Source organism: Notolepis coatsorum (genome assembly GCF_963971535.1).
Source record: "Notolepis coatsorum genome assembly, chromosome: 19".
Lineage (NCBI taxonomy): Eukaryota > Metazoa > Chordata > Actinopteri > Aulopiformes > Paralepididae > Notolepis > Notolepis coatsorum.
In genome coordinates, this window is record NC_140183.1 from 46,292,617 (window position 1) to 46,414,512 (window position 121,896).

At 42.6% G+C, this 121,896-nt stretch overlaps 2 protein-coding genes across 2 annotated transcripts; both read right to left on the bottom strand.

Moving 5' to 3' along the window:
• Positions 1–34,231: 34,231 nt before the first annotated feature.
• Positions 34,232–37,911, bottom strand: rnf183 (ring finger protein 183). Its single transcript, XM_084335999.1, has 2 exons — positions 37,717–37,911; positions 34,232–37,055 (listed from the first exon to the last, which is right to left on the bottom strand). Exon 2 carries the CDS (start codon positions 36,985–36,987, stop codon positions 35,995–35,997), a length of 993 nt encoding a protein of 330 aa, XP_084192125.1. The 5' UTR covers positions 36,988–37,055; positions 37,717–37,911; the 3' UTR covers positions 34,232–35,994.
• Positions 37,912–42,749: 4,838 nt separating this feature from the next.
• Positions 42,750–121,692, bottom strand: dhx16 (DEAH (Asp-Glu-Ala-His) box polypeptide 16). The gene is made up of 21 exons (XM_084336079.1): positions 121,547–121,692; positions 120,505–120,717; positions 119,225–119,460; positions 117,598–117,778; positions 116,572–116,628; positions 114,811–115,065; positions 114,018–114,251; positions 109,778–109,972; positions 100,331–100,441; positions 100,126–100,241; positions 99,199–99,409; positions 88,837–88,935; positions 87,419–87,571; positions 82,368–82,508; positions 82,021–82,183; positions 71,992–72,110; positions 68,085–68,152; positions 67,264–67,426; positions 57,287–57,448; positions 49,169–49,342; positions 42,750–43,354 (listed from the first exon to the last, which is right to left on the bottom strand). Exons 2-21 carry the CDS (start codon positions 120,700–120,702, stop codon positions 43,226–43,228), a joined length of 3,165 nt encoding a protein of 1,054 aa, XP_084192205.1. The 5' UTR covers positions 120,703–120,717; positions 121,547–121,692; the 3' UTR covers positions 42,750–43,225.
• Positions 121,693–121,896: the final 204 nt, after the last annotated feature.

Here is a 121,896-nt window from a genome sequence, read left to right on the forward strand (position 1 = left end):
GGAGGGGACTAGATGAAGCATTAACTTCCGGATATCAAACGTTCACAGACGGGAAGTCCCGCCCTCACTGTCAGGTTTCCTGTTCTATTTGTGGAGCTAATTATTATATTACAGCATTTTATCTTCCACTGAAACTTTATTCCACGGATTTAAATATAGGGTAAATGCAAACGTAGGCTAATAAAAAGAGCAAACATAGCAGCATGGTGTGAAATTTATTTGAAAATATATAATCTTTTATTTAAAAATACCATATTTCTATACATAAACTCCAGAGAAGTGCAGGATTGTGTATGAACAAATGAATAGGCATATTTATTTAATCAGCTATTCAAGTCCTGAACAGTTAACAGCTCTGACAATAAGAGTAGGCAATAAAACGTGCAAAGAAAATATTCATAAATAGCTTTAAAATAATGTAGGCATTTCAGCGAACAGCTAATAGCCTAGACTTGCATAGGTGTCAAACTCATGGCCCGCGGGCCAAATGTGGCCCGCACGTCATTTGATGTGCCCCCCCCCCCCCCCCCCCCCCCCAAGAGCGCTTAAAAAAAAAAAAAAAATGTAACATTAATCTTGGGTTAAAAAATAGCCGTGTTAAAATAATTGTGGGTTAATGCGTTAATAAAGCTTTAACCTTGACAGCCTTAGTTATTACACATTCTTACACATGCACCCCTCAGTTTGAGAATGTGCGTGTGTGTGTGTGTTTGAGAGAGAGAGAATATCCTGAGAGAACACAGTTAGAGAGAGGGGGTTGTTAGAATAAGATAAGGGCCCATTTGATCTTAAAACAGATCCCCTGAAAATGAAGGCCTGAAAATGTACTGGAACCAACTCTATTGAAGTCTCAAAAAAAGGACTCATTATGAATTGAAAAAAAAATCACACCTTTAGCCCTTTGCCGAGAACTGCAATCTCAGTAAAAACTGAAATCTTTTTCATGTATTCTTAATTTTTTTTTCATGAATATCATTATTAACTTCAGTCCTCACCATACATATCGAATATGTATTCATTTTCAGGATTTAAAAAAAAATTTAAGTTAGGGTTAAGGTTACCCTAACCCTAACCCTAATAACCCCCTAACCCTAACCTGTTCATTTCTGCGACTAGGGTGGACGGTGTGACACATGTATGCAGTGCACTTAATAGTGATTTTTGAAAAAAAAATGAAAACATGGATTATTGGAATGTGAGTCAAACATGTGAGACTGAGCTACTTTCCTGGCATATACATAAAATATAGCCACACATTAAAAAAAAAAGTATTTGCAAGAATTGCGACAAGGGTGACTGGAGGGTGTATTGAGCCGTACTGTATTGTACCCATTCTGCAATCTGTTCAATAAAGTTTTTTCATTCATTCAAGTATATGGGAGATGCATGGAAAGTCACACTAAATAACCAACATCTACGTTGTGTGCACCTTTGATCAAGAAATGCTGCTAAAAAATAAATAATACATCACAGCCTACTGACTGAGGCATTGGTGTGCATTAGTTTCATTGTTGCTGGTCTCCAAACAGTATAGGCTATCCATCCATCCATTGGATGAGTATTGCGTAACAGCTTAATTGGGTGAATAAGAAAACACAAATTGCTAGTAGCCTATTAAGTATAGCATAGCCATCAGTATGAGGGCCGACGTTCCACTCTACTGGTTAAATTACTTACTCGTGAGTAGTACGTTCTTTGATAAAGAAAAGTAATGGCCACAGGTCAGCCACTCCAGTGTAAAACAAAGATATCCAAATGGTTTATTTCTCTTCCACAGCGAAGTCTTTCTTTACAGAAGTGGTCCTAAATCTACTTTCCTAAATATTCACATTACTACTACAAGGTAAGAAAACTGTATTTTCCCAGTCTCCAAAATCACAGCCGACTCGACACATGAAAATTCCTCCACACTGGAAAGCCGTAAATCCACTTGCCGGCTCTTTCCACAGCAAACTGGGAGGCTTGGCACCTTAGTTGAGAAATGCAGGCTTCAGTCTTGGTTGTTGAGTCCATCCGTTCAGTCCTGTTCAAGCTACACACTGCCAGAGAGAGAGAATCGTGGGCTATATATAGAGACACAAACGTTCTAGAATGTTCGGTTATGACATCATACAGTGACATCACGAATGTTCCAGAACGTTCTATCATGACGTCATACACACCAAGGTTCTAGAATGTTCTATGTTCTAGAATGTTCGACTATGACATCACCACAAATGTTCTAGAATGGTCGATGTTCTAGAATGTTCGGCTATGACATCATCACAAATGTTCTATAATAGTCTATTATGACATCATACTGTGACATCACAAATGTTCTAGAATGTTCTATTATGACAAATACGACGGTTCAATGACTTTATCTAAATCAATCAATATTAAACATTCATATAATACAATAACCTAAATATATAGCTTTGGCTCCTAGTACCTACAATCAGTATGGTTTCCGTAAAAAATACTCCACAGAACATGCATTGCTACAGCTCGTCAATAACATCTCCTCAGCACAAAAAATTGCTATTGGTGACTTTCTTGATCGGAGCAAAGCTTTTGATACTGTCAACCACAACATTCTCATCTCTAAACTCAATAGATATGGTGTTCAGGATATTGCCCTCAAGTGGTTTACTAACTACTTAGACAACAGAGAGCAGTTTGTGTCATCCAATGGATGCTCATCTGTTAAATCAAGGATGCTCTTCGGGGTTCCACATGGTTCTATTCTGGGCCCTTTATTATTTTTTAATGATTTGGCTATGTCTTGTAATACTCTACTACCATTATTATTCGCGGATGACACCAATCTCTTGACTACTCATCATGACTTCAAGTCCCTGATTGTATGCGTGAATGAGGAACTTGAAATTGTCTCTAACTGGTTTCAATGCAACAAGCTTACTCTAAATGTAAACAAATTTAACTTCATGGTCTTCTACAACAAAAATAAGTACTACCCTAAAGAAGAATCTAAAATATTAATTAATGGAAATGAAATTCTCCAAGTGCCTTTCACAAAATATTTAGGAGTTAGATGAACAAAATGATTACAGAAACATTCATGGGAAATACACAGCGAAGTTTGGACGTGGAAGGTGTCTCTCCCCAGCCGAAAGGACGTTGCCCAGCTGATCCCCCTTCTCACAACTAAACACATTACAAAGATCGGCTCCTGGAACATTCTAACAATGTACCAAGCCGGTAAAGCCGGAATGAAACAGTACAACCTTTCTTTAATAGGACTCAGTGAAACAAGATGGACTCAATCAGGAAAAGCACAACTTTCAAGTGGAGAAACAATAATATACTCAGGTCATGAGCAAGACAATGCCCCACACACAGAGGGAGTAGGACTCATGCTCTCAAGAGAAGCAGCTAGGTCCCTCATGGAGTGGGAGGCAATAAATGCACGCATCATCACAGCTAGATTTTTCACCAAAAGCAAAAAAAATCACAATCATACAATGCTACGCACCCACTAACGAGGCAGAACAGCAAGCAAAAGATAATTTCTACGATATACAGCAAGTCATCAACCGGCAGAAAAAGAAAGACATCATCATCCTGACAGGAGACTTCAACGCAAAAATAGGACAAGACAACACAGGAAAAGAGCAAATAATGGGCAAACATGGTCTAGGGGAAATGAACAACAATGGTGAACAATTCACAGACTTCTGCGCATTCCATAACCTGGTCATAGGAGGCAGCGTCTTTCCGCACAAAAGAGTTCATAAAGCCACATGGATTTCACCGGACCACAAAACAGAGAACCAAATTGACCATATATGCATCAGACAGAAATTCAGGAGATCCCTCCAAGACATCAGAGTGAAAAGAGGAGCCGATGCAGCTACAGATCACCACCTCCTGATAGGAACTCTCCGGTTAAGAAATTCACCAACACTGCAAAAAAAGTCTGTACAAGGTACAATGTCAGCCTCCTCCAAGATCAGAACACCAAAAATCAGCCTCTCAAACCGGTTCCACCCCCTGAGCCAACTGGAAGAACATCAATCCTGGTGTGTCCTCTAACAGTACATGTTGAAGCTGTACTCCCAAGAGTCTCCACATGGGGCGTAGTTAATAGAATGATGTTATGCCTACAGTAAGTGCAGAAGAAGAGTACACGATGCTAGATGATAGAACATGCTGTACCAATGTACCATGCTCGTACCTTGCTATGCTTAACTAAAAGGCTAAAGAGTAATCCTGCTTCCTGAGTCTTATTACTACACCTCTACCTACATACAAAATACTACGTACGTACAACATTGATTGATTGATTGAAAACTTTATTAACAGATTGCAGAATGGGTACAATACAGTACAGCTCAATACACACAATTTTTAAGGGGATGCAGACCAGAGAAAGACTTTCGTCTTGTTTACATCAGGGTCGCCCATTTTCAATTCATCAGGACATATATGACATACATGACATACAGATAGACAGTACTGCTACATCTATACATTTATGACATACCAGATTTGCAAATACAGTACTGTTTGTGATACAAAAAGAGTCAAGAAGAGTCAAGAAAAGGGAGTATATACATTTGACGTAGAAACTGTACATTGGGTGGGGTTGTGTGGGGGGGGTTGGGTACATTGGGATATTGACAACCATACTGGGTAATTTACATTGGAGGTGGTTGGGGGGGGGGGGGGGGGGGGAGAAACACTGTATAAACAAGCAAAACTGTACATTGGGGGGGGGGGGGGGACACACTGTACAAACAAGCAAAATTGTACATTGGAATATTGACAACCATACTAGGTAAATTACTGTACATTGGAGGGGGTTGGGTTAGGACATTTACAGGGGCCAGTTTCGAATTGCAGTCTCCCGTAGGTGTCCCTTGAGAGTGGTTTTGAAAGTGGGTAGTGATTCACATTCCTTTACAGCTTTGGGTAGGGCGTTCCACATTGATGTGGCATAATTGCTAAACGTGTTTAGTCCTTTGTTTGAGCCGAATCTGGGTTTAACATGATTTGTGGAGCTCCCTCATAACAATTGGCGACGAGTGAAGTTGAACCGGGGAATTTTTTAACGACGTTTTTACTGCAGGAGAAATGGCTAATTTACATGTGCCTTCTCCAACAGCGTTTTTACCCTGCCCCGGAGAACCTACTATGCCGTTCAAGACTTGGCACCAGATGTTCATGAATGATGAATTACATGCTGGTAATAAATTCGACTGGAAATGGCTGGTCCGAAGCTCGGAAGAGAGCTACCCTTCTACATTGCCTGGGTACCGAGGGTCAGCGGATTTTCTACACATTGCCAGATACAGGTAATTCTGTGGCTAACGCCGTGGCAGCGTTGGATGCACATTTCACTCCAAGAATCAATGTAGTAGTCGAGCGACATACGTTCAGAAAGCGTGCACAAGCACTGCATGAAAGCATTGCACAATACGTTGTTGCTTTGCGTGACCTAGCTACCAGATGTGACTTTGATAATAAAACTGAGGAAAATCTCCGGGATCAGTTGATTGAACATGTAGCTAGCCCACAGATAAGGGAACGTCTGCTGCTTGAACCAGGTTTGACGCTGGACAAAGTTATCAATCTAGCTACGCAGTTTGAAGCAGCTACACTGTATGCTAAAGCTATATAAGTACAGAGCGTGCTGCTCCAGTACAGGCCGTGATGCCGCTGTCTCAGAATACTTTCAAGAAACGGGACTGGCAGCGCTACCATCCAGCTAAACCTGCTGCTGCTACTGATTCTGCTTCCACTCGCTCTTGCTACCGATGTGGCTCGGGGAGTCACCTGGCGAACTCTTCACAATGTCCAGCGGTAAAATTTACTTGCAAATTATGCCAGAAAACAGGACATTTTGCTCGTGTCTGCCGTGCTAAAACACAATCGTGAGTACAGTGGAAATTCCTGAAACTATAGTGCTATGCTTGGAAGCTTCTGACATTACAAAAAGGATTGTGTGCAATGTGCATGTACACACACCTACTGCCTACTGTCAGCGACTTTGGGTCCTTGAAAAGCGCTACGAATGAATTATTATTTATTATTACCCAGGCTCAGGAATTGAGACTGGTTGTGGACACAGGCTCAGCAGTATCCATAATGCCACTGTCTACTTATGAGAAATACTTCAGTGAAACTACCCTATCTGCACCTACTGTTCGGCTGGTGTCGTACACCAAGGCTAGCATACCTGTCATGGGGTGCCTACAGGCGCAGGTGAGGAGAGACAATGTCACGGTCCCTGCTACATTTTACGTCGTGGATAAAGGAACTCCCCTGCTGGGAATGGACCTGTTGACTGCACTCCACCTCTGCATTAGTGGAACTACTGTCCTCCCCTCCTCCGCTCTTACGCCGTCTACACCTGCCCCTGTGATGGCTACTACTGTCACAGCTCCTACGGCATTTGGCTGTGCAAAAGGCTTTGTGCATTGTGTAAAAATTGACCCTACTGTGTTAAGCCAGTCCACCAGAAGTTATGCCGCTTGCCTTTCGCGGTCAGGGACGCCGTCTCTACTGATACTACTACTACTACTGTTACTACTGCTGCTACTACTACTATTACTACTGCTGCTGCTACTACTACTGCTGCTACTACTACTGCTGCTACTATTACTGCTTCTACTGACTCTGCTATGGATGTGGAGCCCGAGATAGTAGCACACATATCTGCTACACTCAGTGCCCTGTCGGTGACTGAGTTTGGGGCTGCTTGCTCTACCTGCCCTGAAGTGACTGCACTGCGTGGTCAGATTAACAGGGGTTGGCCTCACTCAGCGAAATCAGTGAGCCAAGATCTGATTGCATACTTCAAGATCAGAGAGGAACTGTCAGTCAAGGACAATTACGTCCTCAGAGGCAACCGCCTCATTGCACCAGTGTCCTTACGCCATACATTGCTCACACTGGCACATGAGAGCCACCAGGGGGTCGTACGCACTAAGCAGCGTCTGCGGGATCTCTATTGGTGGCCGAAGATGGACGCTCAGGTTCAGGCCGACATATCCAAATGTGTCTCTTGTCAGTCTAATGACAAGACGGCCAAGATTTATTTTGCACCACTACAGCCAGTTCCACTGCCAGACGGCCCGTGGAAGAAGCTAGGCCTCGACATAGTCGGGCCCTTCGAGTCAGCTGTGCCAGCCTGCCGTTACGCGATCACACTGACGGACTACTATTCTAAGTGGCCAGAGGTAGCCTTTTCTCACAACGCTACAACTACGGATGTAACCAAGTTCCTAAGCTCTGTGTTTGGTCGCCATGGTAACCCAGAGAGCGTCGTCACAGACAATGGACCTCAATTCACATCAGCAGCCTTTGCAGAGTACCTCAAGGAAAGAGACATTGCTCACAATCGGATTTCAGTTTACTATCCGGCGGCTAATGGTGCTGTCGAACGCTTCCATCGTGTTCTGAGGAGTTGCATTCAGACAGCGATCCAGCAGTCTCAACCGTGGAAAGAGGCTGTGTTGGGTTGTCTGCAAATATACAGAGCCACTCCCCACGCCACCACTGGCGTTTCACCACATGAACTGCTTTACGGTCGTAAAATAGTTGGCATCAGGACTTTGTTGCACACTGAGTGAGAACTAAGAGTAATATTGGTTGAGCATATATAATTATATCTTTTTTTTGTGATACATTTTGAACATGAAACATCACTACTCACAACACAATAATAACAATAATACGTAAAAGACATCCAAAAACATAAACTAACCCAACAATGATTAGACAATAAATTAGACAGATTATACATTTGCATACATATCCAGTTCAAATAAACTGTCACAAAGTATAAGGAAAATAAAACATTTACTATAAAAAAGGGCTTCCTGAGCCCCCTCCATCCCCAGGCCCGGCAGCCGCAAACCCCAACCCCGGAGGACCCGGAGTCCGGCGCCCCCACGGGCCAAAGCACCACGCCACTTTAATGCCTCGACCCGCAGAGACCCCCAACCCCGGCCCCCCCCAGTCAGAGCCCACGGCCACCAGACCCACAGCCAAAGGGGGTCCCGAAAATATACATCATTAAAATTACAAGAGAAGAGAAAAATAATAAAAATAATGACAATAATAATAACTAAAAGAAAAATAAAGACTTCCGGTTACGCTACAACATGTAGCACACGCATTTTGCAATTGCTCCGCTCCCACTAACGCTAATTTCGTTTAAAAACATTATTTGGACAGTAAAGAAAGAGAATAGACCACATCGTATGTATTGTTAAGACCCTCTACTAACCATATCAAAAGACAATATGGTTAAAGGTGGAAAGAAGGCAGAGAAAATAACTACGGCAACTTCAACGGCGCAGGACGTAAAAAAACGAGATAGACGCGTCCGAACCGTCGCTGGTTCTGAGCCGACGGCGACAAGCTCCGAGGAGGAGAAGGAAGAGGACAACGTACCGGGATCATCGATTACGGTCCCCGAAAGAGAGTCAATAGAGACCAACATAAAAGAAGGTACAGATTCAAGCTCCGTGAGAGGGAGAGCAGCCAGATTTATGGATTCCAACGTCACTGCATCTATCTACCATTTGCCGTCAACTGAAGTAAGCAGAAATCCACCCGATTTCAACACATTGTCTAACCTGATGGTAGAACAGTCTAACATGATGAAAGAACAGTTAGAACAGTCTAACCAGATGAAAGAACAGATGGTAGAACAGTCTAACCTGATGAAAGAACAGATGGTAGAACAGTCTAACCTGATGAAAGAACAGATGGTAGAACAGTCTAACCTGCAGATTACACACATCAAGGCGCTCGAGGCAAACGTCGAGGCTAAATTCGATCGCATCGAGGCTAAATTCGATCACATCGATGAGAAATTAGAAGAAGTCAAGAAAGCGTTCGATGCACAGTCAGAGCGAATCACGACAGTGGAGATTTCGGTGACAGAAAACACAAAAGCAGTCAAGGCGAACGAAGGTATCATGACAGTGATGGGAGAAGAGATGGAAAAAGTTAAAGATGAATACCGGAGGGAAATAAAATTGCTTAAAAACGAAGTGATGGAGAGGCAACTAGAAACCCATCGTTACCACAGGCGGAATAACATCCGCATTGTGGGGCTTGATGAATCAGTGAACTGCGATGACATCAACTTTCCAAACGAGTTATCAACGATTTTGAATAACTCCGATCCAAACAAAGTGCCAGAAGTGGAACAAGTTTACAGAATTGGTTCCCAGGGGCAAAATATCAACGGGCCGAGAGTCATCATTGTCACTCTGCGGAAAACTACAACAAGGGATGAAATCATCAAATATGCTCGCAACCAACGTGGGAAGCTGAAGTATGGTGATAAACCAATATTTATCTACGAAGATTTGAGCAGAGAGGCCATCATCCGACGTCAACCATACAAAGTTGTGATGCAAAAGCTGTACACAGCCGGCCACAAGCCAAGGCTAGCATATCCGGCGCTGTTATCATTCTTGGACAATAACGGCCGCAGGTCAGGTCCATTTACACCCTTTGATGCTGAGGATTTCCTGATTCAAATGCAGCAAATAACCCAAAGCATGACGGAAATGCCGGAATCAGTTAAGCCTCTCTCTAAATATATACCAGTGTAGGAATGACTTTATTGTGTTCATCAATGAGGTCATTCCACCAGTGTTGGAATAACATTGCTGTGTTCATCAAAGTAGCAAACGATATGCAAGTCATCTATAACAATGTTTACTGTGTATAATACGATTCATAATACATTATAATTTCAGTCTCTGGTCTCTGAGGGGACAAATAAATATCAATGCAAAAAGATCTATCTGGAATATTCTGGGTTTATCGCTCAAATGCCCTGGGTCTCTTAGATCATTCTGGAATGTAAAATAGTCTAGGCACTAGTATATTCTACAACCTTCTAGAATATAAGGCACCATGACAACGAAGTAAAATAGTCTAGGCACTAGTATATTCTACAACCTTCTAGAATATAAGGCACCATGACAACGAAGCATACAACTCTAACAATAACATTCGGTGTGCATACACATAGCATATATAAATTAAATGAAGTGCAATCAGCCCTTAATAATACTTTAAAATTATCCACACATAAACGTATGGGCACAGCAAGGTTATTCTAACAATTTAAGTAATCACTCCATTAAAGGCACATTGAAGCGCTAAAAGGCGCTGCTTTTCTATCTTATCTAATCAGTTAAATCGGTTCTAGTGGCTTCTCCACGTTGATAATTATTTATCTCTTATTCCTTATCTATATCTTTCCATTGATTTTTATTTTATTAAATTTTTTCTTCTCATCACCCTATATTTTTTAAATATAATTTAACTTACATTGTTCTTTTCCAATGTTCTTCACATTAAGGTGTCAATATTATTATATATTTTTTAAATATATTGTAACTTACATTATTCTTTTCCAATGTTCTTCACATTAAGTGTCAATACTGATCTACAATCTTTTCCTTTTTTTTTTCCCTCACACGTTGGTGGAGGGTTCAAAGGAATATGTCGATAAAGGTTTATTCTCTTTTTATTTTATTTTTTATTTTTATCTTTAGGTTATTTATCACAATACTTCATTACAGTAAGGGAAGGTGCAAGACCAAAAGCGACATTCTATTGCAATAGAATGGAAATGTTAGATCCTATGGCAATGAGCATAGGAAAATTAGGATTACAATGCTCAGGTTGGGCAATCCGGTGGACCATGGGAGAAAGTCAATCGCGGAGGATGTGTTCTTGGAACACAGGCATGTTCGACTTTCTGGGAGAGGGGAAAATAGGGGATTTTTATTTGTATATATATATGTTTTTAAGCTCAGCTCTCAACGGGACCTCATTAATTGGATGTGCATCTATTGTAGCTTCATACTCCAGAAACATTACCAAAAACTACACGAAAACATGCATAGACTATGGCTAGTTTGAATATAATGGTATGGAACACCGGTGGGATAAACAAACAACACAAGCGCAAAAGCGTGCTTACACTGATGAAAAAAGAACATGTGGACGTGGCACTATTAAGCGAAACGCACATTTTAGAGGGAGACATAAATACGTTAGCGGATAACATATACCATAATATTGGTCACTCTTCTTTTGCTACGAGAACTAGAGGGGTAGCCATAGTCGTCAGACGCAAATTAAATATCGAATTGAAAGGGGTATGGTCGGATGCTGAGGGGCGCATAACTATAGCTAGGATTATACACAATAACAGGAAAATTGCATTGGCAGCGGTATATGCCCCGAATTTGTACGAAGTGGGTTTCTTCACTTCACTAACAGGAGAAATGTTAAACCATCCCGAGTACTCATACATAATAGGTGCGGATTTTAATGCCATTTGGAACCCAAGGATGGACAAAACTTACCTTTCCTTCTCCAGCGAACAAAAGAATTCATCTAAAGCATTAAAAGATTGGTCGAAATCAACAGGAGTAACTGATTTATGGCGTTCACTTAACCCCATGACCCGCAAGTACTCCTGTCGTTCGGCGAGACACAACACACTATCCAGAATTGATTACGTCTTTGCATCCCCGAGAATATTTGATAAATACGAAGTGGAAATGACACCCAATGCGCTATCAGATCACTGCTACTTAATCCTGAAAGCAACATTTGGTACATTATCTACCCGGGCCCCAAGATGGCGTTTTAATTCGATGCTGCTTAACAACAAGGAATTCATTACACAAATTAAAGAAGCTCTCACAGTATTCCTACAAGTTAATGCTAACTCGGTGCAAGATCCCAGAATATTATGGATGTCGGTAAAGAGTATGATCAAGGATTTCTCGGATAGATTTACCTCCATATTGCGCAAAAATCAAAACACAAAACTGTCTGAAATGGAAACGCTTTACTCAACGCTTTTTAATTCTTTAAAATACAACAACTCTACTAGACTAGATAACCAAGTTAACATTCTAAAGACCGAGATCAAAGCAATGTACAGACAAAAATCGGAATTGCAAATACGCAGCACTAGACAACAGCAGTACTTCCAAGGTTCTAAACCTAGTCACCTATTAGCCATGCGACTAAGAATTAATGCAAAATTTGCAGATATAACTGCCATTAGGAAACAACAAGCTCTAGTAACAGAACCCAAAATAATAAACGATACATTCAAAGAATTCTACTCCGATTTATATAACTCAGAAACGACCTTTGATCAAGACAAATTAGACACATATCTTAATCAAATTACTCTCCCTAAACTTACAGATGAAGACGCTAAACAGTTAGAAGTACCGATCACATTAGAAGAACTCAAGAAGGCCATATCCGGAATGAAAAACGGCAAAGCTCCGGGAATTGACGGTATCCCATCAGAAATGTACATTTCTTGCTGGGACATATTTGGACCCTTATTACTAAATATGATCTTATACTCAGTCAAAGAGGGAAGCTTCATCGAACACCAAAATACCGCACTCATTTCAGTTCTTCACAAAAAAGACAAAGACCCCACTGAATGCGGTAGTTACCGTCCTTTAAGCCTCCTCGGAACCGATGTCAAACTGTACTCTAAGATATTAGCCATCAGATTGCAAAAGCATATGACGTCTTTAGTTCATACGGACCAAACAGGCTTCATAAAAGGTCGCCTGATCAATGATAACATAAGGCGAATACTGCACGTACTAGATACAGACAAAGAGGACATCACACCTAAGGCGATACTATCCCTGGATGCTATGAAAGCATTTGACAGGTTGGAATGGTCGTTTCTATGGGCAGTATTGGAAAGGATGGGGTTAGGAAAAGGTTTCATTGATATGATTAAAGTACTATACAAGGACCCATCGGCCATGATTACAACAGGCACAATCATCTCCAAAATCTTTCCGGTATCACGCTCTGCCAGACAGGGTTGCCCTCTTAGTCCCGGACTATTCAATTTATCATTAGAGCCTTTAGCACAATATATAAGACAATCCCAATCCATAGAACCAATCGTAATCAAGGGCACACAACAAAAAATTAGTTTATATGCGGACGACGTAATATTGTTCATGCAAAACCCCAACACCACATTGCCTCATCTGCTCAAGTTGATTGAGAACTTTGGTGATTTATCGGGATTTAAGATAAATTGGCCGAAGTCGGCTTTCCTTCCACTTAACACCCCTGCAAAAAAAGATATAACCCTCCCAGGTGCGATACCGATGGTAAAACATTTCAGATGCTTGGGAGTGGAAATATTCCCCACCATAAGACAAACGGTGAAGCACAATTACACAAAAATACAGAACAAAATCAAGGACGACCTGGACAGGTGGGCAAAACTTAAAAACTCAGTACAGGCAAGGGTATCAATAGTTAAGATGGATGTATTACCAAGAATCAATTTCTTCAGCTCAATGCTTCCGTTACCTCCTCCAGAGGGCTACTGGAAAAGATTACAAACCTCCACATACAAATTTATTTGGAATAACAAACCACCTCGCATAAAAAGATCCACCGCACAGAGAAGTAAAGCAGACGGTGGCATGGCAGTCCCAGATTTTTTACAATATTTTAATGCCTTCACATTAAGACCATTGAAGAAGATATGGTTTGACCCCGAGGCTTTGGTATCTTGGAGAAAATTAGAAGAAAACATAGTAGCCCCACAGAGATTGAAAGACATAGCATACACTAAACTTTCAATCAAGCATTGTGAGCGAGAATTTGGCCCAATAATAACCCATGCAATCAGGACATGGCGGGAAACTCAAAGGAAATTTCCTAACAATCAAGTATGGCATAATCACACTCCCATATTCAATAACAATGCTCTCTTAATGGGAAAACGACCTATAAGATTCCCTGTATGGGAAGAAAGAGGCATACACTCATTAGGGGATATTTTTAATAACAAGGGCCTCTGTAGTTATGTCGAAATATGCATAAAGTTTAACCTCACCGAGTCCACATGGCTTTTTTACATACAGTTAAAACTTTGTATGAGATCTCACGGTGTTCCATTACACATACCAATTGAACACCACAGATACCACAAATTTTTCTATGACAGAAATACATTGGGAGGTTTTGTATCAGGTTTTTATTCACAATTACTAACGTCCTCGTACGAAACCCTTCAACTAGACAATGTCTGGAGGAGGGATATACCAGACCTGGAAAATGACTTTGATTGGCAAGGAGCCTGGGCAAATGTCCGACTTACATCAAGGAACCCGGATCATCAACAAATCAATCTGAACTATATTCACAGGACATACTTGACTCCTATAAGGCTGTGCAAAATGGGGCTTATACAAAACTCCAAATGCTTCCAATGTACAAATGGGGACGAAGGAACATTTATGCACATGTATTGGGACTGCCCACCAGTTAAGGCATTCTGGGAAGATGTGTCCCAACAATTATCAATACTCGTATTTTGGAATATACCTGTACACCCCGCGGTATTGCTATTGAATGATGTTTTTGAGTTTGCAGTGAACCCACAACTAAAAAGATTGGTTTTATCGGGTATCACAGTAGCTAAAAAACTGATTGCATCACGTTGGTTTCAACCGGAAAAAATGTGCCGGAAAGTGTGGTTTCTTACATATCTTGATGTGATATATCAAGAAATATCAACAGCAAGAATTCTAGGGCTCAATGAATCCAAAATGTTAATGTGGTTAGAAGTGGTGGAGAGAATAAAAGCTAGCCTATAATGGTGATGTCTGGTTAGGAGTGAGGGATAATGGAGGTACTATCCAAGAGGGGGTCCGGGAGGGGGGGATTTGAGCTGGAGCATATGTGTGTAGGGTTTTAGAAAATAGGTATTCGGGGTATATTATATACTAACATTTATATAATTGTAACTTCGCTGGATATACACGGTATACGGTTAAAATGTTATTATTGACTATTTTTGCTTTATCCTGTTTCTGTACTTGCATATATTTTAACCACCTTTACTGAAAGTTTCATTATACATTGTGTGTTGAGTACTGACTTTTAATAAGTTTTGTTTTGCAATAATAAAAAAAATTAAAAAAAAAAAAAAAAAAAGAAAAATAAAGAAAATAATAACACAAGTGGACAATCGCACTCGCTCGCTCGCTCAGACTGCATCCCAATCAAAATCTATATCCAACTCAGGGATATCCTTTCTCCAAATCGTGTCTAGGGGTAGGTCCTTATATGAGGACATAAGTAAGTGCCGATAAAAGTCAGAGACGAAGCCTCTCGATGTCTCCCTGTCATAAAATAATTTGTGAAATCGGTGTCGCTCTAGTGGAACGTCCCATGGAACGCCATGAGCCTTCAGAGCTGCTCTCATTTGTAAATAAAAGAAAAAGGAGGCTCTGGGGAGATCATATCCGTTGGATAGATCCTGGAAAGAGCGGAGACCAGAGTTATCGAAGATATCCCCCAATGTATGGATGCCTTTATTTTCCCATCTAGGGTACCTAATAGGTTGCCGTCCAATAAGAAATAAATTGTTATTAAATATAGGGGAGTGCGTGTGCCATTTATGGCGGTTAGTACACGCTTTCTGGGTGTCACGCCAAATCTGGATCACATGTGTGATAAGAGGGCCAAATCGTAATTTGCATTGCTTAATTGAAATGTTGGTATACACAATATCCTGAAGTCTATAAGGGGTCACTATCTGCTCCTCCAATGGTCGCCAGGACACGGCTGCATGAGCGTCAAACCAAGTGATGAGAGGTCTCAAAGAGTAAGCTTGAAAATAATATTTGAAGTCTGGAAATGCTAAACCCCCGTCGAGTTTACTCCTCTGTGCAGTGGATCTCTTTAAGCGTGGGCGTTTGTTGTTCCAAACGAATTTATATGCAGCAGAGTGCAGTTTTTGCCAGTAACCAACAGGAGGAGATAACGGCAACATGGAGCTGATAAAGTTAATCCTGGGTAAAACATTCATCTTAATTATTGAGGCACAGGCCTGTAATGAGTTTTTTAATTTGGACCACCTGTTTAAATCATTCGTAATCCTGTCACCCAAGCTGGAGTAGTTATACTTTACTGTCTGGTTAATAATGGGGAATATTTCAATCCCAAGACACTTAAAGTGCTCTACCATGAGTATGTTTGCTGGGAGGATGGTTGCCTTCGCAGTCTTATTGAGTGGAAGGAAGGCTGATTTTGGCCAGTTAATCTTAAATCCAGATAGACTGCCAAAATCATCTATTACTTGGAGAAGATGAGGTAGAGAGACGGCGGGGTTCTGCATAAATAGGAGTACATCATCCGCGTATAAGCTGATATGGTGATGTGTGCCTTTAATTGACACAGGGGATATAATCTGGGATTGTCTTATGTACTGAGCTAGAGGTTCGAGTGATAAAGCAAAGAGTCCGGGACTAAGAGGACAACCCTGTCTAGAAGAGCGCGATACAGGAAAGAGTGGTGAGCAGAGTTTCCCTGTTAAGATCATGGCCGAAGGCCCTGTGTAGAGAACCTTGATCATGTGAATGAACCCCTCACCTAACCCCATCCTTCTGAGGACTGCCCACAAATATGACCACTCCAATCTATCAAAGGCCTTCATCGCATCTAAGGACATGACAGCCGTAGGGGTTGCGACATCCTTGCTAGTGTAACGGAGGTACCGCAGTATATCCACAGTCACGGGTACAAGTAGTGACGTGGCTGTGGATGGTAAGCGGTACTGCAAGTAAACTCACTCCCCAGAGGCATCCAGACCCGGAAGCAAGAAGTGAATTCACTTCTTGCTTAGTGGTCTGTGATGCCGCCCGCGACGCGGGCGTCCGGGGTTCAACTCCCACTCAGGGCGATCCCTTAACAGGGGTCGAATCGACAAACACAACGCAGACAAGATCAGACCGGCTACATGTGGTGCCGTTAGACCCGGATGCCCTGGGTGGAGTGAGTTTAGGGGGGTGAGTGTAACGGAGGTACCGCAGTATATCCACAGTCACGGGTACAAGTAGTGACGTGGCTGTGGATGGTAAGCGGTACTGCAAGTAAACTCACTCCCCAGAGGCATCCAGACCCGGAAGCAAGAAGTGAATTCACTTCTTGCTTAGTGGTCTGTGATGCCGCCCGCGACGCGGGCGTCCGGGGTTCAACTCCCACTCAGGGCGATCCCTTAACAGGGGTCGAATCGACTAAAAACACAACGCAGACAAGATCAGACCGGCTACACTGGCATCAATCACGTGCAGTAACCGTCTGATATTATCCGTGACCAGTCGGCCTCTTATAAAGCAAGTCTGATCGGGGTTAACTAGAGATGTCATATGCTTTTGGAGTCGGATGGCTAGCACCTTAGCATATAGCTTGAGATCAGCTCCGAGGAGACTTAAAGGCCTATAGCTGCCACATTTGGTGGGATCCTTATCTTTCTTGAGTAGGACAGATATAAGTGCCATATTGACATCCCTGGAAAAATTGCCCTCTTCGACTGAGTGTAAAATCATTGATAGTAATAAGGGACCGAGTACATCCCAGAACGCAGTATAGAGTTCCGGTGGAATGCCGTCCCAACCAGGAGCCTTGCCCCGCTGCATGTCAGCAATTGCCTCCCTGAGCTCATCCAGTGTGATAGGTTCAGCTAACCGTTTAGCGTCATCCTCTGATATTCGTGGTAAGTTAATTTGACTAAGATAGTCTTCCAGCTTGGTATGATCATAGACCACTTCTGACTCGTACAGGTTGGAATAAAACGAGCGAAATGTATCGTTGATTTTGTTGGGGTTGGTGGTCATCTCCCCCTGTTGGTTCTTAATGGCAGGGATATCTGCAAATTGTTCACTGGCCCGTATCTTTATAGCCAGTAGGTGACTAGGTCTAGAGCCATGAAAGTAGTAGTGTTGTCTTGTTCTGTGCATTTGAAACTCCGACTGTTGTCTTAAAATAGAGTTAATCTCCTTTTTCACCACCCTAATTTGGAGCTCCAGTTGGCTAGAATAGCTGTGCTGCATAGAATAATAATAACTTTATTTGTATAGCACTTTTCATACAGAGGTTGCAGTTCAAAGTGCTTTACAACAGTAAAAAATACAGGCATAAGCGAGCATAAAAAGATAGACAGGTAGAATCACAGTGTTTCACATTAGGATCTAGCATCCCAATAGGCTCTCCGCTTACAGTTTTCAGTAACACAAATAGTAAAAATAGTTTAAAATGATTCAGTTTAAAAATAGTAAAAAAGATTATAAAATAGAACGGACATAAAAAATACAGGCATGAGCGAGCATAGCAAGATATGGCAAATCATAGTGTTTCACATTAGGATCTAGCATCCTAATAGGCTCTCTATTCAGTAATACTCCTGTAATTCCCAACATACTTCACAGTACATATTGCTGTAACTTTAGTGATATTAGATCACAGGGACACGAACCCACTAAATAGTGGGACTTATTGCATGAACAAATAATCACAGTGTTTCACATTTGGATCTAGCAAATAATAAAAATAGTTTAAAATGATTCAGTTTAAAAATAGTCATCAGTAAGAAGTAAAAAGTGCAATAACCGACACATGAATTTGATAGGCAGTGTATAAGAGTAGGCAGGGTAAGAATAGTGCAGGTAAATACAAGTTGTGTCAGGATATCCCTGATGTTTCCTCTTGCCACTAGGTGGTAGCAGATATCTATCAGTGAAATGCCTGAGCAAAGAGATAGGTTTTAAGCTGTCTTTTAAAGATGTCTAGCGAGTTGGCTTCCCTGATGTTTTGGGGTAGTTTGTTCCATAGTTTTGGGGCATAGTTGATAAAGGCTGCATTACCGATCCTCTTTTGACTGCTTCTGGGAGCCTCTAGTAGTCCAGCAGCTGATGATCGCAGTGTTCTTGCTGGTGTGTAATTTATTAGAGTGTTGGCGATGTAGCTAGGTCCCTGTCCATTTAGAGCTTTGTATGTAAGGAGAAGGACCTTAAAGTCAATTCTAAATGTTACAGGAAGCCAGTGTAAAGCAGCTAAGACTGGACTAATGTGCTCTCTCCTTTTGGTTCTAGTTAGCAGTCGGGCTGCAGAGTTTTGGATTAGCTGAAGCCTCTCTGTGGTTTTCTTAGGGAGACCTGTGAAAAGTGCATTACAGTAGTCTAACCGGCTAGATATGAATGCATGAATTAGCTTCTCAGCATCATTCTGATTAATAAATGGTCGTACTTTTGCTATATTTCTGAGATGGAAGAACGATGTTTTCGTCACTTTGCTAATATGAGAATTGAAGTTCAGTTCTGAATCTATGATAACCCCAAGACTAGTGACCTCAGATTTGATCCAAGGGGTTAGTCCCCCCAGGTTCTTTATTAATGTTTCTTTTCTAGTTTTGGAGCCGATAATTAGAATTTCAGTTTTGTTCTCGTTTAGTTTCAGGAAGTTCTTACTCATCCATTTATTTATTGCCAGTAAGCAGTCTGTAATGGAGCTAATCGCTGTATCATTTGGTTCAGCAGATATGTACAGTTGTGTATCATCCGCATAGCTATGGAAATCTACATTATGTTCTCTGATGATATCACCCAGCGGTAACATGTAAAGGGAGAAGAGTAAAGGACCTAAGCAACTCCCTTGTGCAACTCCATAGTTGTTGTCGTATATATCAGACATGTGATCTCCTAGTTTAACATAGAATTTCCTCCCTCTGATGTATGTTTTAAACCAGCCCAGCACATGTTCTGAGAAACCGACATGGTTTTCAAGACGATCGATTAGAATATCGTGATCGATTGTATCAAATGCTGCACTGAGATCTAACAGGATAAGGATGGAGATCTTATTCTCGTCAGAGTTTAGTCTGAGGTCACTGATTATTTTGGTGAGGGCAGTTTCAGTGCTATGATATTTTCTGAATCCTGACTGAAATTCTTCTAAGATGTTGTTTTCTTCAAGAAAGGAATTTATTTGAACTGAAACTATCTTTTCAAGTACTTTACTAATGAATGGTAGGTTGGATATTGGACGATAATTTGCCATTTCATTACTATCCAAGTTAGGTTTTTTTAGTAATGGCTTTACAACTGCTGTTTTAAAGGCATCTGGGAAAATACCAGTCCTAAGGGAAGTGTTTATGATATCTAGCACAGGACTTGAAACACTATTAAATACCCGTTTGAAGAAAGCTGTAGGTATGGGGTCAATGTCTGAGGTGGAGGAGTTACATTCTGAGACAGTTTTGCAGAGTACATCTAATGTGATGCATGTGAAACTTCTCATGGTTACATTGCACGGTTTGCCGCAATCAGCTTTATTTCCATCATGAGTAATGCTGGCCCTGATCAAGGTTATTTTGTTGTTAAAGAATAGTGCAAGTTCTTCACACTTAACCGTTGATGACTGAGGAGGTGTAGGGGCAGTGTTGAGTAGTACATTAATAGTGGAAAAGAGGATTCTGGAGTTTCCAGCATTTTCTGTAATGATTTTAGAGAAGTAATCTTTCCTTGCTAAGCGGATGGTTTTATTATAAGCAGTTAAAGCATCTTTGTATATATTACAGCATATGGTGTTTTTTTTAGACCATAGAAGACATCATTGTTTTATGAAGCTCTTCTAATTCCACTAACTTGGAGAGACAACCCTTGCGAAGATTGGAAGCAAATAGCGTGGTGTTACTTCTAATAAACCCCTTAACGGAATTCCACAAAATTCTGGGGTCCTGTACCGATCCAGCATTAAACTGCAAGAATTCAGTGAGCTTCTCCTTAAACTGTAGGTTAAATTCCTCGTTCTTCAGCAGCGATGAGTTAAAGCGCCATCTAGGGGCACGGGACGTTATTTTACTGAGTGAACCCTTAAGGAGGATGTATTTGTGGTCTGACAGTGCAATTGGCTTCAAGTCAAAGTCAAAACTCTCGAATAGCCTAGGGGAGGAGAAGACATAATCAATTCTGGAGAAAGTCTTATGTCTCGCGGAGAAGAAAGAGTAGTCCCGCAAGGTTGGGTTGAGAACCCGCCACATATCCATAACCCCCGTATCTTTAGACCAGCCACGTAGGGCCGCGGACGCCTGCTTTTGATCGTGGGTTACTGCATCTCCGGACTTATCAACCATTGTATCCCACATGGCATTGAAATCAGCACCCACTATGAATGAGTACTCAGGTAGTTTCAGCATCTCTGTAGTGAGTGCAGTATAAAATTGTGCGTCATATACATTAGGGGCGTATGCAGCTATAAGAGCAATTTTCCTGTTAATGTATTCCAATTTTGCTATAGTGATTCGTCCTTCTGCATCAGACCACACGTCTAATAATTTAATATTCAGCTTTCGCTTAGCTACTATGGCTACTCCACGAGACTTAGTGCTAAAAGAAGAGGAGCTTATGTTGTGATAAAATTTGTTTGCAAGTCTTGCACTGTCAGCCTTTAATACAGTGCTTCTCAAACTTTTTCTGTCAGGCCCCCCTTTGGCGGACCAAAATATCTTGGGCCCCCCCTCCCCCTCGCCCCAACAAAATAGTCATGAAATGGGCCATGTTTAAATTTATTGAAATAACACCAATATCGTGACCTTTCAAATTGACAACACCTTCCCTCGCGAGAGCCACCTTGCCTCGCTGTGAAACAGCACTGCAGAATGGTCAGCTCCCATCTCCTCACACAGCGCAGAGAACAGGCGCGCTTTCAGGGGTCGGGTTTTGATGAAATTTACCACGTTTATAACTTCTGTCAAAACCTCATTCAGCTCAGGGCTAAGCTGTCTTGACGCTGGCGCCTCTCTGTGAATTTACAGTGCGTCCATTGCGCGTTTGGCGAGACCCCCTTGATGAGCGCCTGTAGCCCCCTCCTTTTCCCTGCCATGGCCTGCGCACCGTCAGAGCAAAAGCCCACACAGTTCTCCCATTTCAGTCCATGTTCTGTCAGGTAACTGTCAATAATTTTGAAGAGCTCATCAGCTGTCACTCTGTTTTTGACATATTTGCAAAACAGCAGATCTTCACTCAGTGACTGGGAATTTACAAAGCGAACATAGGAAATAAGCAAACAGTCTTTATTGCTGTCCGTCTTTGACAAGGCAACACGCATGTCATCCTCAAGGCTCAACTTGGCCCTATATTTTGTTTTCAGAGCTGTCATGGATGAAAAGCCAGCTTCACACAGATATGTGGTGCTGAATGGTATCAACACCTTAACTGCTGCATCATGAGATACTTGGTACTCAGCACCACACTCTGAAACTAGCTCTCCAGGTGGTATCAGATGAGATTTCAATGAGTTCTTCCAAGAGTTTGGATGGAGATGTGTCAGGAAGCTTTGTCTCAATGTTGTCTGTAAAGTTTTTTTTTTATCAAGAGTAACTTGGTGATCATTTTCTGTGTTTTATTAAATAATGATTTTCAGATTTTGAGAAATGGTCAAACTTATCCAAATATGGTATTTTCATGGAGAACAGTGCAGCTGCAACAGATAGCACTTTAACGAAATAATTGTTTTTGTGCAGAGCTCAAAACGGACGCGTGTTACATGTTGCTGCTCGCGAGCGCCCCCCATCATATAATTATATCTTGATAATGATTGAATAACCTGTGCTCCCTTTGTTTAATGATTACCTTGAGTTACCCGTTTTATGATACTGACTGTTGGTTCAGGTTACTTAAGTGAAAAAGCAAAAGTTCAAAATTTGCATAATGCTGAGTAGCAAGTAACATTCTTTCACAGAGAAGGGAGATGTTGTGTCCTCTAACAGTACATGTTGAAGCTGTACTCCCAAGAGTCTCCACATGGGGCGTAGTTAATAGAATGATGTTATGCCTACAGGAAGTGCAGAAAAAGAGTACACGATGCTAGATGATGATAGAACATGCTGTACCATGCTCGTACCTTGCTATGCTTAACTAAAAGGCTAAAGAGTAATCCTGCTTCCTGAGTCTTATTACTACTCCTCTACCTACATATAAAATACTACGTACGTACAACATAACAAATCCATCGATGAACGTTGGCAGAACATGAAGAGGGCATGGACGGAGACATGTGAGGACACATGTGGGAGGAAGACAAGGCACCACAAGGAGTGGATGACAGGAGAAACACTACAGATAATTCAGACTCGCAAACAAGCCAAAGACACTCAACAATAGTCGCACAAGAGCTGCAAAAGTAAAAGCACAACAAGACTACACCACGGCAGACAAGCGGGTAAAAAGAAGCATTAAGAACGACAAAAAACAATTCATCAACAACCTGGCAACTCAAGCAGAAGAAGCAGCAGCTCAACACAACATGAAGGAACTCTACGACATCACAAGGAAACTGGCTAATAAACGCAAAACTCCGGACAGACCAATATTAGACAAAGAAGGAAAAACACTCACAAAGCAAGAGGCTCAGCTGAAGAGATGGGCAGAACATTTCAGAGACATACTGAACAGACCCAAACAGACAGCGCTAGCCAACAACCATCCAGCAGTACACTCCCTACCGGTCAATACCAACAAGCCCAATAAACAAGAAATAAAAAAGGCCATTTTAAAAACTGAAAAACAATAAAGCACCAGGACCTGACGGAATACCCCCAGAGGCCATAAAAGCAGACCCAGAAATGGCAACAACACTACTCCACAAACTCTTTGGACAGATCTGGGATGAAGAAAAGGTGCCAAGCGACTGGGCAGAGGGATACCTGGTGAAGCTCCCCAAAAAAGGCAACCTGAAGGACTGTAACAACTACAGGGGCATCATGCTCACATCTGTGCCAGGGAAGATTTTGAGCAGGATCATCCTGGAAAGACTGTCCAAAGAAGTGGACAAAGAATTCCGAGAAGAACAAGCAGGTTTCCGACAGGACAGATCATGTACAGATCACATTGCCACCCTCCGCATTATCATAGAACAGACCCTGGAATGGAACACATCTCTCCACCTCACATTCATCGACTTCCACAAAGCAGTCTAGAATAGAGACACTATATGGAAACTCATGGCACATTACGGTATCCCAACGAAGTTCATAACCATCATCCAACAGCTGTACCTACAATCATCCTGCAGAGTAATACACAACGGCCAGCTCACAGACAGCTTTAGAGACAGGAGTCAGACAGGGCTGCCTACTGTCCCATTTCCTCTTTCTTCTGGCAGTTGACTGGATCATGAAACAAACCACAGCCGAACAAAATCTGGGCATTGGACAGTGGACAATGTGAACAATGTGGTCTCAATTAGAGGATTTGGACTTTGCCGACGACATAGTCCTCCTCTCACACACACAAACGCAAATGTAGACCAAACTCACAAAACTTGCCACAATTGCAGCTACCACAGGACTACACATCAATAAAGCAAAAACAAAGGAGATGAAGATGAACCACAATTTAGAAGATGCCGTACAACTGGACGGAGAAGCACTGGACGAGGTGGACACCTTCACATACCTGGGAAGCATCGTGGGGAAGGACGGAGGCAGGAACAAATACATCAAAGCAAGAATAGGGAAGGCAAGAACAGCATTTTTAATACTGAAGCAAACATGGAATTCAAACCACATCTCCACAAAGACCAAACTCCGCATTTTCAACACCAATGTCAAATCAGTTCTATTATACGGAGCAGAAACATGGAGAATCACAAAAGCAACCTCAAACAAACTGCAAACCTTCATAAACAGATGCTTACGACACATCCTGGGAATCTACTGGCCAAACACCATCACAAACGAACAGCTCTGGCAAACCACTCAACAAGAACCACTTGAAACCCTAATCAAACGCAGGAAATGGGGCTGGATTGGACACACCCTGAGAAAACCATCCTCCAACACAACCAGGCAGGCCTGAACCTGGAACCCACAGGGGAAGAGAAAGCCAGGAAGACCCAGAAACAGCTGGAGAAGGTCTGTCAAGGCGGATCTCAAGGAAGAAAGAAGATACAAGATACAAGAGTTTTATTTGTCACGGCATACAGATATACAGTGAAATGCGGGGGGTCTTGCCCGCAACGATGTGCATAATACAATAGTAATAATATATAATAAGAATCCAACCAATAGAGCGACATTGTGCAATAAACAATTAAACAAAGTAGGGCATATCGGTATCTGTACATGAGTTATTTACAGAGCATGCCACAGGTCCTGTGGCAGTGCAGTACACTGTTAGCTACGGATGAGGCATTGGGTCTTTATGTACACTGCTATACAATGCTATTTTATACGATCTCAAGCTATACTATTCTTAAAGTGATCTTTCCTTCTGTAAAGTGTCCATAGTGTGAGCGTGTGCAGCATGAGTGTGTGTGTGCTCATGTTAAAGTGGCTGCTAGTGTGTGAGCGTGTACAGTGTGTGTGTTGTGTGTGTGCTCATGTGTGCTTGTGCGTGGAGAGTTCAGTGTTCAAGGCTCTGGCCTGGGGGAAGAAGCTGAGCCTAAGTCTCTCTGTCCTCGTTACTGGTGCTCGCAGGTGTTTGCCTGACCGCAGCAGCATGAACAGGCTGTTGTTGGGGTGGTGAGGGTCTTTCATTATCCTGCAGGCTCTGGATTTGTCAGGTCCTCTGAGATGTGGACCCCCAGGTACTTGAAGCTGCTCACCCTGTCCACGGTAGCCCTGTTTATCCTCAGTGGTGTGTGTGTCTCCTGCTGTCTCCTCCTAAAATCCACGATCAGCTCCTTGGTTTTACCAATGTTAAGGAGCAGGCTGTTGTCCTGGCACCAGCGTTCCAGTACCTCAACCTCCTCCCGGTAGGCCTTCTCGTCGTTGTCCGAGATCAGCCCCACCACCACTGTGTCATCCGCAAACTTCACTATGGAGTTGAACTTGGCCACACAGTTGTGTGTGTATAGTGCAGCAGGGGGCTCAGAACACAACCCTGGGGGGACCCGATGCTCAGGGTGATGGTGTTGGAGGTCTGACCCCCCACCCTGACCGCCTGGGGCCTTTCGCTCAGAAAGTCCAGTATCCAGGCGCTCAGAGCGGAGCTCAGATCCAGCTCGATCAGCTTGTCCACCAGTCTGGTGGGGATTATGGTGTTGAACGCTGAGCTGTAGTCAATGAACAACAGTCTCACATAGCCCCCCTTCTGGCGGTCCAGGTGAGAGAGGGTGCTGTGCAGTACTTGGGAGACCGCATCATCAGTGGACCTGTTTGGCCTGTATGCAAATTGCATAGGGTCCATATCACTGGGGAGGGAGGCACAAATGTGATCCTTGACCAGCCTCTCGAAAAATGTCATGGCCACAGAGGTGAGTGCCACCGGTCTGTAGTCATGTTGGGGAGGATTTCTTTGGTACAGGGATGATGGTAGACATCTTGAAGCAGGCAGGGACTACTGACTCCGCCAGGGATCGATTAAATATGGCGGTGAACACAGGGGCTAGCTGGTTAGCACAGGACTTAAGTATGCGTCCTGTTATTCCATCTGGGCCAGCAGCTTTTCTGGTGTTCACCTGCATAAATGCTCTTCTCGCACTGTGTACAGACAATGAGAGAGCGTCCCGCCCCCCGCGGTGCCCCCCCCCCCCCCCCCCCCCCCTCCACAACAGCCGGCGCACCAGTGACGTCACTAGCCGTTGAGCTAGCGGCGCCACTGTCTGCACCAAACCGAGCGTAGAAAGAGTTGAGTTTGTCCGTGAGAGAGGCGTCGTCGCTCCCCATTGAGGGGGCGCTGACTTTGTAGTCAGTTATCGTCCTCAGTCCCCGCCATAAGCCTCTTGTCATTCTGTGCCATTTGTGTCTCCATTTTGTCAGCATACGTCCGTTTTGCAAGTTTAACAGCCTTGCGCAAAGTATAGACTGTAGCCTTATACTCCTCCATGTTTCCTGACTCTCTGCCCAGGTTGTAGGCAGTGGTGCGAGATTTCAGAGCTGCTCTGATAGTACTGTCCACCTGTTTCTGGTTTGGGAAGACCCGCACCTTTTTCGTGGGGACATCATGGAAGGAAGCAGAGAAAATCGCCCAACACCGAACCAGCTGGAGAGATTTCATGAATGACCTATGCTCCCCAAAGAGCAAAAGGGTTTAAGAAGAAGATAGATGAAGGGTTAAATTGGCATAATCACATTGACAATGTATGCAAAAAGTCAATGATGATGCTTGGAATTTTGAGAAAGGTCTGCCCCATGATACATCCCTCTGCCCATCTAACCTTGTATTATAGGTTTTTATAATATTTATTATTTTTAATTTAATTTAATATTTATAGTATTTTTATTTCCTTACCTTAACTACTGTAATATAGTCTAGGCTGCAACATATCCATCATATTTTAACAAATTAGTCATAATCCAGAAGAGGATGATTTCTCACTCTACCAGATATGAACCATGTGCACCTCTGTTCCGCAAATATTCTCTACTATCAATTGACAAACTTAATACCTTCCAAACATGCTCATTCATATTCAGGGTCATTAACAATAGGCAAGATCTTCCTGATACCTTCCATAGTTTCTTCATCTTTTCATCAGAATTTCACTCATATCCAACAAACCATAGTAATAAACGCCACTTACGTTTCTGTCGGACATCTAGCCATCAATTCAACATTAGCTTTAGAGGTCCTAAACTCTGGAACACTAAGTTCATCATCGAGGTCAACAACCTCCTTATCTATATTTAAAAAACAATTAAAATCTCATTTAATTTCATCATAAATCACCATCACATTAAGTTACTCCTGTGCATCAGTGTTACATCTACTGTATGGCTGCTTGTTCTTCTTCCTCATGATATACTGTTAATATGTTTTTCTCCTCTCCTTTGCCCTCTTGTACGAAAAAAAAAAAAAAAAAAGTCTCGTTATTGACTCGTGTCAATCTTCCATGTTTTCGCTAGTGTCTGCCTTATGTCTCTGATCCTGTTTTGTAGTTTATTTTCTAGACCATGTTTACATGTATTTCGTTTATTTGTAGCAGCCTGAATATTCTACAAAGTATTCAGTAGTGCTAACTAACTGTTACTTTCCCTGTGTGTGTATAACGTGTGATTAACAGTGTTCCTTTGGATAGCTTAACAGTGTTCCTTTGGATAGCTCACCCAGTCTAACGACGAGGTGAGGTGCTACTCTTCTCCGGCTGCAGTATGAATTACTAACAATAACATTGAGCCCTTTTCCCTTTCTGGAGCGGTCCTGAGTGGGACCAGTGGAGGTTGCCAGCAGAGGGCGGAGTGGCAGTCGTGGCAGGTGGAGCGGTGGAGAGAAGCAAGCAACGAGGAAGAGGGAGTTACCTGGAGGCAAAGGGAGCAGGAAGCTCTCTTCGGTGTTGGACTTGACCGTGATCAGTCGCAGTCACAGCGGGTGTGTGCTTTGGAATAGCCCTGTTGAAGAAGTTATGAAGGAGAGCCCCATTGGAACGAGCAGCGGGTGATGAGAAGTACTTGCTAGTAGACGGGTTATCCTAGAAGTACGGGCGGGTACTCAAACGAGCCCGTGGAAGAAGAGCGGTTGAAAAGCCTTGTTGGAACGAGCAACTGGTGACAACAAGTACTTGCTAGTGACGGGTTATCCTAGAAGTATCAGCGATAGTGTGTGAGTAAGAGATACAGAACCGAAGGACTAACGTCTAGAGTTAACGAGACTAATGTCTAACATTAGCGGGTTATAGTAGTTACTGTGTGCGGTGTATTAGTATGCTGCTAGCGGCTCCGTCTGACTTGAGTAGACTACCGGGCGCACGGCGCTGAAGAACCGGTGGTATAGCCAGCCACGTTGCGTTAGTAGCACAACCGATATAGCAGGAGGGTGCGTCGAGACCCGAAGTTTAGCTGTGTTTAGGGTAGCAACAGTATTAGCTCGCGCGACAGCAGCAAGCCAGCAACAGCCAGCGGTGGACGTCTCCCAGACGGTACAGAGGACGCCTCTTCCCACCAGCAGAGGACGCCATCCAGCACGCTCCTCCAGCTAACCACTGCCTATGCTGTTCGCCCAGCCTGGTGGCTGTGCTCGCGGGATCGCCGACGCCATCTTGTCACCTGGACGAGTGGGGACAAGGGTGAGTCCGCCATCTTGGCTAAGTACTAACGATACCACGTGTATCAACAGCAACGTCCATTCAAGTGAACGCTAACAACCAGTGTCTAAGGGGTACCCCGAACAATTTAAGCCAGCTTAGGTTTTCTTTTGGTTATTTGTTTATTTGGTTATTTGAATTCCCAATGTTTCTCTACTTATTGCCTGGGTTCCCCTAGTACAAGCGGGGTGTTTTAATGTATTGAGCACACGGTGCCTATGGTGGGAAGAGCTTCCCCTACATTATAACAGTGAGAGCACCCGGTGCCAATTATGAATAAATGACAGTGTTCATTGTAATGGATAACATGCCCAGGCTTCAGTAAAAGTAGACTTGATTGGGATCATTGTGTGTGTCTGTTTCTTCCGTTTTCCATTTGCTATTCTAACCCCTGGGTAAATATTGTGACTGCATAATTATTTAACCCTTACACCCCATTCACAGAATAGCATTTGAAGGGTCTATACAGGTGGTCAAGGAAGGGTACTGCTTAAAGGGAAGCCCAATAATACTATTGAACTGACAGTCACTGGGTGTGGGAGGGCTGTCGGAGGTACTGGGGGAAGTGAGGGTGTGTGGGGAGCTACTGTTGACCGCCTTGGAAGGCGAGGGAGACCAGAGTACCAGTCCCCAGGTTAGTAAATCCTGGGCCCCATCCACTCCAGCTGCAAGCCCTCCAGAACGACGTTCCGGGCCAAAGACGGGGGTACATATAGGTCCAATACTATAGTATCCTACTACCCAGTGTCTGTGTACTACTACTCCCACAAGCAGGGATAATCCACCCTTCTACATATTGTTTATGGACAATGAGATGGGAGTGGAACTTTGTACAAGCCCTTTGGGCTTCGTTCCCTCCTAGCAGGGCCGGTTCTATGCATAGGCGAGCTAGGCGATCGCCTAGGGCGCCAATGGCTGGAGAGGGCGCAATTTATAAAAAAAAAAAAAAAAAAATCCCCCCACATCGCTTATTTTGGAGATCGAGGTCATACATTGACACTGAAATGAAAAAATATTTCATCAACTAAAATATCTATAATTTCCAGAATAGTAAACGCATACAGGCATAGAGGCGACGGTGTGTTTCAGGCTGTGTGATGTACAGGCAGCTCTGTGTAAGAGTGTGTTTCAGGCTGTGTAACGTACAGGCGTAGAGGCTAGTATCAGATATCAGGCTGGTACAAGGCTAGTATCAGATATCAGGCTGGTATCAGATATGAAGCGTCTAGATCAGCTACAGAAGCACCGGATTTGCTTCTGCTCAAGCCACTGCCAGAGACCTCTGTGAGGAGATGAATGTGGAGGCTGTGCTGAAGCAGAAGAGGCTGAGAAAAACAAAACAGCAATTCTCCTACGAGTCTCCTGATGAGCCCTTCAGTGATACACTGAAACAAATGGAAGTTTCCTTCTTCAACCAGGTTGTGGATGTCTCTATTGAATCACTGCATGAGCGATTTCAGACCTTAAGTGAAGTTGAGAGCAAGTTTGGGGTGCTTATCAACTTCCCTAAGCTTTCCACTGAGGAGCAGAAACAGCAGTGTGCAGCACTAAGTAACTCCCTCACCTGCAATGGCCAGTCAGACCTGGATAGAGAAGAACTTGCATTGGAAATGCAAAATTTCCCAGATTTTCCCAAGGCCAACATGACCACCCTGGAACTTTTATCCTTTCTACAGGAGAAGAAACTGAAAGAAATGTACCCAAATATGTGGGTGGCCCTCAGAATTGCTGCCACTTCTCCAGTGACTGTAGCTTCTGCAGAGAGGAGCTTCTCAAAATTGAAGCTCATTAAAACATACTTGAGGTCTACAATGTCACAGGACAGTCTCAATGGCCTGGCTATGATGAGTATTAACAGAGATGTGTCTAGCAAGCTTTCACATGATGACATTATTGATGATTTTGCAGCAAGGAAGTAAAGGCGTATCCGATTTTAAGGCTGCTCAAAGTAGGGTCCCATTTCATTGTTGAAAAAAATGAATGTTGTGAATGTGAATGTTCCCAAGCCGATCTGTTAACACATCCACCGCCGGAAACGCTTTAAAGCATTATTGCCCGCCATGCTTTGACCGCCAGACCTCGCTGTACAGCGTTATTGAGATCAATATTTAATTTTTTCGCCATGGCATTCATAATTCATATATACACCCGCAACGCTGCAGCTGGACCCTAAAGGTGAAGGCAACGACGGCTCAATACACAATGTACATAATGGATCGCTTTATAAACGTAATAATCGATATGATTTCGGCGTTTATTGCGACATACAAACCGGAAATGGACCTAGGCGATCGACGTCCTATACTTGGGATCTTTCACCACCAGTCTCTTTGACGCACGGTAAGATTATAATTATTTTCAGCCCAATTGTACATTTCTTTATTTACAAACCATCTGATCAATAAATCAACCCAACCTACATAAAGCATTTACTGATGATCGGGGAATTATAAACGACCCCCCCCCCCTTTCCTCCGCGCTTGATGAGGCATAACTATACGGATCATATACATTTGAATTTTTTAATATAGCGTGTCTAGGGAAGAAACGGCAATCGATAATCTATATATGCGTTTAGGCCTATAACTCACGTTCTAGGAATTACTGCAGAAAACGATAAAAACATACTTATATTCTAGACGGTATTTTTGTATGAATGTATGAATGAAAAAGTATAATGTTCCCACATCCTGAACGATAGATAATCGATGTTGAATGGGCCATAGTAATGTCGATATAGCAATACAATTTAAAAAGTTATAGCCCTGCAAAGAAGGTACACATCTCCATAGGCTTACAGTGGTGGCAGACTGGGTATATTGATGAGTACAATGGCTGGCAGTCAATGTGTTAACTCCATAGGCTTACAGTGGTGGCAGACTGGGTATATTGATGAGTACAATGGCTGGCAGTCAATGTGTTAAGGAAGTGTAGTATATAGTACTTGTTTTTATTGCTACATCAAGGCCATTCCAAATGGATACCCCACAAACTGAGATGCACTTGCTTTTGAGAGTAGTACGGACAATAGCTTGTTTTAAATTAAATTCCCCTCTTAGATTATAAGCCCCATCTCAGCCCATGAACATGTTTTGTATGTTGCCCGGGACTATATTTTGTGTTACTTTAAACATGAATTGTGCAGTTTTTAATTTAACCAAATCTTTAAATTTCAGAGTTGACTTTTAACAAATAACAATTGGTATGATCTCTATAACCAGCATGATGTACAATCATTATAGCTCTTTTTTGCAGTGCATATCTTTTGTAGGTTGGTTTTATATGTATTTCCCCAAACTTCAACACAATATGACCGGAGGTAGCTCAGGTAGGTACAATGAGTGTGCAATACAGAGTGTACAGTGATTTCTGATTTAAGATGTATTTAGTTTTACCCAGAATTCCCAAGCTTTTCGCAATTTTGAGCATAGATATTTTGTGTGTGGTTTCCAACTGCAATTTGGGTCCCAACACTGACCCCTGTGGGACACCACAGGTAATATTTAAGCACCTTGACTTGTTCTGGCCTATTTGAACAAATTGCTGTCTATTACTAATATAGCTTTTAAGCCATTCAAATGCGACCCCTCTGACACCATACTGTCCATCCCCTCTGACACCATACCTGTCCATCTTTTTAAGTAGGAATCTCATGATCTATTGTATCAAATCTTTTTAAGGTCAATGAATAATTATACGAAGAGCGTATTTCATTCTCTCTATACATGTGGTTATTTGCTCTACTAGCTCCATTAATGCCATGGAAGTAGATCTAGCTGTTCTGAAACCATACTGACTATCCATTAATAGTTGACATTTTCAATGAATTTGGCCAGTCTTTCATCATATAGTTTCTCAAATATTTTTGAGAACTGTGATAATAATGATAGCGGTCTGTAGTTGGTGAAGAGGTGTTTATCTCCAGCTTTGGGATAACTTTGGCTATTTTAATTTTTTCTGGAAATTTTCGAGTTTTGAATGCAAGATTAAATATGTGAGTTAATGGATCCACAATTCCCTCAATTATATTCTTTACCGGGGTCATATCAATATTGTCTCCATCTGTTGAAGTTTTGCATTTGTTTACCATCTCAGTTATTTCTTTTTTTCTTATAGTTCCCAAAGATATTGAGTCAGGGATTCTTTCTCCACAGTCCTCCTCGATTCAAATTGACTGCACTTAACATGCAAATACTTGTCGGGTTAAATTTGGAAGACAAATGCATAACTGATCTATAATAAATGCACCCGACACAAAATGCACACATTATTTTGTTAATGTTAATTATATTGTTTATAGTTTTATCATTTAATGTACAGTTCAGTTTGTTTTATTTTATCATTTGCCTTAATTCTATTACTGATTATCTTGTTATATATAATAATTGCAATTTAAAATGTGTTATTTAATTCGATACATTCAGTTCCAATAAAAATATTTTTTTTCTTAAAGATATTAGTGGTGGTGATGGTGTGTTTATGTTTAGTAGTAACATTGTAACAGTTACAATGGAGTACAGGATATGATATTTTTTGTTGTGGACAGCTGAATGTCAACTCTTCTGATGGTAAGTCATATGTTTATTTACGCAAGCCAGCCTTGGGCTCTTTTAACAATATGCAAAATATGCTGTACTCATACTGAAGTTATTCATATACTAGGTCTGGTCTGCTTGGGATTCCATGTGACATACTTAATGCTGTGTGTGAGAGAGAGAGAGAGAGAGAGAGAGAGAGAGAGAGAGAGAGAGAGAGAGAGAGAGAGAGAGAGAGAGAGAGAGGAGAGAGAGAGAGAGAGAGGAGAGAGAGAGAGAGAGAGAGAGAGAGAGAGAGAGAGAGAGAGAGAGAGAGAGAGAGAGAGAGAGAGAGAGAGAGAGAGAGAGAGAGAGAGAGGAGAGAGAGAGAGAGAGAGAGAGAGAGAGAGAGAGAGAATCGATCTCTTCTCTCTCTCTCTCCAACGCAGTGAGCTCTCCGTAGTATGATCATTATGATCGACTGAATAAAAAAATAAATAGGTTTACAATTTACATACTGTAGCTGTCACTTGTTCATTAATGTTACCTAAATGTCATAAGTGAATTGTGTAGAAACAACTCACCAAAATTGACTCTTTCACAACTTATTTGACAAAAAAAAATCGACAAAAAGGGGAGTTGGGGGGGGCGCCAGTGGGTGTCTGGCCTAGGCCCACCAAAATGGTCAGAAACGGCCCTGCCTCCTAGCACTGTTTTTCTTAAATAATGTGCTAAATAAATAAACTAAAACTAAAAAACTATAGGCCAACATTGGATTGGTTCTAATAAAATGTTAAATGTTTTATTCAAACTTTGTCCATCTGTGGTGTTTCAGGTCAAATTTGACCAAATAGGTGAGACTAATAAGGGTACTACATATAGGGTATTACGTGGTAGCACAGGGTACTACATGGTACCGAGAGGGTGCCAATAAAGAGTTGTATAGGATCAGCCAAAAACTGAGAAACACCATAAATGTGACTCGGGAGTAGTCTGGGGTCTTAGACATTTTCCCTACTTTTGGTTTGCCTGGTGTAATTGTGGAATAATGCAGGTATCACCTCCACACTGTAATGCACAATCATGTTACTGTATATACATTTGTTTTCAGGACAAACTGGGCTATAAGAATATGTATACCATGGGATAACGCTCGAACGTATACATAAAATTTTTTTAATTTTTTGCATGTTCGACGGAAGATACTGACTGTCAAATGACCATAGTATTGTCTCCTTAGCTATAATATAGAATATAGATATAGCTCTACAAACAAGGTGACGCACCCCTATCTTTAAAGTGTGGCCTAGCTAGAACAGGATGAGGAAAATCCCCGGCGCTGAATGAGTTAATAGACGTCTCATACATATTAGAGACCTTGATTTCTTCTTATTCATTGTATGGAAGCAGGGATTCCCTTATCCACCAAGAGACCACACCATTGAAAAATATCTCACATTGAACTGTCAAGTGGAACTACCATTTTCCCTTGTACAGCCCTGAAAAACTCCCTGCATGCAGAGACAAACAGTCAAACCGGTTTCTCTGGCCTGGGAGGATGCCGAAAGAATGCAAATCCATTCACGCAGCAGTGACCGCGACACAGTTAGAGAACTTCTGAACACACATTATTTACCTTTAGTCTGGAGACCAAAAACCAAGCGGATAACTAAACCATAGTAAAGTTTCCGCAAGACATTATCTTATCAAACGTCAAATTAGTTTCCCCTTCAAGACAATGTTAGGTGGAAACTTGGTTTCAATCTATCATCATTGCTGGAAACAATACTTTCTTTTTTATAGAGTAAACTAGATCAAATCATGACTTGCAGGCAACTGAAGAGTCCTATTTCAGAAATGTGATACTCCCCTTTAAAAATGGGTTTCTGGCATGAATCTGGAATTTCTCTGTATGGAGACAAACAACATTGAGCAATACAGTAAACACATGATTTCAAATTAATATAAAATGGTTGAAAATTAAACCTTTCAATTCTCAGAGGTCTGAAAAAAGGTGACAGTATAAAATACATTTTCATAATGAAGAGACATTTATTTTCTTACAAATATATCATATATTTCTGTATATACAGTATTGTAAGTGAATATATACAAAGTTTATAAGAAGTAGAATCCTGAGGTGGCCATTTTGACTGGGCCACTGCAATCAAAGAGACTTGTCAATATACTCAAAGACTCTTCATAACAGAGTTTATTGCATTTGGATATTTACAGCATATTTGCCAACATGGAAAATGTAACATTATAAAACATTCATGATCTACTCCAAGTTCATTGCAGTATTAATCTCATTCACAGTAATGGTAGACGTTTCTCGTTAACCAAATGAAAAGTTTAGAAAACTTGTATTAAAAAAAAATAATAGGGTTTCCCTACTCCCCTTGTGTGTTTAATTTTGAGCCGACTTGTCCTTAGTTGATCATATTCACACATCGACCATTTTGCTCTTATGTCGTGTTTTGCCTTCACTATCACTTCCCCCATGAGTAAAAAGAAGCATTAAGGGTCACAGACAATCACAGTCATTGAGGTACATGACCGAGTTTCTCTCCCTCTGATTTCACAGCATTTCCACACCATTCATTCCCTTCTTTCTTCAGGGTCCTAGCGGGCCTGGAGGGCCATGCCCTGTATGTGTTTGGTTGGTAGGATCAACTGGATGTGGCGGTCTGCTGTGAATGGCCATGTTTGGCACGACCACAAAGGCCAGGATCCCCACAAGCATCAGACCCACAGTGATGGTGATGATGGTGGCCACCACAGCATAGTAGCACTGGTCCGAGCGGAACAAGCTGCGCAGGCGACCTCTGACCCTGTTGGGAGGCCGACCCACATCCACCATAGTGGCTGGAGCTATGCCCTGCTCCAAGGTGCCCAGGTGGATGTCCCCGCTTCCTATGGCCTGGCCATCCTGCTTCTTTTTGGGCAATGTGAGGATAGTGGGCCCAGTAGGACTGGTAGCAGGGGGGTTCTTCAGGACCAGCTTGCCCTTGTTGCGCTTGAAGCGAATGGACAGCGCTCTCTGCATCTCTGGAGGGAGTTTGCGGAAGATGTCCTGGTTGTTGCCCAGATGGGGCAGATCCCGGCCGTGGGGGATCTCGGTGGGCCCCCGGCATATGGGGCAGGACAGGGACTTCATCTCTGCAGAGGACACGTTGATGCGTGCGAGACACTCCAGACAGAAGGTGTGTCCACAAGAGAGCAGCTTGGGGGTCTTGAAGACGTTGTCATAGGAACAGAAGCACACCACGCACTCCGTCTCGTCCGTAGTGTCTTCTGGGGGCTTGAACTTCTTGCGGTCACTTTCTCCCTCCCCCCTGTGCCGTATGCGGGCCTCCGCGCTCCTCCCGCGTTCCCTCCTGTCTCCTGGTTGCCTCTCTCGCTCTCTCCTCCTCTCTCGATCTCTGCCTCCCCTCTCGGAGTTAGTGCTCCTGGATCTCCTCACTTTTGTGGGCTTCTTCTTCCCTGGGTCTGCCCTGATGGTCTTCTCTCTCTGGTCCAGTTTGGGTTTGGTGTTAGGGGTCTGCCTGTCGCCATGGCTCCCTTCCCGGTTCCCACTGCCTCCTCGTCTCTCCCTTTCATCACCCATGTTGCTGTGCAGTCAGGTGTCCCTTGTTGGATGGAGGTGAGCTGCCTTCTCCAGTGTCTCCAGATCAGCTGTGGGAAATTAAATGGGAGATAACAACAAACTCCAGATCAGGGAATAAAGGAGAGGAACTTCTCAACACTGCTACTTATGAATGGTATATCTGGAGGGAACAAAGCGGTTCCTTTTGCTGTATCATGCAGATGAAGCAACATAGACTAATCTTCTAGCGTAACCTCTATTGTATTTCAAATTCTTATATTTATTGACTTTGGTTTTCCATTTGCTCAACAGGCATGTGGTGATTGTTGCCATGTTTGTTTTATAGGTTTTCCTGCACAAATGTACAGAACCCTGCCTACTGAACTGGAAGTATGTTGAAGTATGTAAAGGAGCAGAGCAAAGCAAGTCTTTGGTTGCTGACGGTATTCCATTGTTTTGAAATGCCAGTGAGCATTCCACCATGGACCATCCATCCACCCACACGGTGGCTCAATCATTAACCAGGTTGTTAACCCGAGGCAACCTACAATGCCATTTTATGTAGCCATCTACAGAATTTGCATAGAATGCATTCTATCAAAACATTCGCAGCAGGTTTTGGACTTCCTGTTAGAATGGCGGTAGAGACATTAACATCACAGAAGTCGATGTGCGTATGGCATTTCTGAACAGTGAGAACAGGGCATCTCACAATGACAACAAAACAGGTCAACATTAAGATGCACTGACCTCCTGAGGTGGATGAATGTTGGAATCAATCCACGATAGTCCAGCATGGAGAATAATTCCCAGTGTGGTTTATCTTCTGTTCAATACTTCCATCTCCACTGAAACCCACATCCAACTTTTCCACTTTTATTCGACCAGTTCTCTGATCTCCTCTTGCGTTCCCTTTTTTCCTCGTTTGTCTCAGGCTCCTCTTTCTTTTTGTGTTTTATGACACACTGCACTGGTCTGCCTCCCCCACATGTCCCTCCTCCCTCTGTCTTTCTCCTTCTTTCTTCCAGTCCCTGGTTTCCTCCCTCCCTCCCGTCCAACCAGTTAGACCAGTCAGTTTGGCATTTGAACCACTGCTGCAATATGTGTGCATATTGTGTGTGCATAGGATATGTGGGTGAAATTAACCGTTTGTTGCATCTGTATCCAAGTGTGTTGCATCTGCTTCGGCGTATGCGTCTGTACGGTATCTAGAACCAGTTGTTACATAATTACTGAATACAGTGGCCACTCCATAACTTTCTTGATGAAGTCGACGACTTCATCCCCCCCCCTCTCAGCGTGACACAAGGCATTTACATCAGATGTGCCCTCAGTCCCTTTACAAGTGACATTCTATGGATCGACTTGCACATTATTTTATGCTGTGTGAAGGTTCCCTTCTGCGATGTGGAACAGGGAAGAGTGCAACTCTGTGGAAAATTCCAGCGTCGTTGGAGCGGAGGCAGGACCAGTCAAGAGACAATATACTGTAATCCAGGACACGCATACCAGTCATACCACATTCTGCCTACTGGTTCAATGCAAACTACTTTACTACTTTAACTCACCTTTCTGCAATCCGACACTGAAAAACACTGGTCTTAGTTACAGTTTACTCGTCATTTACAGTATGAAGGTCCACTCACTGAACATTAGTGTTGTAGTCAAGACCACCTAAACAGACACCGAGTCAAGACAGAGTGTTTGAGGCCGAGTACAAGACCAGGACCCGGGGGAACTTGTTGAGTTATTTGTTGCAATTGAAGGGGGACGTTTTACAACCAATCACAGTAAAACATTTAAATAAAGCCCTGCAGTTGTAGTTTTGACCAGTCTTCAAATAAAATGCAGAATCCTCTTTGTCCAGAGTAAAAATGCAGTCAATTCCAAGACGACACAGAGACCTTCAAGATGTAGTCTCCATACCAAGACAGACCTTCAAAATGTGGTCTCCATACCAAGACAGACCTTCAAGATGTGGTCTCCATACCAAGACCGATCTCAAGTATTACAACACTACTGAACATACCTGTGACTCCATAGGTCACAATAACAAGGCCTTAGTCAAGTCAAGTCAAGAGTTTTATTTGTCACGGCATACAAGTATACAATGAAATGCGGGGGGTCTTGCCCGCAACGATTGTGCATAATACAATAGTAATAATATATAATAAGAATCCAATAGAACGACATTGTGCAATAAAACAAGTAAACAAAGTAGGGCATATCGGTATATGTACATGAGTTATTTACAGAGCATGGTAGGACATGCTAGGTCCTGTGGTAGTGCAATACACTGTTAGCTACGGATGAGGCACTGGGTCTTTATGTACACTGCTATATTATACAATCTCAAGTTATACTATACTATTCTTAAAGTGACCTTTCCTTTTGTAAAGTGACCATAAGTGTGAGCGTGTGCAGCATGAGTGTGTGTGTACTCATGTTAAAGTGGCTGCTAGTGTGTGAGCGTGTACAGTGTGTGTGTTGTGTGTGTGCTCATGTGTGCTTGTGTGTGGAGAGTTCAGTGTTCAAGGCTCTGATGGCCTGGGGGAAGAAGCTGAGCCGAAGTCTCTCTGTCCTAGTTGCTGGTGTTCGCAGGCGTTTGCCTGACCGCAGCAGCTTGAACAGGCTGTTGTTGGGGTGGTGAGGGTCTTTCATTATTCTGCAGGCTCTGGATTTGCACCTCTTGTTGTATAGGACCTGCAGGGGTGGTAGTGCAATAACCGTGGTACGCTCGGCTGAGCGCACCACTCTCTGTAGGGCCTTCTTGTCCTGTGCCGTGCTGTTTCCATACCAGGCAGTGATGTTTCCAGTCAAGATGCTCTCTACAGCTCCGGAGTAGAAGGACTGGAGTATCTTCCCAGATACTCTGAACTTCCATAACTGTCTCAGGTGGTAGAGGCGCTGCTTCGCCTTTTTTACGAGTCTATGTGTGTTGTCCATGTCAGATCCTCTGAGATGTGGACCCCCAGGTACTTGAAGCTGCTCACCCTGTCCGCGGTAGCCCCGTTTATCCTCAGTGGTGTGTGTGTCCCCTGCTGTCTCCTCCTAAAATCCACGATCAGCTCCTTGGTTTTACCAATGTTCAGGAGCAGGCTGTTGTCCTGGCACCAGCGTTCCAGTACCTCAACCTCCTCCCGGTAGGCCTTCTCATCGTTGTCCGAGATCAGCCCCACCACCACTGTGTCGTCCGCAAACTTCACTATGGAGTTGGAGCTGAACTTGGCCACACAGTCGTGTGTGTATAGTGAGTACAGCAGGGGGCTCAGAACACAGCCCTGGGGGGACCCGATGCTCAGGGTGATGGTGTTGGAGGTCTGACCCCCCACCCTGACCGCCTGGGGCCTTTCGCTCAGAAAGTCCAGTATCCAGGCGCTCAGAGCGGAGCTCAGACCCAGCTCGATCAGCTTGTCCACCAGTCTGGTGGGGACTATGGTGTTGAACGCTGAGCTGTAGTCAATGAACAACAGTCTCACATAGCCCCCCTTCTGGCGGTCCAGGTGAGAGAGGGTGCTGTGCAGTACTTGGGAGACCGCATCATCAGTGGACCTGTTTGGCCTGTATGCAAATTGCATAGGGTCCATATCACTGGGGAGGGAGGCACAAATGTGATCCTTGACCAGCCTCTCGAAACATTTCATGGCCACAGAGGTGAGTGCCACCGGTCTGTAGTCATTGAGACCTGTTGGGGAGGATTTCTTTGGTACAGGGATGATGGTAGACATCTTGAAGCAGGCAGGGACCACTGACTCCGCCAGGGATAGATTAAATATGGTGGTGAACACAGGGGCTAGCTGGTTAGCACAGGACTTAAGTATGCGTCCTTGTTACGGACGGTGTCCTTATGTGTGTATATAGAGGGAGTAATGTATGTTATCTGTATATAGAGGGAGTAATGTATGTTATCTGTATATAGAGGGAGTAATGTATGTTATCTGTTGTGTATATATAGGCATGTTTTGTTTGTTGTTTTTGTCTCCCTCCTGTGTAACATATCCCACTCTCAGGTGTCTCCCAGTCCCAGTTGCAGCAGCAGCTGGTCAATCAGCAACTCACCCCAGTGCAACAGCAGGTGAAGCTGATTCTGCAATCAACATTCTCTCTCCCTTCATATACCCATTTTGTTTCAGTGTTAGTGAGCTCCCTGGTTTGTTTGGTTGTGGTGTGGTAATTATACTTAGTCTGTGTCTGTGTGGGAGCTCATCTTTGTGTGTCTTTGGTATAGAGCTGGTGAAGGCTCTGGCACTTTGTGCTGTCAGTTAGTTTAGGACTTTAGGATAGTTTTGTGGTGTGTGTGTGTTGTATAGAGCTGTGGCCTGTTTGGCATTAGTTTGGTATTTGTACATTTGTTTAGTTTCTAACGTGTATATTTATTCCTCGTCACCCAGCTTATGGTGACTGTTTTTCTTTATTAATCTTTTGTTTCGCACACAGGGACATTGAGGACAGGAAGATACCCTGGGTCTACATTTTGCATCACGTAGGTGACCTACTGTTAAAGACACCAGCCTTAGAAGTGAGCACCACCACCTGTACTTTTGGGCGTCCGCGCCTGTAAGGGGGAGGTGGGCTTTTAATTTCCTTTTGATATTTCATTTGGTGCTCACTGGTAAGTCCTACTTGCTCTCTGTGATGCTGATTTGTGTTTTTGTGAAATAAATATTATTTTGCAAATCGTCTCCTGGATTTTGTGTCACTGCACCTTCACCTACCCTGTCTGTGGCCTTGTGTTGCGTCTCCCTACTGGGGTCGTAACAGTCCTGTTATTCCATCTGGGCCAGCAGCCTTTCTGGTGTTCACCTGCATAAATGCTCTTCTCACACTGTGCTCCGTCAATGAGAGAGCGTCCCCGCGGATGCCCCCCCCCCCTCCACAACAGCCGACGTGCCAGTGACATCACTAGCCGTTGAGCTAGTGGCGCCACTGTTTGCACCAAACCGTGCGTAAAAGGAGTTGAGTTTGTCCGCGAGAGAGGCGTCGTTGCTCCCCATTGAGGGGGCGCTGACTTTGTAGTCAGTTATCGACCTCAGTCCCCACCATAAGCCTCTTGTGTCATTCTGTGCCATTTGTGCCTCCATTTTGTCAGCATACGTCCTTTTGGCAAGTTTAACAGCCTTGCGCAGAGTGTAGACTGTTGTCTTGTACTCTTCCATGTTACCTGTCTCTCTGCCCAGGTTGTAAGCAGTGGTGCGAGTTTTCAGAGCTGCTCTGATGGTACTGTCCACCCACGGTTTCTGGTTTGGGAACACCCCCGCCTTCTTTGTGGGGACGATACTATCAGCTAAGGTTGCTTACTCTCTCATTATAAACATCCCCTGTGCTATTTTACTCCTATAAAAACAGAGTTAGGTGGCTGTTTGCACAGCAGAGTAGCTGAGTGCGAAAGCAAGTCATGCATCACTATGCAAAAATACGAGGGCCAGAAACATACTGTATTGAGTGTGACAACGGACTTGTATTTATTAGGTGGTGTTGGTGTCCAGATACAGATACCAATATCAACCTCCAGGAAGAACACCCAGACCCAATAATAAAGAACCCCTTTGGTATTACAACAGCACAACGAAATAAATACCATGGAAACAAGGTGTCTAAATATAGCCTCCAATAAACGTCCTTATACAAAGGCCAAACAGACAACTACCGGTAGGTTAATTCTAACCAACACTAACAGTGCAAATCAAAGTTACTGAATAGTCAGAGTGGGTCAATACTAATGTGTGAAAACCCTGGAAACACCTCCGACATGCACACATTCGCCCCAAAAGACAAAGAGACTCTTGTTACAGGACAAAAACCGGTGGCTGTAAAAGTTTATTGTAGAAAAATAAGATTAGCGATGGGGAGCCACCCACTCAAGTCAAACATGTTATTTGGATATTAGTCTTTTCTGCTTGATTGGAGACTTGTCAGTAATAGCCCATTTATCACTACTAGAGTGTCCAGCTTTCACATTTAAACCAGAGTCATTTCGGATCACAAACAAGCCCTCAAGAGCACGTGAGGAAAAACACAGCAGTCATCCAAAAAAACAAAACAAAAAAACCACAGTGAGCCTTGTTGCTGCTGCAAGCACTGTTGATGCAGGCGAACAAGGCGTTCAAGTGCAGTGACTTCCTCATTGTGACCTGGCTCGCTTGTACACCTGGTTTATAATTAAGCCAATACCCTTTGAGATCAACTTCCTCTTGAGGCAGGTGAGCTCGTCCCTGTGTGTCCTCTCCGTTTTGCTGTTCGCACTCCTGTCGTCATGCAGTCATCCCAGTTCTTCTTTTGCCTTGCCCTGTTTGCGGGGCATCTTCTTACTGCTGCTGTCCTCCAGTTCTTTGTTCTTGTAATAGTGGGGAGCCACTTCCAGCAGCCAGCCGCTCTCTATCTCGATCACCTGGGTTAAGAGAGATGGTCCAATGAGGTCAAAAATAAACAAGAATACCGCCACTGTGTGAATATTAAAACAGGAATACTTATACCACTTCTTCCTTGCTACATACAGATAATTGCTTAGGGAAATCTATTTCTAGAACGCATCTTAAAGCACACGGCAGCAGCAATAATAAGTTATTGCACGGAGTCACACACTCACGCTACCGATTTTATTATGTAAAATGTAAATCCTGGAATAACCAGATAAATCACATCTCTGTATTACAAATACTACTCCACTATACTATACCAGTGCTATGATTAATAGCAAAACCAATTGACCCATCTTAAACACTGCCCTCTTTTCTTGGTCCTCCAATCACAACTGTTGCTTCCATCCGAGATTACCGTATATAATCAAAACAATGAATACAACCAACAAGGGATTCAGTGATACAGCATGTTCATTCTCAGAGTACTGATCCGATCCATTAACACATCAAGTGCCGTTCAGCAGGGGGCACTGTGGGCCGTCAGTGCCAACGCACTGTACAATGAGATAAATGCCGGTGTTTTGCAGTGCTAAACCTATATTAAATATTATAGCTATGGATCTGATAACGCTGTTGATTGTTTCTTCCGGTCAACATGCAAAAAACAGATAATTCTTTCATCAATACATTTCCGTTTTATACCGTGGTAAATACGAGCAGTTCCAGAGCGATTCTGTGTAATCCCAGGAAACGCAGCCAAAACAGCGTTTATCTGCATTTCATTTTAAATCGTGTAATTTCTCACCTGATTATTGAATCGATCTGAAATCAACGCTAGATAATCGGTATTGTTTCATCATGCATCCACGAAAGGGTGTGTGGGGTACTATGCTTTGAGCACCACCAACGACAAACGCTACACAGTACATTACAGACTAGGGATGTCCCAATCCGATCACGTGATTTTCCGAAGATCGGGATATAAAAAAAATAAAAATAAAAAAAAAATCTTGTTTTTACTATTTTTTTTTATTCAACAAACATGACCATGTTCACGTCTTAAACTCATACTGAGGCCTTAGTTTTGGTTTTAAATTGAATATCACCATTCATTTATTTATTGTCACACAGAGCAGAAGAATTTTGCCAAAACAAACTCATTTCCTTTGATTTAATTATACATACATTTACATTTACATTTAGTCATTTAGCTGACGCTTTTATCCAAAGCGACTTACAAGTTCTGTACGACAAGACAGCAAGAAGGGTACAACTCTATCAGCTGAGTAACAATGTTCATCAAGTGTTGCGTGTTACAGTGTAGGTTAGTTTATTAGGACAAGTGCATGACAGTAAGGTTAGTCAGGGTTAGATTTTTTTTTTTTTTTTTTTTTTTTTTTTTTTCATTTCAGATAATGGTTGAAGAAGTGAGTCTTTAGCCGACGGCGAAAGATTGGACGGGATTCGGCTGACCTAACTGGGATGGGTAGTTCATTCCACCATTGTGGGGCAAGGACTGAGAATAGGCGGCTTCTCTTTGATGACCCTCCGGGAGCTTGGATAGGAGTAGGTCTGAGGCGGCCAGAAGATGCAGAGCGTAGGGGTCTTGAGGGTGTGTAGTTAGAGACCATTGACCGGAGGTAGGCGGGAGCGGTTCCCTTTGCTGCACGGTATGCTAGGTCGAGGGCCTTGAAGCGGATACGTGCAGCAATGGGGAGCCAGTGCAGGTCCCTAAGAAGTGGGGTGACATGGGCTGACTTCGGTAGGTTTGAGATCAGGCGGGCCGCTGCATTTTGAATGAGTTGAAGAGGCTTGGTGGCAGTGGCCGGGAGGCCAGCTAGCAGTGCGTTGCAGTAGTCGAGGCGGGAGATGACTGTTGATTGGACGAGGAGTTGGGTGGCTTCTTTTGTCAGGAAGGGGCGTATCCTTCTGACGTTGCTCAGGAGGAATCTGCAGGTTCTGGTTGTCGCTGCGATGTGAGCAGAGAAGTTCAACTGGTCGTCGAGGACAACACCGAGGTTCTTGGCGGTCGGGGACGCGGTCACAGCTGCATTCTCGACTGTGATGGAGAGGTCGGTCAGGGGGGAGGATTTGGCCGGCAGGTGGAGCAATTCTGTTTTGCTTAGGTTCAGTTTGAGGTGGTTGGTCGTCATCCAGGCGGAGATGTCGGACAGACAGGCCGAGATCCGCTCAGAGACGTGGATATCTGAGGGAGGGAAGGAGAGGAAGAGTTGAGTATCATCGGCATAACAATGATATGAGAGGCCATGAGACGTGATAATGTTACCCAGTGATTTAGTGTAGAGGGAGAAGAGAAGGGGTCCTAGGACCGAGCCCTGGGGGACACCCGTCCGGAGGGGGCGGGTGGCCGACAGAGTCCCTCTCCATGACACTTGGTAGGAGCGGTCGTTGAGGTATGATGTCAGCCATGTCAGCGCAGATCCAGCCACTCCCATTCCTGCGAGGGCCGCGAGGAGGATCTGATGGTTGACTGTGTCGAAGGCTGCAGATAGATCTAGGAGAATCAGGACAGAGGAGAGGCCTTTCGCTTTTGCTAAGTGAAGTGCCTCTGTGACCGCAATGAGGGCCGTTTCTGTGGAATGGCCAGTCCGGAAGCCAGACTGATTGGGGTCTAGGAGGTCATTCTGTAAGAGATAAGCAGTAAGTTGGTTGGATACAGCACGTTCAAGTGTTTTAGAAAGAAAGGAGAGAAGAGAGACAGGACGATAGTTGGCTATGACGGTGGGGTTCAGGGTTGGTTTTTTTATGAGGGGCGTGACTCTGGCTTGTTTTAGGGAGGTGGGGACCACCCCCGAGTTGAGTGAGGAGTTGATGGTTGCAGTTAGGAATGGGAGGATGTCCGGTGCTATGGTCTGGAGGAGTGGGGAGGGTAGCCGGTCCAGCTGGCATGTAGTCGGACGGTTCGACGTTACCAGTGTCAGGGTCTCGGCTTCTGTAATGGGAGAGAAAGATGACAGAGTGAAGGATGATACATCAAATGATTTATGTCAAGGATTGCAATGCCTCGCTTGAATGAAGTTAACTTTTCACCTGGATAACGTCAACATTCAGGGTAAATGTAATGTGAGAAATTGGGATTAAAAAATAAAATAAAATAAAAAAAAGATTTGATCGGATCGGGAAAGATCGGTATCGGTAGATACTCAAAATCACATGATCGGGATCGGATCGGGAGCAAAAAAATGTGATCGGGACATCCCTATTACAGACACAACCTGCGATTGCGGCGAAAAAATCATCAGATCAACACAAGATTGGTAAAATATAGTCCTTACCTTGTCTCTGATGTACTGCAAAAAGAATAATCCAATTATCTGATCGCCATTCCAAATATTCATCGCGATCGTTTGTCCGACGTTATCCAGCATGGCAGATGATCTGGCGGGCGGGGACCCTCGTCAAGGCAACTGTGGTGACCGCTTGTCTTGCCGGAGTGTTTAGAACCCGTCCCCACGCCTCAGCTCGGCCAAGAAAACAAACTCGATGGATTATGAATGGCAATAGCGAATAAAAGAAATAACGAAACAGAAACGTAGATCTACGTTTCTGGCACTCAACCGCTGGGCCACAGAAACGTAGATCTACGTTAACGGCACCCAATATGTTAACGTGATTTTGATTGATTTAGACTATTAGATTCAGCTCATTGGACAAGAATGATTTGAGATATAATCTCACTTCTCGCTCCATTGAGAGGGATTCACACATCATTCCTAGTGCCCCGAAAACAGAGAAAGAAAATAACAAGTCACTGCTTTGATTTCCGACATGATACATGTGGTTCTTGGCATCAGATTTTAATGATAAGCTTCTTGCATACTCTAGGCCAGGGGTGGCCAACCCTCTTTGCCCGTCAATGTGCGGCTCTTCCATCCATAAAAAAAAAAATTAAAATTAAAAATATATATATATTTTTTTAACTTTAAAAAAATTAATGTATGTCACTCATTCCATAAGGACGTAGAATAAACATTTACAATTCTTTTTTAAATGGTCCATTTGCATGTTCTTGGGATCTGAATCTAGGGACATATATGGATCAGTGTCAGAAATAGTGTGTCTGTTACTAGGCTTGAGTAAATTGTAATGAATCAAAGGAGAATATCAATTCTATTAAATTCTTTTTTTATCTTTGACTGTGAATAACACCATGTTAAAATTGACCAGACCTGAAAAATCTAAGCAAATGAATAAAGGGAAGATTATTAAACAGAAGGTTTTGTAGATACAGTACTGAATTCTGCCATCTTTTTTATAATGTAAATTTCTCCACCATTTTTCATCGTATTGCAACACCGTTTTTTGCAAGACGTTCACAGAAAGGTACAGAAACTAACTGCGTTCTGTTTTATGGCAATAACGTTCAGGTTTGTGGGAGATAATCCCAAAAAATAAGAGAAATAAAAAAGTAAATCCAGAAGTCAGATGATTGACAGGGGCTGGTGTGAGCTGGGTAGGGTAGTTTTTCGAAATTCGAAAGCCCTGAGTCTCTTCCTTCAAAAGACTACACTCACTTTTGGCTGTGCCACTTCCTCCTGTCAATATGCGCCGGTTTCCGACTCAATGCCCTGAGATTTCTATAATCTTATATTTCACTAATAAGTTAAAATAATTGGTAAACAAACGTAATGCTGAAAATATACACTTTTACTGTATATCTCGGGCTTAAGAGGTTAACCCTGTGAGGCCCAAATTAAAAAGACATTAGCAACTTCAGAGGCCAGAGGGTGGGACATATAAACACATTTACTATCAAATAGCATTGTGAGGCTGAACAACAGGACCAATTGACTATAGGCCTACATGTGCTTACATTTATTTAAATAAACCAATTTTTTTTTAAATTTCTCCTTCTCCAATTTTCTGTTTTTCTCCCCGTCCCAATTTAGTCGCCGTGCCAATTCCCCCCCTCCCCTACCTGGCTGCTGTATGCATGTTCTCCTACGAGTCGGTACAAGGGCGTCCCGAAGCCGACGCACGCTTCCTCTGATACGCGTGTCCACAACGCCAGATTCCCACCCACCAGCTTCCCACCCCCTAATACTGCCAATTGTATTAGTATGAACGACCAGCCAAGCTGGTAGCAACGCAGAGAGCTGGGCTCGAACCCAGCATCTCCTGCGTTGGTGACGAGCGCAATCTCCGCTACGCCACCTGACCGCCCTATAAACATTATTTTTTTAAATGGCTAAAAGTGATTTTGTAATTTTGCAACCGTGGGTCTCACAGGGTACTTTTAACCCTGTGAGGCCCAAATAAAAAAGACATTAGAAACTTCAGAGGCCAGAGGGTGAGACCTATAAATATAAACACATGAAGGGTGCCGTGACTGAAAAAAAAAGGTTGAGAAACGCTGGTATATGGTGTGGCTTTTGGGATTGCAATAAGAAGATTTTGGATCCGTTTACCGCGCACAGGACCTACCAAAATGAACTGATTAAGACACTTGGACACTTGGACTAATGCATTCAGTCATTTGGACGGAGTTGTTAAAACTCACTCCACTCAAACCAATAGAGTTATAATTCACTCTACTCAAAATCTAATTTAAATCAACGTGACTGGGGAAATGTTGCCAGTCAGTCAGCCAAAACAAATTCCTGGACGACTCCAAGGTCGAACTGAGAGCTGCTGGAGTCAAAGGCCCTCTTGGAGATAAGAGTGGCATGCGGACCCCCCACCCCCCTCCCCCCCACCTACGTGTATGGCCCAGCGCCTCACGTTGGTGATGGCAGCTAACTCGTATGCGTGCTGGAGGGGGAGCCAAGGCTGTCTCGTCAACCCCCACCCCCTTGTTTTAGCCTGGTATATCAACAACAGACCTGTCTCATGAACTCCTTGGTGGTGAAGACCAATTCGTGGTAGATGAGCCAGCGAGGCTGCTCATCGAACAGGCAGCTGTTGGGGTGAACATAGACCGTCTGCTGGTGCTTCACCGTCTTGTAGCCCCCTTTGCTCAGCCGCGCTGTGTGGTAGAAATACCCTGCAGTCACCGCCTGGGTGCAAGAGGGAGGGAAGGAGGATGGAAGAAAGGGTAGAGGAGAGAAAGTCATTCAAAAGGTTGTGAGGAGGTATAGAGGGTTGCCAGATGATGTAGATCGGAATGTGGAAGTTGGAGGATGAACTATTGATTGCACACACACATATATATACCATATACATTACACACTGTCTTTTTTATTAATAAATACAATTAAGAATATGTTTTATACCTAATGTGGGACCAGCTATAAACAAACCCTTCTGAAGGAGGACCATATAACAGCCCCATGTATTTGCAGTTGTAAAGTCAAATCAAATCACTTGTGAGTTTGACCACAAACTACTCAACCTTTATAGTCTTTAACTATGAATGAACCCTCTCACTTACCATCTTTAGATAATGAAATTAGAAACGTTGTTCCTCTGAAAACTTAAAGCGGAGTTATGTGGTTCTTCAGAGGTATTCAAACAATGCCATAGTGGAAAGTGTCCTCATGACTATATAAGTTAATGCTGGTACCTCTGAGAATAAATGTTTAGTAGACTGCAGTTTCATTGCTGTTGTATTGGGGCTAGCTAACAGGTAACATTAAGACACAAATCAATGCTAATCCACTCATTTACCCTGCCTTTTCATAATGAGCATACAGCCTGTATATAGGTCAGTGGTTCACATGCATAATGAGTCACAATCAGGGCCATTTAGTGTCAGGCCATTCAGAGATTAAGCTCCCTTTATTTGGTGGTTGTTTTGGCTGGCCCAGAGGCAAAGGCAACCTCTGATAGTTAAAGGGTGTATCCAGTATGATCAACACTCCTTTCTAAAGAAGGTTCTTTCACAAGCATCCAACATGAGATCCATTCACACAAGCCACATTGAAAGCGCCTCATCTTACAATTGGATTAAATCAAAGCATAGGAAAATCACTCAGAATGTTCTACAATTTGGATAAAATGGATGTCCACAAAATGTAAAGCTTTGTGGAGTATGCCCCGTCTTTTAAATAAATATTTATTAAAAAAAAATTTAACCAGGAAGATTAAAACCTCTTTTTCGAGAGAGATCCACTTGCTCCTGTAGATATGGAACATATATTCTCCTCGTGTCATTGATGGAATACCAATATCATATCACTTGATTTCAGATAAATAAATTACTTTTCGCTGCACTCAGATCTCCTTAGCTTTGTAAGGAGAGAGCAATTTAGACATACAGATATCAAGATGTCAAACAATACTAACTATTGTACTAACTAAGGCTAACAATAGAACTTTACAATAGAACATTTTATATTTAACTATATATAAAGTTCAGTTTAAATTAATTTGTTAGGAAGATGTCTATATTCTGGGCAATAATAATAGTCAGGAAACCTAGTCACTATGAAATGGCAGTAGGATTGTGTCCGAATGAAACAGGTTGTTTGGGCGGGACTTAATTTGAATATTTGACAGAAATAGGCTAAATAGAGAGGGAAAACAGGACTTGAAAATCAGCTGAGCCAATAATAATAATAATAATAATAATAATAATAATAATAATAATAATAATAATAATAATAATAATAATAATAATAATAATAATAATAATAATAATAATAATAACTTTATTTGTATAGCACTTTTCATACAGAGGTTGCAGTTCAAAGTGCTTCACAACAGTAAAAAATACAAGCATAAGCGGGCATAAAAAAGATAGACAGGTAGCAAGGTATGGCAAATCACAGTGTTTCACATTAGGATCTAGCATCCCAATAGGCTCTCTGCTTACAGTTTTCAGTAACAATAAAAATAGTTTAAAATGATTCAGTTTAAAATAGTCTAAAATAGTCTAAAAATGATCAAATAGAACGGACATAAAAAATACAGGCATGAGCGAGCATAGCAAGGTATGGTAAATCACAGTGTTTCACATTAGGATCTAGCATCCTAATAGGCTCTCTATTCAGTAATACAAATAATCAGTGTTTCACATTTGGATCTGAAAACTTAAAGCGGAGTTATGTGGTTCTTCAGAGGTATTCAAACAATGCCATAGTGGAAAGTGTCCTCATGACTATATAAGTTAATGCTGGTACCTCTGAGAATAAATGTTTAGTAGACTGCAGTTTCATTGCTGTTGTATTGGGGCTAGCTAACAGGTAACATTAAGACACAAATCAATGCTAATCCACTCATTTACCCTGCCTTTTCATAATGAGCATACAGCCTGTATATAGGTCAGTGGTTCACATGCATAATGAGTCACAATCAGGGCCATTTAGTGTCAGGCCATTCAGAGATTAAGCTCCCTTTATTTGGTGGTTGTTTTGGCTGGCCCAGAGGCAAAGGCAACCTCTGATAGTTAAAGGGTGTATCCAGTATGATCAACACTCCTTTCTAAAGAAGGTTCTTTCACAAGCATCCAACATGAGATCCATTCACACAAGCCACATTGAAAGCGCCTCATCTTACAATTGGATTAAATCAAAGCATAGGAAAATCACTCAGAATGTTCTACAATTTGGATAAAATGGATGTCCACAAAATGTAAAGCTTTGTGGAGTATGCCCCGTCTTTTAAATAAATATTTATTAAAAAAAAATTTAACCAGGAAGATTAAAACCTCTTTTTCGAGAGAGATCCACTTGCTCCTGTAGATATGGAACATATATTCTCCTCGTGTCATTGATGGAATACCAATATCATATCACTTGATTTCAGATAAATAAATTACTTTTCGCTGCACTCAGATCTCCTTAGCTTTGTAAGGAGAGAGCAATTTAGACATACAGATATCAAGATGTCAAACAATACTAACTATTGTACTAACTAAGGCTAACAATAGAACTTTACAATAGAACATTTTATATTTAACTATATATAAAGTTCAGTTTAAATTAATTTGTTAGGAAGATGTCTATATTCTGGGCAATAATAATAGTCAGGAAACCTAGTCACTATGAAATGGCAGTAGGATTGTGTCCGAATGAAACAGGTTGTTTGGGCGGGACTTAATTTGAATATTTGACAGAAATAGGCTAAATAGAGAGGGAAAACAGGACTTGAAAATCAGCTGAGCCAATAATAATAATAATAATAATAATAATAATAATAATAATAATAATAATAATAATAATAATAATAATAATAATAATAATAATAATAATAATAATAACTTTATTTGTATAGCACTTTTCATACAGAGGTTGCAGTTCAAAGTGCTTCACAACAGTAAAAAATACAAGCATAAGCGGGCATAAAAAAGATAGACAAGTAGCAAGGTATGGCAAATCACAGTGTTTCACATTAGGATCTAGCATCCCAATAGGCTCTCTGCTTACAGTTTTCAGTAACAATAAAAATAGTTTAAAATGATTCAGTTTAAAATAGTCTAAAATAGTCTAAAAATGATCAAATAGAACGGACATAAAAAATACAGGCATGAGCGAGCATAGCAAGGTATGGTAAATCACAGTGTTTCACATTAGGATCTAGCATCCTAATAGGCTCTCTATTCAGTAATACAAATAATCAGTGTTTCACATTTGGATCTAGCAAATAATAAAAATAGTTTAAAATGATTCAGTTTAAAAATAGTCATCAGTAAGAACTAAAAAGTGCGATAACCGACACATGAATTTGATAGGCAGTGTATAAGAGTAGGCAGGGTAAGAATAGTGCAGGTAAGTACAAGTTGTGTCAGGATATCCCTGATGTTTCCTCTTGCCACTAGGTGGTAGCAGATATCTATCAGTGAAATGCCTGAGCAAAGAGATAGGTTTTAAGCTGTCTTTTAAAGATGTCTAGCGAGTTGGCTCCTCTCATGTTTTGGGGTAGTTTGTTCCATAGTTTTGGGGCATAGTTGATAAAGGCTGCATTACCGATCCTCTTTTGACTGCTTCTGGGAGCCTCTAGTAGTCCAGCAGCTGATGATCGCAGTGTTCTTGCTGCGATCACGCACACATTCACACACCGATGGCGGAGGCAACCATGCATGCATGGTCATCGGGAGCAGTTAGGGGTTAAGTGTCTTGCTGAAGGACACTTCAACACGCTGCCCGGGAGGAGTGGGAATCGAACCGGGAACCTCTAGATTACCAGACGACTGCTCGACCTCCCGAGCCACTGTTGCCCTGTACTGTACCAACTGCCATACCTTTCTACAGTAAGACATGTGGCGACAACCTGACTGTAGCCAGCTGTAGTGCTAGTTTGTAACTCCAGACACAACTCAACATCACCCCATTTCAGTCATTTCAGTACTGCTCAGTTATTATTGCTACTCTTGCACACAACTCTTACCTTCTTCAGTGTTACAGGTTTTATAGTCCCTGCACGTGTATTCTGTATTCTGTTCCACCTGCAGCCTTGCACTTCTGCTATGTACATTTCACTTTTTGCATGAACCTGAATGATTATATAACTTGTTTCATAACTCTGTACCTAACTGCGACTATACCCTGTACATGGGACAATGATGTCATGGGACATATATTGAATGAGTCGGTTGCACGTGTATATAACTTGTTTCATACCTCTGTATATAACTGTGACGTTACCCTGTACACGGGACAATGAGTCCAAGTGATTCAAAATATAAGGAATATGTATTTCTCTTATTAGAACTACATCATCTGGTTCATCTCTCCACTGTAGCAAAGCCATAACTCATACTTTTCACCTAGAAAGTTGTTTATAAACCCATCCCTTACCTTAACCACTGCTACCACCTAAAAATCTGAAATATAAGTACAAATGTCCTTCCTAGCTATGGGATCTCTAAACTACCATTCTGCCAGACCCGCAGGCCGTAGAGCAAGGTTACCAAGGTCTCTCTTTAAATGCTTCCTTTTAGGTCACTGACACTGTGGCATTGTGGTACTCAAGTTACATTACAAAGAACATTCTGACGGCCGCCACCAGTCTGTGGAACAAGGTTACTAAGGTTGTCACTTGTTGGCCAAGTCTCTCCTAAAATGTTGATAATTTCACCCTTTAGGTTTAGCAACGTTAACGCTTCTGTGGGTTTCCATAAACAAGTTAAGAATGTGCTTTGTGGGGACGGGATAGAGGCAATATATAAATAGTTACAAGGACAAGGACAACGTATCTTAGAAAAATGAAAAAGCCTTTATTTGACGGCTAATTCATAATCAAACAATAAAAATAGGAAATAGCCATCATGTTTCTGCCTACAGGCTTTCATCATATGAAACTAGAAATCACGAGAGGTCATGTTAGTTTACCTGGTGGCTGGTGGTTTAACATCTTAACTCTCGTGTTTCGCCACCAAGCGTTGGATCACAAGATAGCAATCGGTGGAAGATTTGGTGCCTCAGAGCTATTCTTTCCCGTATGGTAGACATGCCCAATATACACGAGTATTCTAGTTAAAACTTTTTCTCCTTTTTTTCCCATCCCAATTTCGTGTATCCAATTCTCCCCTCCCCTGTCTTGAACGTTGCTCGACTATGCCCCCCACTGGTCGGTTGTAGAGAGGATAGAAGCCTTGCATCACGTGTTCCCTCCGGCACACGAGGAGGCAGCCTGTCACATCTTTTCGCCTGCCAGCGCGGACTCTCATTGGCGAGGTGTAACGCATGGGAGGCTAACACTACCCTCGCCACTTCCTGTCTCTGCTGTGCAGGCGTCTCCCAACCGACCTGTAGGGGTAGCTGTCCACAACGTCCAATCCCCACCCATCGACTTCCACCCGCTGACTCTGCCAAATGAGCCAGTACGACGGCCGGCCCAAGCCGAAGGCAATGCTGAGACTAGGATTCGATACCGGAGTCTCTTGCATTGGTGACGAGCGCAATCTCCGCTACGCCACCCAGCCGCCTCCCTTGATGATTTTGTGAAGACACACATGTACATGGTATATACTTTTGATTTTTAAGTATTTGGGGTTTCAGGCAATAAACCAGAACGATTTGGGCATATTGCATATAACGCGTCATATCTCGCCATCTATGAAAAAAGACTGGATTCTTTTGGAAAGGGGCAATGTTTAGCGTGTAATAGTGCAAAAACTACAATATGTAGAAATTAACTGATTAGTCAGTGATGGACTGTGAACAATGCCTGTCAAATGAACCATACTATTGTCTCCATAGCTATAATACGGAACACATGATGGGTCTGCAAAAATCGCTAAAATGGTCAATAACGCTGGCGCCATTTAGTAAAGATGGGAAAACAGCGTGGCAGTCAATGAGTTAATGTGCAAATTAAGGTAAGGGGTTTAAATCCCATTAATCATTGTACTGTTTTTTATTTTAATAGCCTTTTAACTGTATGAAATATACAGACGTGTTTATTACTATAATGATTTACAGTTTATGAAAACATTCAAACAAATGTCCCATGCCTCTCACTTTGTATTAACTATAAAGATGAGCTCCATCTAAAAGACATCATCCTAGGTCGAATCTTGCAGTAAGTCACACTGGATAACAATGTCAGTCAAGCGGGATAACTATAATAATAAATAATTTCACATTTTGGTGGCAAGTTTCGGGTGAGGAAATTGGTCAAATTGGCCCCCATCGAAAGGAAAGGAGAAATTTGTATGATTAACTTTCATTTCTTCTAGAGTACTGAACGTTTAAGAAGGAATGCTGGCAATCCTGATAGTTGTAAGTAACATTACCGGACACCGGTCAACAACATGCTAGCTAATGACCTCCTGTGAACTTGCTGACGCTGATGCCTAATTTATACTCAAAGTGGGTGCAATGATTGCAGCGAGTACATTTTTTGCCTGTCAAATTTACGCAAGCTGACGTGGACAGCGCAGAGCTGTGATTGGCCGCTGCCCTGGGTTGGACCTGACATACTTCTGTATTTACCATTCATCATCTCGGGAGCTTGGTCGGAACATTGCATTGTCAATCACGATTACCGTAACTACATTACAAACATGGACCAAATCGAAGAAAGACTTGCAGAGGAAGTCCAAAAATATAAGTATAATATAAGTAGAACACAACGCAGCACAGCCACCTAATGGTTCGGCGATGTACTGCAAGCCACTGAACTGATGTGGAAGTATTGTCGGTCTAGCTCCCATGCGCAAAATATCGGCGACAGCCAACGCTGAAGCATATCTCGGGATGATTAAAATTTGACCCTCCATTCCGTGTTCGTACCTTTCACACAGAACAGCATGGTGGAATAAATGGGTAAGATTCCCGGCTTGAACGGCAGTGTGAAAGGACCTTATGACACTGCGTGTCCTTGTTCCCTAATGGTCGATACTAGATCACACAGGGTCATCTGCCTTTTATTTGGGATTGTCCGTTTTTCAGTCAGTTCTAAGTTACAAAGCTGCAAGTCAACATCATTTCACATTAAAAGTTGTTTAGAAACCCACTCCTAACCACTCCCACTACCTACAAATTAAAAAATAAAATCTTCTGGGCTGTGGGATCTACCTTCCCTAAGGATTGTTATCTCTGTATATTTGATGGTTAGAGCCATTATTAACTTGTCAATATAAAATAACCTGTAAGGGTATATGAAAAATACAAATTCAAGGAAATGTAGTTCTGCCCTGGACAGGTTTAACAGGATGCAATAACGGACTGTAGACATCTTTAGGAATTCATTGAGATTATCAAGACAATACAACAGATTCTAGATTGCTATTAAGGTTCATGTTATAAAGCTTGTATATTGTGTGAGACTTGATAGTTGAATAATCTTCACAATCTGTAGGATTCTAGCAAGCCAACGATGTATAGGTCAATGGTCAAGATCAATTTGAAAAACCATATCTCAAGACTGATGAGTGATTTTCTTTTCTTTTGTAATTTGTGATTTATACAAAATCTTTGATAGGTCCCATTTTAAACCCTGCACCCTCAGTTGTGATTGGAGGATCAAGAAAAGTGGGCAGGGTTTGAGATAGATCCATTCTCGTAATTTTTTTCAACCCACCTACCCACCCCAAACAGCCAGTGGCACTCACTGACCTTGCGGATAGGCATGACCTCTCCCACGGAGCTGACCACCTCCACCTCGATGCGGTCCATCAGGGTCTCCAGTTGGTCCCGGACATCCCGGGCCCTCTTCATGGAGCGGAACTGGATGAAGTTCTCATAGCACCACTGGGTGGAGTAGTTGCTCTCCATCCACTGAGGAATAAACACATGATGATTGATCACCGTCAGTACAATTGGGAAGTGACAGTTGTGATTGGAGAATCGAGAAAAGAGGTTGTGATAGGTCAATAGAGAGGGTTGATTCAGGGGATTTTCCTGAGAGAAGAGATCAAACCACATTTCTACTTACGTACACTTCGTAAAATAAAAAGTGGGGTTTGGCACCAGTACAACTGGTTTACATCAGTTACAGAGCTCTATTTGCCAATCACATGCCTCCTCAGATACATGTGGAGTCGCCAGCCGCTTCTTTTCACCCGACAGCTAGGAATTTCACTGGGAGAACGCAACGCGTGCGGAGGTTCACGCTATTCCCCCCAGATTCCTCACTGCTGAACCGACCGACCAGAGTGGCTTTTTACAATGACCAGGATTCATACCCCACCAGTTTCCCACCCGCGAACACTGCCAATTGTGTTTGTAGGTCAAGGTCAACTTTATTTATATAGCACATTTAAAACCAACCGAAGTTGTACCAAAGTGCTTCACAATATAAACACAGAAATACTAAAAATACAATATAAAAACTGAGAAATACAAAAAGGTTGTAGGGACAACTGACCAAGCCGGAGGTACCGCTGACAGCTGGATTTGAATCCAGTGTCTCTGCGGTGGTAGGCGAGTGCTTAGACCTATACACTACCCAGCCGCACCAATTTTTTTCTTTCTTATACAGAACATGCATCCAAGTTTCATTCAGCATGCTTTTGAATTGATCAATTTAAGCGCACACATACTCTTGGAAAAAAGATATCACCGTTGAGCCCTGTATTAACACTTTGATTACCACTGGTGAACATGGTAAAACCCTGTTAAATGCCACCACCGACTTCAATGATAGCGTTGTGAACGCATATTCTCTCTCTTAAATTATGTGTCTAATCTGCCTGTCGTTTACCAATGTCTTGATTGCAGTCAACATTGTCGAAACGTAGTGATGCACCGATGTGAAAATTGTGGCCGATACCGATAACCGATATTAATATTGCTGTTCTGGCCGATACCGATATTTACCGATGTCGATATCTCTGTATAGAAAACACTTTATGATAATCAAATAGAGCTATTTTCCAAAACGCATATTTTTTTTTAACTTTTGTAACTTATTTTCAGAAATGACAGATATTTTGAAACTATTTAAGGCCAAAACATGTAAAAATATATATATATATATTTTTTTTTAATATCGGCCCTATCTTGATATCGGACCGATACCGATGTGTAAAAAAACTGCCATATCGGCGGCCGATATATCGTGCATCACTAAACGGATTGTTTTTTTATCGGTTCATTTCCGTTTTATAGCATTTTGAAAAGCCCTCGTTTTCAAGGAAAATATAAAGATTCCGTGATAAAAGGCATTTACTGGAATATTCTAGAATACACAAAAACGTTGTAATTTTACAGCCTATTTATGAATCGTTTTCAAATAAACGCTAGATTATCGATAGTATATGTGTACTTATGCACGCTATAGACGCAGGCTGAAAAATCGATTCTCTTATTTCCTCATCAGCGATCACAGCCACACACAGCATAGGGCAAACACTTATATCTCTGTGAAAACAGGTCTGATTATCCTAAGACTGGTAAAATAGATTCCTTACCTGAGATCAGATGTTATCCAAAAAGATTATTCCAATTCCTGATCGCCATTCCAAATATCGATCACGCTTATTGATTACAGTGTTGGTACTGTAAATACATAATCGTCGCTGTTCTGAGGGCCGGCGATCACTTGGGTCTCTTCAGATGCCTTGACGGAGAAATAAAACGAGCAAACTAACCACTCCCCCTGTATCAGTCTGAGCTGATGGGGTGCAGTTACACAGGGAGAGACGATAGGGGGGCGGTATCTTCCCAATTGAGCTCAGAGAGACTCTGCAGCACTAACCCGAGGCTCGATTGATGAAATATGAATTCAAATCGCCAATAAAAAGAAATACGGCAAACAAACGACATTTGTCGTCGTCGGCACTCAATGGGGGGTCTGATAAAACGAGATATGTCGTCGCTGGCACTAAAAGGGTTAAATACAGACATAGCTATATACAACTCCCGGCCTTCTACCTGCTGTATAGAGCAAGATGTTGGTAATTAAAGTATTAATGTAGTACTGTGGAATTTAAACAACTATGCCTCAATTAATAGGCAAAACCCTGTTAATCCTAAACACTATTGCATGCTGAATTGCAGGCTACATAGGTAGTGTACATCAGGCCCCCACAGTGCACCTAATATTGCCTCTGCAGGTAATGTATTATGGACTCTACAGGAAGAATCAACAGTCGTACATTGGTTTGTCATTAACTCATTCAGTGTCAGCTATTATCCTCATCCTGTAGTCAATGGGCCACGCTAAAATATAGGCATTTTCCTTTTCTGTGCGTCACGATGTTTGCAGAGCTATATCTATATTATATATTATAGCTATGGAGACAATACTATGGCTCATTTGACAGTCACTATCTCTCGTCCAACATGTAAAAAAAAATAGTAAAATTTTTCATGTATACGTTCGCATGTTATCCCGTGGTGAATATTGTATAGTTTCAGAGTGATCCGGGCTAATTCCTGGAAGCTGAGTTATGGAACGCCATGTGCATTTTGCAAAAGTCGTTCGCGTTGCTCGCCTGGCCATGATATTATTTCCAAATCAAAAGGTATATAATAGGTATTATGTTTCATCATGAAGGCATCAAAGGGGGGGGGTCGTTTTGTGATGCTCTGATCGTCAGCAATGGCATACGTTTTGAATACTACATACGTTGATCGTTGCGATATCGATGTGAAATCTTCACTGCATCTTCACTGCATAATGTGTTGTTATATTTTATATTTAACCTGACCTTCTCTCCCCAGCAACCTCCTGCAAAGCCTCACCTTCCATCCTCTTTCTACCTTTTTACCCTACCCTCCAATCCCATTCAATCTAATTCGCTGCAGCTCAAATGTATCCCCTTGCCCCACTTTGCCTTTTATGTCTCCGTCTGTGTTTTGTGTATTTTGTATGTTTGTTTTTGTTTTTGCTGCCATTTTGGCCAGGTCTTGCTCGAAAAAGAGATCTTTGATCTCAAGTGACTACCTGGTAAAATAAAAGGTAAAATAAAAATCATTGTTGGATCAAAGTAGGATTGATGTCATATAGTCCTTACCTTTGCTAGGAGTTATTCCAAAATGAATATTCCAATTGTCTGATCGCGATTTCCAGTATTGATGTCCATCGGGTCCCTGACATGAAATGGCACAAAATATTAGGGCTGTACCGAATGTCATTGTTGAGTTTATGTGTTAATATGATAGTATGTAACTGCTTAACTGTTTCCACAAGAGGGCGCTATAGGCGCAAGGAGACGTAGCTATTGTAGCTGACGTCAGGTAAGAGGGTATATAAGGGATTGTTCCCTCCCCCTCTATCTCTTTCCCATCTTCCTCATCTACCTCTCACAGAGAGAAGGTCTCATGGTGCATATACAATGTGAAATAAACCACGCCGATTAAAGGCTAAAGAAGGACCTTGTCGTCATGAACCCATTATTGTTGCTCCTCAGGTGACTCTGTCAACAGTCATTTTTTAACATTCGAAGCTTCGATTGAAGTATTCGAACGAAGCTTCGAATGTCTATAAAAAACAAATTACAAAAAAAGTTTTTTTATATATATATATTTTTTTTGTACTGAATCCTCAATTTGAATCAAGTGATTAAATTAGTATTTTTCTTTTATTAAATCAACTTTCTTTAATGAAAATAACTCATCAGTTTCATCAACATAAATAATCCAATAAGGTATGAAAGTGACGTCTTATAGTATAATATTAGTGTAGCCTAATCTTTAACTGCAACTGTGAAGAAAACCCCCATTGGTTTAAACAGATTTAATAGAAAAAAAAAAAAAAAAAAAAAAAAAAGATAAAAAGATATATATTTATTTTTATTAAAAATTAAAAATTCAAATGTTGATTTAGAATTCGCTGGACGCGTGTATGCTTTCTACAACGCAGTTGGGTTTCCGGGTTCCTCCGATTGGCCACTAAGCCCACGTGACCCTACGCTATTACGCCCCCCTTATCGCCGCCAGTTATCGCTTACGCCAGTCCGGACAGAATAGGGGACGGACTAAGCACTTCCGGTGACTTCCAGTTTTGGCAACTCACCGATCAGCCACCAGGTGGCGGTATTGAAGCGTTGGAGAGTTGAGCGGAGTCCTACAACACCAGCAAAGACTCCGTTGGTGAAATGTGAATACCATGACGAAAATATGAAATATTGATCTCAAAGACGCTGTAAGACGTCATTGGCAGATTACGCATGGCAGAGAATGACGTCTTAACACGTCATCGGCGGAGAAAGGGTTAACTACAACAAGCAATGCTGTTTGTTATTTAAGATGAGGTCGGACTCGGCACTGACAGATTTGTGTTCATTGTGCTGCTTTTATAAAGCCTCAAATGACGGCTTACAAAGTTACAATATTTCATGAAAGCAGTGTTTTGTTTGTCTAAGATTTTAAAAGGTTTAAACTTTACAGCACTGACAAAGTTGAACAAAGTGCTGTACAAGTCCCACAACATAAAAAAAAATTATATAAAAAAAAAAAGATTTAAATAAAACATTTCTAATTTTTACTTTTTTTTAATCTCGAAGCTTCGAATTAAAATCGAATCTTGGCCCCGAAGCTTCGAATTCCAAAAGAAATATTCGAAGGTCAGCATTGGATCAGGGCTATTTGACGTGCTTCGATGGAACCGACAGAATGGCTCAAGTCGTTTCTGGCACTAAACGACTAGGCCCAGAAACGACTTTAAGTCATTGGACGCCAGAGGTCGCTGTGGGCGTATGGCCGTTTGTGTCAGCACTGTAATGAAATGGGGGTACATGCCGGTGTTTGTAGTGCTAAAACTATATTAAATATTATAGCTATGGATCTAATGATATAGTCGATTGTCATTGAGTTTGTTATGGTCAAGATGCAAAAAAACAGATAATTCTTTCATCAATACATTCCCGTTTTATACCGTGGTGAATATGAGTATAGTTTCAGAGTCATTCTGTGTATTCCCAGGAAACTCAGCCAAACAGCGTTTACTGCATTTCACTATAAATCATGCCATTCCTCGCCTGGATCAATAATCAATCTGAAATCAACGCTAGATTATTGGTATTATGTTTCATCATGGATGCATAAAGGGGGGGGGGGGGGGGGGGGGGGGTGCTTTGATCGCAACCAACGGGACACGCCACACACACACACACCACAGACACACAATCGCGGGGGAAAGAATTATCGGATCAACGCAAGATCGATAACATATAGCCCTTACCTTGTCTATGATGTACTGCAAAAAGAATAATCCAATTATCTGATCGCCATTCCAAGTACTGATTGCGATCATGTGTCCAACGTAGGGGGGGGGGGGGGTGACCCTTGTAGATGCATCTGTTGTAACCGCTTGTCTTGCCCGAGTGTTTAGACCCTGCCCCCACGCCGCAAATCGACCCAGACAACAAGCCACATAGTTTCAAATGGAGTGCAATAGCGGCCGCAAGGTGTTAGTATTGGACTTTTGCTATCTCAGACCCATCCCCAGTGATAACACACAGCTGCCTGCATGTTTATGAATGGAAATAGCAAATGAAAGAAATAACGATCCAATAACGAGTATACTCGTTGTTGGCAGTATTCGATTGACGGGCTATAACGAGTCAACACACCAACCAAGAACAACCACACCAACAAGCCTACGGGGAAAAGCTTCGTGATGGAAAACGTTGACAAAGAAAACTGTCTCCCCTGACGCTATTTCGCAAGTTGCATTTTGGGCTTGGCAGCACCACCCTAGACAACTATGACTGGTTGGAGAAATACAAACACCCCCCCCCAGCACCAAAGGATAATGAGTTCTGCCAGATGTAGGCTGAAAGACATCCACACATAGAGTTGTACCACATCACGTATTTGACATATACCTTTAGGTTCTTACACATTTTGTTTGCACATATCTGCAGCTATAATAGTCAACGGGAGATGTTTGTAGATGGGAAGTCCTTGTGTTCACGCACCTGAGTGTAGATATTGAGCAGCACCAGGTGGTCTCCTTGTGTTCACTAGGGCTGTCTTAAATACTTCGAAGCTTCGTTCGATGGGCATGGGAAAATTAAATTCAAATATTAAAAAAAATATATAATTTCTTTTTTTCAATATATATATTTTTGTGCAAAATCAACTCTGCCTCTCTTTGTTAACTACAACAAGCAATGCTGTTTGTTATTCAAGATGAGGTCGGACTCGGCACAGACATATTTGTGTTCATTGTGCTGCTTTTATGAAGCCTCAAATGACGGCTTACAATATTTCATGAAAGCAAAGTGTTTCGTTTGTCTAAGATTTAAAAAGGTTTAAACTTTACAGCACTGACAAAGTTGAAAAAAGTGATGTACAAGTCCCACAACATAAAAAAAAAATATATATATATATTAAACAAATTTAAATTTTTTTTTTCTTTTTATCTCGAAGCTTCGAATTAAAATGGAATCTCGGCCCTGAAGCTTCGAATGCCAAAAAAGAAATTTGAAGGTCAGCCCTAGTGTTCACGCACCTGAGTGTAGACATTGAGCAGCACCAGGTGGTCTACTTGTCAGGGATGTGATTGCGCCTTAAGAAAAAAAACAGAAGATTTTCTAAACCACTTTTTTCGTCGATATTCCAATGTACAGTTTCCCCCACCCCGCCCAACAACCTCCAATGTACAGTTCCCCCCCCCCATCCCACCTCCTCCAATGTAGAGTTTCTACGTCAAATGTTATACTCTCTTTTTTAGACGCTTTTTGTATCACAAACAGTACTGTATTTGTAAATCTGGTATGTCATAAATGTATAGATGTAGCAGTGCTGTCTATCTGTATGTCATGTATGTCATATTTTATGATGAATTGAAAATGGGGGACCCTGATGTAAACAAAACGAAAGTCTTTCTCTGGTCTGCATCCCCTTAACAATCGTGTGTATTGAGCTGTACTGTATTGTACCCATTCTGCAATCTGTTAATACAATTTTCAATCAATCAATCAAAGAGGAAGGTGGGAGAGGGGTTGGAGAGGGACAAAGAAAATGAATAAAATATCTCTCTCTCTAACCTCCAGGTATTCTCTCTCTCTCTCTATCCTCCAGGTATCTCTCTCTAACCTCCAGGTATCTCTCTCTCTAACCTACTATTAAACACTTTAAACATGTTTCTCAATTCACTTGATTTAAAATACTAATTTTGAGATAAAATAGCTGTTATTCTAAGCTTTAAGATTAAGGGTGAGTATAAAGAATAAATACAAGGTGATAAGATGCTGAAAGCTATGAGTAACAAAAAATTGTTATTTCTTTTACACTGTTAATTAAATAATGTTACATTCGGTCCAATATTTGTGAAGGATTCGGCCGAATATATGCCATAGCTGCATTTATGTGTAAATGTAAACGCATTCATATGTACATTAAGTCATACATGGAAAGCGAGCGTGCGAGCACGCGTGCACACACACAGTGGTTGTCACGTAAATAACGTTCTGATTAACAAACGCATTCGTCATGTTACCTAGATTTATCAATAGCAATAGTAATATATATGTTTCTTTAGACTAGAATAAGTCAAATTAACTTACTGTCTCGGAAAGGTTGCCGCAGGTCAGTGTTGTTGAGTCAAGTTTACTCTCGTGTAGAGCCCTTCAGAAAACTAAAAAGCAAATGGCTGCTTCCCATTGGTGCTGAGCACAGCAGAGGCGGGGAAAAAGCAAATAGCCGCTTCTCATTGGTGCTGAGTCAAATCAAATCAAATTTATTTGTAAGGCCCGACAACACACGTTAACACTTTGGTTGCCTTGGGTTAAATTAATGATATACCATAGATTGCCAGTGCTATTTGTCTATGGAGAAAGTCCCCTTCTTTGCAGGGCTATAACTTTTTAAATTCTATTGCTACATTGCCATTATTAGGGCCCATTCAAAGTCCTATATGTATTGTTCATTGTGTAGCAACGTTAAACTTTTTCATTCACATATTCATAGTAAAGTATGGTCTAATGTATAAGTATGTTTTCATCTCTTTCTGCAGCTTTCTCCAGAACGTGATATATAGCCCCAAATGCATTATATTGATGATGAAATACAGTTTGATGGCAATCAGCACGATATAAAAAATTCCAACTAGACGTACTTCTAGAAGTTACTACACGTCATCTGATGTTGACCGGATGGGCGAGGGGGCGTTTATAATTCCGTGGGCAGCGTTATACCAATCATCTAATGTGGGTCAAATGTTGATAATAGCAGTTAGTATCTAAGACGGTAACGTTACACGCTAAAACTCACCCCAGTCTCCGCGCGCCGTTGGGCGATCATAGTTGAGTAGAAATTTTATCATTATGGGATATATTTTTACCCGGTCCATCTCCAGCTTGTATAATGGTATATACGTCCAAATCATGTTGTTTATCGAGTTATTGCCAATCGATCACCGTGTAGCGTGACGAGCCAGAGTCCCATGAACCATAGCGAGCGCCCGGAAGTACTACGGTCGTCATGACAACCTCTATTCAACATCCTGTTAAAGCGATTGCGCCGATCGGCCACCAGATGGCGCTCCTGAACCGCCAGAGAGCTCAGTGGGTCCTGCTGGTGGATCTCAGGCCAGCGGAGGGGGAATATGAATCCGATCGCAGATTTAGGAAATATTGATATAAGGACGCTGTACAGCGTCCCCCGGCAACTTTAGCATGGCCAGCAAAGACGTGAAAAGACGTGTCCCGGCAGTCAAAGTGTTAATGTCCCCGTGGGCCATACACGTCTTCTTTAAACAAGTCTAGAAGAAACATCACAATAAGTCAAGAACAAAACAAGAACACCATAAGGTCCAAAACATTTAAAATAAATGCAAAATAAATGCAACACTCCCAGACATACCACATGCGAAGGTAAGGAAAAACTCACTAAAACCTAGCAATAGGAAAAAATGCACCACAGGCAATGTGGAGGAGAGAAACCTTAGAAGGGCCATTCAAGGGGGGGATCTCCCTTCTTAGATGTCGGTGATAGTAGTGTTGCAGTAAAAACAGGCGGACAGTTGGTAAGCAAGCAGAGGCGGGTGAAAGCGCTGTAAGCTTTCTGGTTGGTTGCATTTGGCTGCTTTCTAAAAAGCCAGTTCCGCGGCTCAATATTGACCATGACCCTCCCCCCCAAATGTTTTATTGCTTTTCTGCATGATTCACATGAGTCACTATTTTAGGTCAGAAAAACCGGAATTCAGTTTTAAACCGGAGAAATCACATCCCTGCCTTGTGTTCACGCACCTGAGTGTAGACATTGAGCAGCACCAGGTGGTCTCCTTGTGTTCACGCACCTGAGTGTAGACATTGAGCAGCACCAGGTGGTCTCCTTGTGTTCACGCACCTGAGTGTAGACATTGAGCAGCACCAGGTGGTCTCCTTGTGTTCACGCACCTGAGTGTAGACATTGAGCAGCACCAGGTGGTCTCCTTGTGTTCACGCACCTGAGTGTAGACATTGAGCAGCACCAGGTGGTCTCCTTGTGTTCACACACCTGAGTGTAGACATTGAGCAGCACCAGGTGGTCTCCTTGTGTTCACGCACCTGAGTGTAGACATTGAGCAGCACCAGGTGGTCTCCTTGTGTTCACGCACCTGAGTGTAGACATTGAGCAGCACCAGGTGGTCTCCTTGTGTTCACACACCTGAGTGTAGACATTGAGCAGCACCAGGTGGTCTCCTTGTGTTCACGCACCTGAGTGTAGACATTGAGCAGCACCAGGTGGTCTCCGCCTGGAACCACGAAGTTCATCCTGGCGTTGTCGGCGTGCACCACCTTGTCTTTGGGCCGGTAGAAGATGGAATTGTTCACCGACAGCATGGCTGCTATGGTCAGCACCTCCTCTGAACATTTATATCTAGAAGGGGAGGGAGGGGGTACAGAAAGGGAGAAATGGGTGAAAAAGGTTAAATATGGAGAAAAGGAAGAGAGGCGTCTATAAGAAAAACAAGTCAGGGTCCCCACTCTTTTAAGAAAGCTCCTATGAGAAGGTCTTTAGTACTAGTGGTATCCAGGGGAATGCTCCTATGAGAAGGTCTTTCTTTAGTACTAGTGGTATCCAGGGGAATGCTCCTATGACAAGGTCTTTCTTTAGTACTAGTGGTATCCAGGGGAATGCTCCTATGACGAGGTCTTTCTTTAGTACTAGTGGTATCCAGGGGAATGCTCCTATGAGAAGGTCTTTAGTACTAGTGGTATCCAGGGGAATGCTCCTATGACAAGGTCTTTCTTTAGTACTAGTGGTATCCAGGGGAATGCTCCTATGAGAAGGTCTTTAGTACTAGTGGTATCCAGGGGAATGCTCCTATGACAAGGTCTTTCTTTAGTACTAGTGGTATCCAGGGGAATGCTCCTATGAGAAGGTCTTTAGCACTAGTGGTATCCAGGGGAATGCTCCTATGAGAAGGTCTTTAGTACTAGTGGTATTCAGGGGAATGCTCCTATGAGAAGCATGTTTTATATATTATTTTGTTATTTCATTTTATAATTTTCTAGGCATCACCACAGAGACTCACTGTTCGGAGGCCAGAATCATCTTGCTCAGCATGGGGTCTACCGGCAGCTCAGCCATCCTGCGACCCATCTGCAACACAACAAAACACTTAATGACCTTTCACCATGCACAGGCCAGACTAGTCCATAGACTGCTCCTTTGATGATAATTAACAACGTATAATAATGATAGCGCTTGGTAATTATTGACCCCGTTCTCGAAAAAAGCAATCTTTCTTCCTTGAAAGATAACCGATTATCAAGATTGGGCGATAACAGCTGAATGGTAAGACATATCATATCAGTTCAGTCATACAAGGAAGGGAGTATTGGAAGCATGCCACATAGAGGCACGTCCTGTTTGTTCAGCAGTGTAGCGTGAATACACCAATAAGGGCTGGGTATTGAAAAGAACCCTTTAACCCTCTACCCCCATAAAATGGCATAAAGACATGAAAAAGGGTATAATGTTCAACAAGCATTGGAACTTGTGGATATTGAGGACGATCCAGATAATATAAATGAAAAGGACTCTGAGCCAGAATGATGGGACAGTGATGACGTCAATCATAGTGAAGGATTTGATGTGATGGAAGATATGATTTGAAGTAGGCTACTCTTGTATCAAGTGATCTGACAGCTATATAATATATTGTGCAGCTTGAATGAAAATCACCTGTTGATGATTCATGTGTGTAACTATGCTATTTGGATAAGATGCAGAGAAGGACATTGATAGGAGCCCATGGCAGAAAAGGAGCTATATGATGGAGGGGCCTTTTGTAATAATAATAATAATAATTAATTGTATTTGTAAAGCGCTTCTCAGAAACCCGAAGTTGCTGACATTAGGCAGAGAACCAGAGAAAAACAAAGAAACAAAAGGAACATAAGACCACGGGGGAAATAGGGAAAACAGCATGATACACAGAAACATAAAGCCACAGTAACAAAGATCAAAACAGGTTGGAGGGGGGGGTTAAGGTTGGGGAAGGTTGAAGGCTAGGGAGAACAGGTGGGTTTTGAGGCGGGATTTGAAGGTGGAGAGTGTGGGGGAGTCTCTGATGGTCTGAGGGAGGGAGTTCCAGAGTCGAGGTGCAGTGCGTGAGAAGGCCCGATCACCAAAGTGTTTGAGCTTGGATGACGTCGGGACAGTGAGGGAAGCAGTGGAGGAGGACCGGATCGGGTGGGGCGGTAAGGAAGAAGGAGATCAGTCAGGTAGGGGGGGGCCAGGCTATGGAGGGCTTTGAAGGTGAGGAGTAGTGTTTTGAAGTTGATGCGTTCCTTGATCGGGAGCCAGTGGAGAGAGTGGAGGACAGGAGTGATGTGTTCACGCCACGGGACCGGTGTTTGTGAGGAGGCGGGCGTCTGAGTTGTGGACCATCTGCAGTTTATGGAGGGAGCGGGAGGTGATGCCAGTGAGGAGGGAGTTGCAATAGTCGAGGCGGGAGGAGATGAAGGCATGTATGAGGGATTCAGCGGCAGGGGGGGAGGCAGTGTCGAATTTTGGCAATGTTGCGGAGGTGGAAGTATGAGGTTGACAATGGAGCGGACATGGGGGTCAAATGAGAGGGTGGGGTCAAGGATGACACTGAGGTTGCGGACTAGGGGGGAGGAGGTGATGGCAGAATCATTGATGGTGAGTGTGATGGGTCCGGATCTACTGAGGGTGGTTTTGGTGCCGATGATGAAGAGTTCCGTTGTCGCTGTTTAATTTGAGGAGGTTATGAGTCATCCAGGTTTGAAGTTCGGAAATGCAGGACTCAATGTGACTGAGGGGTGGGTTGTGAGGGGATTGTGTGCTGATGTATATTTGGGTGTCGTCAGCGTAGCAATGGAAGTTGAGGTTGTATTTGCGAATGATGTGACCAAGGGGGAGAATGTAGCAGATGAAGAGCAGGGGGCCGAGGACTGAGCCTTGGGGGACCCCCTGTGTGACTGAGGAGTGGGAAGAAGTGTGGCCGGAGAGGGAGATGAATTGATGTCTGTCAGTGAGATAGGAGGAAAACCAGTCGAGTGCTGTGCCCCCAACACCCAGTTGGTGCAGCCTTTGGAGGATGGAATGACACACTGTCAAAGGCTGCAGTAAGATCGAGTAGGATCAGGATGTTGAGGGCACCAGAGTCAGCGGAGATGAGGAGGTCGTTGATTACTTTTACCAGTGCAGTTTCGGTGCTGTGAGCTGGACGGAAGCCAGACTGAAGGGGTTCATAGAGGGTTGGACTGGAGATGGGAGTGGAGTTGGGAAGCAGCAATGCGCTCAAGTGTTTTAGAGAAGAAAGGGAGATTTGAGATAGGGCGGTAGTTGGAGAGGTTGGATGGGTCGAGGGTAGGTTTTTTGAGCACAGGGGTGACAGCGGCGAGTTTATAGAGGGAGGGGACATGGCCTAGGGATAGTGACTGATTGAAGAGGGCAGTGAGGTGGGGGATGAGAGCAGGGAGGCAGGCCTTGGTGAAGGTAGTGGGGAGGGGGTCGAGGTAGCAGGTTGTGGCCTTGGAGGTGGTCATGAGGTCCGTGATGAAGGAGTCAACTGGGGCGAAGGCAGTGAAAGGAGTGGGAGCAGTGGAGTCAGGTGGGGGGAAAATGACAGTGGGGGGGGCAGGGGTGGGGGAGTTGGCGATGCTGGCGGTCAGTGAGCTGTTGATGTGGGATATTTTGTTGTTAAAGGAGAGGAGAAGGGGAGGAGAGTGAGTTATTGTCCGGGTGTTGAAGGAGGTCTTGACAGTGGAGAAGAGGGTCCGGGGGTTTCGGTTGCTGCTGTTGATGATGGTGGAGTAGTGGGCAGATTTGGCAGCTTGAAGTGCATCACGGTGTGTGTGTGTGTGTAGAGGGGGTAAATCGTAGGGAGATATTGGTCCAAATATGAACAGAAGGAAACACCAAAATGTATATATTTTCACATCATCTGCTAAAAAAAACAGCCATAACAATACCCAAATAAATGTCTGTCACTCACTGGGAAAAAGGGTTATTTGCACAAAATGTCACATGGAGGTTCAAAACACCTAAATAGAACTTTCCATGTTGAAAAGAGAATAATTCCCTGGTAAACTATGGAGTTATTAAACAGAGCACAAGTTTTTTTTCCTGGGCATTTTTGTTGCATCAAATATTGTATGCCCACACAAAGGTAATGTATGATGGTGACTTTACACTGCTCCAGAAATAGAGGATAGGTTCGCCTGTATCATAAAAGGTATAACACTTGATACTGACTCAAAGAACAAGATCAGAATTGGCAAAAATATAACACTGTCCAGGCGAACTTTTGTCTATGTAGGCTAAAGTTTAGAGGGTTACTCTAAGTACTGCATTCCTTTTTGGTAACAATATATAAAAATAAAAATAAAAAAAGGCATCAAAAACTTTGAGAAATATTCAAAATGTTTTATTCTTACAATGATACCTTGTTTTCTTCTAGTTTATGGCAATTCCATTGAGGAAATAAACTGTACATGATCTGTCTATAGTGAAAAGCAAACTGCACTTACTAATATTCATTAAATAAGTTAATTGTGGGCACCCAAGTTGCGACCCATGTAACGCGCTGCGTCGCGAAGCGGCCGACCCGGGTTCGATTCCCGGACCCGGCATCCTTTGCCAAATGTCTTCCCCCAGCTCTGTCTCCCGTTCTTCTTCTATCTCTCTCTACCAGACTGCCCGGTAGTACAAACAAATACAAATCTACCAAAAACATAATTAAAAAAAAAAAATAATAATAATAATAATAATAAGTTAATTGTTCCATTGGCATAATGAAATGTGCCTTCAGTCAACAAAGAAAGACTTTGAAAGAATTATTGACCTATTTCAATATCCACATATTACACACCGTAATATGCTCTCCATATTGGACTGCATGATAACGGGATGTGCATCGAAAGTAAACACAATAACAAAAGATGGAACATTGTGGCCAGCTTCAGTACCTTGGTGAGTTCTCCCAGATGGTTGAGTGCTCCCAGGGCATAGAGCTGCTCCAGGGCCAGCACCAGAGTCTCGTGAGGAGGCGGGTCCATGAAGTCAAAGTGAATCAGGTCGTTGATTCCTGCAGGCCAAAAGAACAAACATAATATACATACCTGCATTGGTGTTATGGCTGCACCAAAAGTGGGCTTTTGTGGGCTTTTGTGGGCTTTTGTGTGTGTGTGTGTGTGTGTGTGTGTGTGTGTGTGTGTGTGTGTGTGTGTGTGTGTGTGTGTGTGTGTGTGTGTGTGTGTGTACTGTGTGTGTGGGGGGGGGGGGGGGCACAGTGAGATAACTACCGGTATGTAAGAACGACTATTCTGTTCACCCCGACACAGTGAGATAACGATGTAAGAATGACTATTCTGCTCACAGGTCTCTCTCCCCTCCACCTACTGTTACCATACCAGAATACCTGCGTGTGCTGCATCTTGCAAATGATCATATGCATATTTTATCCAAGGTTGCGTTATTGTATTGCACATCAAATTCCATGACTTATCCATGTCTATTCCAACCTAAATAGCTGGTCTGACCACGAGAGGTCTCGTTACAACTCTCATCCGAGATGTAAACTCTACCAGCAGCTATGCTTGATGTTCAAAGAGCCCATATTATGCCCATTTCCCAGTTTCCTTTCCGTGGTCTATTTACAAACATGTCATACTCCCTGTTCATCATGTAGGCTCCTCGAATCAGCTCAGCTGCTGGTTAATAGTAGAAGGTTATTCTGCCATTCCATTGAGATACAGTTTAACATTTGAGGATTTTGAGCAGTTGAGCAGTTATGTCAAAGTCAAAGCTATGACAGGGGGGAAAAAAGCCCATTTTGACACCCGTGTCTATTGGAGACCAACATTTATTTCCTAACATATGACACGCTCCCCAACACTTATTAGAGACAGGCTACTATTTGACTTGATATTTATTGAACGTTTTAGGGTATGCAGCTCCGTAGTAAATCATGTCTAATACAAATGACCTGAACAAATCGCATCAAATTGGATTTGGGCGTCCTCAGACTTTTTATTTTTCTTTATAGACAATGTGCATTACATGAATCATTGTTACATGAAAATATGTTTGCACCAGATTTAGCAGAAGCTAATTTCCATCTTTATCCAAAACACATGAAATACAAACAGTGCAAGAGTTCAAAATATATATACCGTACATGTAAAATGCCACACAACATTGAAAGAAACCGGTGGTGGTTTTTCAATGTATGTGATGTATAGATTGGGGGGAGATGACCGCATCTAAAGGTCGAAATGTGAATGGGGACGGTGGTGGCGGTTTGAACGGTGGAGGAAGCGGTCTAGTGGCTGGCAGTCAGTGGGAGCAGCACACTGCCAGCGAGCGAGGTGTTGACATTCCGATCTAGGACACAACAAGCTGATACGGCGAGCACAGAAGACAGAGAGCAGAGCGATGGGGGGGGGTTTGACACACAGTAATGAAACGTTTTGAAATGCGTTTAAAGGTTAAAGCTGTTGTCATGGCAGCGGCACATGACAACCAGAAGAGGGGCGGGCCGTCGTTGCTATGGCGAGAATATAGAAAAGCAAGTTCCTTCCGGGTGTAAGCCAGACCAAGAGCGACTAAGGGCAGACTACAATCTGACTAGGACTGAGATCACACAGAAGAGACTCCCTCCTCTCATCACGGAGGGGGGGGGGGGGGGGAGGAGGCCACATAATCATTAGCTCCGGCTAACACAAGGAGGGTTCTGGCTAACGACCAGGCCTGACCACTATTGGACTGAATAGCAGAAGGACGATAGACTGAACACACCGAAAGATCATTAGAATAGATCTTACAAGGACAATACGAATTGGTTCCCATCTGATTATGAGGTCTCTGTTTATGAAAATAAACGCTTCTCCTTGTAAGGTATTACGCTGTGTCGAATGTCGAATTCTTACGAAGGTGGAGAATTACTACGGTTGCGGATTGCACTAACGGGGAAAGATAAGGATTGTACAGCCAGTATATGAGACATCAGGATCATTAAAATTACACAACGCAGAGGGAGTGGATGGAGAGATGATAACACAAGAAGAAGTGATACTGGCCGATTGATCAGAATCTAACAACATGAACAGGACACACAGCATAAAGAAAGAGTGCAAAATACATACACATAGAAATTAGGGATGGGATCGAATATTCGATCCCATATCTACATTCGATTTTCATGTCAGAAAATTATTCAAAACATTCTTATTTCATTCCTTTTTATATTTAGAGGCAGCCTAATTTTTATAGCCTAATTGATCTAAAAGATGCACATGCTACTGTTTCTGTTTGTTTATTAAAACCAGTTGATAGAAGTGCCTATTTATGTGCAACATTTGATTTTAATGATCCATTCTATTAAAAAGAATAACTGAATTTAACTGAAACTGAACATTTTAACTGAATTTAAACTGAAACAGAAAATAACAATATATTTTTAATTAAAAAATAAAAATTATATCTTTTCTTTTTGGTTGGGGGGGGGGGGTCGAATATTAGAATATTCGATCTTAACCGTTTCGGGGCCAACCACGTATATATAAGTTATTGAGATCCGACCGTTGGAGGCCAACCACGTATATATACGTTATTGGACTCGTTTTTGCTTTTATTCCATTTTAATATCCTACTCAGAGTTGTATGTTGGCTGGAAACGGCATATCCGGACTGCGAAAGTGCAGTACCGGCCAGATCCTGGTATTGGCGCTGTCTCGATATTGCAGTTTTCCCTGTTGCAGACCGGGTGTCACTTTTTTTTCATTCCGGGTTAACTTTTCTGTTAGCCTGAAGCTATGGCTTCAACCGATCGCCTGGAATACTTATTGCGACGCCGAATTCAGTATGCAGTAAAGCAGGGGTCGGCAATGATTGGCCCGCCAGCAATAATTTCTGGCCCGTCAGTTTATTTTGAGAATATGATATTTATTTTACGCACGGGAAATATTCACTTGTGACGCCAGAGTGTCTTTGAGAAGCTGTATCTATCTATTCATCATATCTATGTCTGTCACTATAGCCAATTGAAATGCTAGAAATGGTCACGTGGACTGGGAGAACCAATGGAAAATTCTTATAGTTTGTATGCGTGTATATTTTCCCTAATGCACTTTCACTTCCGCGTTCGGGTATCGGGCCGCGTGTAGTCTTTTACCAGCAAAAATGTGTTAAAAAAAACAACAAATGTCTTTGGATAGCTTCTTTGCAAAGGGGAAATACCAACTGAGGAGCCAGAAGAGGAGCCTACGACCTCCAAGACACAAAGCTTCTTTTAACACATTGACCGCCGGGCATTGTGCCCATCTCATACCCCTCTCTGCCACCGTTAAAAGCCTATGGAGATGTTTACCTTCTTTGCAGGGCTATAACTTTTTTAATTTGATGCTATATTGACATTACTATGGCCCATTCAACATCGATTATCTATCGTTCAGGATGTGGGAACGTTATACTTTTTCATTCATACATTGTTGTGTTAATACCTTCGAGAATATAAGTATGTTTTTAATCTTTTTTACTGTAATTCCAAAAACGCTAGTTATAGGCCCAAACGCATATGATAGATTATCGATTGCCGTTTCTTTCCCATACACGCTATATTAAAAAATTCAAATGTATATGATCGGTATACATTATGCTTCATCATGCGTGAAGGAAAGGGGGGGGGGGGGGTCGTTTATAATTCCTTGATCATCAGTAACGGCTTCATGTAGTATGGGTGATATATTGATCAGATGGTTTGCAGTGAAATGAATAAACAATCAGGCTGAAAATAACGTTATATTCCCCTTACCGTGGGCCGATGAGACTGGCGGTGAAAGATCCCAATTATTAAACGCCGATCGCCTAGGTCCATTTCCAGTTTGTATGGCGCAATAAACGCCGAAATCATATCGATTATTAAGTTTAGAAAGCGATCCATATGTACTATAGTGTCTGTCAGGAGTCCCGTAGCGAGATGTGACTGCCGGAGGAATTTCATCGATGCACCGATGGCACTTCCGGTTTTTGCGAGAGTGTAACTCGCCCGACCATCCACCAGGCGGCGGTATTGAGCCGTTGCAGTCACATCTAGGGTCCAGCTAGGGCATCGGGGGTTGGCTGGATGAATTATGAATGCCATGGCAAAAAAATGAAATATTGAGCTCAATAACGCTGTACAGCGATCTTGGCAGACAACGCATGGTGGGCAAAAACGCTGGAAAGTGTTTCCAGCGCTGGATGTGTTAATAAACAGGAGTCACTTAAAATACAGGTTTATCGCAACAGGTGACTCTTGCGACGTCCTCTCTGCATAATATGTGGCGACAAGATAGCAAACGAGGCAATGATGACAACTGTGTTCAAGTTGGCAGATAAAGTAGCTGCATTCAATGCCAATCTGGAATTGGAGGGCGGCGAGTGAACATTTGACATGTTTCAAACATTAGCAGGGATTTTGGAGGACTGAAACAAGCCCAGGGCAGTTATGGTGAGTCGTGTTTTCATGCATTCTGTTCTGCTGTTCATGTGTTACTTATGCACTCGCCGCGGTGCTGCATGAAAATCAAATGCCCATCCTACTGTTCTGCTGTTCATGTGTTGCTTATGCACTCGCCGCGGTGCTGCATGAAAATCAAATGCCCATCCTACTGTTCTGCTGTTCATGTGTTGCTTATGCACTCGCTGTGGTGCTGCATGAGAATCAAATGCCCATCCTACTGATCTGCTGTTCATGTGTTACTTATGCACTCGCCGCGGTGCTGCATTTTTCATTATCATTATATTAAATTAGCCATTGTTTTTGGTTCTGGCCCGCCATTCAATGGCTTGGGGAAAAATTGGCCCGCGGCCAAACCTAATTGCCGACCCCTGCAGTAAAGGAATATAGCATCAGCCAATGGACATATCGATCTACCAGATGGCGATCAATAACTGGGAAATTCTTTTTGGAATCCAACCCGCCACAGGTACGAGCGATTTGACGTCAATTTCAGCTTGATCAGGCCTTGTTCTCATAGCCAACCCCCTGATCAGCGTATGTTGTTGTAATAACGAATGCCGTTATTGGTAATCAATAATCAGAAACGACTTCCCCCGCCCCCCCCCCCCACCTTTCATGCATTCATGGTAGACCATGATACCGATCATATGCATTTCGATTTTTAACTCTAGCTTGTGTAGGGCCGAAACGGCAATCGATTTAACGTTAGCTTAGCGCCCTATAACTAGCTTTGCAGGAATTACCCTAGACCAATCCGATATAACGTTCATATTCACGACGCTATAAAATGGGAACGTATTGATGAAAAAATTATTTCTTTATGGCATATTGAAGGGAAGGTTTATACTGTCAATTGACAATGACAATGTACACATAGCAATCATATAAAATATAGATTTAGCTCTACAAACAACCTCACGCACAGTGAAACCTTGTAATGAAAAGCTGGCCTCATAGAGTGAGATTAGATGGGCCCCAATGGCCCCGATTGTGTTAAGAACCAGCGATTTTCGAATAGCACTTTTGCTAGAAAGTCCCATCCCTAGTAGAAATGCAACATAACATGCACATACACACAGCGCCAAACAGAATAATCTATTCTTGACGCATAAAATACAAGACAGAGTTCAAAAGTACAAAGTAAAAGTAACAGAGTCCCTTGTGTAATCATCTATATATACACAAGGAAGTCAGACAGCACCACCTAGTGTTGGCAACATTGGTGACTCAGGAGCAATTTTTTCGTGACGGAGCAAAAGTTATCATAGTTTATATTATTTGTTATGTCACTAGGAAGCCTGTTCCACTCTTCGATGGCCTTGAAAGAGAAGGCAGATTGGGCAGAAGCAGAGTTTCTTAGAGGGACCTTGCAGTCACCTCTCAATGCAGATCTTGAAGCCCTTGTTCTCAGCTCACAACAGGATAGGACCAAATGTTTCAATGGAGGAGGGGCAGTATTATTAATTATTTTATGAACTAAACGAATGTGTGAGAAGATAATTAAATTATCAAAGCTTAGTACCGGTAGTTTGTATTTGGGGAGAATATTACAGTGGTGATGCCGTCCAGATTTTCTGTCCAATATCTTCAGGGCATGTCCATACAGGGATCTGATCGGATTTAAGGTGGTTTGATTGGCTTGCGTCCAGCATGACATGCAGTATCTCATATAGGACAGGATCATAGCATTTAGGTACATTTTAGCAGCCTCAGTTGTTAAAGAATTTCTAATATGGCGGAAATTCTGAATGTTAAACTTTAAACGAGCCATTTTCTTAATTGAAGAGTAACTCCTAAGTATTTAAATTCCTAAATTTTTTTATCACTCTCCCCTTTACAAATATATCAGGGTAGATACTTTTCTTACTTTGTTTACTAAAATAGCCACTGTCTTGTCTGTATTCAACATAAGGCGTGATTGATCGAGCCACTCCGCTACTCTGTCCAATGTCCATAGCATGGGATAATTTGGCAGCAACTTCAGCAGGGTTTTTTCCATGGGTAAGTATGACTGTGTCGTCAGCATACATCATGATGATATACACTTCGTCACAGACCGTAGGGAGGTCATTAATGTATATAGAGAACAAGGGGGGGCTGAGAATCGATCCTTGGGGCACCCCCATATTACAAGTTTGAAAAGGGGATAATTTATTTTTGGCCCCGCCGCATTGAGGGCGATCAGACAGATAAGATTGCAGCCAATTAAGTATGTTAGCTGAGTGTTTGAATTTGGCTAATTTAGAGAGGAGAACAGAGTGGTTCACGGTATCAAACCACCTTCCGTAGATCCAAAAACACTGTTCCTGCTAATCCCCCTTTGTCAAGCCTATCCTCGACAACCTCAAGGAAGTAACAACAAGCCGTTTCTGTGGAATGATTCTCACGAAAACCAAATTGCATAGGATGTAATAATTTTTCTTTTTTAATATGAAGCTTCAACTGATCTGTAACCACCTTTTCAAGTACTTTAGAGATAGCTGGAAGTATACTTATAGGCCTATAGTTAATTACTTCCTGTCGGTCACCTGATTTAAAAATTGGAGTAATGATGGCTGACTTCAGGGCTGATGGAAACACATTTATCTAAAGAGAGGTTGGTAATGTGTGTTAGAGGTAAGGTTAAGATATCTCTGTGTTTTTTAATAAAGACTCGGTCAAGTCCCCAGGTGTCTTTAGCTTTGGAGTTAGATAGAGTAGTAAGAACTTTGGAAACACTTAATTCATTTACATGAGAAGATTGCAGTAGTGGGTCTTCAAATGTTGGTACTGTTGGCACTATAGGGAATTGAATATTTAAAAAGGGTTTACTCAACTCAAACAGAATTAATAAAATAAGTATTAAAAATATTTGCCACCCGGCGGTTAGGTGGTCGAGCGGAGATTGCGTTCGTCACCAGCCCCGGAGCTGTGAGCTTGGTTCGCCTGTTCGAATCCAGCTCACAGCTCCGGGGTTGTCACCAGCTTGGCTGGCCGTCTGCACTGATACAATTGGCTGTATCAGAGGGTGGGAGAAGCTGGCGGGGTGGGTCCGGGTCGTTGTAAACAGCGACTCCTACAGTTCGGTCGGGGCGCCTGCTAAGCGCGGATTGGACGTGAGGGGGATAGTGTGGTCCTCCCACACGCTACGCCCTCTCAATGAGAATCCGCGCTGCCAGGTGAAAAGAAGCGGTGATTGGCTGGACGTGTGTCGGAGGAAGCACGTGGTAGCCTCCACTCTCCCAAATGATCTGACTGTGGGGGGTAAAGCGCAGCGACCAGGAAGGGACTGGGAATTGGCATACGACTAACATTGGGATGGGAGAAAATCGGAGGAAAATGGAGGGGGAAAAAGACCAATAAAAAAAAATATATATATATTTGCCACCTCAAGGCTATCACTCATTGTGCAGTCTGTAGGTACTTACTATTCCCCTTGGCTTGCTGTATAATATCTAGGAAGAAATTAGCCTTAGTCTTTCTAAGTTGACTCATTACTTCGTTTCTGAGGCTCTTAAATAGTAGAAACAAAGCCGATGGAGGTTTAGCATTTCCAGACTTCTACCACTATTTTAAAGCGTACTCTTTAAGACCACTGATCACCTGGTTTGATTCTCAAGCATCTGTATCCTGGAGAACATTAGAAGAAAACATTGTGGCACCACATAGGTTGGTGTATACTACATCCTGCAGTCTATCAATTAAGCAATGCAACTTGAAATTTGGCCCTCTTATTACACATGTGATCCGGATATGGATCCCATATTTAATAACAATACACTCCTTATTGCAGAACAACCTATCAGATTTCCCAAATGGGAAAAGAATGGCATACATACATTGGGAGATATCTTCAACGAACGGGGTTTCTGTAGCTATCAAGATATATTTAACAAATTTAACCTCACCAATTCCACATATTATTTCTACAGACAATTATTAGCATGCTTGAAGGCTCATGGAGTCCCATTAAAGACACCACTTAAGTACCACAGATATCACAAGTTCTTTTATGAAAGGGAGACATCGAGAGGATTTGTCACAGACTTTTACCGTCACTTACTTACATCTTCGTATGAAGCCCTTCCCCTAGACTCAATTTGGAGGATACCAGACCTGGAAGTAGATTTTGATTGGGCTGAGGTCTAGGTAAACGTTCGGCTATCGTCACGTAACCCGGATCATCAACAGATTAATCTTAATTTTATTCATAGGACTTACCTAACTCCTATTCGATTGAACCGTATGGGGCTTAAACAAGACTCTCGATGTTCCTTATGTACAAACGGTGATGATGGTACATTTATGCATATGTATTGGGAATGTCCGCCTGTTAAGATATTTTGGGAAGAAATAACCACACTATTATCAGGATTTTTGTATTTGACAATACCTGTAATGCCTTCTGTATTGCTGCTGAATGATGTCTCTCAGGTATCACACTCTGTACACATAAAGAGGCTAATCTTGTCCGGTACTACGGCTGCCAAAAAGCTAATAGCATCACGCTGGATTCAACCTGATAAAATGTGCCGGAGGGTATGGATTCTTACATATCTTGATGTGATTTACCTGGAGATATCTACCGCACGAATTCTAGGTATTAATGAAGCCAGCATAGAAATCTGGTTAGGGGTGGTGGAGAGGATAAAACATTATATGAACTATTAATCCTTGGTATCAAACGGAATAATGGATGTATTCAAGGGGGGTCCGGTGGGGGGGGGGGGGGAGAACGAGTAAGAGCATGTATGTGTTTTATAGTGGATTTCTACTGTAAAGGTTTGTATGTCATGTCAAAAAAAAAATAAAATAAAGAAAACATTTGTTCAAAAAAAGAAAATAGTAGCCGATCAGTTTCCAATCCAGATTCCAAGGATTTTTTCAGAGCCCTATCCCTGTTTTTTATTAACTGGCCTAGTTCTTCAGTGAACCATGGCAAAAATGTCCTCCTTTTGTGCTTAAAGAGTTTTGTTTTAGTAAATTTAAGCTGGAGCTCTGAGAGTATTTTTTAAAACTCCTTACATGACTGTACATGAATGTCGGCCCATGGGGACATTAACGTGTGTCGTCGGGCCTTACAAATAAATTTGATTTGATTTGTTCACAGCATACACTTGTCACTTCATCCCAGTTCATTAATTTTAGTTCATTTTCCAGTCGGGTTATATCTCTTTTGGGGATAAATGATACAGGTGTATCCTCTTTAGCTCCATTCAGTGCTCTATATATAATTTTATTTAGCCGTCTAGTCACTAAAGTTAAATTGTGATAAAAAATACCTGTGATGAGATTATATGTTTTGGAGACATGATCAGCTCCGTTTGTAAAAATTAAGTCCAGTAGAGTTTGAGGTTTTAGTTATTCTCGTGGGATTTTTGATTATCTGAGTCAGTTGGTACTTGTTTGTCAGATCCTTACATTTTTTACGTCGGGATTTGTCAAGCCAATCAAAATTAAAACTAGACTTGACACAGTTCAGGAACAACTGTTTAAAAAGCACGTTCTTCCTCACCCAGACTCTTTAGCAGTAAGACTACATTTCCCAGGTTGGTTCTTTGGATCTCCGGCACCGTGCTCTCCTCCATCTCATGTCTGAAGGCCCAGGCAGTGTACAGCCTGAAACACTTCCCAGCAGCCACTCTGCCGGCACGACCCGCTCTCTGGTTGGCTGAGGCCTATGGAGGAAAACGGAACAAGCAGCGAGTCAGCAAAGTGCTCTAAAACAACATACAAAAAGTTTACTAAATATTTTTGACACATTCTACATTCATGAAAGACTTACAAATGATTAAATCCAATATCACATCACCCCTACAACAAATAGCTGCTTAAAAAAAACACAAGAGCAGTTGGAGTTACCCTTGAGCAGGGCGTAACGATGAGGGACTCCATGCCGGTGCGGGCATTGTAACTCTTCTGTTTGCAGAAGCCTGGGTCAATGACGTAGATAATGCCGTCTATAGTCAGCGATGTCTCAGCTATGTTGGTGGCCACCACCACCTGTGATAAACGGATAGGGAGAACACACAGTGCACGCAGATAAAGTGAGCATTACATAACGGACTGTGGAATAATGTGATCAATCGAGGCACCAGCTGTGGGGTGGAATGCTGCATAGCTGGAGTCTGTGTTGATGACACATGCTGTGCTACAATGCCCCCTAGGGGCACAGATTGGAATGGGCATTTACGAGCACACCAATCTGTGTCATTTAGCCCATGTTTTCTCTTGGATGAAGAATAATATATACTGTGTAGTGTTCTTAACCTCTTAAGCTCGATCGGCTTTAAATTGGTACCGGGCCAAGATTTATTTCACGTCACAAATAGATCAATAATACAGTCCGTTACCGTATTAAGTGATGTTGTGTTCTTTTTCAAATGTAGCCAATAGTAAAGACCAATGTTCCCTCTAATTATTTTTTGGTCTGAGCAAACACTCAAACCTCCTGAGCAGACATCAGCAACTACTGAGCAGCATACGTCACCTGCCGATTAACCGGTTAGTTGATATGCGGCGGTTTGTAAAAAATCTGAGAATCTTAATTTCCTTAATGTCTAACATAAAAATATATACATTTTGCTGATACACAGAGAAATAATACAAAAAGGCATATTATATTCCTTAATCAAATATTTATTTGACCATTGATTGATGATACAGAGCATAGTCCTTACTTTGGCTGGGTTGGCGGTGGCGGTGTGAGTCGTGTCACTAACTTTTGTCTTTTTAGGACGCTGACTCGTCATTATTTTATTAAGTGAATTATAATGCGACTTCAAGGGTGACCATATTGTGATTTTTTTTTAAAGAGGACACTCTGCCTTCAGCCTCAAGATACTTAATCAAAGTTTACTCAAAGATGCCTTATCATTATAATATATTTAAAGTATACCTCCTCTGTATGGATATAAAATTATTGTTTATATTATTTTATATAACAAAATAATATCTCTCTATAACCAAAGTTACTCAACATGCTGTATTATGCCTGAAGTAATCTATCTGACAAATCGCAAGAAAATAACTAAATCAACCTATGACAAAATAATATATATTTTCAAGTCTTACTGGACAAAATAAATAACAAGAAAAATATGATGTAATGTTCTAAATAATACCTCTTCTGTATTAGAAAATCCAGCTTTAAAAAATATATCTTTATCTTTTCAATGTAATGTAAATTATAAAACAGTAACCCCACAAAGATACTAATTTAAAAGTGCACTATGCAGTTTGTTGCAATTAGTGTACTAAACTAATTTATTACACACATAATCCTTAGAATGATTGTATCATAAGCATCTTATCAAACCAAAACATAATTTTGAGGCATCAAAATAGTTTTAAATGATTTTCTTTCTCTCTCTGTATAGCTGCATTCTTCAATCAATTCGGTCAACTTTGCCATCAAACTCTCGCCTCGCACTGCTTTGTTTGTAATGTTTTGCTGTGTCCATGTGAGCTTTGAAATCGCCAGCACCTTTATTAGACACATAAACATATGGTCAAGCTTTGCACGCATTGCACTCCGCTTCCAATTAGTCTCGACCGGGATGATAAATTGGAAGTTTTCTCTGCAGTTCATCTGTAATGTACATTTTCGCGTTTGCATTGTGAGGAGCCAGCAATGCTGGTCGGATCTGTCCACTTCCTCATCTGTTGTGTGTGTCTGTGTGAGCGTGCAGTAGCGCTGCCCACAAAGCACTGAAAGCGGAGCTTCTCTTGGTAACGTCACACGCAACAGGGTTAGGGATGGTTAGGGATGTCCCGATCACATTTTTTTGCTCCCGATCCGATCCCGATCATGTAATTTTGAGTATCTACCGATACCGATCTTTCCCGATCCGATCAAAAAAAAATCAAAAAAAAATATATATATATATATATTTATCCCAATTTCTCACATTACATTCACCCTGAATTGTTGATGTTATCCAGGTGAAAAGTTAACTTCATTCAAGCGAGGCATTGCAATCCTTGACATAAATCATTTGATGTATAATTAAATCAAAGGAAATGCATTTGGGTCTGAGAGTGTGACTGGTCTGCTGTTCTGATGCTGGATACTATTGGTTTGTTTTGGCTAAATTCTTCTGCTCTGTGTGACAATAAATAAATGAATGATGATATGCAATTTAAAACCAAAACTAAAGCCTCAGTACGAGTTTAAGACGTGAACATGGTCATGTTTGTTGAATAAAAAAAATAAAGTAAAAAAAAAAAATCTATTTTTTTTTCTTTTTTTTTGCGACCGATTTCAGATGTGCGCGGGAGCGTTTTGCCATGTGCGCGCGCACGGGTGCACCTTAGGGGGAACATTGGTAAAGACCCTAACCCTATCAAAACAGCAGTCAAATATATATTTATATATATTATTATTATTCTATATATATATGTATATATATTTTTAATTAGCACTACGTTAGTTTAGAAATGATTTTTGAAGTGTTGGTTAAATATGAGCTTGTAAAAATCTCTGCCCTTTATTCATTTGCATAGATTTTTAGTACACTTGATCTCAAGAAGGTGCTGAATGAGCTCAGTGGTAATTATTGACGTCTGGTCAATGTCCGCATGGTGTTATTCACCGTCAGAGATGGAATTTCTTCTTTTTTTTTAATATAATTTATATTTTCCTTTGGTTCATTACAATTTACTCAAGCATAGTAACAGACACAATATTTCTGACACTGGGAATACATTCCCTGAGGTCCATAGATGTCCCTAGATACCTGATCATGCAAGAAGATCATACAAATGGACCTTGTAGAAGTGGAGCAATCTTCCAGTTGGGTATGTACTTTTAGGCACATTTTCAAAAAATATGGCTAGGGCTTGCTCAACACATCCAGTGCCGTTCACGAGAGGGCGCTGTGGGCCGTGTGTGCCAGCGTTTTAATGAATGGGGATATATGCCGGTGTTTGCAGTGCTAAAACTATATTAAATATTATAGCTATGGATCTAATAATATAGTTGATTGTCATTGAGTTTCTTCCGGTCAAGATGCAAAAAACAGATAATTTTTTCATCCATACATTCCCGTTTTATACCGTGGTGAATATGAGTATAGTTTTAGAGTAATTCTGTGTAATCCCAGGAAACGCCAGCGTTTACTGCATTTCACTAGAAATCGTGCCATTCCTCGCTTGGATCAACAATCAATCTGAAATCAACGCTATATTATCGGTAGTATGTTTCATCATGCATGCATGAAAGGATGGGGGGGGGGGGGGTTCTATGCTTTGATCGTCGTACTGCAAAAAGAATATTCCAATTATCTGATCGCCATTCCAAATATTGATGTCGATCGTGTTGCCAACATGATTCACCAAAGCACATGAATCCGCGGTGCTTGGTTCTCCCCAATCCATGTGTTATAAACGTTACTTCTCCCCGACCAGGAAAACCCGGACCGGAGTTTTTAGATCGACGTACAGGCGGCGCCAGAGCGTTTCCAAGGATGTGCAATACCGGCCGCAAGGTGTTAGGCGGCGGTATTGGACGTTTGCGATCTCAGACCCATTCAGGACAGCCTGCACAGGCTGCCTCGATGGATTATTTTTTATTTGAAATCTTTATTTCGAACATGCAATGAATACAAACAAACAATAACAAAAGCAAAACACAACTCAATCTACATGTTCGAAAAGGAGTAGGAAGAAGTATACACTTATTTAATCCTACCCCTTTTCCACTACTCAAATGAGTGATATATATATATATATGCAAAACAAAAAACAAAAACTATATATGTAAAACATGAAAGAAATAAAATGAAAATGTAAACACCCGTGAATATCAAGTCCCTTCCTCATCCCTGTACCTTGTGAACATCATTTCCTTATACATCAGTTTGAATTGTCTCATGTTTGGACATTGCTTTAGCACCACATTTAGACTGTTCCACAGTTTCACTCCACATATCGAGATGCAGTGTCTTCTCATGGTAGTGCGTACATTTAGCACTTTTAAATTGTGTTCTCCCCTCAGATTATAACCCCCCTCCCTATCAAAGAACAATTCTTGAATGTTTCTTGGAAGTGCATGACTTTTTGCTTTATACATTAATTGTGCCGTTTTAAATTCCACAAGATCATTTAACTTCAATGTCTTTGACTCCAAAAACAATATGTTAGTGTGATCACGATAACCTGCAATGTGAACTATCCTTATGGCCCTTTTTTTGGAGTATAAAAAGTGGTTGTAGTGTAGACTTATAATTGTTTCCCCAGACTTCAGCACAGTAATTTAAATATGGTAAAACTAGTGAACAGTAGAGAATGTAGAGTGATTTTCTATCCAGAATGTGCTTTACTTTACTCATGACTGAAATGCTTCGTGAGAGTTTAGATTAGACATGTTTTATGTGAGGTTTCCAACAGATTTAATGGTCTATTATTACACCTAGGAATTTATTTTCATAAACTCTTTCAATAATCACATCATTTATTTTAACTTGTACCCGAGTATCCAATCTACAGTTTCCAAACAACATAATTTTTGTTTTGCTCAAGTTCAAATGATAATTTGTTTCTATCAAACCATTCCTTCAATTTCTTCATTTCAGATGTGATTATGAATGGCAATAGCGAATAAAATAAATAACGACCCAGAAACGAGAATCTTCGTTTCTGGCACTGAACCGTTGGGCCACAGAAACGAGAATTCTCGTGAACGGCACCCAAAGTGTTAAGAGGTTAATATACAGGGCATGATAAACTACCTTTTTTGTCAAGTGGTCACAGGGGCTATTCAGATTTTCACCAGCAAATTAATTTAAGTAGATGTGAAGGACAGAATAAACCCAAACAGTTGGCTATCTATGTTCCATGAATCAAACCTACAAGCACTTTCCCAGCACCATGCTCCAGTAAGCAGACCACAGATATCATATTCCTCTAGTTACCTTGCGAGCTCCAGGAGGAGTGGGGTTGAAGATCTTGGCCTGCATGTCGGAGGGCAGGTTGGCGTAGATGGGCAGCACCAGCAGCTCAGAGATCTTAGAACCAAGCCGCCTGCACCTCTCCTGGAGCAGCTCACAGCACGTCTCAATCTCCTCCTGCAGGACAAAGAGAGAGAGGGGTTAGGTTACCATCATGCCAGAAGGGGGGAATTGCTATACACAACAAAAGTGCATTTGATTAAATGTACGCAACTTTTGGACTTTTTCGTTGCTGGAGGCACCAGTCATCCTAATCTTTTAACATTGCGTTTTGATCACTTACATTGTAGCTCACATCTTCCTGACTTGCAGGACGCTTTGGGGGGGGGGGGGGGGGGGGGGGGAGAACTATGGCTTGTGTTTCAATTGTTTTGATCGTTTGAAGACCGACTTTGTACGTTAGCTAAAGTTAGCTAGCCAGCAAGTTGTAAAGTTACAATACACTATGCTATAGCTTTGTAGGTTCGCTAAAGTTAGCTAGCCAGTGAGTTGTAGTGTTACAATACACTATAGCTTTGTAAGTTAGCAAGCCAGTAATGTTGTAATGTTACAATACACTCTAGCAATCAAAATGGCAACAGCCAAGCAATAGAACCAGCCAAGGAGCAGGCATGAAAACTGATCCATGTGATATTATAGTAAAGAGCAGGCAAGGAAACTGATCTATGTGATATTATAGTAAAGAGCAGACATGAAAACTGATCTATGTGATATTATAGTAAAGAGCAGGCAAGGAAACTGATCTATGTGATATTATAGTAAAGAGCAGACATGAAAACTGATCTATGTGATATTATAGTAAAGAGCAGGCAAGGAAACTGACCTATGTGATATTATAGCACAGTGCAAACTGTGTGCATGTACATGAATTAGGTCTAGGAGGAGCCTCACCGATTCTGAAAGGGTACCATCATGGATCCATACAATGGTCTGGGTTTTTACAATACCGCTGTCCACAATATACACATATCATATATATACACATTATATTATATTTGTAAGTTAAGAAATGATCTTCCTTGCAGCAGTATAAAGAATTTTAAAGAAAATTGACTATTTTGAATGAAATAGCACCATGACAATTGTATTACAAGATAAAGACATAATCTTATATCACAATGAGAATTGTAATTTGTACAGGTAAATGAAATACTTTGGTACCGTCAAATACTGTCCTTTGGCCATATCACACAGCCACCCCTAACCTGAATATGAACATGTATCACCCAGCCAGCCCTAATATGAATATGTATCACCCAGAAAGCCCTAATATGAACATGCATCACCCAGCCAGCCATAAACTGAATATAAACATGTATCACCAAGCCAGCCCTAACCTGAATATGAACATGTTAATATTGGGATGATGTTTCTAAGCGTACCTGTCCGGTGAGGAAGACCAGGATGTCTCCAGGGGGCTGTGTGACGTGGATCTGCAGCACAGACACCACGCAGGCCTCCAGGTAGTCTGCCTCTGGAGCCTAGAGAGGGAACACACAATACAGGTTAAATGTCATGATTCATCGGTCATGTCTGCGGTAGGTGGTAAAGAAAGAAAAGCTATGCTAAATATTTTTCAGAATGTTTTGTTGATGCAAGCGTGTTAATAATTACTACAAATAGTCATTTTCATGATTAGTTGTGTGTTTTATGACGACAATCAGTTGTGGTAGGAATATAAATTAATAAGCTGTCCAGGTTGCAGGTTGACAGGCTGGTTAGGTAATCAAAGGGTTACTGGTTCGATCCCCGGTGCAGACAGCGCCAATAGTGCCATGTATAGGTACCAACCTGCTCCAAGGAGGGGTATTGAAAAGTAGCCAATAATAACATTGGCTAATATACTGTGATACAACACAACAGCTGCTTTCAATACGTCATTGTGGTTGTATCTGTCCATGTAAAAATAAACCATACATATACATAGAGGGCTTTCCCTAAACAATGGTATAGGGGCGCAGCGCAGCGCCACTATGACAACCCACCAGCACCACAACATAAATGTTTGCAGTGAAAGCTTGGGGCCAGCTTAGGAACAGACGCATCATTGTCCAATACGGGGTTGCTCAGTCCTCTGTTCCTGTGTGTGTGTGCATGCGTTTTCCTGTTCAATGTTAAACTATTGTGCAACCATATACAGTACTTAAATAAATTGATTCGGAACAATTTGATCATGGATGAACAAAACATTCAATGCAAATGGTTGATTTGAATTTCAAGGACTTTTTAAGCACCTCGTTAAAAAATGGGCTGTTTAACACTTTCAGAGCCGGCCGTGTTTTCCTTTTTACCCCCTTGAATGCCCATCAACCACTTCAATGTTAACGTTAATATCGCCTAATCTATGTTTTAAATTATGGCTATGTGTCTAATCTGCCCGTCGCTTATCAATGACTCATTTTCCAGTCAACATTGTCGAAGCGGATTGTTTTTTTATCGGTTCATTTCCGTTTTATAGCATTTTGAAAAGCCCTCGTTTTCACGGAAAATAAAAATATTCCGTGATAAATGCCCTGTACTGGAATATTCTAGAACGTTGTAATTTTTCGGCCTATTTATGAATCGCTTTCAAATAAACGCTAGATTATCGATAGTATACCGTAATTCCTCTAATAGTAACCGGTATTCAATTAAAAACCGGGTCTCTATTAATGACCGGGTGTGCTGTTGAGCTAAGCAATTATAAGCCGGCCTCCTAATACAAGCCGGGTTTCATGTATATTAGAGTTATTGTTGTTATATGCTGGCCTGGCTGTGCAGTAAATACCATATAATGGTATGGTGTTAATGTTTACCAAGAGAGTAAGCCTACCTCAGAATTGTATAAAACGAAGTTATTATTATTATTATACCAGTATTGTGATTGCACTATTTTACTTTATTTAACTTTTTTTGACCACCTGTAATTGCACTGTTTACTACCGTATTTCATACAGTACTTGCTTGGTTTCAATAAATGAACCCAGTACATTTTACTGGGTTCAAACTGACACAAAATGTTGATTTATTCATTATGATCTGTTTGAAAATTAGAAATATAGGCCTCTCTCTTATACATGCCTCCTCCTAATACAAGCCTGGTATCCGCTACAGTTGAAACAAATACAAGCCGGGGTTACTATTAGAGGAATTACGGTATGTGTACGTATGCACGCTGGTGCCGCGAGCTGAAAATCGATTCTCTTATTTCCTGATCGCTCGCACAGCCAAATCACACATAGGGGAAAAGCTTATATCTCCGTGAAAACAAAGTCTGATTATCCTAAGACTGGTAAAATAGATTCCTTACCCGAGATCAGATGGTATCCAAAAAGATTATTCCAATTCCTGATCGCCATTCCAAAAATCAATCCTTTTATTGATCCAATGCTACGTACTGTAAAGACATATTACACGCCGTTCTGATGGTCCACAATGAATCCGATCGGCTCTGGTTACATGCGTGAGAAGTAAAATGTGGATTCCGGAGTGTTTTTTTCTCATCCATTTACATTGAGTCCATTCCAAAAGGGTGCATTACCATCTGAGAGACTATAGGGGGCGCTTTTTTCACATCTGAGCGCCTGGCGGGGCTGGTTTCCCAACGGTAGACTCAGTTGATGAAATATGAATTCAGATCGCTAATAAAAAAATAAAACGATATTTGTCGTCGTGGGCATTCAAAGTGTTAAGGAATTCCAGGCCTCTACTTTTTTTTGTAAAAAATCAAGCACTTTAAGCACTTCAAGGACCTTGTGCGAACCCTGACTTACCCTTGCGTTTGCTAATTTATAGAAATTATAGCAAATGGCTTTCTTTATTGCAAAAGTTTTTGACTCCCAGACGTGGGGGGCGGGGGTGGGGCGCACAGGCCACTCCCTAGTTGCAACTCGGCACCATCTTGTAATCCTTGGGAAAGCCCTGCAGACGACTGTACGTCCTAAGAAGGCTGAGAAAATTTGACATGCCACCCAAAATTCTCAGCAACTTCTATAGAAGTACGGTTGAGAGTGTCCTTACCAGCTCAATCACGGTCTGGTATGGAAACTGCACTGCTAAGGAGAGGAAGGCACTCCAGCGAGTGATTAAAACTGCTCAGTACATCTCTGGAGCAGCCTTCCCCTCACTACAGGACATTTACTCTACCAGGGCCACCAGGAGAGCACACAATATAATTAAGGACAGCACACACCCCCAACACAGACTCTTCAACCTCCTGCCATAAGGCAGGCGATATAGGAGTCTGAAAGCCAGAACTACGAGACTGACAAACAGTTTCTAGCCCCCCCCCCCCCCCCCCACACACACCTTCTCGGCAGACACTGACCCGATTGCGTGTTGCTTATTGACAGCGGAAGAGTGCAAAAATGCTTCCGCATTCGTCACCGCACGCCAGTACGGTAATGCGCCTTTCCTTTCGCCCCGCTCAGACAAATGCATATGTACATTGCAACACAAACGCAGCATTTCCGCGTACATTGCAACGAATCACTTGGAGTTTGAAAGTGATATCAGAAGAAACTACTCAACCTCGGCTGTCTTTAACTATGAGTGAACACAACGGATTGTAACGTTAACGCAGCTGTCAACTGTACTTTACTATGGAATATACATGTATATTATCGCGACGCGTCGTCACAGACTAAACAGTGTTGTGAACACAACACATTGTAACGTTAACGCAGCTGTCAACTGTACTTTACTATGGAATATACATGTATTGTTAGATTTTTTTTTGGATCTAAATCACTTGGAGTTTGAAAGTGATATCAGAAGAAACTACTCAACCTCGGCTGTCTTTAACTATGAATGAACACAACACTCTAACTCACCATGTTTAGATAATAAAATACTCAACCTCCACTTGTCTACTGTCTGACTGAACACAACACTCTAACTTACCATGTTTAGATAATGAAGTACTCAACCTCTACTGTATTTAACTATGAGTGAACACAACACTCTAACTTACCATCTTTAGATAATGAAGTACTCAACCTCTACTGTATTTAACTATGAGTGAACACAACACTCTAACTTACCATGTTTAGATAATAAAGTACTCAACCTCTACTTGTCTACTGTCTGACTGAACACAACAATACATGTATATTCCATAGTAAAGTACAGTTGACAGCTGCGTTAACGTTACAATGTGTTGTGTTCACAACACTGTTTAGTCTGTGACGACGTGTCGCGATAATATACATGTATATTCCATAGTAAAGTACAGTTGACAGCTGCGTTAACGTTACAATGTGTTGTGTTCACAACACTGTTTAGTCTGTGACGACGCGTCGCGATAATATACATGTATATTCCATCGTAAAGTACAGTTGACAGCTGCGTTAACGTTACAATGCGTTGTGTTCACTCATAGTTAAAGACAGCCGAGGTTGAGTAGTTTCTTCTGATATCACTTTCAAACTCCAAGTGATTCGTTGCAATGTACGCGGAAATGCTGCATTTGTGTTGCAAAGTACATATGCATTTGTCTGAGCGGGGCGAAAGGAAAGGCGCATTACCGTACTGGCGTGCGGTGACGAATGCGGAAGCATTTTTGCACTCTTCCGCTGTCAATAAGCAACACGAGACCCGATTACTGCTGTGAACACACTGTCACCCTTCCCCCCCGAACTATGAATCACTAATAGGAATAGGTACCATTCACATTTGAACCGATGCGGTACCGGTACCTGTGAATCGATACCGGTACCCAACGGTACCTTTTTTCGGTACTTTAGTCTCTAAATCAAAAAAATCCAAACTTAATATTTAATAAATAAATAATGTATTATTATTACTTTATTATTATTTACATCTTACTGATGTAAAGCACTTTGAACTGCAATCCCCTGTATGAAAGGTGCTATACAAATAAAGTTATTATTATTTATTTAGAACATATATAGTCAGTCACACACATATCAAATAATTCTTTTCATATGTATTATCTGCGAGACAGCGCCAACATGCAACCTCAACTGCAAGCAGGAGAAGTGTCTCTGTCACTCTGCATGTCGACTGCTCCACTGTCTGTCAACTGAACTCTGCTTTGGTCCAATCACATTCCCCCACCCACAGTCTGAGAATCAGAGGCAGAGTTGGGCGGGTCACTACGACACAGGGTTCGAAATTAACGGGGGCTTGGGGCAAAAATGCCCTCGAAAATTTACCAAATGCCCTCGAAAATCAGTTAAGGGGGGCAAGAAAAGCCCCTGACAGTTTACTAATTATATATATGCTCTACAGTGCGCGCATTTCCCTCGTATTTGCCCCTAATAATATGTGTGTGTGCGAACCGGAAAAATCATTTACTGGCAGTGTGCGAGACGAGTGAAGATTACAAAACAGCTCCGCTGTTAATAGTTCAGAAACTGGACTGAAATTCAGTTTTTGGGTGGAATGCAAGGAGGGAGGGAGGCGGGGCCCGCTGCGTGTTACAGGTACTTGAGGTGCACCGTGCGAACGCAGACAGACAGAGAGCTCTGCTTTCATCAAGCATGCATAGTGTAACATTAAGTACACTGCTATCTTAACGTTAGCAAGCTAAGCATCTGCATAGCGCGACCTGTGTAACGTTAAGTAACTTGTGTTCGGCGGGGAAAGCCCGTTCCATTTGTAACACAACTTCAAAGAATAACATCCAAATCCGATCCCGATGCGCATTTCCTTCATTCCACAGCGCTGAGCGCGCAACGTATTTCATTGATAGATCTGGCCAGAGCCTATACTCACAAACGTTCCAGTGCTGTCTTCGGGATGATTTTAATCCAAAACGTCCATTCAAAACTTGTATTATGAAATAATTCTGGGATATCTGACTATTTCCCTATGCATTGGTGCGAGTTCAGCTGATAGTCCATAGAGTCCATGACATAAGTTCATGAGATGCTCTGTTCTTTTGTTGTGTTTGAGGTGGATGTTGTTGCGTGTGGGGTTTTTCATGTATCAATTTGAAACAAGCCTCTTGACTGTTGGAATTAGGGATGTTAAAAATAAAATAGCTAATAATATTATTCAATATTAGACATTCATTGATCCAGAGGCAACCGGCTATTCGTCTGCTATTTGTAGATATATCAAGACAACAACACAACTTGCCCTCAGGGACAATCATATTTAATCTATTTAGATAGAGTATGTATGTATTATTTACAGATAATTGAAGGTACCTCAAAACATGAAACCAAGCCATGTCACACATCGTGTGTGTGTGTGTGTGTGTGTGTGTGTGTGTGTGTGTGTGTGTGTGTGTGTGTGTGTGTGTGTTACTTGAACAATTGTCACTGTGCTCCTAAATTTCTTTGTGTGCTCCTAAATTTGTATTTAGATTTTATTTATTAACATTTTATTTAGGAGCACATGTGCTCCTTGGGAAAAAGGTTAGCGTATAGAGCCCTATATATGGAGACATTAACATTACGTTATCAAACATAGGGACGAAGACTGTAAAAAAGTGTCAACAATGTTTTATAATCTTTATGTTAATTTTCATTATAAAAATGTTGTGCCCCCGAAATACAAAAAAAGCCCCCGAAAATCAATTAAGGGGGGCAAAAAAAGCCCTTGAAATTTTTTTTTAATTTCTAACCCTGCTACGACATGTTTGGTTGTCTCTCACCCGGGGCAGTGCAGAGCCTGCACTGCTATACATTTGAATCTTTTTATAAGGCTCTGGGGCAGTGTAACGCATAATTATGTTTATTATATATATCTATTGTAGCATATGTTAGCGGGCCTCCGTCATCTTACTACACTTAGTAAGTAAAGTAACTTACTCTCACGCTTGCTCGCACACACACACGCTCTCTCTCTCTCACTTTCACTCTCACACTCGTGCACACACACACAAACGCACACAAAGTGCCAATGCTTGGTTTGCACAAGCTGAACCGCTTAACGTGTGGTTTCGTTTTTGCTGTAAACTAAATAAATAAATAACCGAAAATTGGCACCGTTGGATCTCACGTGAATCGATACTCTGTAGTACCAACGTGTTTCGGTAGGTACCTTTAAAAGTACAGAATTCGGTACCCATCCCTAATCACTAAAGACACTAAAGACGGAACGTGCAATGTAACTCACTGTGCCTTGTATATATATATTTATCTATTTGTACCTTATTTTCTAGCACTCGCTTGTATTTAAATATGTTTAAGTTAACACTTTGAGTGCCAGCCACGGCATAATTCGTTATTTCATGCCAACCATTCAGTGCCAGAAACGAGATATGCCGTTTTTTTTAATCGTTATTTTTTTTATTAGCGATTGCCATTCATATTTCATCAATCTAGCCTCACGTTACCAGTGGGGATCTGTCTGAACTTGAACAGGGAAAATACTGCCCCCTATCGCCTCTCTGGATGGTACTGCACCCCTTTGGATTGGATTGAATGAAACGCATGGAGAAAAAAAAGTCCTGCTTCCACATTTTACTTGTCAGACAAGTAACCGGAGACGATCGAAGTCATTGCCCACCACCAGAAGAGCGGAAAATGTGTGTCTCCAGTACCCAGCGTTAGGCCTGCCACGATAACACATTTTGCTGGGCGATTAATTGCCCCCGAAAATATCGCGATAAGCGATATTATTGCGACCGGTTAGAGATTTTTTTTGGAGAAATGTATTTCCCAAAAGTTCTCAATTTTCTTTTAAAAATTCACTAATATAATGATAATAGCATAATAATGCAAGGACACCGTTTCAAAGTGCAATAAACTTTTATTTAACATTGGAAGACATTTTAAATATCCTAAATAAAAAAATGCTCAGTTTGATTGTTTATTATAAAACAAACTGAAACTGGAAACAAGCCCTCTGTCTGGCTTTTTGTGTCATCCTTTTAACATGTACATGTATTATTAATGTACCTTGCGCCGCGGTACCATGTACAAAATGTTAATAAAGTGTGAGGAAAAAACTGGAAACGTAATAAATAAAAAGGCAGTGAAACAATAATCAAATAAAGACCAAAATATATACTATCTCTATTGGAATGGAGACTTCAGCACAGGATAAACTAGGGATGGGCAAAAATAATCCAGATCGATTGATCACATGATGTACTCGAGTACTCGTGGAGGAAAACGCAGTACAAAATAAACGTATTTTCCCGTGTTTTAGACTTTTATTTTGAAGCCCACCGCTCAGTCTTTTCCGGTGTTTTAGACTTTTATTTTGAAGCCCACCGACCAAACCGGAAGTATTGTTGTGATTATCCTAGCAGAACCTATGAGCGGACAACTTCTCTCGTCCGGTTCGCGTGTATCCTTTCCGCAACGGAATTCGGTTTCCGGGTTCCTCTGATTGGCCGCGACCCCCACGTGACCCGCCCCCCTATCCACCGCTCTGCCGCTGCCGCGCGCGGCAGAGCGAGCGGCCGCGGACTCGCTCGCTTCCTCAATTTATACGCATGGAAGTATTGACTGAATGAATGAATGAATGAAAACTTTATTTAACAGATTGCAGAATGGGTACAATACAGTACGGCTCAATACACACAATTGTTAAGGGGATGCAGACCTGACAAAGACGTTTGTCTTGTTTACATCAGGGTCCCCCATTTTCAATTCATATAGAACGACTACGCCGTAACAAATCATTACAAAAATATACTGTTAACTGGAATATGTTGTGCCTTTACACATATGTTGGATTATGTAATTGGTTTGTCATGACAAACAAATAAAAAAAATCGCGATTTACCCGCTGGCTACAACAACACTCAGTGACTGCATGTAGTCAGAGCCAGAGCTCAGCGATGCCGCTCGCGGCAGCACATTCTCGCCGCGGGCTGAGCTCTGGTGTCCGCTGGAGCAAGCCAGAGACAGCCAGCGATGCGATATTTTATTTGTTTGTCATGACAAACCAATACATAATCCAACATATGTGTAAAGGCACAACATATTCCAGTTAACGGTATCTTTTTTTAATGATGTTACGGCGTAGTCGTTCTATATGAATTGAAAATGGGGGACCCTGATGTAAACAAGACAAACGTCTTTCTCAGGTCTGCATCCCCTTAACAATTGTGTGTATTGAGCCGTACTGTATTGTACCCATTCTGCAATCTGTTAAATAAAGTATTCATTCATTCATTCATTCATTCATTCATTCAGTCAATACTTCCATGCGCATAAATTGAGGAAGCGAGCGAGGCCGCGGCCGCTCGCTCTGCAGAGCGGTGGATAGGGGGGCGGGTCACGTGGGGGTCGCGGCCAATCAGAGGAACCCGGAAACCGAATTCCGTTGCGGAAAGGATACACGCGTCCGGTTCTGTGTTTTTGAGCTAATGATAAAACAAATGTTGAGATTGTTGGTGAACAACTAACTTTAGGTTAGTTTTAACGTTAGCTACTAACGTTAGATGCAGCTACTACAGGCAATCAACGATGAGGAGGAAGCGTCAAATCCGTATATAATAGAATAGTAGCCCTGTGGTGCGTAGGCACGACTCGAAACTACCTGCTATAATAAATTAATTCATGTTTAACTTGTCCCCGTGTCCAGTCCTTTGACTAGCCCCACCCGTTCATTGTAAACAATGATGCATGTAATTGTATTAACGTTATTCTGTGTTGTAGCTATGCTATACGTTGTATTTCGTTTGTTAGCTAATGTTGTTAGCATTGAATGAGCATCAACGCTCGATGATCTTTCATCTTTATTTAGCAGTCCAGTTTCTCCGGGTAGTAGCGAGTAACTACTTGGGTCTAAAAATAGCTAACGTTACACTACAAAAATAACGCTACTTGGTTAAAAGGAGCAACACTATTGAGAAATGTAGTTAAGCTATGTGGCGTTGCCCCACGGAGCTCCCGTGCTGTGCTCTGTAGTAAAGCCAGCGGCCCGCCTCCCCACACGGAGAGTGACTGACGAGGGGTACTGGTTCCGCCTCATTAAAACAAACGAGCAAATAGCAATTAATCGCGCCCGTCAAAATCATTGCATTAATTTAAATTATCGCGGCAATTAATTGATTTATTGCTTATCGCGGCAGGCCTACCCAGCGTTGGATCAATAAACGCGATCGATATTTGGAATGGCGATCAGGAATTGGAATAATCTTTTAGGAGAACATCTGATCTGAGGTAAGGAATCTATTTTACCAGTCTTGGGATAATCAGAGGTATTTTCACCTATATATCAGTGTGTGTCATATGTGTGTATCTGTGTGCGATCAGGAAATAAGATAATCGATTTTTCAGCCCGCTTCTATAGCGTGCATAAGTACACGTATACTATCGATAATCTAGCGTTTATTTGAAAACGATTCATAAATAGACAGAAAAATTACAACGTGTTTTGTGTATTCCAGTGTATTCCAGTAAAGGGCGATTATCACAGAATCTTTATTTTTTTCTGAAAAAAGCTAGCGTTTTTCAAAATGGTATAAAACCGAAATTAACAGATTAAAAAACAATCCGTTTCGACAATGTTGACTGCAAACAAGTCATTGATAAGCGACGGCCATATTAGACACATAGCCATAATTTAAGATATAGTTCATGCGTTCGCAAATATGAGAGCTCTATCATTGAAGTGGGTGGTGGCATTCAACAAGGTAAATAGGACACGGAGGCCGGCACTCAAAGTGTTAAGTATTGTGTGATTTTGTGTGAAGGGTGGACTAGCAAAGTAAGATTTTCATTGTATGGCAAACTGTCTGTTTAACTGTGCATATGACAATAAACAATCTTGAATCTTGAATCTACATACGTACATGAGATTCTTCCACCACGCAGCAGGTCGGTGGTGCCTACCTTGGTGTAGAAGATGTCGACGGGGAACCTCCTGCCTGGGATCCTGAAGACGGGCGCGTCGTCGAAGAAGCAAGAGAAGCGCTGCGTGTCCAGGGTAGCGCTGGCCACCAGCACCTTGAGGTCCGGCCTGAAGCGGGCGATGTCCTTGATCAGGCCAAACAGGATGTCTGTGTGGAGCGTCCGCTCATGGGCCTCGTCTATGATGACCACACTGGAGAAGAGAGGGAGAGGTGAGGATAGAGAATGTGTTCCGCTTTTCATTTGTTTTGCTGCAATAAAATCATTATTCAAGGAGACCCAACTCGAGATGAGTTGAACTATGGTGTAATGTATTCTCTACATGCTTATTCATTATAATTACCATTAGGCTTTTATCCAAAATGCCTTCCAGTACCATGAGTGCATACTTTTTTAATACTGTATGTTCCAATGATAATGGAACCTCTAATCCTGGCATTGTTGGTGCAATACTCACTGAACTAAACTGGACTGCTTTTCTGAACAGGGCAACTCAAATCAGAAGTTCTAAAAGAAGAATTATTTATTAGGGATGCTCGATATTGGCTTTTTTACCGATACCGATATACCGATATTGTCCAACTCTTAATTTCCGATACCGATATCAACCGATACCAATATATGCAGGGTTTCAGGTAATTAACATTACATATCTCTTGTTGTGGAATTAACACAACATTATGCATACTTTTGACAATAAATAAAATCAGAATTTGTTCTTACTTGCTTGCCTGGGTAAATAAAGGTTATAGAAATGTACAAAAAAAAATCACATTTTAATGCCGATATCGGCCGATAATATCGGTAGGCCGATAATATCGGACATCCCTATTATTTATTTACTATAATTATTATTATAGATGACAGAATTACAGAACTTCGACCACGGACAGAGAGTGGGTCCGGTACCTGTAGCTGGAGAGGTCCGGCTCGGTGAGGAACTCTCTGAGCAGCATGCCGTCTGTCATGTACTTCAGCACAGTCCTCTCAGAGGTGCAGTCCTCAAAACGAATGCTGTAGCCCACCTGGCAAACAAACCACACAATCACTGCTGTGTCCAAAACTCAATGAAACCTATCGGTTTAATCTAAACATGAGAAAGAAAGAGACTCACCTCATTCCCAAGCTTGATGCCCACTTCCTGTGCGACTCGGGCGGACACAGACATGGCCGCCACCCTACGGGGCTGGGTGCAGCCAATCTTCATGCCTTTTTTAGTGTAACCCTGAGACATGGACGATAAAAGAAACAATGAGTTAAGGACCCTTTGATCAACCATGAGCTTAGTCTGCAAAGAGCCACAAGACAATGCGGTTGTATTAGGTTTCAGAGACGAGGCTCAATTTCCTGAAATAGCTTTTTGAAACTAACGGGAAAAAAGAAAGCTAGTTTATTCGTCCTCGAGGAGGAAATAATTTTCCACAAACAAGACACAGAATTATAAAAGATGCAGGATCTACACTACAGGAACACTTAGTTATATATCGTATAGCTCTGCTCAGCGTCATAGTGCAATACTCTTCATATCCAGTATTGAACTGAAATAAATTCTCACATGTACCTTTAATACCATCATCTGTCTGGCCACACCCCCATCCGCTACCTACATAAGCGGGGGGGGGGTGGCCATACCATCAGCTCCTTCTTCAATTTTCACCACGTTGAGTGCCTGCAAGTACCACACTTTAAGTTTGATGGATTTTTTGAAGAAAGTAGAAGATCAAGGAGCTACGTTGACATATCTTTGTTTTCTCTCTCACTATTTTTGAGAAAATACGGCGATAATGTCTTCGTCACTGGGGTGTCTGGAAGCTGATGATCATTCTGACCTCCACCGTTTTTTTCGTATTAGGGGCTCCCCCCACCTGCAGTCCTCCAAGACTGCAGGTGGACAGGTATTACCTTCGGTTCTGCAGCTGGACTGTGCAGGAGGCGTCGGCTGTTGTGAGAAGCTGGCTACCTCTGGGTGAGTGATGATTTTGCTATGCGAGCGCCAGTTGTGTTGCTATGGGGGGTTAGCTGCACAATTTACGAAGGCCGGTCCCAGACTAGTATCCTTTTTTCTGCCTCTTAGACGGCAGAGGGAGGGTCCTGGTTTGAAGCCCACGGTAGTCAATCTAGTGGGCCGTGACTGACCAAGATCTGTGACCCGGGATCTTTTGGACGAGGGGATTCTTCTCTGTCATGTGAAGGCCCCATCTTTCAAGTTGAAAGTTACCCTCACGAGGAAAAGTGGGTTTGGTGCTTATAATGGATTAAATTTGTACCGCGCTCTACATTCGTGAGAATCTCAGAGTGCTACAGGAGAATAAAGACAAAAGTTAAATGAATAAAACAATTTAAAATGAATAAAAACAATTAAAAAGACTAACAACCAGTGAAATGGAAGAACCTAAGAGTAAAATAAAATAAAAATAATAGTAAAATGAATAGAAGTAAAAAATAAAAGTAAAAGAAAATTCAGGCAAAAGCCTTGTTAAAAAGAAAAAAATTTAGGCCCCTTTTAAAAACCTCGACGGATTGTGGTGCTCTCAGGTGGATGGGGAGAGCATTCCAAAGTCTGGGTGCGGCGGAGCAGAAGGCGCGATCACCCATGGAGTGCAGTTTAGTCCTGGGGGCTTTGAGGAGGTAGGCTGTGCCGGAGCGGAGGGAACGTGTGGAGGACTGGGGGGTGAGGAGTTCCTTGAGATAGGCAGGGGCACCACCGTGTACGCACTGGTGAGTGAGGAGGGACACCTTGTACTCAATTCTGTGTTCCACGGGGAGCCAGTGAAGGGATCTGAGGGTGGGGGTGATGTGATCATATTTGTGCACCCTCATCAGGATCCTAGCAGCGACATTCTGGATGGTTTGCAGTTTTTTAATGCTTTTGCTAGGAATCCCGATGAGGAGTGCATTGCAATAGTCCAGCCTGGAGGAAACAAAAGCGTGGACGAGTTTCTCCGAATCTGCCAGGGTGAGTGAGGGGCGGAGTTTAGTGATGTTACGGAAGTGAAAGAAAGAGGTCTTGCAGAGGTGTTTGATGTGTGTATCATATGTGAGGTGGGGGTCCATTTTCACGCCCAAGTTGGTGACAAGGGTGGAAAGGGGAATGTCCTGACCGGAGAAGGAGATGGTGGTGATGGTGGTTGACCGGACCTGGTGTGGGGTACCGATCAGCATGGCTTGTGTTTTGGAACTGTTGACCTGGAGAAACCTGTGGTTCATCCACGCCTTAGTCTACTCCAGGCAAGTGGTCAGTGTGGGGGGTGATGAAGGTGATGATGGTGTGATCCGGATATATAACTGGGTGTCATCAGCGTAGCAGTGGAAAGACACACCGTGCCGGCCGATGATGCGGCCGAGGGGGAGCATGTACAGGGTGAACAGCAGGGGGCTGTCCACGCTCAAGTCGGCTGCAGCCTATGAAGGAATTGTACCGACACCGCTGTATATCTGTCAATCATCGTTCTGGAAACTGTGTTGATTTCTTTTTCTCTTCTCTCTTAGGATGAGGAGGTGAGTCAGACGGCGGCTGTCTGAAGTGTTGGCTTATTGTGTTCTTGTGTGCAGTTTCGGTGGTAGCTGCTTAGCTTGCGTGCTAGCTGGGTGAGCCAACTGTTAGCCAGTTAGCTGTTAGCTGCGGCACTGGCTCGTTATGTTCACTAGGCCAGGAACGTTAACTTGTTGCTACCAGTCGGCCTGGGTTGGCTGTTAGCTTATGCTACACCGTTGAACATTAGCCGTGAGGATAACAGGCCATAACACTCTGACTACGACGTCATCTTTGACAGAGGATGTTAGTCGGCCCTACACCGTGTTGCCCCGCCAGCGAGGACTTTCGTCAACATGGAGAGACCAGTGGTTGCAGTCCTCTCAGCCTGCGCTCATGGTGTAGGTAAGAGTCCTTCTGGACACTTAATGCCTCTTCCTTCCTTCCCTTCTAAATGTTTTGTAATAACGATGTTTTTTTCCAAAACGTATGTTGCTTCACTACATTGGGGATACGACATGTGTTGTGTATGAATTGTCTTGTCGCTGGTATAGTTCTCTCTACCTAGAAAATCGGCGTTGTTTTTTACGTGAGTAAAAATGAACTGGTTTGGGTGTGATGAGAACTTGTGTGTTCATGTAACGTTAGTTAACGTGGTTGAGCTCACAACTAGTTGGGTTAATAACCCTGCAAAGCTATGCTTAGTGACATATGATCGAGGGGTGAGTCGTCCTCTCAGCCTGTGATGACAATAAACAGGTAGAGTGTTCACATATTAACAGGGGTACCTGTTCAACCTAGTCGTATCAAGGGTAAGGTGGGAGGTGATTCCCCCCGGTTCCCTGGGGCTTCCCCCCCTCCTCTCAAACATGTTTTGTTTACAATATATTGTTTTCACTATGTTTGTGGGTATACGGTGTAATCCCTCAGCTTCTGCTGGGGTTGTGCTCCTGCTTGAGAAAACGATTTTTTCCTAGGGAAAAGATTGTTTTGGTCGCTATCATGTGGCCAGTACGTAATCGAGGACTTGTGTCTTCTCTCGTTATGAAAAACGGCGTTCCTCTTACGGTAGTGAGAGTGTACTTTTGCCTTTTTTGTTGTGATGGAGTCGTTAAGATCCACAACTGGGTTAGGTGTTGGCCTACAGAAGTCACATGTGTAAGCTCTGGTACCGGGGCTCTTAAAGGGGCCCTCTCTGGGTCGGTGTTTTTCTTTGTAAAATTCAGATGGCAGGTTTCGCACATGAGTCTATGTGAAGCTGTTAAACGCTTCAGGTAGCATGCTATGACTGGTGCCATGGCTCTACTTTGTCATTACATCATATCAGGGGTGAGGGGTCATAAAGGGGTGAACTGGTAAAACCTTCCTCCCCTTTTTGTGATTGGTCAGGGGTTAAAACCCCCTGTCCTTCGGGCTTCCTGTCACGTTGCTGGATCAGTGCGTTACAGGGTAGGGCGGTGGACCACGGAAATTCCCCCGCCATAGAGTACGTCACTGGGCGCGTTTCTATTGGTAAGACTTCCGTGGGTTATTCAGGCTCCATGTTATGGACCTCTGTTACAGGGAGTTTCAGAGCCTCCTCCTCAGGGAGTTCAGAGCCTCCTCCTCAGGGAGTTTCAGAACCTCCTGCGAGTTCAGACCCTCCCTCCCAGTGAGGGAGCCTCCTCAGAGTTTCAGAGCCTCCTCCTCAGATTGTCAAGGTGAGTAGAACTTAAAAAGAAGTTCTGCTCTGTTGTATGTGTATTGAGCTTGGTGGGTGATGCAACGCAACGCAGTAGAGACGTTTGTTCTTCTGCTCTGCTCCCTACTGGTAGTGTGTGTATTGGGTCAGAGCCTCCTCCTCAGGGTGTTTCATAGTCTTCTCCTCTGTGAGTTCAGAGCCTCCTCGGTAGAGTCTCCCTCTCAGTGAGGGAGCCTCCTCAGAGTTTCAGAGCCTCCTCCTCGGAGAGTCCTAATCCAATTGTTACATAGCTCAATATTGCAATATGTCTTTTCAATCTATTGCTCACGTGGGAAGTCTCTCTGGGGGTTCCCCATCCTCTCCTTTATGGAGCAGGTTGACAGGGTATTGTTTAGGGTTTCCCTGACTCCTCGCCTTAAAGGTCTGTTGAGTCATGGGTTTCCCCCCGTCATAGGGGTACGTCGCTCCCCGTCCCCTCTTATGAAGTATGGTTGACGGGGTGTTGTTTTCCCTCAGCCACGTCGCATGGGACCCATGTCTGTATTTTTTTCTTTTCTGTAGAAAAAAAATAAAAAAAGCGGCTTCTTGTCGTTCTCCCAGGCGGCTTGGAGGAACGGTATCTGGTGTCTTGTTAGACTATCCATTGATGTGTTTTGGGTCTCTACATGTACATAGTGCTGGCCCTGGGTACTTCTGATAGGGATCACGCATGGGCTTGCGCGCCTTGGTTGCTCATCATTAAAACAGCGTTTTTATGGGGCAACTGGGATGGAGTTTGTCTCTTCCGAGCGCCAGTTTACTAGGTTTGTCTCGACGAATTCTCGTTCATATCTAGGGGATGTTAATGGAATAGATCAAAGCATAGGTAGAGGGGTCTCACGCCCTTGGGGTGGGCCACCGAGCGCGGTACGAAAGGGACCGTCTGGGTGGCGCCCTCTATAATGTTTTGGATCGACACGCGTACCTACCCCCCTCCTAGTGTTGGGGATGTCGGCGTGATTAGGGCACGGGACTGATTCTGGTCACGCCAGTCCAGGTCAGTTAACCCGTTGTCCGCCGGGAAGCAGATCTGCTGTTCTGGTACCCTGAGGGACTTGTGCTTTTTTCGGGGGGGAAAATGCCGGGTCGGCCCGGGTGTTGCAGGGTTTGACGTTATGGAGATGTTCGTGGTTGTGTTACTACGTGTTACCCCTCACTGTTGCTTGGTCCATGTTGTGTTGTACCTTGCGCTGCGCTAAGGGAGCCTGGTCCTTCTCCATTATTTTTCGCCCCTCTCTTCTCCTGCTTAGGCAGGGCTGGGAGGGCGCTGTTGAGGTGGTTCTTATGGAACTCCTCTGGCATCCCTGTCTACGTCCCGGTCCGCCATTGTTTCGTCGACCCGTAGGCCTGGGATAACCCCTTTTTGAAAACTGAAACACTTGTACTGCGGTATAGCCAGTGTATACCCCCAGTTGTGTTTGAGTTTTTTCTTGAGGGGTTATAGGAACAACCACCTCATGTTTGAACCAAGGGGGTGGTTGGTTCCCTGGTGTGTTGGAGCGGAGTAAACTCTCTGGTTAGGCCGTTTGAGTGTGCCCCCGCACGTTTCATGACGTCTGCCAATCGTGTCAGCCTTCTCTGCCTCGACCCCTCTAGAGAGTCAGGGGGGTTTTTGTGGAGGCTGTGACATGGTGCACAACAATGCCAGCATACGCCCCTTCCGCCGGGGTGCTGTTTCAGCAGACCCCTTTGGCGCTTGTCTAGTCCGCAGTGCTCCAGGCTCAGGTCGAATGCCTGTTGCCTGGATTGAGGGATCGACCTCTTCTGGGGGTCGTCTCCCCGGCGCGCTGCCTGCTCCCGCTGTGGGTGTAGCCTCTTGAGTGCTTCGAGCTTACAGCCATGTCAACCTGAACACGCCCGATCTCGTTCGATTTCGGAAGCGGTATAGGTTCAGGCCTGGGTTGTACTTGGATGGGTGACTGTCTGAGTATACCAGGATCAGTGAGCTAGGCGGCGTGCTATAGGGGGGAAGGGCCTGCTCTTGGATGGGCCCTGTCCGAATACGCTGGCGATGTGGGGGGCGGTGTCACTAGTGACCGCCTGGTGAGGTCTCGATGCTGTGGCGTCATTGGCCTCTCCAGGCCCCCTTTTTCCGGGGGGGGTCCAGTCCCTTCTGGGTCGGGGTCCTCCTTCGCGCTCCGCTGCTAGGGCCTTGCCATGGGGTTGTTTTTTCTCTTTACCCCGTGATATTAGGGGTGGTAATGGGGGTTTGTTCCTTTCCGTTCGTTCCCTAGTGGCATGCGGGTTGTGCGTTTGTGTAGTCGTGGGTACGCCCCACGTCTGCTCACCCTGTGCGTTGAGTTGCTGAAGTCTCCTCTTCGCGCAGTCGGACCCGACGCCCCCGTCCTCCGCTAGGGGGGTTCGGGGGGCTCGGGTCGTCCCCGGTTCTGATGATTGTGGGGGGCCTCAGCGGGTACATTTGTCGAGCTTCAGCTCTGCTCAGCTCGTGTTGCACTATGACGCTGAGCAGAGCTATACGATATATAACGTACGGTTATGTATATAACCATAGTTATACGAGTATAGTGACGCTCAGCGTCAGGACTCACTGAGGACCCCTTGATCTTGCCTTGTGGTGAAAGATTGGGAAGGAGCTGATGGTATGGCCACCCCCCCCCCGCTTATGTAGGTAGCGGATGGGGGTGTGGCCAGACAGATGATGGTATTATGTAATTTATTTCAGTTCAATACTGGATTGAGCGTCACTATACTCATAACTATGGTTATATACATAACCGTACGTTACAGGGGTCACACAGCAGAGACAAAGACATGGATTGACCCTCTATATACCACAGAACGGATTGCATGTAACTTAAGAGGTTTCTTATTTAAAGCTTGTATGGCTGTGGGAACAAAGCTCTTGCTAAAACAAGCCTTTCTGCACTTATACCTACAGCCAGAAGGAAGGCCTTTCTGGACATGGGTAGTCTATATAGCCAGAAGGAAGGGGGGGGTAGTGCCGGTAGAGTGGGTGGTTTGGGTCATGTGTGATTATGAGTGCTTTGCGGATCACGGATGAGGTGACACAATCAGAAAAGTTGTAGTGGGAAACCAATGAGTTTGCTGGCTAAATTAGTTCTCTTCAAGAGTTTATTCTTATTGGTGACTTACCATATGGACAAAATAGATGGCATTGGCACCATACAGAAAAACTGGCTCAATAACGGTACGGTACAGGAGAAGATGGGGTTGGACCGGTGTCTTAGCTTATGGATGGCAGTGAGTCTCTGTTGACAACGTCTTTAAATGTCCATGGTATGCTGACTGAAGCCGAGGTTATTGTCCAGTGTAATGCCAAGGTATCTGAAGGACTCCACCACCTCTACCTTCTCCAGAGTTTTGGGGCTAATGAGCAGTTCTTTTGTTTTTGAGATGTTAAAGTGGAGAAAGTTATTGTCGCACCATGTGCTAAAATTAATTACAATAACGAGATATTGTGCGGAGTCTCACACATACACAACCGATTTGATTTAAGTCTCACTCCACGGACATAACAATGTACAGCAATATACCTGATGCTTAACACATTGGACACCAGACCCGAGATATCCCGGGTTAACTCGCCATGCGCTGGGCGCCAAACCCGAGAAAAGCCGGGTTTTAATCGTTATTTCTTTTATTCGCTATATCCATTCATAATTCATCCATCCAGCCTGATGTTATCATTGGGAATGGCTCTGTGATCACAAACGGCCAATACCGCCACCTAACGCCTTGCGGCCGGTATTGCACATCATTGGAAACCCTCTGGCTTGGGCTGTACGTCGATCTAAGAAGTCCGGTCCAGGTTTTCCTTCTCGTGCATGAGTAACGTTTATAACACATGGATTGGGGACACTCGAGCACTGCCGGTTCATGCGTTGGTGGATAACGTTGGACACACGATCGCGATCAGAATTTGGAATGGCGATCAGATAATTGGATTCTTCTTTTTGCAGTACATCATATACAAGGTAAGGACTATATGTTATCAATCTTGCGTTGATCCGATATTTCCCCCCGCGCGATCGCAGCGTGTGTCTGTAATGTACGGTAATGGCGGTCGAAGCATGGAAAACAACCTCCCCCCCACCCTTTCGTGCATCGATGATGAAACATAATACCGATAATCTAGCGTTGATTTCAGAATGATTCTTGATCAAGGCGAGAAATGGCACGATTTATAATGAAATGCAGTAAAGCGCTGTTTGCCGGAGTTTCCTGGGATTACACAGGATCACTACTATACTCATATTCACCACGGTATAAAACGGAAATGTATGGATGAAAGAATTATCTGTTTTTTTTGCATGTTGACCGAAAGAAACTCACTGACAATCGACGTTATTAGATCCATAGCTATAATATTTAATATAGGTTTAGCACTGCAAACACCGGAATATATCCCCATTGAACAGAGCGCTGGCACACAACGGCCCAACGCCTATAGCGACCTCTGGCGCTGAACCTGTTAATGCGTATCGTCAGTCAGTTACCATTTGTAATAATTACATTACCTCCATTCTGTCTGCAACAGGTCTCTCTGCTCATGGTCTATGAGTCTATCAACCCTACGCAAAGCGGGTCACATGTTGTTGGCACAATTTGGAAATGCAAACAAACCGGTTTTTATCTTTCAGATAACGCTAAGCTAGCTTTCAACTAGGGATGCACCGATCCGATATTGATATCGGCCCCGATATGACTAAAATGTATGGATCGGGTATCGGCTAAAATATATATACATATAGGATTTTTATATATATATATATAATAAGAAATAAAATAAGAAATAACAATTCAGTACATTTATATCCATGTGTTAATTTGTTACATTTTGTTTCACTAAGTTAGGAAAGTAATGTTTTAAGTCAAGCCTGATGTTGCCTTGCACAAAAGAATGATCCCAGTCTTTTCCACACAGTGAGACATACAGTTTATTAATTGAACAATGGGTATCGGATCGGTACTCAGTATCGGCCGATACCCAAAGCCCAGGTATAGGAGCCCAGGTATCGTATCGGGACTGAAAAAGTCGTATAGGTGCATCCCTACTTTCAACACATCAACGTTTTCGCGGTACGCTACACTCTCTGGCTCTACATCTGATAATGTTGTCTTCCTGCAACAACTCACGCCTTGCGGGATTTCAGAGCGAGATTTCTGTTTCAGTGGCACACACAAGCACTTTGTGATAAAAATAAAACAATTATTGAGCACCCTCAAAAACCACTTGAATTCAGTTGAAACGGCGAGTACTTGAGTAATAGATTACTCACGCCCATTCCTATCCTATATATATATTATATCATTAAGGGTGAAGCCTACAAACTTACATCCTCCATGAGGTACTGTTGGATCTTTGAGGGTCAAGCCTACAAACTTACATCCTCCATGAGGTACTGTGGGATCTGGGTGGTTTTCCCGGAGCCCGTCTCACCCTCGATGATCAGGATCTGGTGCTGCTGGATGGCAGTGAGTAGATCCTGCCTGTACGGGAAGATGGGCAGGAGGCATCTCACTTCCTGGATGGACTGCTTCTTCAACTCTGCCTGGGACAGAGCCGGGTCCCCCTCATCCTCCTGGATACAGACACCCAGACCTTTTCATTCTGCTTTAACCATTACCGTAATATACCACCATCTGGATATGACTGTGTAATATAAATAGGGAAGGAGGGAAAAATCGATACATCACATATCATCTATTTAAAAAATAATACACTATGCAATTTGTTGTACACACAAAATAATCAAATAAGCTTTCATGTCAATTCAGTAATTCCATAATTGTATTCTTCGGTTCCAGATATCGTGATGTATCATAGATTAAATCTTTAGCAATATATATATTATTGCAGATATAGTTTATCATATTATGGCTATCGAGGGGCAAATATCAGTATAATATCATGAGTTACTCATATCGTCTCACACTGCACATTTTTATTAGACATTATTAAATGTCTACTTTGACACACTCTATCATGAATTGATATTATCATGAATTGATATAAACACAGTAGTGATTCTACATATACCCAACTCATAAATATTTTTACATTTGCCATTCTTGGCTGGTGACGACATTCTCGGTAGAATCATCTGCCACCGGTTTACGTCACCAGCAGCAACAGCAGTTTGTTCGGAATGAATAGAAGACTACAGGGATTAAAGCTAAAAAGATTCTCCTGACTGAATTTTTTTCAGGCCAAGTCATATTCTTATTTTAACCTCCACTGTATTATTTTTTTTTAATAGCGTTAGCGTTTTAAGGGAGCCTACTTGTAGAGCCTACTGTCCTGACTGTGACTATAGACCCTACTGTTGTGGTTGTTGTGCCAGGCAGGGAGGCTGTGTGCTGGAGAGCGTGAATGCAAGTCTTGTGGCTAGCTTCTGATTGATGGCGAGCTAGCACCCTTTTCCCATTACTTTGAACCATGAACTAAACGGCTTGTTATCATACAAACAAGGGACTAAACACATTTCGCAATTATGCCCCAACAACAATGGACAGTCTCCTCCCCACCGTTTGTATATATTTTTTACCACCCACCCACCCCCTCCTAATGTACAGTCTGCTCCTCATCATATGTATATATTTACTGTTAGGATCTCTGGGTAACAGTACTGTATATTTGCATATCGTATATGTGACAAATGTAACAGTTCTATATACCTGTAAGTCATGCATGTCCCTATGTCATAAATGTCATGATGTCATGTATGTTGTGTATGTCATAAATGCGGAAACCTTACTTGGTCCCAAGAAGAGGGTCTCGTGTATTAAATAAAGTTTTCATTCATTCATTCACTCTGGATCTGGTAAATCCAGTAGCAATACACACAATTGTTAAGGGGATGCAGACCAGAGAAAGACGTTTGTCTTGTTTACATCAGGGTCCCCCATTTTCAATTCATAGTGACATTTATGACATACACAACATACATGACATTTATGGCATAGGGACATACATGACATACTACAGGCAGTGTGCGATCCATAGCATAATCTTTGGGTGAGCCGCGTCGGGGGGGGGGGGGGGGGGGGGGGGGGGGTGCGCGGCGCGCCTCTCAGCGAGAAAAAAACTCAGCGCGTGTTTTTATAGTCACATATTTGTCATGTGTAGGTGGGTTTTCCAGCAAACTCACCACTCTCGCTGCCGTTGAATTCGTAAGGGCTGCTACCACGTAGTAGTACTTGGTGGCATCCGCGGTAATATTCCTGAGAGCGAATTGGGCTTCGGCTTGCGCGAACCAAGCGTTGGCACTCTGCGCAGCTTGAGTGAAACTGCGTTCAAAGTTCTGCGATCTGCGTTCTGTTGTTCAGTTGACATGTTCGATATAATCTCCGAAATACGTCCAAGGGTCACAAATGTAGGAATGCAGTAATGATAGCGTAGACGGAGTCGTGTTCCGATGCAAAAACGCTAGTTTATTACGCACTCTACTGTCGCACAAACACTGTCTCTCTTTAACTACGTCATCCCCCGCTAAGGGTCATGGGAGATGTAGTAACCACCACAAAAGGCTAGAATGCCGTGAATTATGTCCCAGTAAGTAGCCACTACACGCAAATCATTAATCATACATCCAAAATAGCATACGTTTATTATTATACACGATGATGATACAGCTCCCAGGGGAGCTTTAGAGACCCCCAGGGGAGCTGATGTCTGATCTAGGGGAGCTATAGCTCACCGGGCTCCCCTCGTGGATCGCACCCTGACTACAGGTATATAGTAATGTTACATTTGTGACATATACGATATGCAAATATACAGTAATGTTACCCATAGATCCTGACAGAGTATATACACATGATGGGGGGGAGACTGTACATTAGGAGGGGGTGGGTGGGTGGGAGAGAAATATACATACGGTGGGGAGAGAATATATACATATGATGGGGAGGAGACTGTACATTAGGAGGGGGTGGGTGGGTGAAAAAAAGATACATACGGTGGGGAGAGAATATATACATAATGGGGAGGAGACTGTACATTAGGAGGGGGTGGGTGGGTGAAAAAAATATACATACGATGGGGAGGAGACTGTCTACACAGATACACCTGTGTGATGTTGCTATGGAGTTAAGCTAATAAAGGATACTCGTCACAACCACAACAGGGGACTCACGCATTTGTACTGTGAAGTAACACGACAATGACAAATGTGTTGTTTCTGTTTTTCTTTTTGACATAGTTGCGGAACACGGAACAAGTTAACTCACCAGTACAGCCCCCAGTAGCCTAGCCAGTCTCTTGAAACACCGCTATCTTCAAACTTCCATTCCTCTCGAAACTTTCTTTTGTTGGGTGGTGCCACTCATCCTTTTCGTCTGAGAAAACCGCGGTGGTTTTTCTTTTTAGTGGCCGGCTTACTCCTTCCATTTAACCGACGCTATTAAGCTAACGTTAGCTAATTGGTATAGCAGCGTTAGGGCTCGCGTCCACCTGCCTCACATTTATGACTGCACGCGTCTTTTTTCAATGTATTCCAATGGGGAGGGAGCGTATGCGGCCGCCTACAGGAAGTGCGCTGCGGTCGGCTTTTTTTTTTCCACCGCCTTTCAGCTTTTCTATGCGGCCGCATACAGCCTAGAGAGTTGAAACGTTCTGAACTTTTTCTCACCGCATGCGCCCCGCCCCATTCTACCGGGCGCACTGCCAGCATGTTTCAGCTAGAAATATGCGCCAGGTGGACGCGGGCCCTTACAGTGCAAGCAGGTAGTGGATGTGACGTCGGTAAACAAGGAGAGTTGACGCGCGAGGCTGCAAAAAAGGAGACTGTCGTAAAACCAAAACACACCGCAGTTTTAATTATTTTACATTACTATTTTGTTACCCTGCCATGTGGCGGACAGACCTCTCAGACCTCGCAAATGTCACTCGCCGAATAGCCTCCAGCTGCAACCGCGGAGCGAGCAGCGTAATCCTGTCTCTCGAGTCGCTGAGTCCTGCCATTGTTGCTCCGCAGCTCGCCAATGACCGCGCCGCGATAGAAATAAAATGCCCTTTTTCATGATATTTGACACCTCTGATTGCCTCAATTTTGTTTCAATCTGTATGCATCTACAAATCATATTATACCAGGTAGCCAATTCCGTCAGACTGCGAATCAAATTGACGGAACTCCCAATTAAATTGACGGAAATCCATCTGGAGACGGAACGATTTAATGCCTGAGACTACCTCAGTAGTTGGCATGCATTTTCAAGATAGAAAGCAAGTGAATACAGTGCAAAAACAGCAATGATTGCTTATCATAGATAATGCCATAATGAACTAAATTTTTGATATTATCATAATATCAAACGATAATATCTGGACCATCTGAACTATTATTTCACTCCAAAACTGAAAATTATATCTAAAGAACTAAGTGTTATTAGTGCTACATAGTAATCTTACACTACTTAATATAGTAGTAATGGCAATGACCAAGGATGTCATAATTAGAATGTGATAATTAGGACTACAATTTGATTATCAAAACAATTCTTGATGCATCGTGATTTTTAATTCGATCCCATTCAATACATCCGTCATACCTGTAATTCACGGCACAAACTGTCACTGATTCAAACGACAATGTCAACAACCAAGGGAGGCGGCTTAATACCCACCTTCTCCGACAAGGTACCCTTCATAGTGTAGGCGTTGCTGACAAAGTTGATCATCTCGTCCTCCTCCAGGACGAGCTGGTACCTCTCACTCTCCTCCTTCAACCCTCTCTCCCGCTCCCTCTTGGCCCCGAAGCTGAGGGACGCAGTCTTCAGCCTCTCCTCCTCCCAGCGGCCCTGCTCTCCTCCCATTTCCATCTGCATCTCCTCCAGCTCCAGCTCCCTCTGAGGCACCTCCTGGGATGAGAGTGTGTGGGGGGGGGGGGGGGGGCGAGAGAAGGGGCGGAGGGAGGAAGAAATGATGAGAAAGATAACAATAACAAAGAGAAACTATAACATAGAGATGGAGATGAAGCAATGTAGGGCATGACACTAAACTTTTTATCAACTGGCCACAGTCGGCCAAGTGGATTTATAATAAATGCACCACACAGTTTCAATTAGTTTTTAGAACAGAATTGACTGATTGAAGCTCGTACAAATGCCAGAACTGAACATTTGGCTGGTCAAAGGCATAAAGGGTTTAGGGTTTATCAGATCTGTCACAAACTGAGAATCCAATTAGTCCACCATGAGTTCACTCCAAAACAGCAGTGTTTTGGTTTTTTAAATCCTATTTGAGGCAGACATTGTTAGCTATGTTAGTCTAAGGGTCAATGCGGGGCTTGAAGCATATCTCTGAAAATTCATATTCAAGTCCTATATAATTGACTAAGCAGTCAGGGAGGGAGGGGGATACAGACCTACTTGGTGGCGGTGCCTTCATGCCCCCTAGTTTGTGACAACCGTGCCCTACCTTGCTCCTCTTCTCCTCAGGCATGTAGTATCTGTTCTTCCTCTCATCCCTCTCCTTGGCCCCGGCTGTTTTGTAATCCTTAGCCAGGTCACGGAGGGTGCATTTGTATTCCAGTTCCTTCCTCTCCCTCTCAGTCATCTCGTCTCTGGAGAAGAGGTACTCCTCGTCGGCGATCTCCGCCTCCAGGTCCTCCAGCTTCTCCGCCTCCCTCTTGTGCAGGTAGTCCCAGCGCGAGCGCTTCCTCAGCTCTGGCAGCTAATTGAGGCGAGGGACAGAGGAGATGCATAGGGGACTGTATGGTTATGTTGATAATATAGTGAGTGGTTTGTATGAGAGGGGCATTAGGAATATAGCCAAGTCTGTTAGTTGACTGATAAGTGTTTTAAAACCTATTTTTAGTCGATTGATTTTCTTTCTCTCCCCATGCTGAATGAGTTATGTCCTGGAAATGTATACATATCTCTTGCATCACAATAATATCCACCAGTATGTTTTTAATAAACACTAACATTTAAAGAGATCCTCCTGCATGACTGTATACACATGTAGATGGACAATAATGTGGCAAACACAATTCTATTGATTTGTCACTGATCAGTAGTCGACTACAAATTTCTTTAGCCCTTATTGACCATATTCACACTTATGTCATGCTCATATTGGGATTCCTTTCCACCCTGTTCCCACAAATAATTCTAACCTGAGCATGACATGAGAGCAAAATGGCCACTATGTGAATATGGTCAATGGGGCTTTTTATTTTTATTTTTTACCTGCGAGAATAATGACAAACAAGACTATAGACCAGGTCTGTTCACTACCCTTTCACCATCCTCCCAGAGCCATCCTGAATTTTAAATATTTGTTTTTCTACATTATCATTGTTCAGATTAAATAAGAACATCAACATTTATGACAGTAATGATAAGTCAAAGTATATTATGATATCAAGGCCTATGACTAATGCAGTAAGAAAACCTTTCCAATGTGCAATCAGAACAGACCAATGTAGTACAGTAGTAACAGGCATGTGATTAACAAGTGCAGATATTGTACAGTATTTATGTCTTATCTGGCTTATCCTATTCATGACTAATGACTATATTTAGTATGTTAAGGAAACGCCCCACAGATTATTTTATGTTAGAGCTAGAAACACATACCGTATTGGTCCGAATATAAGACAACCCTGACTCTTTTTCAACTCATTTTTGAAGACCAAATCTTGTTTTATAAAGAATAATTTTACTATAAAATAATAAAACATTGTTTTATTCAATGCTGTTATTTATTGTTTTCTTTAATCATATATTGGTCAAATCTTCTTAAATAGGATTTACAATAGAAATACAACTAGCTGCTAAGTGAGGAAGTATGTCATCAATCACTGAGCTGTTAGAATCACTGGAAAATCTCTGGAAACTGAAAAATCACTATTAACGTAGCCGTCTTATCAATGCCACAACTTGGGAGAGTTATTATTAGAGTAAGTTATCTGTGGAAGCTGGAAGGGATACTTTGTTAATGTTATTGTCAGCTCCAAGTCCAAGCTGACTTGATAGCTAGCAAGCAACAACAGTAATATTTCACGTCAACATCAATACTAGCAGGGTCTGGTGCTACTGTGCATTTTCTCGATGGACGCCATTGTGTATCACTCTGACACTCAAGACCGGCGCTGACAGGAATATGAATGGGCCCCCCGGGATGACGGGAAGTCTTTAAGCTTGAGCCCTGCTATAAATACTATATAATACTCACCATTTTCTTGCGGTCCTCCTCATCCAACTTCAGTCTCTTCTGAGCCTCTTCGTAAGCCTGGAGAACAGAAACAACAATCATATACAACTACAGCATGAGCAGATTTTCATAAATAAAACCTTTTTATTCAACCTTTTGTGAATTAATGATTGACCCATCAATTAGGGATGGCCTGATACCAGTTTTTCACTGCGAATACAGATTCTGAGTCCTGACCTTTCAGTATCGTCCGATACTTGCTTTACTAATAGTATATAGACCATCATTTTGAGGTCACTGGACAAAAGTTATTGCAACAGAATTAGACACATCCCAACATGCATGTAGTGGATCCCTACAACCAATCCAGCAATCTGTGCTTAGAAACTTGCCACAACATCAAAGTTCCAAGACCACACTGACAAAGCAATGGACAGCCGCATTTGATGCAGTGTAAGAGTAATAAAAGATGACAAATTAATGAATGGTGGAGGGGGGGGGGTTAAAACTTTTATTATATACTGACTTACAGTACAGTTAAATACAACACAAAACTAAATTTAGAGGGGGCCCGAATGCATACAAAGTCCATGGAAAGACAGCTTCGCTCTGAAAATGTTTCAATTTGAATGAGAGATTCGCCTGGCGTGATGGAGCATATAGGTATATCTTTAACAATGAATATGAAATATGAACTGCCTACTGTATAGATATTGAACAGGTCACATTTAGAAGTGGTGCCCATTTTTTTGTAAATGTGAACAGTGCTACTGTTGAGACCATACGCACAAGCATGTCTTCACGCCAGTTTTGCTAGTTATAAACTGTCAATTTGATGAATAAAAGTAATACAATATTTCTCTTTGCTGTATATCTGAACGTACCGTTATGCTATCTAGATCGTCTGGAGGGCAATGTTATTATCGTGGGCAAAGTAGGTAAGTTGCTTGTGTTGAAGGACAGTCTGACATAGCAACAGAGTGAGGGAGTGGGACTGTGAACACAGTGAGGGAGTGGGACTGTGAACACACAGTGAGCTGTCCTCACCTTTTTGTCAGTTCTCTCCGATATGTTGCGGGTCTTATCTTTGTCTTTCAGTTTCACTCGTTCTGCAAAGGCATCCCTCTCCTCTATATCCTGCAGTCGCTCTCGCTCCTCCTTCTCCCACTCCTCCTCCTCCTCCTCCTCTTCTTTCTTAGTGGACCTCTGGTCACTGTGGCCTGTACTGCTGCTCAATGGAAAGGGGAAAGAATTTGAATAGAATGGCCATTTCCATTACAAATCTAATGTAAATTTTTAAATAACCATTTGTTAATAAAAAAAAAATATTTAAAGCATCCATATGCTTAGCTAGCTCCATTCTCCTATTAACACATTCAGAGCCGGCCAGATATGACCAAATTAGGGCTTGTAGGCCAGCGCTTTATTCAATGGGAGGACGGGGATATTTGCGAACGCTTAAACTATATCTTAAATTATGGCTATGGGTCTAATACACCCGTCGCTTATCAATGACTTGCTTGCAGTCAACATGTACAAAACGGATTGTTTTTTCATCTGTACATTTCCCTTTTATACCGTTTTGAATATGAGTATAGTTTGAGATTTCTAGTAATTCCAGAGAAAGACACGATAATAGCCCTTTAGTGGAATACACAAAACATGTTGTAATTTTTCGGCTGATTTATGAATAGTTTTCAAATAAACGCTAGATTATCGATAGTATAATGTGTCCTCCTCATGCACGAAGAGAAGCGGGGTCTGAAAAATCGCTTCTCCGTACTTTGGTCGGCGCGAACCTCACATAGGTACACACACGCGCTCCGATGGCGGAGAAAGGAACATCTGATTACCCCAAGATTCGTAACATAAAGGCCTTACCTCACATCTGATGTCATGCAAAAATATCAATCCAATTCCTGATCGCCATTCCAAATATCGATTGCGTCCATTGATCCAACGTTATAGTCCAAAACACATAATCCACGATGCTCCCAGTCCCCCCAGTCAATGCAATAGTATCCAGCTGCATGACCGAGAAGTCAAACCTGGACCGGACTTCTTTTTTTTATGCAGTCCCAGCCAATCCAATCCAATCCAATGATGTGCAATACCATCCGGGAGACGATAGGCGGCGGTATTCGCCCTTTGCGAGCTCAGACCCATTCCCAATGATAACGTCAGGCTGGATGGATGAAAAATGAATGGATATCGCTAATAAAAGAAATAACGATTAAAACCTGACTATACTCGTGATTGGCACTCAAGCAATGGCGAGTTAACCTGACTATACTCGTGGTTGGCACTGAATGGGTTAAAGATACATGTAGATATTTTCTTTTCATTCAAAATGGACAGACCTCAAAGGCTAACTGATCCCCTTCTAGATGCTGCATCAGCATCATGCGCACAAAGGAAGTGGGAATACAATAGGGCTGCTCGATTAAGGAAGGGTGCGCTGCATTTACAACAAAAGACAAAATGAGAGCAACTCAGCATTGCGGCACAATAATAGTTTTATCTCAATTATCTTGTTTTCATGATCATGGGAAGTCAAAATCATAATTGAAACTCGATTAGTCGCCCAGCCCTAGAATACAAACGCCACGCGCTACAAACATAAGGTTAAGGTTAAGAAAGCAGGAACACAGCAGGAACAGAGCATCATGGTTACCTCTTCGGTGGTTCCTCTTCACTTGACGACTCACTCTCCTTCTTCTTTCTGATGTGCCTCCTCATATTTCCTCGGTCCCTGTCTTTGCTTTTCTTCTTCCCACTCTCCTCTCTCACTGCGCCGCTGTCACTGTCGCTGTCCTCCAGCAAGGTGTAGGTCCGATTCTTCTTGTCCATCTCTATGGCTTCCCGCTCCACCGCTCGGGCCGGCTTCTCAATGACTTGCTTGCGAGGAATCTATGACAGGACAACAGTAAAGACACAATAAAGTATTTCATTGCTGTATGACATGGTATAATTCTGGAATTTCTTTCTTCACATATCCCTCTGAGAAACACATGCATATACATTTCATGAGAGATGGCCGAAGCACAGGGTCAGCCAATTGCAGCACCTCAATCTCATCCCAGTAAGGGATTCTCAGGTCAAGGATAGACACATCGGCTGCCGCAGGGATCAAACCTGTGACTAGCCCCTTTCGTGACTTTCGGTTTGCAAGCATGGGGCTTTTGTGACCGCAGTCACTTATTTATACGGCGCGATCATCCAGGAAAACAACAACCAAGCGTGATCGCGGGGCTCGGAGTGTGTCAAAAATATATCAGATCTGAATTTCAAAGATACCCAGCGTACAATATGGGTTTAACACAGCTTCACGATGGGTTCTGGAAGCTCGGAGTTGCTCATAAACATTTTAAATCATTTTTATAAAACGAGTGTACTCACAGAGCGAACCTTGGCAAAATGGCTGGTGCGTCCGGCAATCACTGCGCTCCATATCGGTCCCTGTTGGTCATTACCTATAGGCCATTACAGGGTAGAATCTGCTGAGCGCGTCTCCTGTGTATTGTTGTAATGACCAACAGGGACCGATAGGGAGCGCAGTGATTGCCGGACGCACCAGCCATTTTGCCAAGGTTCGCTCTGTGAGTACACTCGTTTTATAAAAATGATTTAAAATGTTTATGAGCAACTCCGAGCTTCCAGAACCCATCGTGAAGCTGTGTTAAACCCATATTGTACGCTGGGTATCTTTGAAATTCAGATCTGATATATTTTTGACACACTCCGAGCCCCGCGATCACGCTTGGTTGTTGTTTTCCTGGATGATCGCGCCGTATAAATAAGTGACTGCGGTCACAAAAGCCCCAGGCTTGCAAACCGAAAGTCACGAAAGGGGCTAACCTGTGACCTTACGGTTACACGATGGTCTCTCCAACTGCTAGATCACCCTGCGAGCCCAATATTGACTGCAGTGCACAGCATTTACTAAATGTTTACCTTTTCATAGAGTTCTTGGGCAAATGATGTCACTCTCTGGTCAATGTCAATGGTGCCAGTCTTCTGGAGGCGGGCCACAAAGTCTTCAGGGCATGAAGATTTCCGTGCCGTGCCAATCATGAATTGGGCCACGTATCTGTCACTCAAACCAAGGATGTCATGGAGACTGTCGTTCACCCACTGCTCTAGATTGGCCATGATTCCTTTATAGATCTAGTGAGAAGACACAGGGCAATAATGTGGGTGATTTGTGTTATCTTGCCAGTAATGTTATAACATAAAAAATGTATGAACCACTCACTAAGTTTCCTCTTCTTACGAATAAAGGTTAATCTAACATGAAAGTTTGTTGTTATAGATAACATACTAACTTATAATCAGCAAGCCAACAAGGTGAAGGTCTGGGTTTCAAGCTATTTAAAAAGGGGAACTACACCCATTTTCAGAATTCATACATGTTATTGCTCTGGTCTAAGACAGTCTAAAGAGAAGACATCAACAACTCTCACCTAAATCCAAAAACCAGAGCACTAAAATTCTAACTTGTGATGTCATCAGGAATAAAAGTCTGGAGCTGCTCCATATAGAATTAATTGGGACACAGAGCACACAGGGGAATGTTCTGCTAATATACATACGGTTTCTGAACCGAGACCACTACTAGAATAAAGCTCATTTATTCTTAAAAAAAAAACATTCTGTGGGTCCACAAAATCAGCAATGGTTGGAGCAGCTTCAGACTTTATACCTGATGACATCACACGCTTTTTTTAATACTTGTCTGGTTTCTGGCTTTGTGATTGAGTAGCTCGTGTTCACAGATATTGATTGAACTTCCGTAGGCCATAGAAATTATATATTAGAGTTAGATTTGAGTGTTCTCCTAACGGTGTAACGTAAAATGAACAACCGATGGTAGACGTTGGCTAACGTTAACCGTTGAATCAACGCAACATGATTGTGATGCGGTTCACACTAAGCGTCTAACGTTAGCTAGCTAACGTTAACTTGTCAGCTCAAGATAAACTTAACGTCACTTTACCTTGTTCTGCGCCAAGAAAGTAGCTCAACGTTTTATTTGAACACTTCACAGTAACATTCCCCCGTTACTGTGTGAGATTTTAAACACCAAACAGTTACAACATATATAATAAAACATGTCACAGCTAAGCTAACTTATCTTTGCAAATAACGTTACTGTACCGACGTTGTTACTCGGAAACGGAATTACGAACAACTATAAACAATGCACTGTGAGCAGGGACGTTGGTCACTGCCCCCTGTGGTCAGGGGTAAAACTACTCCTCACTGAGCGACTTTCTCGTACGCAGCTGCGTAGGAATGAACTCCACTCAACAAGTGGAGCTGTATGAGATTCAATCAAGTGTAAAA

Bases quoted from the DNA above. Each gene is read 5' to 3' on its own strand.
- rnf183 (XM_084335999.1), bottom strand. From the start codon at position 36,987: ATGGGTGATGAAAGGGAGAGACGAGGAGGCAGTGGGAACCGGGAAGGG.
- dhx16 (XM_084336079.1), bottom strand. From the start codon at position 120,702: ATGGCCAATCTAGAGCAGTGGGTGAACGACAGTCTCCATGACATCCTT. The intron at 87,572-88,836 runs GTACGCTTAGAA...TTTGTCCTGCAG, and splicing joins TGGTCTTCCTCACCGGACAG to GAGGAGATTGAGACGTGCTG. The intron at 67,427-68,084 runs GTGAGTCTCTGT...CTCCCCTTCTAG, and splicing joins ATGATTCTGGCCTCCGAACA to ATATAAATGTTCAGAGGAGG.